The 144179-nt window shown below is 38.6% G+C and overlaps 1 protein-coding gene and 1 long non-coding RNA gene across 2 annotated transcripts; one reads left to right on the forward strand and one right to left on the reverse strand.

Annotated features, from left to right (window-relative positions):
• Positions 1-10073: 10073 nt before the first annotated feature.
• Positions 10074-108791, reverse strand: galnt18b (UDP-N-acetyl-alpha-D-galactosamine:polypeptide N-acetylgalactosaminyltransferase 18b). The gene is made up of 11 exons (XM_085178839.1): positions 107957-108791; positions 72536-72731; positions 68310-68476; positions 60814-60997; positions 59178-59375; positions 58815-58929; positions 40928-41113; positions 38943-39080; positions 25291-25386; positions 22339-22503; positions 10074-16660 (listed from the first exon to the last, which is right to left on the reverse strand). The coding sequence occupies exons 1-11, from the start codon at positions 108192-108194 to the stop codon at positions 16514-16516; spliced, it is 1830 nt and encodes a 609-aa protein (XP_085034965.1). The 5' UTR covers positions 108195-108791; the 3' UTR covers positions 10074-16513.
• Positions 29542-31619, forward strand: LOC146525653 (uncharacterized). The gene is made up of 2 exons (XR_014877075.1): positions 29542-29932; positions 30807-31619. It is a non-coding gene; the product is annotated as an uncharacterized LOC146525653 (long non-coding RNA).
• Positions 108792-144179: the final 35388 nt, after the last annotated feature.

Here is a 144179-nt window from a genome sequence, read left to right on the forward strand (position 1 = left end):
CGAAGCAGACTGGACGTTTTTTGTCTGGCACATCCAAACAGATGACTAATTGGATTGGGTTCTGGGGAATTTGGAGGCCAAGCCAACATCTCGAACTGTTTGTTGTGCTCTTCAAACTATACCTGAACCATTTTCCTCAGATTCATTATCCTGCTGAAAGAGGCCACAGACATCAGGGAATGTTTTTTCGATTACAGAGTGTATACAGTCCATAACAAAGCTTAGATAGGGGGTACATGTCAAGCTAACATTCACATGGAACACACTACTGGCACCATTTTCTTCCTTTTCCCATAGTGCATCCTGGTGCCACGTGTTCCCCAGGTAAGCAGTGTACACACCTGCCATCCATGTGATGGGATTCATCAGAATTGCTAGTGCTTTTTGGACCAGAGTTAGCTTGGACCACCCCACAAGAGCTGCAGTTTTGGAGATTCTCTGACTCAACTGTCTTGCATCACAATTTGGTCTTCTTCAAATTTGTGCAAATCCTTGCTTGCCCATTTTCCTCACTTCTAATGCATATTGCCATGGATGAAACCCATAGCTGTACTGGCCATTGGGCATTTGCCCAGTGGGCCGATGGTGATTTTTTGTTTTGGGCCAATGTTTTTTTGTATGTTTGGTTTTTATTGTAACGGTATAAACAATGAAAGGTGGCGGATTGGCCAGACGCTGGCCGATGTGTAAAAATAACTCAGTTGTTTGGTGGTGGTGGTTATGTCGGAACTTCCACAGAGGCCAGCAAGTGGATGAGGGAAAGGGGAGGCAGGAGGAGAGACCCGAGGTGGCCGCAGGTCCGAGTGTCAGGTGAACTGAACTTCAGGTGAGAAGTTATGACCTGCAGTCTATCTGGGTCAGATATAAACCAAGTTTAGGTGTAGTTTATTTTCGTTGTGCTGACTTTTTACAGTCAGTTACAATAACTCGTACTGCGTACTAGCTAGCATGACGGAGTTTATATACTGCTGGGTGGGTGCCATGATGTTACTGATAGTGAACTTTATTTTATTCATAAGGTTAGTTAGTAGAGTTGCCAACCGTCCCGTAAAAAACGGAATCGTCCCGTATTCAGAGAAAATATTACGCGTTTCGTATTGAGCTGAAAGGGAACACATGAAAAAGACACAAAGCTGGAGTTATTCTGCATCTTTAAGCTGCACATCTGCCTCTTCTTCTCTCATTCTCTCCCCTCCCTCTCCTGTTGCTACTTCAATCATGAAACTGATCAATGATCTGCTTTTCTGACGCAAGTCCCGTCTCTCTTGTTTGTTTATCGCCCACTTTGCACCAGAAAGAGGAAAGCAGCAAATGTCACGCTAAACAACAGCAGCACGTTTAAGTTTGATCAGCTGTTGTTAGAATTAATTTAATATTAATTTCTAGTATCAGCTGATGTTTGTTGGAGTAACAGCTGTAAAAGCTGCTGGTCATGATATCGGTTTGGATATGTGGTGAGAGGGAAACATGAAGATGAAACCAGGAGATGTCCTTACTGAATCATCAGAGCTGAACAGGTGATGGAGAAACAGGTTTACCTTTTAGGTGACATGAATGAGTTGAAGGGAAGTTATGAACTGTTTCTCAGAGACAAATAACACCAGGATCCTTTTCTAAGTAGCTGACAGCTGGTAACTGTGCAGGGGCGGGTCTAGCAAAGTTTTGCCAGGGGGCCAGGTAGAGCATTAACAGGGAAGGGGGGGGGGGCACAAAGAAATACTTTTCTTTCTTATTTAATTTAAAATCTCTAGCTTTTAATAAATAATTATCTAAATCTTACAACCAAAATTTTATCTGATGTAAAATGTATAGAAATCATACATATACCAACAAGACAGTGTACATCACTGTCACAACAGTGTTTGTTTTCATTCAAAGGCTGTATGGCTTTTCCTATAATACCTGGTGGGCCAGTCTCTAGTCAAAATGCCCGGCCGATTTTTTGTCCCAGTCCAGCCCTGATGAAACCGGGATATTCACTTCACCTTTCAGTGGTCACAATCTTATGTATCTTATGCTGATGTATGTTACATTGAAACAAAATAGATTTTTGTTTTTATATGTTGTCAGTTTTTGTTCTTAGAGGGAAAATCAGAAACGGTCAAGAAAATCGATTCACTGCTAATTAGTTTGAACTGTAAGTAAATTTTTTAAACAAAAAATATTGTGATTGTGGATATGTTGGGGACAGATTCACTAAAGTTTCCTCACTCTGCCTCTGTCTACCTTAGATATTTGGTTGATGTGAGTGGTTATATTTGGCTAACAGTGCAACAACTAGTCACATCAGAGTGTCATTCTAGTCAATGCAATTAAGCATCATCTAGGAAGCATCCCAGCTCAGAACCAGCTGTGTATTCTTAAAAATGAGTTATACATGCCTCTGTCTATATCTATCTAAGAGTGAAAATATTTTCTCTTTTTACTCTTAATAAAAACATGCAACATTTGTTTCTCTGTTAGTTTGTGAAAAGAGAGTGGCTTTGACAAGATTGTAACAACTGGTAATGCGGTACTGTTTTATGATTACATGGACTGACCCGAGAAGTGGTTCAAAAAGTAAATACTGCAAAGTTGTCAGATAGAAGCCTATTTCAGAGTTTCAATATGGCAAGCAATCTGTTTTCCCAGACCTCATCTAATTGAGTTCTGTAAGGACATTCAGAAAAAGGCTATTGATGGATTTTCTCCTGCAATATACAGGGGATTATAGCTTGTTGTGTGGTGTGTGTACCCTGGATAAGTTCAGAGTCAGGTGGTCATAGAAATGTGCTTCTCTCTTTTTGCAGCACATACCATTAGATCAGTGCTCTCCATCTGCTTGACAGATGCTGTTTGCTAGAAATGATTAATTTTGCATCTAGGTCAGAACATTTGTTTGGAGCTTTGAACATCAAACAAATGAAAACATGAAAATGAAATCCAAAAAGGAGGCAAATGAAAGATGAGAAGGATGTCTTCTAACTTAATTGAACCACTGTTACAGATCAAATTAGTATTGCTCTTTAGCTTTATCTGTAGCTGTGCTGCTGGATATTCAGACACACATCATACAGATTTTTCCATTTAATTTGCCGCAGTTTTCAGCGTGTTATTAGGAACAACATGGTGCACTGCATTTGAAATGCCAGCTCAGAGTTGTAACCTGTAGTTTAGTATTTATCTATCAGGTCAGTGTATAATATGCATATTTTAATTAGCTATTACTAAAATTGTGGCTTGCAAAATGTATTTTTAAAATATAAAATATCCTGAAAAATAACGAGTAATGAGTGTACTTTTTCCAGCTGAAATGCTCTGAAGAAGATGAATGGCAGTACTCAAGTACCCCAGTTTCTATTGAAGAGCACTATTCGCTTGCTCTGTGTAATTGTTTTCTATCCCTGACAGATAAGACCATGGACAAAGTAACCAGAGATACACTGTGTGAGGCAGCTGCAGAGAAGCTTGTGTCCCCTCTGTGTTGCCAGCTTTCAGCATTCGGTACCATCTCAGAACAGCATAGTGTTTAGGAGTTGCGTGACTCCAAAGATGACACATTAACTCAGCTGTCAATAACATGAAACCACACGGCTTTTTGTGTTCACATAGACAAAGTGAAGTCTTTCAACAAGCTCATCCAGTGGAAGAGCAGAACCTGGATATCCATTGTGATGTGTTTTCCTGTTTGGAGGGACGGGGGATCTGTGCGCTAGGGAACAAGAATAGAAATGGAGTTTTGCTCCAGTACTCACAAGATGTCTTTTTCAACATTGATGTGGGAGTGGAGGGGAGAGTCTAAAACCAGATTGAAGTGATTAGAGCGTCTAGGACGTGACTTCATGAGTATAAGCCTTTTTCCCTTCTTCAGATGAATGCGCTGTCTGAGAATTTTTCAGGTCAGGGGTGTCAAGGGGTATTTTCAGTAATTAGTCTGAAGTCAGATTGTTGTATAAGAAAGATGAACTATAGATATGTGTCTGATCTAACCTAATGCACTCTATGTATGACAGCCTCAGACTGAATCAGCTATTGAGTTGTGATTAAATTTTGATTAACCCAAGCTGTCTCAGATGTTCCTTGTTCCTGTGTGATTTGACAGGCAGGGCTTCACTGAGGCAAAATGCCATAACTTCTGTCTTCAGAAGAGGATTTCCTGCTCTGATTAATATTTGAAGGGCCTTCTTTAAAAAAGTGGTTGCAAAAATCAGATGTGGAAAGGGATAGATGAGAAGATTCTGATTATCTACTATAACCATCATCTAGTTATCTTAGCTTAGCATAAAGACCGGAAACAGCCTGGATTTATTCATAAGTGTCAAAGCACAAACTTACAGTTTAGACAGTATCAAAAACACTTTTTTGGTTTGGTCACTCAACATTTAAGAACTGGTGTGAGTCTTTGCTTTGGACACACTTTGCTCTTTCTATTTTCAGTCTGTAACAAGGTAACTGGAGCAGTTTCTTGCAGCAACTTTACATTTGTTGCCAAATGCGAGGGAGGAAAGTCGTCACGTCTAACTTTCTTGCATTGTAAATAATCCATTTCCCAAAATTTCACACTAGGTCCATAAACACATCTTGAAAACTCTGTTTTACATATATGAACATTTTAACTGAAGTGTGTGTGTGTGTATGTGTGTGTGTATATATATATATATATATATATACATATACATGTGTATATGTATGTAGAGAGAGAGAGAGAGAGAGAGTATAGATTAAAAAAATGTCTTATTGGGATTTTTATCATTTATAGCTCATCTCATCTAACCTGCTACCTGCTACCAATATTTGATTGCTTAACACAGCTGTTATCATTACATATTAATTGATATTTAGTTAAATATTTGTTATTAAATTATTAAAGCAATTACTTAGTAATCAGTTCAATAATCTTTTTTCAACACTCTTGTAGTTTTCGAGGTATTTAATGGGGAACTGCCGTGAATTGGAGGCACAGTCTAACATTTCAGCTACACAGGTGGTATCCGGAGCTGAGGTGGGTTCTTCCAGTTTAGTTTTGTTTAGGACATTTGACTCCTTAAATTCCTTAAACACAGTAACATAAGCTTATGATCAGTAATTTGTTGAGGGGCAGCTGATGGATGTTAAAGAAGACAAAAACGAAAAACGAAAAATGCACACAATCTTTCCATGAAGGCACATTTAGCTCCAGTATGACGTTACTAAAAATGTAACAGCAAACAGAATACAGACATCACAGTCAATACTCATTTTCACAGTTTAATCTGATTCATGGGCTTCTGAATGGAACCTCATCCATCACTGTCAACATCCAGTTAAACTGTAATGAATAAAATGTCACCATATCTACATCCTTTTACTTGTTAACACATACTGAGTGGAACAAGAGCAGTACAATGAGCCGTTTAAACATATGCGTTAATGGCTCAACTGACTGGGAGACATAGTAAGAAATTGTTTAATGTAGAAATTAATGACCCACAGTTCTAAACTGGGGGAAAAGAGCACACAGATTTCAGAACTGCACTAATCAGTGTTTTCACAAGTTTAAATTATGTGGAAGGTGAAAGTTGTTGCTGAGAACTGCAGCTTTATTTCATTTCATAGCAACAAGCAGCATACTGTTGCAGTCCGTTTTTGCTGCCAACATACAGAAAGAAGAAAACTGTAAATGACTGAATAAAGCATTAGCTCCTAAAACCTAAACCGATTCTTCTTGGTGAAGTGTAGCCAATGAGTTCATTAGTCTCAGAGCCTGAGGAAAGAAACTCCTCCGAAGTCTGGTGGTATGGCGGGAGATACTTTGGGTTGAGTAAGTATTGTCTCTTAGTATCCTCTGGGCTGTGCACAGACAGCACACAAATATCAATTATAAGTGCATGGGTGCTAATGATGTTCTGGGCAGTTTTAATCACCTGCTGCAGAGTTCTGGTACTGAGCTGTCCACACTACTATTTGGGGCTCTTTTCAGTTTGGATGCTTTCTGTTGTTTGTCTGTACAAGTTAGCAGTAACTTGGTGATGGAACACAGCTTTCTTTAGTTTTAGTTTTCATAAGCACAGTACTTACTGAGTTTCCTTTACCAGGGTGGATCCTTATAATATCAAGTCCAAGAATCCTAAAGCTGTTCATAGTTTTGAGCCATAGTTTGTTCGCCACTCTACCAGGATTACCTGTTAATTTTTGACTGGTATCATCCTAAAAACATCAAAAAGTAGGCACACATAATAAAGCTGCACAACTCATTTTCATTCAGCACTCATGAGTCAGTTTTTACAATAAGGTTATTAATGTCTACACTTTCTACTGCATCTGAAAAAAGGATTTATAGTACACTAAAGAGTAGTGTGTTCATTATTCACTGATTGTATCTAATGCTATCTAATTTTATGTGATTATACATGGAATTATACAAGTTGTGCCACTTTAAAAATCAAACTCCTACCTGCGCTCTCAGCTTTTTGTTTCAGTTGTCATTAGTTTGATGGCACAAGTTAGGATCAGTTGTTTATTAGATGCAATGGGTGCCTTTTCACCATCCATTAGTGCTCTTTATTTGCTTGCTTTTAAACAGTTATGGTTACAGACTTACTTTTCACCTTTTTATACTCATATTTCAAGTGTTTTTGCCATAAATAGAAAAAATATATATCTGTAAGCACTATTGATATCATTGTTATTTTAATTTTTTACACGCATTGTGAGAATATCATTAATTCTTTTGGCTAGTGTTTTGTATGTGTAGTTATGTGAAAGCCCTGCTGGCATCAGTTAAAAATCTCCTGGCTGGTCAATTATCAGCTGATTCTTCCTCTTGGTTTTATCCAAGCGGGGAACTTCAAGTCTGCTGCGGCAAATCTTTCACCCACCGTTATGCTGTTTTACTTTCCATGCAGCGCACAAAAATATGCACAAAAACAAACAGATTCGTTAATTTGCATAGGTCATTCCAGTGCAGGATTAAAAGGGCAAAGATTAAAGGTGCATCTGTATCTGAATGCAATTACATCCTGTCAGGTCTCTTCAGTTAATACGCTCACCTATGGTCTGGTTCCTGGGGATATCTGAGAATATGCAGCTTAGGAGTTGTAGCCAAGGAAACGCAGTTACAACACGGATTCATTCTCACAGAAAACAATTAACAGTGACATTTATCCACATGTGAAACATTTTGGCTGCTTGGTGAACACAAATTTCATGCCCACGTGCATTGTTCTGGCGAATCTGTTTTTCTGTTTAAACATTCTCCATTACATTTCTGGCTTGCTGTACATTGCAGGGGAAGATTCGTTTCATCTTTGGCAGGGTTTATGTTTATTTTTAACGCAAAAGTGCCTGCTTTAGCTTTTCCCTGTTTCTGCTTCTCTCTCTGTGTGTGATGCCCCACACACCTTGCAGTACTGACAGCTTCCCCTCAGCTACCTGTGGCTCACCTACAGGAGAGACAACAGAGAAAACTTTCTGTCTCAATCCTAGGGGGTGCTCAGATAGTCTCACTTCTGACAAGCTGCTTCCTTTTGCCATATGGTATTCTAAACTCAGTTGAATCCCCTGATCACATCTTGACTTGTGCCAGGAATACATTCCTCAATGTTTCATGCTTCTGTGTCGAGGGCAGAAAATAATGACAAGATGTGATAGGTTGTCTCTCAGAGCGTGCTCCCATAAGAAGCAAAAAGATGAATGTTAGACGTAGAAAGAGACTGAGATATCGAGGGAAAAGAGAAAAGAGGAGGCGCGCTCAGATTTTATTTTAAGAAATGGTTTGGCATTTTGGGAAATGCGCTTATTTGCTTTTTTGTTGAGTTAGAACAAGTTCATACAGTCTGCATATCTCTACAGTTTAGTGCTGTGCATCCTAGAAATCATTGGTTAAAATCACTCACAGTCAGTAAAACACTCATACTGTACCAGTTGTTACTGAATTGGTTGTTTCTACACATTTTTACTTTTTTAAAATCTGTTTCTTACCCCACTTAAAATATGGTGGTTGGGACTGAGGTTAAAGTTCAGATTTGACCTTAAACACACAAATGTAAATATTACCTTAGTTTGTGATGTTTACATTTGTGTCTTTCCTTTTATCTATTGGAAATATGCTGCCATATTGACTAGGTCACTCTGGAAAAGAGGGATTTTAGGCCTTACAGAGACTAAAATCCGGATAAGTAAAGGACATAATAACAAAAAGCAAAACTAGACAGGAGTCATAGTTTATCTGCACTGAGTCATAATTATTGATAGTTTACTTTAAAGAAGCTATGGAAGAGATAATGATTTTTCCGTATTACAATATTTTAGATATGGGTAATAACAAAAGCATAACAATAATAAACACACAAAAAATGAAATAAAATTAACACTGGTGCAAAAATCCTGTGCCTGGCATGGTTTTCTAAGCACTGAACCTTTCTGAGCACTTAACTGCAATAGTGACCCAAATTAATTTTGACACTGTGATTTTCAGTGTTTCGTGTCATTGACCAGTGTCACTCTGACTCAAACTCTCAGCTCAGAAAGCTCAGAAATGATTTGACCCACAAACCCCTGTAAAATGGGATGGATGGATTTTGTTACCTTTGAAATGATCTGGAGTTCTCCGTTCCCCTCTGTGTCCAGTCTTCATGCTACAATAAGTTCTATGACATGAAAGCAGTAACCAACTTCTGACTCTGAGTAACAAGTGTGCAAATAGATATTTTTCTTTTCCTCAAAAGATCAACTGTTGTGTTAAAAAAAAATCATAGACTGAACTAAATTGAGGAAAGACATGCAAGAAATAAGATGACTCAAGAAATAAATTACACTTCAAATACGTGTAAATTAGCAGGAACTTATCACATACTTGCAGAGGATCTGATGCAGCTTATATTCAGCAGCAGTTTTTGCTCATTACATGTCAAAATGAAAAATATAATCAGAGCTTAACTTGTTTGAAGTACACATAATTGTTCTGTTTTACTGAAAGATTGTATATGAAAGATTACTAGCAACTGTTGCATAATCCATAATCCAAAGTCCTGTTTTGTAAAGTGCATTGCATGTTCATATAGTATTGACTTGTCAATGACAAGGTTTGCAAATCCCAAAGCAAGCTTTTGTTTATCTTCATTCTGAACACTAATGGGCTCCATAATTTGCAGAAGAACAATGAACATGAAGTATTAAACAAGTCTCTGCATGACCACTGATCTGCAATTTTGCTGTGAAAACACTAGTTGGTGGTGGTCCATTCACTTACAGTCAATTAATGGCAGCATATAAGGAACTGCCGGAACAGTTGCTGTGAACTTACAGCTTACTACCCATCACTGATTGAAGAAAATAAGAACAACCCCAGGTTTCTCTTCAGCACTGTAGCCAGGCTGACAAAAAGTCAGAGCTCTTTTGAGCCAACCATCCCTTTAACGTTAACTAGTGATGACTTCATGAACTTCTTCACAAATAAAATTTTTATCATTATAGAAAAAATTACCAATAATCATCCCACAGATGTAATATTATCTACAGCTACTCTTAGTACCATTGATGTTAAGTTAGACTCCTTTTCTCCAATCGATCTTTCTGAGTTAACTTCAATAATTACTTCCTCCAAACCATCAACGTGTCTTTTAGACCCCATTCCTACAAAACTGCTCAAAGAAGTCCTGCCATTGATTAATTCTTCGATCTTATATATGATCAACCTATCTCTAATTATCGGCTATGTACCACAGGCCTTCAAGGTGGCTGCAGTTAAACCTTTACTCAAAAAGCCATCTCTAGACCCAGCAGTCTTAGCTAATTATAGGCCAATCTCCAACCTTCCTTTCATATCAAAAATCCTTGAAAGAGTAGTTGTCAAACAGCTAACAGATCATCTGCAGAGGAATGGTTTATTTGAAGAGTTTCAGTCAGGTTTCAGAGTTCATCACAGCACAGAAACAGCTTTAGTGAAGGTTACAAATGATCTTCTTATGGCCTCTGACAGTGGACTCATCTCTGTGCTTGTCCTTCTTGACCTTAGTGCAGCATTCGATACTGTTGACCATAATATCCTATTAGAGCGATTAGAACATGCTGTAGGTATTACAGGTATTGCACTGCAGTGGTTTGTATCATATCTATGTAATAGACTCCAATTTGTGCATGTAAATGGAGAGTCCTCTTCACACACTGAGGTTAATTATGGAGTTCCACAGGGTTCAGTGCTAGGACCAATTCTGTTTACATTATACATGCTTCCCCTAGGCAGCATCATTAGAAGACATAGCATACATTTTCACTGCTATGCAGATGACACCCAGCTCTATCTGTCCATGAAGCCAGATAACACACACCAATTAGTTAAACTGCAGGAATGTCTTAAAGACATAAAGACTTGGATGGCCACTAACTTTCTGCTTCTTAACTCAGATAAAACTGAGGTCATTGTACTCGGCGCTGAAAAGCTTAGAAATATGGTATCTAACCAGATTCTTACTCTGGATGGCATTACCTTGGCCTCCAGTAACACTGTGAGGAACCTTGGAGTCATTTTTGACCAGGATATGTCCTTCAACGCACATATTAAACAAATATGTAAGACTGCGTTCTTCCATTTGCGAAACATCTCTAAAATTAGAAATATCCTGTCTCAGAGTGACGCTGAAAAACTAGTTCATGCATTTATTACTTCCAGGCTGGACTACTGCAATTCATTATTATCAGGATGTCCAAAAAACTCACTGAAAAGCCTTCAGTTAATCCAAAATGCTGCAGCAAGAGTACTGACAGGGACTAGAAAGAGAGAGCATATTTCTCCTGTTTTGGCTTCCCTTCATTGGCTTCCTGTTAAATCCAGAATTGAATTCAAAATCCTGCTCCTCACATACAAGGTCTTAAATAATCAGGCCCCATCTTATCTTAATGACCTTGTAGTACCATATTTCCTATTAGAGCACTTCGCTCTCGCTCTGCAGGCCTACTTGTTGTTCCTAGAGTATTTAAAAGTAGAATGGGAGGGAGAGCCTTCAGTTTTCAGGCCCCTCTTCTGTGGAACCAGCTTCCAGTTTGGATTCGGGAGACAGACACTATCTCTACTTTTAAGATTAGGCTTAAAACTTTCCTTTTTGCTAAAGCATATAGTTAGGGCTGGACCAGGTGACCCTGAATCCTCCCTTAGTTATGCTGCAATAGATGTAGGCTGCCGGGGATTCCCATGATGCATTGAGTTTTTCCTTTCCAGTCACCTTTCTCACTCACTATGTGTTAATAGACCTCTCTGTATTGAATCATATCTGTTATTAATCTCTGTCTCTCTTCCACAGCATGTCTTTTATCCTGTCTTCCTTCTCTCACCCCAACCGGTCGCAGCAGATGGCCGCCCCTCCCTGAGCCTGGTTCTGCCGGAGGTTTCTTCCTGTTAAAAGGGAGTTTTTCCTTCCCACTGTCGCCAAAGTGCTTGCTCATAGGGGGTCATATGATTGTTGGGCTTTTCTCTGTATCTATGAAGCGCCTTGAGGCGACATTTGTTGTGATTTGGCGCTATATAAATAAAATTGAATTGAATTGAATTGAACTGCGTTGATGTGACGTGCAGGTCATTTCCAGTGAGGTAAATGTCAGGTTACAGCGTTAAGTTATAACATAGGGTTTTACCACGGTTTTGTGGTTAACCATTAGCAGCTGTCACCATGCTGAGATTGGGTAAGGTTTACAGGGTTATAGTTACAGCGCTTTTTTCTGCTAATGTGGAAACATTTCTTTCCCTTTCTCTACGGCTTTTTAAATTTTTGTTTGTTTTTAAATTGGTTTCCTTCCCTGAGCTGCCTTTGTGATTGCCTGATCGGTCCCGATTAGTTTCACCTGTTCCTTGTTACCTTGCCCTCCTGCCTTAATTAGCTCATGTGCTTTCTTAGGTCTTTGTCAGCTCGTCTGTAACCATTACCCGTGTTCCACGTCTGTGCTTTTTGCCTTTGTCCCTCATGCTATTTTATGCTACCCCCTTCTTTTGTGCCTCACTTAGTGTTTTTTTCTAGACTTTATTATAACATTTGTTGAATTAGTAAGTTTTGTTAATGATGCTCAGCTTCATATTTGCAGTTATTTTTTCTGTCCTCCCTTTTATAACACATAGAAAATTACTTAAAAATACACAAATTTGTTATTTTCTTCATAAACAAAGAGTGAAATCATTATTCTTTAATCTCTACAAGAAATGTCCCACAACATAAACAAAGTTTTCAGCAGCATTATGTCGGACTTTAAGTTTGAACTGTGTGGGGAAAAAAGAAAGAAAAATCAATTCAATCAGTAAAGCAGGGAGAAAAACGGTGGGGAGTCAGGAACTCAAATGTTTTTGCTGGACACATTTTCACCTAGAGAGCCACTTCATTAACTCAACTGTAAACACATTTCCTTCAGTGCCCTGTGGTTCATGTTAGTTATTAAAAATATCTGATATATACTTGTACAAGATAAAATCAGAGCTGCTAAGTTTAAATTGAAGAAAACTTTTCTCCCTATGAGGAACACCAGAAAAAAAAACATGTTAAAAGTCAATTTTTGCACGTGTTAAAAGTCAGTTTTTAATTCCCATAGCACGAGAACTGTAATTTTGCAAATGCTATATCTCAAAGGGAAGACAGGCATATTATCACTGTGGCTTCATCAAACCAGGCCAGCGCTTTCTGAGAAACTGAATGTGACTCATTGATTCTCAGACAAGACCAGCTCCACAGCTCCATCTCTGTGGGATACATTTAGATGTAGCTACATCTCCACATTTACAGGAATTTAATTCTCTGCTGTGTACTTTGTAAACCCTTTATTGAGTTATTTTGAGGCACATGATTATGTGCTAAATCAACAAGGGTGAAATATGCATTAAATACAATGAACTTTAAGCAAATATCCAAACAAAGAACCCCTATTAACAGACATGCCCAGCTTAAAGGTGAAAGGAAGGTTTACAGAGTGCATCAGCAGGCAATCAAGACAAGAGCTCTGCTAAAAGAAGATAAAAGTAATGTGCATAGGAGCACTGTTTTGGAGTTCTTTCATTCAAAAATTCAAGCGTGCCGAGGCTCTCTTATTGCATATATTAGGACGTGTTAGTGGGGAAGTCCTTTTGATGAAAGTGGGTTTCCATGTATATTTAATGCCATGGTTTGCTGAGCTCTGCTTGAATGTGAATAGTAACGAGGACTGGCATGTTGGAAGCAGTCTGTGCCACTCGCCTTGTCCCCAGGTGCCTACAGTCAGACTAGATAGCTGCCCCATTTCTCCGCTTCTGCCCCAGCATTTATCAGTACAAACTGACAAGATCACTGCCGTAGCTCTGTACCTTTTAACTGCTCTATGTGTGTGTTTTAGTCAGAGTTAAATAAAAGGTCTCTTTGAAGGTCAAATTTCAACATAGAGCAACATTTCAGCCTCAGCATCGTGTTGCTTTTTAATTTTAGTTTTTAACTGGTCCTTCTTTAGAAAGCTCGGACGCTGTTATTTAATTTTTTTCCTTAGCAGTGCAGCTTTCTCTCTTACATTGTCACCATTGTCTCATATTAACCTCCAGGTAAACTTGTCTTCTTATGTAGAGACATTAGAGTGAGGCTATTTGCAAATATGTCATATATACACATAACACACACAGCAAATATTTTATAAGTATAGATTTCGGAAGATTTATGCCAGCATTACCCCAAATTACAAGTAAATCAGTGTGTCATAGCAACTCCAAGTGTTTGGATTGATTGATTGGACCAGTCAGAGGACCACGGTTTTGTGTTTTGGTAGGTTTGCTGTCAGGCAATTGATGATGCTCTAGAGTTCAAAAAGTTTGTGCTACATCTAAGTGGGTCATTTTGCCGAGTGGCTTCTTTAATGTTTAATCTTCCTTGTTGTTGACAGGTAGCAAAAACACATTTTTAAACAACTAAACTGCAATTCTTCCATCCCCAAGTGAAAGCCCCAACATGGTTTCAGCAGGTGTCTGAAACCTAAATAAAACCATTAGCAAACCATTTCCTGAAAGAAAGTGATTTGCAAAAATTTCAGAAAATGGTCTCAGAGTTCAAAGTGACACCATCACAGTGCTTGCTTTTTCCAACCAACAGCCTAAAGCTGGAATTACTGAAATGGAGTGGAGCCCATTCACATGTTTAAAAAAGTGGCAACTGTGAAATTCTGCAGCATTTGTATGTACAATTTAATCTGAAGAAAGATTTTTCGGTTTTTGTGATGCCACTCTGAGGAAATTTATACAAAAACGTCTAGTTAAACATTGTCTGTCTTGCCTTGTCTTCCTCTGTCTGACAGATGGTTTCGAGAGTGTTTGAACTCCTAACAGTTATCTCTGTTATCTGTACTGGTTCTGTGCCACTTCCAGTATTTCTGTATTTGTGATTTCTAAATCCAACAAGGGTCTGCATTATGAAAGAGGATTTGGACTTACCCAGGCAACTTCAGGGTTAACCCTGGGTTTTCCTTATTGTCACCATGGTAACTTATGTTGCAGGCCTAACCTGCTCCAAAGCAGGTCATGTTCCTAGATTAACAGATAGAAAATTACCACTTGCTGAACAATTAGAGCTAAAAAAAATTCCTGTTACCATTCCTGGAAGTCCCTCAGACGTCTGTGCACAGATAAAAGGAAGGTTTAAAGTGTTTTAATATCATCTAAAGTCTTTGTATTTCCCTGATGAGCAGCAGTACGATGTTTAAAGGAGATAAACACAACTCTTCTTTGATTTCGTTTCCTGTTTGCTGAAATTTTTTTTTTTTAAATTTTTTAAACTACAACTGATATTTAGATGGGCATAACGTCTTATGCTCATCAAAATATCAGTTTAATGAATAACTCCATCAGATTCTCTTGTGATTTAATGACAAAGTACTGGTACTCTTAACTTCTACAATTAGCATTTTGGCCAACTTTCCCTCCTGGCTTCAAATAGACAATGTTATTAATTAAGTAGGTCTCTTCCAGTCTTAACATCAAAATTGTTTGGATTGCACACATTCATGCAGCACTTTTAACGGTAAATAACTGTACAGTGCTTTTCCTCATGACACAGTACTAGCAGTGTAACGAAAGTGTCTAACTTCTTGATGTTTTTCTAATATCATAGTTTTGTCTTCCTGTTTAGGATCAATCACACCTCTGCCTGTGGACTTTACCGTTTTTGTAATAAGTCAGATGGTGCAAAAGCTAACCCCTTCCATGTGAGTGCACTTGTAGCTAGATTGAAAAATTCTGGGTTAAATTATCAAGCTGACAACCGCCTTTGTGTAACTGCTTAGCCTGACTGACAAGTTAGAGCAATTGAAGCTAATAATGGAAAGTTATCCTGGGTGTGTTGAGCTTTGTAGCACAGTGTGTAAACAGTCTTTTTTGATTTTTAAAATCCTGTCCTGTCTGCCAGCTTTTGCAATCAGAATTGTGATCTAAATGCACTTTGGTGCCAAACACACTTTGCTTCAGCAAGAACAGCTATATAAAATCTCTCTAGGCTCCTGTTGTTCATGTGAATCTTTTATCTGCTTATTTAATCATTTCTATTTGTGTTATTTCAGTTATTACACTATACATTGTATGTCAATGTCTAAGGCAGGACAGGCAGGAAAAAAAAGAAGCAGAGGGGGGGATAGGGGGAGATATAATAAAATGATAAAGCACAAATAGAAGTGCACAGTGTATCGCCAACTGCTGTTGCTGTAAGAAAAAAAGCCAAACACACAGCTACTGGAACACATAAATCAAAAAATATACAGATACATAAATCAACAGTCTTCTTGTAGTGTGAGCGTGTGTGGGCACGTCCCAGGGCCTCAGGGGGTGGGCACACCCCACCCTCTGGGTCACCCAAGGCCCTGTGAAATGTGTTTGTTGATTTGATTGTAAGCTTGAATCCTCCATCCATTCGCTTCCGCTTATCCTTTTCAGGGTCGCGGGGGGCGCTGGAGCCTATCCCAGCTTGAATCCTTTCAGCTGATAATTACTGCTAGATTGACCTGTTATTTCAAATACTAACCTCGAAAAAAAAGGCACTGCACTCTATAATTATTAGGCGTTATTTCAATGTTATATATTACAAATATTCAAAAATATTTACATTTAGAAAATATCAATTTCAGATTTATTCCAGTATTTTCCACAACTGTACAGCTCAAACGCATAATAAACCTACAAACCCGAGACACTAAAATAAAAAATAATTACAGCAGGGACAGATTCTGAAAGCTTGCTACACAGTAGCAAATATTAACAAGTACCCATTACATATTTGAAGTCAACGAAAATCTGACTGTACTGTATTTACCACAAAATATACTAAATATACTACATTGTCAGATCTGGAAAATATCTGCCAACTATGGCTGTTCCTTTAGGCAAAATAAAATGTTTAACATTTATGATGTGATGTCGACCGGCTCTTTAGAAGACATCGTGGCTCTCAAAATGAGTGCTCCCGCTTCCTAGACTTTCACACACAGAGACTCACACTTGCATACACAAATGCACACAAAAGAGACTACTTCATTCAGTCCAGTTGCTATTGACTCCAGTGTTTCCTTCGGCAGTCAGTCATAGGGAGCTGCTAAACAGCACATTTGTGATGAACCATTTCTGTCCAGTGCATTTCTGCAGAGCCAGTTGGTAGCCAAACTCATTGTCACTGCTTGCTACAAGCTCTAGGCATCTCTTTGATTTCCTGTTTTGAATGGATCCTCCCTGAAAAGATAAAAGCAGGCTGGTTAAAATTGTGCCAGAATCCAGAAGAGACAAAAAAATGTGTGCACAACATAACCTGCCTCTTTTTAAACCCACACTGCTGTGAATGGTTATAGATGTAAGCTACTGAGGAGCCCTAAGCTGTTTTTTTTTCTTTTTTTGGCTGATTCACACCATCCTCACTGGGCCACCAGATAGCATCAACATGGTTAAGGGCAAAAACAGCAACGTGATTACCAGCTTTGTCATTAGCTTTTTTCCTAGCAAGGCTCTGGATAAAAAAGGCTTAACTCAAAAGAGGAATGAGACACAAACACAACAACAGACATCCCAGACAAACAGGAAGAGAAATTGAAACCAGGGCATGAAGGACACAAACGCCTCATATTAGGTTTCAAAGCTATTACAATATTGTTTAAAAAAACCCTTCATTTAATAGACAAGAAGTCTTTGATTTATTGGAGGATGGGACATATGGAGGAAGAGAAAAAACTAAGGTCCAGCAATTTATAAACTTTAATATGACACCTGCTGCCAGAGTCTGAACAGAATGAGACCATCAGCTCAGTAAAAATATTGAAGCATGTCTTCATGAAATGAGGCAGGATTTTCTCATTACAGTGTCAAGGCTGACAAAGGGCAAGTGACTGAAGAGGAGGCCTTCAACAGTCAATACAGTGTGGAGAGGGCTGTGTGGGGAGAGCTCTTTTCAGTGCTATGAGAGGAATGCAAAGGGATGTGGGAGGAAAAAGACCCAAGGATTGGACAGCCTGTACAGACCTGGTGATAAATTATTCTTTCTATGTCTTCACGAGTTTTGGCCCATGTGTGAAGTCCAAGAGACATTTTTACAGATAACAGATTTGCAGTAACTCTGGAAGCGGACATTTAAAGACCATTAAGACATGCACCACCCGATGGGGCACTGTGTGGCACAATAAAGGAAATAACCTAAAGGATTGGAGCTGTATAGGCACAGATCCCCATTCCTGATATAGAAACAGAATATTTTATATGCCAACAGCCTGCTATTCATTTAAGATACTGTTAAGATATGATTTGCAAGGTCAAATCTCAAAATGAAATCTGACTACAGAACCAAAAAATGGAAAATAAGCTCTATTACTTCCAGTTTCAGCCCTGTGCTCTTCATCAGGGTGCTCAAACCCCAGTAAACAGGACCTACACCGAGATATGATTATTGCTATTATTTAATAAGGTGCCTTTGTTTTAGTGTAACCAGCCATTACACTAACTTACCCACAGTACCCTAAATTCTCACTGCTTACATAACAGTTAATGTCTAATAAGCTTAGACTTCAAATATAGAGAACAATGGTTGCTCTATTTAGAGCAGACACCTTCAAACTGTCAGGTTTCCCTAACCAAGAAGAGGAGGATTTTTTCCACAGGAGGGGGGGCGTTAAACATGAGGCACAGCTATTGCATGAGGTGAAGGGTACCAGAGGGGCACACATGTCTTCTCCATAAGCAGATATAGCGACAGCTGTAGCTGTGATACGATGTAGAAGAATATTGCAACAAATAATTTGGTATTTCCCGTGGGCTGACTGCATTGAGGGGGTGTGCAGTAGCAATATAACCCCCCAAAACACTTTTCCCTTTTCATTTATTTTTATTTTTTCAGGTTACGTTTGTGTCATTCTGAACATCAGACTATTTGAGGTTTGTTTATAAATGTTGCACGTTCTCTGATTTTTGAAATGAAAGCTGAGATTAAAGCCCGTCCTCGTGTGTCAGGTTGTACATCTGTAAGGCTGAAGTACAACATGCTTCCAGTCCACAGGCAGTCTGTGGACGGCCCGTCTACCTGCAGAGATGTTGTCAATCATGCACAAAGTATGTGACACAATTGGTCTGTCGCCTATTCTTGCTTTTGCTGTTGCCGGTCCATCAGGCAGCCTTAGAGAAGAGCGAAGTTATAACATATAAGAAGCTGAAGTGAAATAAAATATAAAAAGCACTGAAAGGTTTGCACTGTAGTCACTGTCTGCATTTGTCATGCTGTATTTTTTGATTTTTGACATATTTTTTTTTTTAGTCATGCTTCACTCTCTTTCCTATTCCGACCCACTTGTCAACCAATCAGAATTCAACAATAGACAGCATCATCCACATTCAGGAATGTGCAGGAAAATACCTCTCTCCTAGCTAACTATATGGAAATCCATTTACAAATGGACACCATAAATTATGCAGAAGAGCTGAGGGGTGTATTATGAAGCGAGGTTGCTTAGGAAGCTATGCCACAAAAAATGTCTCTCTTTTTACCTGGCTGAATCACCATGGTAACTAATGCTGAACACGTAACCTGTTTGGGAGCATTCTACTATCCTCCCAACACTACGGCTACTAAAACCACTGAATGAAGCGCAAAATGTGCATAACAATGTTGTGGGAGTGGTGATGCAGATATCATAAATGATGTTATATTTCATTCTAATCTGGTCTTAAGTCTCTTAACAGAGAACACACAACAAAAGATTAGAATGATCTGCCAATATGTCCACAATGTCTTCCTTGTGTCTCTTTCCTCTTCAAATGTGTCCAGCTCTAATGTGCAGTACTGAGAGCACACTCAGCGATAAAATAATAAAACTTGAAATAAAATGCTTATTATACCGCTCTGTGTAATATTAACAAGATCAATGATTTTCTGCAGCATTATCCTATTTGTAAGTGTTGCATTTTACTATTTTTTTAATGACCACTTTATCATCAGCATCTTTTTGATTTTTTTTTTTTTTGCTGATGAAGCATCAAATGACATGTGAAACTCAGAGCTTGAAGCACTAAACTGGGTTTAACAGAGAAAGTTGATAATGACCTTCATAAGCCCATTATCTCCAGCTGGAGTTTTAGTTTTTATTGAACTAGCTAAGGCTAAAAAAAAAGTGGTATGAATAAAAAACAAAAAGATTTTGTTGTAAAACAAAGGGGGCCTAGCAAAAAAAGTTTGGGAACCACTGAATTAACCTAACATGCATGTCTTTGGCCCAAAAAGTACCAGATGAAAACATGCAAACTCCAGATTTACAGTGTGTTAAAAAATAAGATAAAATAATGATAAAACTTAGGGTATGTTCATACCTTTATAAATGTCTTTTTTGGATAATTATATAAATGCATTTGTAACTTAATCCGGGGATGCAGCTATTGTTCTGGCTCTTGCATAGAGGGATGACATGTTTATTCTTATTCATGCCTGCAAAACAATTGTCCCATTGATTTGCAAACTGGGGAAACAGGCGTCAATAAACACAATGCAAGACTTATTGGAATTGCTGAACAAACCGAAGACCTGGGTGATGATTCACAGAGCTGGAACATGGCCATTGTAAAAGCCAGAATCACTGTAAATCTGTAACACTGGGTGATAAAAGCAGAAACTCTGGGTTTTAATCAGCCAACTTGTCTACATGAAATCTTGGTACGCCTTCTTAAAATGTGTGGATACATATCATAGACAGGGCGGCTGTTACTTGAATTGTAACAGTGATTAAAAAAAATGCATCGCCCACAAATTATACAACCAAACCAAACTCTACCATTTAAGTTTTCTTTTTAATCTACCACCATGTGAGTAATCTTTACATGAAAGCAAACAATTCATTTATTTCTCAAACTGAGGACAATGGAAATCACACTGTGGCTAATGAGAGGCTTTAGAGTAAAGGAGGTGAGGCAATTTTCCACATTTCATTAGAAAGAGATTAAAAATATCTTTATCTAACCAGGTTTTGTGCAGAACAGTGCAGCATTTGAATTAAGATAAATCAAAGTTTTTTCCCTCTTATTTGCAGAGCACTCCTTCTTTCAGAGTTGGAGAAGCTGCATCAAGGCAATCTATTTCTGCTGAAGTTTGACTCCTTGTGCAGCTAAAACTGTGTCAATAATTGATGGCACATTTCAGAGACGTATGCTCCAGCCTGGCTGATATGCCCTCATTCCACTTACTAAATTATACAAAGTTAACTAAAACTGCCATGTAAAGATCAACAAGGGAATGTGTGACATATGATCTTGAGCGTGTGTCTGTTATGCCAAACCAAACAGACACAGGTCTAGAGGCACTGGAGTGAAAACTGTGCTGTTCTTGTTACAGCAAGCCTCTTTAAAAGCACTATTTTGGGATTTTATACATAAAAATGGAAAAGAGAACACGAATCTGATTGTACTCTGACAGCAAAGCAGAGGATATGTGGAGCCAAATGAAAGCACAAAGTAAATCAAAATTCCCCCAGTTCTATTGAAATGCCACTGAGCTACTAATGGAGTGAGACAGTCATTAATTTTCAGTGAGTCTTTGTGTCCAAATTAGCTGAAGAGAACTTAAATTGTAACTTAACCACCTACATGATTATAATATTTTCCTGAATGCTTAAACTGATGCTTGAAGTCTAAAACCAAACAGTTGATTGTGTGGACTGTAGATTTTAGGGGATCCAAGATGCATAACGCAGGAGACAGAGAAGCGAGCCTTTTATAGTGAGAACCACATCCAAAAACACAAAGAGAAAAGCAATCCAAGCACAGAAACAAGACAGGAACACACACTGGACTTAGAAAATGACATGACAAAGGACAAGGGGAAGACAGGTCTATGTACTTTAAATGGAATGTCAGATTTTAAGTGCCCTTAATTATTTTTCAATTCAGTTTTATTTATATAGCGCCAAATCACAACGGCAGTCGCCTTAAGGTGATTTATGTTGTAAGGTAAACACCCTACAATAATACAGAGAAAACCCCAACAATCAGATCATACCATGTGAGCCAACTACTTGGTGACAGTAGGAAGAAAAAGTCCTCAATTTTAACACCACAAACTACGAAAACAAAATGGGAAATAACAAAAAGACCCAACTAAATACTTAGACAAGAAAAATAACACTGAACAAAGAAAACGTTGAGGAGGCCAAAGTGATAACCTCAGAGAAAAAAGGTAAAAATATCCCAAAACTGAAAAGCAATACAGCAATAATAAAACCAAGACAGGGATTTCAAAATAAAACCATTACAAGAATCCAAACCCCAAAACAGATGAGTCAAAACTTTAAATACTACAATATAGAAAACCCAAACTTACATATATAGACGAATGACTCAGCAGTCAGAGACAGCGCACGGCCCTGGAACCAGGACACCATTAACACTTTTACCTTAAACTAAACTAAGTGTGTGAATGCCCTTTTTCTGCTATGACACCCTTTTTATAAAGACAACTCTCTTTCACAGGCTCGAGAAAAACATCCCATGGATGTGAATAAAGTCTGATGGCCTGACCAACAAGGAAGGTGAGGTTAAGCTTCATTGATTCTGGGGTTTTTTTTCTGTTTTTTTTTTTTTTTTTTTTAGTACAGTTTCTTTGACTTTCTTCTTTCTATTGTTTGAGGGGATTTACTGAAACCTTTTTTCCTCTTATGTTCATACACATACACATTTTAATATCTGTGTGTATCTGTGTTTACCACAGAACAATTGTCACTGCTATGTGTTGCAAAATGAATGAACAACAGCCACAATTTATACTTTCAGTGAAAATTTGGTGCTAAAATGATGGATGGTAATAATGTGATAATGAGTTTTCCAGGAAGTGTTTGGAAGAGCTATTTAAGGCTTTTTCTGAAGATCTGTGCTGTGTTTTTTTTTTTTACCTGAGTGAAGAGCCAGTGGAGTTTCATGCGCTTTTCTGCAGCATAGCTGCACTCAATGAGGCGGGGTCTGCTATTCACATCCACCAGGCACTTGTTGTCATCGTCATCAATGGTGGGACTGAGGAGCCCGATGTGGAGCCGCTGAGTACTGGTGTAGTAAACATTCTGAAATAAACACAAAACCCAGCTATAAGCAAACTGCATGCTGCTTTACTGTGCATGTTCAGACTGGCGTGGTTGACATTTAGATAATGGCCCTTCTCCAGCTGTATATGCTATACAGGTATTAAACTATGCAGCAAATGAGGCTTGCTCTTGGGGTTTTCTTTCAGTATGAAAGAGAGATCTGTGAGGCTGATTTACATGCATTAAAGATGCATATTTATACTGCTTTCCTGACTGAACACAGGCTAAAAGATAGACCAGGCGAGGCAACAAAAGAAGCTCATTGTTAATTCAGGAATTGGGGGGGAGAGAAATAATTGTGCTTTCTCTGATGGAAACCTTCCCAACAGCTTTTTTCCAAGGGCAAATGTTTGCTCATATTAAGCTGACAAAGCTGTAAATCATTTGCAAGAATGAAGCAAAGGAACGAGTTATGTATTCACTGACACAAAACTTGCTTTGGTTTGGTGAAGAGCACACAGAGTGAAAAACACGACGTCTTGAACAAACATAATGTGCTCTGCTGTGTACCGATGATTTGAATGTGCTCAATCGTGCAGGGGTGGAAGGTAAATAAGTAAACTCGAAACTCTTTGATTAATTAATTACATTTTTAAAAAACTAAAAACATATTATGTTAGCACTCTTTTTTTCTTTTTTTTTACCAGAGATATTTCAAAAAGATAAAACTATATGACCTTTAACAAAAAAGAAAATGCAGCTGGATGCCTAAAGCAATAAAAAATAAATTAATGTCGCTTTGTTTTCTTTTTTCCCCTCTCCCGCTAATCAACTCACCAGATTTATCTAGTGACCCAGTGGAGGGGCACAACGCCCACATTGGCTGCCACAGTATCTAACTGTGTAGTCCAGAAAACAGTTAAAATTAGCTCCACGCCTCCACCTTGACCAGCCATAAAAAAAGAATAAAATGCTACTTACACATCAATGGATCAGTATCAAGTGTCTGACTAGACCCCTTTGTATGCAGAGCGAGTACAGCTTTACACGTTGTGCTGTCAACGCTGTGCTTTTACATGAGCAGAACTGTGACTCTAGTATTTTCACATTGTTTACTAGTAGACTTACAAAAGTAAAGGATCTGGGTATGTATACTGGAAGCTTAAAACAAAGGGATAAAAACAAAGCTCAAAGGTTAATTGTGTAGCAGAATTTAAATGATAAAGAGGTGCAAACATCAACGGAGTAGTGAAATCACCAGAGTTCCAGAGTTAAACTGAGCTTGAAGCAGACAATTACACAGGAACTATGTGGATCTGGGGTACAGATTACCCTCATCATCCCCTCTATTATCAGTCAAAGATACTCAAAATACTTTCTTTTATTAAAGTTTTATTAAAAACACAGAGTTAGATTGTATTACTTTTACTCTAATCATATTTGTCTCTTAATTCCCAAATTACTTCCTGCCTCTTTTGCACCAGGCATTAAACAAATCTGATAAGAGTGATTTAAAAAAAAAAAATCCGTGCTGCTCACGTTTGGAAATGTGCAAGCTGCCAGGCCTTTGTGGCAGTGGCTTCTGTTGTTGCTGTGCTTAAGTCGGTATGTTTTATTACTGCTTGAGCTAGCTGGAGGGCTGTATGTTTGCTGACAACATGTTCTACTGTGGGAGTGCAAGCTTTGTATTACTCTCTTTCATGTGTACCTTGGCAGGTTTCTTTTAGCACATTTATGTACTGCTTTTACCACAGCACTTTGGACACAAAGCCTATTAAAGCAACATCTGCAGAAAGTAGCTGACGCTTAAAATGACTCATTCTGACCGACTAGAGCATGCATTTGCAACAGTCATTGTATCTGTACCAATATAAAAGCAATCCAAGGACTAATTCCTCCCGATGATGTAACACTGAAACATAAAAATAGAGCAGACTAGATTTGTCTTGCAGCAGAGATCCCTAATCTCATTAGAAATGCTGGTGCTACTCCAATCCTTTGTTTGATAAGCCTGGATTTATAGCTCAAAACAGATTTATAATTAACACGTTTTAAGTTATCTAGGCCTGAAAAAAGAGCTGTTTAAGCAGAATATGGAAATAATAATTATTAACATTCCTAAAGCTTACAGATATATCACCGAAGATTTCTCTGGGATGAGTTTTAAATTGTACAGTGGTGTAAACATCAACACAGGCCACACTGAGTGTGAAGCACATCCAGTAGTTTCATTTAAATAGAGAGGGATAATGTCAGATCAAACCACACTCTATGAGACAAGTTTACAACCATCACAGCAAGGTTAAACAGTTTGAAAACAATCTGCTCAGATGTAATGGAATCAATATGCTGGGGGAGACTGGAGAAAGCAAATGATAATCACGCTGTACTAACATTTGAAGACACAAACTCCCTCCTATTTGAGCTGACATATATCCTGAATAAGCAGTTCAGACAAACAGCAAATAAAAACTGATTAAAAACAAAAAGACAGAGTGTAAACAGAAAGCTGGAGAAAAAGATCAAGGTACAAAATATTGTAATCAAAAACATGGTCTTTGCAACTTGTTTTGTTGATGATGTGGAATTTTATTCCGAGCTGGATTCCTTCAGGAAGGTTCACAGCTAAATTGAGGTGTATTGCGAGTAGAGACAAGTTTAACATGTATTTAAAAACACCGGGGACTGTTGCTCAGGTTATTTTGATAAGATAAAACAAGTTTGGGTAAGACAACCTAAGATATATAGGTATTATTATCAGTTTTAGTATTTGCTCCATGCTGAAGTGAAGCGGAGACAGAGAGGATGTTTAAGGAGAGCACTAACCTGTGGTGTCATCCCGTGGCAGAGATACAGGATGGGCATGTTGTCATTGTCAGGCCCCTGGTCCAGACACAGATCAGTCTTCAGAGAATTTTTCAACTGGGGAAATGCACAAAGAAACAATATTTTGGTTTTTAAAGTCAGTACTATGACTGTGTTTACATGTGGCACAAGCAGGTAACACTATAAACTAAATGAAGTTTGTTATGTTACCTTTATATCCTTTAGAAATATGTGCTTCGATCAACAGTAGTATCTAATTTCTACAAGGTTCACGCAGCGAAGTGCCGAGCTTCCATTCAAGCCTGTCATAATTAAAAGACAACTCGATGCGCTCTTTTCTAGTACAGCTTGATTTATTCACCTCCCTTAATTTATTGAAGTAGCTACAAAGAAAACTGAAAAGAAACAAGCGAGAAAAAAAAGATTTTGCTGTCCTGCAGAATTACAATTGTACTCAGAGGGAGAATTCTTGACCAACCTTAAGAGTTTAACTAACTGAGCAAAAAAAGGCAATTATTTAAGGTGGTAAATTACATGTCACTTTATTACTCCGTCGATTGATCCTGGTACCATTTTATAATGTTTGCTGCAGCACAAGTGTCTTTTCTTTGTCTGAGAGAAGTCCTGTTAGTTCTTCAATTTGTACTCCAAATGTGTGAAAAATCGATGGTGTACGGAGGACACTGCTGACAGTGATATTTTCTGTGCTGTTTTGTATGCGTGGTCAGTTTTATTTATTATGCTGGAGCATGTATGGATTATGATGCTTTTGTAATCCAAAGTACTACATGTCAGAGTCTAAGGAGCTTGGAAAGAAAAGCATCTGGACTTCTTTAAGTTGCTTGAAGACGTTTCACCTCTCATCCGAGAAGCTTCTTCGGTTCTAGGGTCAAATGGTGAAGAGTCCCAGATTTAAGCCCTGTGGGAGTGTCCCCCCGAGAGGGACAAAAGGACCCCCTAATGATCCTTTACCTAATCACACGAGCCAAGGTGTGAAAACGGGTGTAGGTCACAATTAGCCAAGGTTTCGGGTGAGCTCACTGTGAAACCTAGCCCCACCCTATCATGTGATTTCCTGAGGTCAAATGGTCCAGGATGTGAGTGATCGTTAAGGTGTCTGGGAAGGGATCTCAAAACTGGATTGTAGATGGCAGACAGTTGGTGTTGCAAGCCACCGCCTCTGTTCAAAGATGGTCGTTCACAGTGGATATAGATGGCTTCTTTCACTCCTCTTTCAAACTATCTGGCTTCTCTTTCCAAAATGTGAACATTGGCATCCTCGAAAGAGTGACCTTTGTCCTTTAGATGCAGATGGACATGTCAGAGTACTACATGTTTGATCAATAAGCCAAAAACAGTCCACGAACAGAGCGAGGAAGCTCTGTTCAACTCTGCACTGCATTATTTCTTCTTCCACAGGGGAGGAAATTATTACCCAGACAGTTAGTACTTCCTGATACGATATGATATGATATGCTTTTGCTTCTAAAATATTTCTACAAAACTGTGTAAGTTTGGAGCTAAAAACCTAGAAAGACAAATAAGAATTACACTCACTTGCCACTTTATTGGGTATACCTGTTAACAGGAAGCTAAAAACATGAAACATGATTGTATAACTTGAATATAACCAAAATTGAACAATTGAAGGTTGGAAAAACATTGCCTGGTCTGATGAATCTCAATTTGTGCTGGATCAGTCAGCATTTGATCAGTCAGAATTTGTTCTGAACAACATGAAAGCATGGATCCAATCTGCCTCGTATCAATGATTCAGGCTGGTTTGATAGTGTGTGGGAAAATTCTTGGCAAAATTTAGGCTTCTTAGTACCAAGTGTACATCTGAGGAATGTTTCCAGCACCTTTTTGAATCTATGCCACATATGATTAATGCAGTTCTGAAGGCAAAAGGTGATCCAACCCAGTACAAGCGAGATGTAACTAATTAAGAGGCCAGAGAGGTTTACATCCCACAGAAACCATCTAATACCAACATCAATCATACATCTTCACTGTAACTCACAGAATATGAGGTTTAAAGCATAATTACAGGAAATACAGAGGAAAATGGACGTGAGTGGGTCGAAAGATCTAAACATGAATCATATTCTGAATCCTCTTAAACTAATTTTTACTCTATAAAAATGTAAATCAGAACTGTTACGCTTCATGAACATGACTCAGATTTTGAGGCCCAGAGGGTTATTCATGTTCGTCATGACAAAGGTCGGCAAGATTGCAAGATACAAAGTGCACCGCAGGGAGCTCAGGGATAGTGGTTTGAGCAAGGAGTGAATTAGGCAAAGATGTGAGATCAGAAGAACACAGTTGCTCCGGGGATGTCTACTCGTATCTGATAATCAGTAGATCCACAGGCAGCACATGGCCACATCAACAGCACAGGTCTAAACTATTCTAAAGCTATAAAAACAATAAATATGTAACAGTAAGCGACACCTATGGGAAAACAGTCACGTTGAACCATCGGGTCCTTTAGCTTTTGAAATATTATGTATGAAACATGTTTCAGAAAATATGTGGGTGGAGTATTGTTACAAGAGAGATTTAAAAATGAAATCCTTCAGATTTGATTGGACTGCTCTAATGTGTGCACAGCAAATACAAAGCTGGATAGGAACAGAAATTAGATAGGGAGAAATAAATAGACCTGAAAAACGTGAATTGAAAATGTGAGGACATTTTTGGCTGTCGAAATAAAAATGATCAGCTTACCACTTTGGTGAAGACTATGAACCCATGCTCAGAGGTTTAAAACACTAGAGATGTGTCTTATGATTGAGCAACATCTTGTTTCTGTTAATTAATGCCGCAACATGACAACAATTAAAAAAATAGCCTACAACCCAACCCGATATCACTGCAAAGCGTGTAACAGAAACACCGGGCCACCGTTTCCATTTTATGCTTTGCTTCTCGAAAGTGTGAAATGGACACGCATGCAGAAGTTGCCATAACAGCAGGCGGAGATAATATATTTAAAGCCAAGAAGTCACTAATGAGCAAGGAAGGTATGAAATACATTCCAGGGTCCTTAATCACTGCAAACAATTAAGATAGGCGGCTAATATGTATTTATAGGGCTGTGCGATATGACAAAAATCTCATATCCCGATATAAGACATTTATCGTCCTGACAACGATATAAATCACAAAAATGTAATATTTTCTGTAAATTCTGTGACTCTCGGGCAACTCGACTTGCGTGAAGTTTTTCCAGCTGGGTGTCCTTTACCTGGATTCGAGTGTTTTAACGGATGCATGAAACTATACATTTTTAGACATAAGTTGTAACGGCCACCATTTTCTTTCAAAGTTTGAGTCTAAAGTTTATTTTTTAGCACCTGACAGGTCTTTTTCTTTCTTTTTTTTCTTCTCATCCGTACACTCTCTGCATACTTTTTTTCAGTTTATTTTGAAAGGTCTCAACAGGATCTTGAGCTTTATTGTGAAAGGTTTAGTAGAAAACAAACAAGTGGACAGCAGAGCCACGCAATGGTTTTACCATCGTTGCTAACGACAACATGTAAAAACAGGCGCTTGTCCGTGTCGTTATATTAAATATAAGAGAAAGAGAGAACTTTAAGAAATTAATATAGCCACTACAGTGACCATCAAAACGATGAAAAAATATTGCTGTAAACAGTTTTGTTTTATGACACCACGAAACAAACGATAGCGTATTAGGAAACGATAGAAGTTTTCATATCCTCATCCGATATATATTGTTATATCGAACAGACCTATGTATTTAGATGCTAATGTGTTAATAATGTCTGTTTCAATTCTTTCCTGTGATTATTTTCATGTTGGCTAAAAATAAAATGTCTCCCTCTGCTGGTACTGCAGCCTACTGCAACTTATTGTGACTTCTGCATGGAAATGGACATGGTGGGCTAGTGTGCCTATTACCCATTTTGGCCTGATACTGGGTTATACAGCCAGAGGTAATTCATCAGATCATCAGTTTATCCAGTCTTTTCTTTTATGACCAAATACCTGTGAACAAACAAATTTTCATTCATTGCACTTTTGACTTTGTGCTAGGGCAGATTAGCGAACATTAGGCTAACATTAGCTAGGCTAACATAGTGAATGTGATAAACATCACACCTAATAAACAGCAGAATTTGCAGTTTTATTTATTGTTAAAAAGTTTGTGATTCCCACAGCTTCATACACCAAATAAAGCAGCGGTCCCCAACCTTTTTTGTGCCACGGACCGGTTTATTACGGTGGCCCCTAGAGACAAAGCACGTACAAACTCCAAAACACTTGCAAACTCCAAAACACATGCAAACTCCAAAACATTTGCAAACTCCAAAACACATGCAAACTCCAAAACACTTGCAAACTCCAAAACACTTGCAAACTCCAAAACACATGCAAATTCCAAAACACAACGGAAGTGCTCCAGGACGCTAGGGGCAGTGTTGAGCTTTTGTTACCTAGTAACTACACAAGCCAGGATGTACCAATGACCGGATTTGGGGTCTGCAGCCTTAAAGGCCGCGTTTTAAGGCCGATTACGTCACAGCGACACGACGAAGCCTGTCCCAATTCAAAGGCTGCTCGAAATGCGGCCCTCAAATGCGTCCTTAATTTCCCTGAATTTTAAGGATGGGTCGTGTCGCTACCCGATCCGTACCGGAAACCCGATCCGTACCCCGCATGCGCGAAAGGTGTCTACTTCCGGTCGTAGCGTTTTACGATAGTGATGGGTCAGAGTATCTGTTAAGATGTTAAGAATAATGAGTAAATCTTAAAATGTTTGCAATAATGAAGCATTTCAGTACAATGTAGACAAAAACGAAAAATAAAAAGATAGTTATGGATCGGGACTCCCCGATCCTTACTGCGCATGTGCAAAGTCGGACCGTACAAATTGGGACTACCCGATCCGTACCGCGCATGTGCAGAAGTTTTCTTCTTCTTCTGTTCGTTTAATGGCAGTTTACTCCCCAGTGTACAAGGATACTGCCACCTGCTGACCGAGCGAATGAACCCTATTATAAACTGAATTGGCGTCATTACAAACGTGTGTTAAATTTGATTTAGTGATAGTCGAGTGTGTTTATGCTTGTCTGTGTGGAGAGGATTGACTGGAATAGTGATGATGATGTCGGCTATCACTGTCAATTGTCAGTAAACACTTAATCTGGCTGCTGAATCTTCACGCGACACATTGCTAAGTCAATATTATTAAGTCTGTAATTAGGCGCTATTCTTCTTATTTTACGGCGCTGTTGTTCAATCGGGGGACGCTCTCTGTTGAGGAGAAAAGCATGAATTTGTTTGTATACGGATTATCCATTGTTTAAATGTCCCGGTAGTCGAAAAGGAGGCAGAGCTGTTGAGAAATGCTAGGAGCTAACTGGGCGCTAACCGTATCATTCAAATATATTGAATGTCGCAATGCTGGCAAAGAGAGGAAGTGACGTAAGATTTGCGCATGCGGGGTACCGATCGGGTTTCCGGTACGGATCGGGTAGCGACAGGTCGCTGTAGCCTTCATGGCCCAACATATCCCAGATTTCATAGCGCGGCTGTGGTGTGGATAATTTTGCCGAAAAAAACGGCGGAAGCGGAGCCGCCGAAGAGTAAATTTTCAGAAGTAAGTACTGAATATTATGTCACTTATTTATGCGCAAATGTTTTTTATAATGAAGAACATTAAAACATTACTGTTGGCCACATGTCGGGAAAGTTATGTGACATTAGCGATGTTTGTACTAACTTGGTTTTAAAGCCTTTACTTCAAAATATACGCCGTTCAATAGTTGACTTTAATACAGAGAATGTGATGATTTTATGGATAATTAAAGTCAGTCATATATCCACAAACACAACAAGCTGAAAGTCAGTGATGCTGCTTGGTTTGCAGTCCTGAATATCACAGCGCAAGCAGGATTCACTGCACTGTTAATGTTAGCTATGTTATATTGCTGCCTCTGTTCGGTGGTGTCGAGCCAAATGGAGTTTAACGTGTGTTTGAACGAGCTGACGGTTCACTCGTTAAGCTGAAAGAAAGATGCTTTAATCACAGGAGTCACACATGTTTCCACTGTACCATCTGGGAACTCTTCTTGTTTCGTAATAACACAGTCCTCCTTCTTTTGTGCTGTTTTGTAGCAGTGTATACACCTGAGACTGTCACCTGTCTGTCTGTCCTGCACTCTCTCTCTTTTTCTTTCTCTCTGATTGTGTAATAAAAGTATGAACATGTATTTATAAGTTACACTTGTGTTTGAATCCTGCAGCTTATCACGCATTTGATTTCCATGTGTGACAACTGCAAGTGTCCAGAGTGAGGACAGACTGAGGGACTCACTGCTGCACATCATCTGTGAGGCTTTGCACCCCTGATGATCCACCAGGACTCAGCAGTGTGTGAGGAAGAGGAGGAGGAAGAGCCAGCAGCAGCTGACAGATGGAGAGAATAGACAGACTGTTCCCTGTTTGTGAAGGACTGCTAGGAAAGTTTAAATAACTAATTGTCTGTCCTGAATCGTTCTTATTAGGTAATGTTCAAATAATTTTATCATTCCAGTGTTTGTACTCAGGGCCTTCAAGTTACACACTATGAAAGGAAGAAACAAGTTTAATATTCAGAAACCTAAAGTATGTATCAGCAGCAGAATGGAGCTAAAAATAAATGTTTGTTTCAGTTCTATGAAGCTTTGAGTATTTTGGATTAGTAGCAGTGCTGTGTTTGTTGCATCATATTGCTGTAATTGTTTATATGCTTTATATATTCTGAGGTAAGTTGATCTATAGTGTTACATCATATTCTATAATGATGCTATGTGTTTGTATACTTTCTGCCCAGTTTGACCCATTTAGCAGAAGTCAGCCTGTTTAAGGCTCTGATATCTATTCTGTATGACTTAAAGCAGTTATGACATGGTCTGATTTTCTCACCCAATAAAGGAATATTCAATATATCAGTCTACTCTTCATTTTATCAGAAACAGTTATCACAGCTCATATAATTTCTTTTTACACACGTATGTAAGCAATGAGCCAAATTTAGTAATGCCAACATACTGAAGGAACAACATTTCTCTCTTATATATGATACACCTATATATGCACTGTCAAAGATACTTGTCTTTGAGTGAAGATTTAAGGTGATAAGACCTATAAATAACTGCAACTTGAATCTGTACTGAGGCTCAGTATTTGACACAGAGTTCATGTTCACTGCTGTAATAGCTAATAATGATTAATATAATAACTATAATATTGGCCATATTATATTTACATTACCAAAGTGATATGACTTTAGTCTCATGAACAACATTAGCTAATTGTTATTTACTAACTAATCTTAAATGACTGTTCAGTACAGAAATGAAGCCCAAAAATCATGTTTTACTGTCCTGTGGTCTCAACCTCAGATACTTATCAAATCACACAAAGCTCTTGTAGAAACAAACAAACAAATGAACAAAATATGTTTTCCTTCATTTCTGTCAAACAAAGTTGTATGACACGTTTCCAGTGGTTAGTATCATGGTTGCTAGGCAACCTAGGAAGCGCGACAGAGACTAGACCGTCCCATACAGGCTGTCTCCCAATTCAGGGTCTGCAGCCTTAAAGTACGCAGCCTCAACGATCCTCAAGGGCCGCGTACTTAAAGACCGCTAAGGCCGGAAGTGCGAGGCTTGTGAAATGGGACGGTCTAGCCTCCGTTGCGCTGCCCAGGTTGCCTAGCAACCATGATACTAACAGCTGGAAACGTTTCATACAGCTTTGTTTGACAGAAATTAAGGATAAAATCTTCTGTTCATTTGTTTGTTTGTTTCTACATGAGCTTTGATCATTCTCTGTAGGATTAAGCTCAGCTATTTAACAGCGTATATTTTAAAGTAAAGGCTGTAAAACCAAGTTAGTACAAACGTCACTAATGTCACATAACTTTGCCGACATGTGGCCAACAGTAATGTTTTAATGATCTTCATTATTAAACATTTGCACATAAATAAGTGACATAATATTCAGTACTTACTTAAGTTTACTCTTCGGGCACCCTCATCCGCCGTTTTTTTCGGCAAAATTATCCACACCCACCGCCGCGCTATGCATTCTGGGATATGTTGGGCCACGAAGTCTACACCGCCACGTCCTTAAAATTCAGGGAAATTAAGGACGCATTTGAGGGCCGCATTTCGGGCAGCCTTCGAATTGGGACAGCCTTCGTCGCGTCGCGGTGACGTAATCGGCCTTAAAATGCGGCCTTTAAGGCTGCAGATCCTGAATTGGGAGACAGCCACAGACAAACTTGCCGTTTATTTTGCAAATCGAGCTCAACACTGCCCCTAGCGTCCTGGAGCACTTCCGTTGTGTTTTGGAATTTGCATGTGCTTTGGGGTTTGCGTGTGTTTTGGAGTTTGCAAGTGTTTTGGAGTTTGCAAGTGTTTTGGAGTTTGCATGTGTTTTGGAGTTTGCATGTGTTTTGGAGTTTGCAAGTGTTTTGGAGTTTGCAAGTGTTTTGGAGTTTGCAAGTGTTTTGGAGTTTGTACGTGCTTTGTCTCTAGGGGCCACCGTAGTTTATGTCCTATTACAGGCATGGCCCTTTAAGGGTGAAGCCTGATGGGAAATGTATTCGGGATGTGTGCAGCGGGACTGCCCTAGTGTGTGTGTGGAGAGAGAGAGGAGAAGGGGAAAAAGTAACGGTTAGCAACAGAAGAGACGGAAAGAAACTTTTTCACTGTTTCAGCCCACTGTACGCGGTGTGTTTGTGCCTTGGAGAAGAAATAAAGTTCGGTGAAGCAGTTTTCCTACGCCTCCTTCGATCTTTTTACTAGCGGAGTTGACCTGTACAGTAAGCTAGTTGCCGGCTACGAGCCAGTCACGGAACCTTCAAGTAACTGCCAGAGGTTTCCTTACTACGGTTCAGGGCCGCGGATCTGGCGCGGTAACAGTCCGACAATATTTTCACAGACCGGGATTTAAGGTGTCGTGGATAAATACAACAAAATAAAATCAGTACCGGTACCAAAAACAAGATGTATTAATAATACATGGGAAAAGACACAGGGAAACTGAGTTAACGATAAAAACTATCAAAAAATAACGATAAAAATTGATAAAAACCCCGAAAACCATAAATTTCACACCTGAGCCTCAACTCTTGCTCTTGAAATAGTATGTAAAATGAACAGATGTAATAAAATTATTAAAAGTAAGCCCCAATGCTCAAGAGGTATGCAACCCACAATGACTTCAAGTTCCCTTTAAGTCAATTCACTCAGTACAACACATAAGTGTGGGATATCATATCCTCGCGTGTCATGGCTGAAGAAACCTTTATTCATGCCTTTAAGGCGGATGACCTGTGATGACATACGCACAGCCCCACCTGCACATATACCCGCTGTTCACCTCACTGAGAATACCTCTGCTGATTTGGGCTAGCTAGCTGCTGCTAGTTAGCTCCGTTGTCTGCCGACTTGACGCAGTTGGAGCGCTAACTTCGACTTTTCTTGTGCAGCGTTTTGCTTTGCGCTTTGGAATGGACTCCAAACCTAAGCGAGCAAAGCAGAAATCTTTTGTCCACCCCTGTCCTCAGTGGTGCGGTTTCTGTTTGCACAACAAAGACCAGCACGATGCCTGCCCTGTCTGCCTGGGGATTGTCCATGCTAGGAGAGCACTGACGGAGCTGGAAGCCTCTGCATTTTGTCACCAGCTCTGGTGCTCAACCCTGGAAAGATGGGTGACGTTTGTGGAGAAAGTGCTGGGATGGACGGCTGTTGCAAGGCATGACACTCTCCTCTCCAACTCTGGGGCCCTGACTTCATCCGAATCCGAAGATGGATTAAATCACCCAAAAGCGATATTACTAAAACGTGGGACCAATACATGAAATAAAATAAATTTCCATCACAATAGGTTAACCCTCTGAGCTGTGGAATTGAGTGGAGAAAGTGGAGACACTGCTTTTCCCCCTCTGTTGCCGCCCAAGAGGCACCACTTAAGTTCTGTTCAGGTTGTCAGCCCCAGGAGGCGCTGCACTTTCCTAATACCGTCTCCCAAGCAAAAACCCCTGGCACACAAAATGTCTCAAGTTGTAACTCCTGGTTTGGGTGTGTTAAATGTTCAGGTGACCACATCAAGTATTCCCGCTGTTTTTCATTGTTGTGCCCCAGGAAAGGTGCCTCCAACAAAATGTGTTAATGTACATGTTACCATGTTACAATCGACAATGCCACACCAGCAGTGCTGCAGGTCATATAGCTGGCTCCCTCAATGGCATGCTTGCGCCACCTCCCCGTGGGTGTTGCGAACCGCAGCTATGGGTTACAGGTTCCAATTCTGTTGATGATTCTCGTTTCCGCAGAATCATCAACACTACTGTTGGCAACGAGGCAGCAGTGATACTGAGAGAAGAAATAAATGCGTTATTGCAGAAAAGAGCAATATGGTCCCTGCTTCGGAGACAGAAAATGTTATTTTGTTGTTCCGAAAAAAGGGGGAGGGCTTTGTCCCATCCTCGACCTCCAAGTCTTGAACAAGTATCTATGAACGTACAAGTTCAAGATGCTAACACTCAGACAGCTTTTGAATTAAGCCGGCCCAGGTGATTGGTTTGCAACAATCGATCTAACGGATGCCTATTTTCATGTGGCTTTACATCTGAACCACAGGCAGTTCCTGAGGTTTGCATTTGAGGGCATAGCCTATGAATACCTGGTTCTGCCGTTCAGGTTGTTGCCTGTTCCTCGCATCTTTGCAAAATGTGCGGAGGCAGCGCCCGCACTCTTCAGAGAGAGAGGAACCTGCATCTTAGCCTATCTAGACAACTGGGCTCGTAGCTTGCTTCTGGCAGCAAGCGGCGACACAGCTGTCACTGGTTCTGTCACACATTCAGACACTGGGTTTCTTTGTGAACTTTCAAAAGAGCTCGCCAATCCCAAGTAAGCAGATTTCGTTCCTGGAAATATGCTTGCTTTCCAGACATACACGTTTGTTGCAGCACAGAGTGGCCTTGTTTCATCGCTCACTGCCCACTGTTCTTCTCCAAAATCGACCACGATGCACCCTTGGGCATGGACGGGCTGGCGCACCAATGGCCAGATGTGCTCCTGTATGCATTTCCCCTCTAGTTCTAGAGAGATTGCGTTGGCAGTCTCTCTGATTCTAGTGGCCCCTTAGTGGCCCACAAGGTTGTGGTATGCAGAGATAATCAGTCTGCTAGCAGCAAGTCCTTGGCAGCTTCCTCTCCGCAGGGACCTCCTCTCCCAGGCAGGAGGAGAAGTGGTTCATCCGAGCTCAGATCTGTGGCACCTATATGCTTACCTGCTGAAAGGTCAAACTTGGTTAATAGGGGCCTGCCACCTAGTGTGGTGGCAACAATTCAGAGCGTTAGGGTCTCATCCAATAGAGGCTTCAAGCAATGGTGCCAAGACTGCCACACTCTCCCATTCTAGTGCTCTATTGTGGATATTTTGACATTCCTGCAGGAGCTGCTGGATAAGGGCCTTTCATTTTCTACAATTAAGGTTTATTTAGCAGCTATCTGCTTGTCATATTGTTTTTTTTACAGGGTGGCACCAGGTGCACATCCCCTTGCCATATGTTTTTTTAAATGGGGTTGTCTTTGGTGCTGGAGCCCCTTTGTGGCTCCCCTTTTGAACCCATTGAGTTTGTGGATATATAATTTCTCTCGTATAAGACTGCATCGTTTCTCGCTTTGGCTTCGGTGAAGCGAATGGGTGACCTTCATGCTCTCTCTGTGCATCCCTTCCACACACAGTTCTCTGCTGTTGGCCGCAAGGTCGTATTGCGTCCGAATGCTGCATATTTTCCCAAGATCATGTCTGCATCTTATAACTCAATGGAGCTTGAGTTGCTCCCCTTCTTTTGCAGCTGAAGAGCAGAGTCGTTGTCCAGTGCACTGGATTATAGAAGCTATCTCACTGGCGTACAGCACCAAGGGTCTCGCTTTGCCCCAAGGAATGAGAGCTCCAGGGGAATGGCAACCTCATGGGCTCTTTTTAAAGGTGTATTAGCTTTATTTTGATACCAAGATTGTTTACAGAGAGTTTGTAATTGCAGAGAAATACTCCATTCATTTTGGCCATGTCATTTTCGAGTAGGAAGCTCAGAAAGACCTTTGGGTAGGAACAGGTTATACAAACTGGATTTTATGATGTGTTCTGTCATCTGACTGAACTGTATACTTTGCCCCCCTCCAATTGCTTGAATAAATAATCAATTTGGTGATGAAGACTAAACTGTGGCCATCATCTTTTAGATTGTTCATATTACAATAAAGGCAATATCTTGTGTACTTACGGGCTATACTAGTGTATAAAAATAACAGATCCATGGGGCCTATTTTTGTGGCCAGTAAAGTAAAAACTTAGAAGTGCACAGATCATTAAGGAGAGAGTTACTTTTAATCGATGTGGCTGGTAATTATGCATGATGAATGGGGCTATTCAGTTAGGTGCATTACTAGAAGTAAAAGTAGAGGCACTGGCAGTTCCTTGGCAACTTTATAGGTAAAGATCCAAATACACACCATTAGCTATAATTCATAAGCTAGCTGTAAAGTGTACTTGCTTATGTTAGTGCATGGCATATGGCATGGCAATGTCACATGAAATATCAGCTTTCTTTATCTCTCAGTAGTGTATTTGTTATGCATGTGGAGGAGTGTATACCTTTGGGGAGACTCAAATCAAATCAAATTAAATCTGTTGGGCTGGGTTAACTAATCAACCTAAATCACATTTGATTGTATACATCCACAAGATCCAAATAAGCAATTTCTCGCATTGTCTTTCTCTTGCGTACACACACACACACACACACACACACACACACACACACACACACACACACACACACACAGATAAACACCTATCTTTAGCATAAATAATACTGAAAAATTAGTTTGACACTGCCGCGTTGCCTTTGTATTTTGTTGTTTTCATTAAACAAGGTTGACAATCTGTTGCATGTAATGAACCCACATGACACCACAACTGAGTAACCCGTGAATGCATGGCACAAATACAGGGTAATTAGGTCAACTAATTCTGGGAAATTAATGTAATGAGACCCATCTATTCCCTTGTCTGTATCCATCCACTATCTACTGTCAGTTAATGGGGGGGGGGGGGGGGGGGGGGGGGGGGGGAGAGATAAAAATGAGTGTGATAATAGTGTGGCCTGTGTGTCACTGTGGATTAGGGTGGATCGTAGTGATGTGGCGTGGGAGGACCGTGGAAATGCAGCTGTTTGAGAACACCTAGGAATGGGCAAATAGAAGCACTGCCAGCATGCCAATTGGGTGTTATGTTTTCTGGCATTTCTGACTGAAAACTGTACCGCAACGCTCTCTAGAAGAATATGCTACAGGTATCTTTTAATTAACCTTACTGCAGTTTATAAGAAAAATGATAAGAATCCAAAAAATAATAAATACTTCAGCTGTGTAGTGTAGGCAAGTGTCAGAGTTGCTGAAGCAACCTGGTCTATGTGAACTGTTTGTGTTCCTGACTGCAGCCATCCATATCCCAGCACAAGGGATTAAAATGATTTGCTCAGGCACGGTTTAGCCCTGCGTTGGCATTTGCAGACACCGAACTGAATTTTGGATGAAGAGAGAGTTGGCAGCTTACTACTCCGTATGCGATGGTGTCACTGTACATCCTCATATCTGGGTAGATGTTGACCAGGTACCAGCGGAAAGTTTTACACTGCAGCCTCTTCCTCAGAGCCTTCCTCTCAGACACATCGCCAATATCAATCCCTGAGTCCTGCATTAAGGAAACAGCAACACACAGGACAACTCAGAGATGCTCACGCAGAGTACAGAATTGATTACCTGTAGTTTGTAAAAAGATGACTCAAATAATGTGTCATTGAGGTGCATTGTGCAGCCGTTTGTTGTGCATTTGAACAGCCCCTATAAAGTTTTAATGTTTTTTCTGTTTTGACTTAAAATCCATCTTTACTAGCCAGCTGCCACTTCAAATTTCAATACCCAGAGCTTGCCTTATATTACTAGTGGTGAAAAATAACATTAGATTAAGTGTATATTTACACTTACAGCTTTCATTTCAGTTGTTTAAGTGAATTTCTTGTTGTTGTTTTTTTTATGTGTCACCTCTAGTTTACTTAAGTCCAGGGCTTGGAAACTTCTTCCACCACTCACAGTTACCATCTGCTGCATGTTGTCCTATGCATCGCCTCTAGCACCACCAACGCCTCTCTCAATTAAGATGAAGAGGATGCAAATGTTGCTGATGTGGCTCTCCGTGGTTCAAAAGCATCCACAAAAGTGAACTCAGATGGATGCAAACTTCGGATGAGCACTATGCTCATTTTGAGGCTCTCAGAGGTAAATTAACACTGATGATTTCACTGTGTAGTTAATTCATGGGGCTAAAGCTGGGGCTAAATTTCATGCTTCTTGAGTACAGGCTCTGTTAAACGCCTCATTATTGACTGAATGAATTGCCTGCAGATGTTCATCTATTCATAACATGGATTTACATATTCAAACAGATTATTCAGGACAAGAAAAAAGAATCAGCGAACAAACATTTGACTTTGCCTTTGAGGGATGCTACATTTAACATAAGATGACACAGCGTGCATATTTATTTTGATTGACCAAATCCAAGATCAAATAAAAATCTTTTTTTATGAAATCCTTGAAATTTGACACTAATACAACTGTGAAAACACGCTGAAAATGTTACGTAAGTATATGTGAGTATAGCCTCAAATGCCCCAAATGAAGAGACTGAAAAGAGTAAATCAGTAACATATTGAATAATGACGTACAGCGCCTGTCTTTGCATTTAATTTTGTTCTTTCTGTATTATTCATTATTTCACTCCCAAGTCACACTATAATCCAGTTACTTTCTTTAATTAATCTTTTAAATTATTATTGTCAGCCTTTACAATGGATTTTCTAAATGCTAATGTCCTCATTTAAACCATTTCTTGAATCATATTAAGCATTTATTTATTCAGTGGCACGTATTTAATTCAGGCCAGTCTGTAAGTCACAAGAAAATCATTTCATTTGAGTCTTCAGGAGGTGTCAGGGGCCTCGTTCAACTAAGCATCTGTGATGGGAGGAGAGCAGCTGATAACAGATGACACTCAACCCTCAACATTTAGATTAGGTAGCTGAAGACTGGACTCAGCCTGATCATCCTGAAATTTATGGTGCTTTTCTCTGATATGATCTGTGGGTTGATTTGTGATGATGATTTGTGGGTTTGCACACCTGACTTTATAAATACTCCCTTTGGATTATGACACAAAAGGAAAACAGTCAATCACGCTGTGAGAAATGATGAACTTCTTGTTTTGATGTTATTTTTAGGGTTTTGGAAAGGAACCATCATTCTTTGAAGACTCTTTCTGAATAGTGAATGAATGCCACTAAAGAAGAGATGTTTATTTTCCTTGTCTGCACACATCTAAAGTATCAGCAGTCCAATCGTGTAAAAAAAAAAATCCCAACAATTTCCAAGGGATTGACTTTTTTCATTGCACATTGCACTACTGACAAGCTGTAAGCTGACATTCCCCAACCTCAAATCCACGTGTGACTTGCGCTTGTTGTCATTAACATGGTCACTGACCTCCAGTGGAATATTCCAGGCCATGTAGACGTGGCTTTTAAACTCATCCATCCAAACTTCTGCAACTCTGAGGGCATTTCGACGTACATGCGATGTCAGGTCCTCGGTGTAGGGTTTATGAGCACGCTCTATGTGGGCGATGTGAGCACAAGGCAGGACTTCGATGCTGCCTCCACACTGCCACACCTGGATTTAAGTATTCCAAATACAAAGAAAAGTTCTGTTAGTTTTTTCACAATAACAACCCGAGCTATTGTTGTGCTGTTTAAAAGTTTATCTTGAAATATTCAATAGTATTCTTCCAGCAATTAAGTCACAAAACAGACAGATTCCCCAGAAGACTTTAAGAAAACACAGCTGCACCACAGGCTGCACAGATGTTGCTGTTACACACTCTAGGGCCTTGTACCTGATGCTCATGCTAGGCCCTCTATGGAGCACTGAAAGTGTCTAAAGGACACTTTAGAAAGGGACGAGTTTCAATAAAGCTGTACTGTGCTGCCAGAACTGACAATATACAGAAACTGTTGATCCATTAAAATTTCTCACACACGACCATCTCTAGGGTTCATAGAGAAAATATACAGAAAGCAGCAGTTCTCTGAGTGCAGATGCCTTGCTGATGCCAGAGATTCGAGGAGAATGGCCACACTGCTTTAAGCTGATAGGAAGCCAACAAAAACTCATTAGGCAGAAAATCATGCAGAAGACCACACCAGTTCACCAGGGGCGATCGTGGCTCAAGAGTTGGCAGTTTGTCTTGTAATCGGAAAGTTGCCGGTTTGCGCCCCGGCTCCGACAGTCTCGGTCGTTGTGTCCTCATATAATGAAGACCTCTGGGAGACTCAATGCCCTAGGGCAAGACACTTCACCCGTTGCCTACTGGTGGTGGTCAGAGGGCCCGGTGGTGCCAGTGTCGGGCAGCCTCGCCTCTGTCAGTGCGCCCCAGGGCAGCTGTGGCTACAATGTAGCTTGCCATCACCAGTGTGTGAATGTGTGTGTGAATGGGTGGATGACTGAATGTTGTGTAAAGCGCTTTGGGGTCCTTAGGAACTAGTAAAGTGCTATACAAAAATACAGGCCATACAGGCCATTTCATAAAGACTAGATAAACGTTGTTTTGGGTGATGAATCTCAATTTCTGCTGCGACATGATGATGGCAGAGTCAGAATTTGTTCTGAACAACAAGAAATTATGGATCCTGGTGGTTTCACGGCGTGGTGGATATTTTCTTGGTACACTTTGGGCCCCTTGGTACCAACTGAGCATTGTTCCACCCATCCAGCAACTGTTTGATGCTATCATGTCAAGAACCTCTGAGGAACATTTTGAGCACATTGCTGACTCTGTTTTACAAAGAAAAGGGAGTTTCCTTCTTAGCTCTCTTCTGATGTTTACATCATACCTGAAAAGTCAGACTGTTACTCAAGTGCGAGAACAGTTTTGGAAACTTCACAGTCAGTGCAGTGGGCCATGATGTCATTGAGACTGCATAAAGCACGTAGTGGCTAACAAGCACAGGGCCTTCATTATTTCTGCTGCCTGCTGTATCCTTGACTGTGAAGAGGGAGTGCCCGTGGTGGAGAATGTGGATAGTCCTAGTGCCCAGGAGGAAAAGCTTGACTCTTTGACTCTAAAAGCTAGTGGCACTAAGTCCTCATATAATGAAGACCTCTGGGAGACTCAATGCCCTGTTGCAGGACTTTCTAAAAACTTTTCCCAACTGTAATAATCCCATCCAAGAAAATGGAGACCGTTAATGAACTCAGAATGCTGACTGAAGGGAAGTTTTGCTAAATACAATACATTTGTATAATGACAAACACTTCTTAATGGATTTCTGTTTTGGGAAAAACTTTTTAATTGACATGAAATAACACGTAAAATGGTTGGTTTGGTGACTGCGGCTATTATAAAACACACTTGATTTATATTAACATTTACAATTTCCCCATATTCTTCAACAACCCAATCAGAAATATGAACAATTTCAATTTTAATTTAATTAGTGCATTAGTACATCAAAAAGATTATGAATTTCAGAGTAAGAAAAAAGAAACTTTGAGTGGAATGAAATGAGACTTCAATCTTGGAGGGATATGAATTAGAAAATAAATTGGGCTGTACAGTTCTGCTGATTGCTATCTGAAGAATGTGAATGGCCTCTCAAATCATCCAAAGACTTCAACAAAGCAATGAAGATGTGTTCTTCTGCGTACATGCTCACATTAGTGTGGGTTTGTCACAGGAGATGTCACTAACAGAGCCTGTGGAGGATGCTAAGAAATCACTTAAATGTGTTGAACTCAGCATTATCTCAGAACACCCAATGCTTCAGTGTGAATAAGCTTTAAATGATCACACTGTGCTCTTATGTGAGGACCAAATAGCACAGCTGACATCCTTCCTGTTATTTTCATCATTTTCATCAACCCGAAGAAAACACAAAAAGCATTTGCTGCAAATAAGCATTATCCAGCACAGAGAACAAACATAAGCTGCGGCATACACTCTGGATACAATTGGGGTAAAATTGACACAATTTCTGCAGATGAGTTAAATCGTCAAGCAAATCTGGTCGTGCATTTACTTGTCAATGTTGTTCTTTATTTTCTCTTAAAAAAGAAATCAAATTCAAAACAAGGAATTCCAATTCATGGTTGGTAATGAGCTGACGATTATGTACATGATAATGCATTTAATGGTTCCTTGGTGAAAGCATCTGGAAAGCAGCTGATCACACAACTATTTAAAAGTTCAGGCCACAAAACCCCCTGAGGATCACCTTAGTTTATTTATTGTGTATTTTAAGGTGCAGATTAGGTTTAGCAGATTTCCACAAGTAATACCAAGTCACTGGTTCATGTGGTTGTTAACGCCTGAAAAGAAACTGCTCAGTTGTAGCAGCTGTTGCTCAATTCTTCTGTGTCCCAGAACAAAACTAAAACACCAGATTAAAGACTAATATTCTTATTCATGCAGTTTCCAAAAGCAGATCAGTGGCATAACTTTTTCTTTCAAAGCTTAAAATCCAGTCAAGTGCACATATGCAAACAGATTAGCACACTAATACAAAAACAAACAAACAAACAAAAAAGAAACTGACCAGAATTTTAAATCCTTTGTATTTTGCTGTTTTCATTTGTGTGTTTATTATGTCTTGAGCTGAGCAAATGAGCAAATAGGTGGATTTTAGGTCCCTGAAAGCTCTTATGTGTCAGATATACTTAATAACAGCTAAAATAACCAAGTTATAGAATTAATAAACTAGCGTTAAATATTATATTGGATAGCAACCACTTACAAAAGTGATATATTTGTAGAGTTTATCTATCTACAACAACAAAAGGCAGTAAATGCACAGTTTGCATCTGTGACCAAGCAAATGCCAACACCGGAATGATAAAATGCTGAAAATCATTAACAATCTTAGCAGGCCAGCATGTTAACATTTCCAAATTAGACTGTAACCCAAAGGTCAGCAGAGTCTGACTATACTGATATTTGTTTTTGGATATATTTGTTTACAAATAAACAACAAACTAAAATGTTTACCATTATTGTTATGAATGTTTGAATGTCATGATGTGGAGCTCAGTGATATCTGTTGAGATATCTTTAATACAATTAATTGAAATTCAACAAACAGTTGTTAGTTACTTTGGTCTGAGCTCAAATTGTGGACTGGTCGGCTGGTAAAAGTTAAGATATCACTGGATAACATATTACTTTGGTGGCAGTTTCAATATTGCACCGATTTTTCAGCTTAAACAACTCTGCTAGGACTTTATATAAAACATAATCAGTTATGGCTTCTATGCAGCAGCTTTCTCCATTGTTTAGTGTCAACTTTCTTTTCTGACAATGAAAAAAAAAATAAATATTTTTTTGCCTTTGTTAAAGCCGTGCAGTTAACCACTAATTTCCAGCAGCCTGTTTCTAAATTCATTTCAAGAAACAGGTCATTACTGTCAGGACAGAAGTCTGAGCCTACCATTATTATGCATGCCTATATTGTTATTCTTTTCAAAATACAAAGCCTTACACGGTTACCCTTCCCCTTGAACGATCAAATCCACCACCTAATTTGCATGTTCATTCATACAATCTGTTTTCCAGTGTGTCGCCAAAGCAAGAAGCACAGCTATGCAGCTACTGCAGCAAACACTTACACCACACTTTACTCCGAGGAGTTGGCACAATGTTGGATGAGAAACTGCTCTCAGTCTCCATGCTGTCAAACAGGAGTTTTATAAACCTAATCGCGACACTTAATTGGGCCTTGTCATTACGGGTGGCAGGACTGTTCACCCACACGGTGATACAAATAAATCACTACTTCACCATTTACAGTCCATGAGCCTACTTTGTGTTATTAAGAGTCAGGTCCTCACTCTTCCAAGTCTCCCTGACTCCTGATGATAGAACAATCTCAGGCAGAGCTGCACAACCTCTGCCTTTTCTTGTAAGCTTAAAACCTCCTCAAGAAATAACTCACGTCACCCGCTCAAACCCCTTCCTTCCAGATCCTCTTGCAAATATACTCATGTTTAAATATCCTCTTCCTCACCATCTAAGTGCTCTTCCTCTTAATTTCTTTTTGTAGAACTTTTCAGCCAGAGAGCCTGTCTCACATTACAGCTGTGTTTGCTTAGATCTATTACCAGGTCACCATCAGTCTGAGCCTAAGCTAATTTTATTGCTGCCCTCATCATAATTTGCTTTGGATAAGAGCAAGAGCTAAATACCTTTAATGTAAATGTAATGTGAGTGGAAGTGCTTCATTCATTTTTCTGTGTAGTGGTGCCACTTACCAAACAGATTGTGCAGTGGTTTAAAGTGGATTTTGATGAGAGTAGCCACAAGGTTACTTTGCAAATATCTTTGAGGATATGAAGCATACTGGCAAAAAGCTTTATGGTGCAACCAAAGTCCTAATCAGATTACATATATGCAGGCTTATCTACTTAATCATTTCATGAACTTTTGTTAACTTCTGGTTTGTACATAGTTTGCAGCTTTAGAGTGTCAAATATTCACTTCCTGCAGGCTTAAAAGGCAGCATGTAAAATGTTTGTGTTTTTCTTCTTCACTGAGAACAGCAGCTACTTGAAGTTGTGTTCGTAACAACTGATTTCAGCATTTTCACAGGCAAAAAGATGAAGATGCACGTGAAACACCTCAAAGCACTTTTTTGGCATGAAGTATTTCTCTGCTTCCAAGTATACTCAGGATATCAGAATAGTTAGTCTTTGTTACTCCATGTTTAACTAAAAGATAAACACATTTTACGTTAATGTTATGCATAATTAAAAAAAAAAATCTGAAATCTGCTCTTAAATCACACACATTATAAATCAATCAATCTATGAATACCTTGTTTCTAGCTGGGAAGACTTGGAGTTCATAAGTTCATGTATCAGTTTTGCTATAGCTGCATCCTGGAGGTGTGCAAATAAAATGGGGTGCGTTTTTGTATTAAATACCATGCCCTTTAATAAAAGCTGCCATGCATTTAAATGCCAATAGATGTAAAACTATGATATATATCTATCTTTGAATAGATTTTCAGCAGGATACCGCAGGGAAAGTTCTAGAGCTAATTTTTGCCATTTGCACTTAAAAGAAAACAGCAACTGAATGGAAAATGGTGTGTACATTGGACTCTTGCTTATGCAAATGTCCTATACAACGACACAGCTGATGTAATTCTGACACGAACACCTTGATGTGACAGCTTGTTTATGACTGAAATGATGCTTCTGAAGCACCATAAAGTCCTGTGATTTTATATATGCTACTTTAGGAATTCTATTTTTTTTCACTTGAGGCTTGTCTGCATATCTGAAGGTATCTGCTTTCATCTCCCTGCACGACCTCTCCTGTCCCTCCAGAAACCTTAACTGGCTTTTAAATAAACTCCCTAATATTTCCCACTGCATTCATTTCACATTTCCTCAGTATTTTGTGATAATAAAACCCTTCACATCAAAGCGCAGACTTACTTTAAAGGTAAAGCTTGACTTCCTCTTTTCCTGCCCAGAGCGCAGAGTTAAAGCAGTGCAGACAATTGGTGTAGAGTTTCCACTGAACGTGTATCAGCTTGCACTCTTTGTTGTTTGAAAAGCAAAACACATTTCCCCGTCCTTACCGCAGAAATGCTGAACTATTTGCAGACAATCCTAAACACACCAGGCAAAGTATTTCTAATTGACCAAATCAGTCTTATTATGTGTTTGTGTATGGCACAATAAAGAAAAGATTATGTAATTTAAGCCAGGTTCAGACACTCACTTCATTATGTTAATGTGTTTCTCATGTTGGTTTTGAATTTGAATAAAAGTCACAGGCATAAAACTCAAACACAGTCATAATAATGGTTTCCTTAAATGATAAATATTATGTAAAACTCATATCTGAAGCAAATTAGACTTTAATTTGGGCTTGACCCAAAATTTCAGTGGAGTTTAACTTGGATCACTCAGAAGAGAAGCATCTCCATCATTTTACCTTAGACCGAAATTTTACTGCTCGTTGAATTAAAAAGTCAAAATCCACGTTCAGATGTAGTGATGCATATAAATGTTTCTCAGGAGTTTTAAACTCTGTACAGTCTAACAGGTGTTTAATTTATGTGAGAAAGGCAGAATTGTAGCCAAAACAAGTACATCTACAGGAAACTTTTTTTTCTGTGAAGACCTGTGACCCATTTTCTGTTGTTTTTTTACACTCACAGGTCACCTTATCTCATTAAAAATGCCAGTATAATCAGCCAATGACAACCCAGCAGCTTAATGTATTTAGGCATGTAGACATGGTCGAGACGATCTGCTGAAGTTCAAAGTGGGCATCAGAATGGGGAAGAAAGTTAATTTGAGGAACTTTGAACATGGCATCGCTGTTGGTACCAGATACGCTGGACTGAGTATTTCAGAAACTGTTGATCCATTAAAATTTCTCACACACGACCATCTCTAGGGTTCATAGAGAAAATATACAGAAAGCAGCAGTTCTCTGAGTGCAGATGCCTTGCTGATGCCAGAGATTCGAGGAGAATGGCCACACTGCTTTAAGCTGATAGGAAGCCAACAAAAACTCATTAGGCAGAAAATCATGTCTGCTGCAGAAGACCACACCAGTTCACCAGGGGCGATCGTGGCTCAAGAGTTGGCAGTTTGTCTTGTAATCGGAAAGTTGCCGGTTTGCGCCCCGGCTCCGACAGTCTCGGTCGTTGTGTCCTCATATAATGAAGACCTCTGGGAGACTCAATGCCCTAGGGCAAGACACTTCACCCGTTGCCTACTGGTGGTGGTCAGAGGGCCCGGTGGTGCCAGTGTCGGGCAGCCTCGCCTCTGTCAGTGCGCCCCAGGGCAGCTGTGGCTACAATGTAGCTTGCCATCACCAGTGTGTGAATGTGTGTGTGAATGGGTGGATGACTGAATGTTGTGTAAAGCGCTTTGGGGTCCTTAGGAACAAGTACATCTTCAACGATTTCGCTGCCTGTTCTCAGTCGTGAGAACTGCAAAACCTCACAAGGTGGTGTCGCATTAAGCTATCCTCTGAATAACTGTAAAATTAATCAGCACCTTTTTCCATTCCCGGAATATCTCCTACAGCAAACTTACTAATGGATGTGGATATGCTAATGCCATCAGAGTGTAGGCGATAAAACGAGCAACTAAATTCTATATTATACCTAATAAATGGTGACACTGAAGAGAAAATTATTAGGGGATCTTCCAGTCTTGATTAGTGTAGTGAGAAGAGGGTGTGAAGGTCCCTCTTGCTCACTGTGGTCATTAATTAAAGCTCAGAGATAAACAGTCAGTCAAATACAACATAAGTTTTAAAACCCACTCATACAGCGTGTGGGGACAACTCAAATGATGTGAAACTTCACTTTCACATCATTTATTCTCAGTGCTATCAGTCCCTGTCGCACACTGCGTGCAAAATATTGTTAAACTATGAGAACTAGTGCATCAGCAAGTGTTCTTTGAGATTTGCATATTTAGTACAGAATAGCTAATATACAAAATACACATGTACTCATGCCTGCATGAATCCCATGCCTGAATATTGTCAGTTAGCTAAAGCTGGAGAAATAGACTTTTATTAAATTTTTAGTGTCTTATAGAGACCTAGAATCCTGCACTTCATATGAGCACTGTTTGATATATTCTAGAAAGCGTAGAACCTAAATATTTTAGTTTTTATTATGCCAAACAAGCAAATCTTACTTTCATTGTTATACTGTAATATTTCTAAAATGTTTTCTGACATTTTTAAGGACATCTGATCGACTTATTAAACATGTTATTGACTTGACAATGGCTAGAAAAATAATAGTATCTACACTGCTCTATAGATGTTTTAAGCACAGTGGGAAATATAAAGAACTGTCCTGCAGCAGATGGTACGGGTCCTTCTGGGATTACACTAAGAGACCGAAGACATGGAGACAGTCTAAATCCACTGGAGAACTGTGGCAAGATCCCCAAGATGCTCAGAACAACTTACTGCCAAGCACATTGAAAAACTTTGCACAAGTCTACCTAAGAGAAATAGTGATATTTTAAAGGTAAACCTACTTTTTCCTTTTTCATTTGCAGACTACAAACATGCCAACTTTAAATGTGCATCCATCATGTTGTCTACTCGGAATTTCTTTTTCTTTTTTTTTAAACCTAACTCAGGTCTGAATGTTGCCCTTGAAAAAAACCCCTCAAAAGCCAATAAGGAATAAATGCATATAAATGCAACTTCTTAGGAGACAGGGATGAAGTAATTCATACAGGCGGCATGTGAAGATTCTGAATTATTAATGAAAACATCCTGTTTTATGTTACAGAAGGGAACGGGAGATTAACAGACGGATTGGTGCAGCGGCCACAGTGATGCGGATGCTGTCTGTTGTGGTGAAGAGATAGCTGAGTGTAAAAGTGAAGCTCTCAATTTGCCGGTTGATCTACGCCCCTACCGTCACCTATGGTCACGAGCTGTAGGTAGTGACCGAAAGAATGGGATCGCTAATACAAGCTGCGGAAATGGGCTTCCTCCGAAGGGTGGCTGGCCTCTCCCTTAGAGATAGGGTGAGAAGTTTGGCCATTCGGGAGGGGCTCAGAGTAGAGCCGCTGCTCCTCCACATCAACAGGAGTCAGTTGAGGTGGTTCAGGCATCTGACAAGAATGCCTCCTGGGCGCCTCCTGGGTGAGGTTTTCCGGGCATGTCCCAGAGGGAAGAGGCCCCGGGCAGACCCAGGACACGCTGAAGAGATTATATCTCTTGGCTGGCCTGGGAACGCCTTAATTTTCCCCCAGACAAGCTGGAGGAGGTGGCTGGGGAGAGGGAGGTCTGGGCTTCTCCGCTTGGGCTGCTGCCCCTGCGACCCGGCCCCGGATAAGCGGAAGAAAATGGATGAATGGATGGATGTTTCCTTTACTTAAGAATGGCTTATTGAGAACCACCACTGTGTTGAGAACATTTCGGATGAGCAGTAGATCAACCAAAGGGTCAGATGTATCAGTCGGGTCTTGTATGTTTTTTGCTGGATTTTTTTCTAGTTCTTAGGGGCAGAACCTTCAGATACTATCCAGGTTTTATTTTTAGGAAACATGTTCTTTGGTCTTTAAGGACATACGCCACACAATTCTGAGATATACCAAGTTTTCAGTTTATAGCTCTTTGGCAGTCATGTTGCTGGTGCAAAAATACTATTTTATTCCTGTCAGACTGCTTTATTTGGCAACCTAAAGAAATGGGAAAATATTAGGAGATTTTGCAACAGGCTGATGGTAACAAGTGCCTAAAGATGCGATTAAAAATTATATAGGTAGACACTACACTGGTTCATCTGTTAAATCAAGTGTCGTCTTTAGTCATTGTTTAGTGGCTTCATGACCAACCAAACAAACCAAAAATACAGAAAGAAACAAACATGAATACAGCATTACTAATGAGGGAAAACCAAGGCCAATGTCTAAAAAGAAAAACCCCTGAAAGACCTTCAGAAAGCTTGACGAACTATTGCTCAAGACCACTCTATAAAAATTACCTTAAAAGGTCCTTGGAAGCAAAACTGAGAGGAATAAGGGATGACTCAAGACTTTTTCACAGTACTTTAAATCTCTTTGTCTGAGTCCTCACAGAAGAAAACAGTGTTTTTCTTTAAAATGTTGCTGTAGACTTATTTTACCTCCAGAAACAACACTAGAAAGAATTTAATTCAGCAGTCTGTATTATGAGTATCTCCTGGTGTGTTTGCACTGGGAAATTCCCACCACTCAGAGGTGCTTTTACAAAATAAAAGCCTGCAGTCTGAACCCTGATGAGCACAGTTCTTCTGTATAGAGTCGATACCGAATCCTTCATTTTTTTCCCCTTTAAATCCAAGTAGTTTTCTTCTCACTCAAAATTTTACACAGACATTTTGGTGCACTGGGTGAAGGTTTTAACATAATAATCAAGCACATTTATCTTCACAGTGATATAGCTGTTGTAATGCCAAAAGCCAAGAATAAAGTGAAGCTCCTAGAGCAAACGTAGCTAAGAGTGCTTATACTTAAATCTAATATTTTTCTTAGGAAAAAGGAAACCAGTAATGTTTTTTGGTAAGTGGAAAGATGGCTTATGAATGATGTGAAACACTAATAACAATTTCAGTATAAAAATTAAAACCCAGTGAGAGTAGTATGGTCTTATAATGTTACTCCTACTGCAATGACTTTAAATGGACAGGCCAAAGTAGAAAAGCCAGTCTGAGTTATGTGAACAGACTGGTATTTGTTGGGAGTCATTGAAGTTAATTCTGTTAATATGGCTCCGATTAAAACAGCGTTTCTGTATTTGTCTCACACTATAAAACTATGTTAATGTTACAAGTGTCCAGCTTACTGCAAACCACTGCCATTTATGGGATTTAACTCTGGCTCATATAGCATTACCGTATAACAAGGATCATTGTATCCATGAAACTGCAACATTTCTCATTTTTATACAAGACGGCTGCGATGCTGTTCCCATTACCCCTGTTAGAGAAAAGACTTGCTCATTGATTGTCCTGTTGGTCTGAGATTACGCAGTGGGGTTCAATAGATTTTCAGCAGAACAGGGGTCATGGAACTCAATCAGCGCTGTCTTACAATTACAGACTCGGTCATTATATTACAATGTTTTGTTATTCGTTCGTGTATGATTACAGAGCTAAATCTTTTTAAAATTTTATATGGTGGAGAACTTCAAAACAGCATTATGCAGTGTGAATACTGAACACAAAATTGAGCTGGTAATTTATTCACAGGTACTGCTAATGTGAATGTGGCTTTTGTTTCAGATTCACTCACCTGCAATTGATACCCAAAATATTGAGATTAAGACTAAAATAATGACATGTGGGAAACATTTTGCGAATGTGAATGCGTTTTACAAGACACAAAGCTTGTATATTCATACACATAATTAGATACACCCTGCTAGTTCTGGGTTAGACCGTCTTTTGCCTCCAGAACTGCCCTAATTCTTATTGCTGGAATCATTCCATATTGACATGATAGCATCACACATTTGCTGCAGATCTAAGTTGCATGTGTTATCTTCTGCAGCTGAAGCCCATGTCCTTCAGCGTTCAACATTTGTTCACTCAGAGATTCTCTTCTGCATACCTTTGTTCTAACAAGTGCTTATTTGAATTACTGTTGCCACTCCCTGGATATTTTCTCTTTCTGACCATTCTCTGCAAACTGTAGCGCTGGGTCAGGATCAGTACTTTGTGAAATAGTCAAACCATCATCTGGCACCCACAACCACAACACATCTTAAATCTTTCTCTCCTATTCAGCAGGTAATCTTGAGCATGTCTACAGGTGTGCCCAGTAGTGACATCGTGGTGGGGGCGGCATCATGGCATGGGCAAAAAAAGTTGCTCGCACCCATGCTGCCCCGACATCATGACAGCGCATTTTGGGGATTGCAGGAGAGTTCGCCCAGGGCACCAAACAGGCCAGGACCACCCCTGGGTGTGCCTAATAATGTGGCTGCCCATATGGAAAAGATATATATAAATCTTATAAAGTTTGTATCTCTCTTGTGTGAAACTTGTATGAAAAGCATACAAGAGTGAAAACAGATATAAGATCCCTTGAAAAATTATATAAATTAAACTTGTATGTTTTGGATAGTTACTAAAACAATATATGAAAGTAATGAGAAAGTGGCCACTTTCATGAGTAAATCATATAAGCCTTATATGATTCACCATATGAAGTAAGCCAAATCTTATGCAAGTCTTTTATTTCTTTTCCATATGGGTGATGAGAATATATTTAAATTTAAATATACATTGCGTGACATTGCTGTTTGATTTTGTATATGCTGAATCTAAGTAACTAATTTGCTGTATTGGAATACTTAAACTTACTATATGTGTTGTAACTCATGTCTATTACATGTGCGGCACATAAAGTATTTCTTCAACAGATACATAACAAAAAATCCTGATGCTTGGTAACTGATCAAACTGCAAGTTTGATTAAATGACAACTATCATTTTAAACATTATCACAGAAAAATAGTTCAGTTTGATAACTGGCCTTAATATTTTGTTTAGATAGAGTTTGATTGATTTGACGTCCTATTTATGTGTTTTACATTGTTTTGTTTTTTTTAAAGCTCAAACAGATTACACTTTTTTTTTATAGCAAATTAAATTGCTTGGTGACTATTTAGCTGAAATCTACTGTGTAAATCATTATGATGACAGTAATGATGCTTTATTGCCACTTCCATAAATACTGTGCACAAAGGCTGCTGCATAATTGTTTTTCATAGCCCTCAATGATTCTCATTTCTCAACACAACCATCCTGGCACTGTTAGAGTGATGATGTCTGCTTTGGTCTTCTTATGATGCATTGTCCTAGGCTGACTTCACTGGCGCGGTACCCAGTATTCACAGGTGTTTGGGGAAATCATTTGTATTATAATTTTGTTTCATGGTCCTGTGGCAATTTGCTGTGCATTCCACTGTACAGTCTGACTTGAAGGATAACCTCAAAAAAATAAATGATATCTTAGGTTCTTTTTTTAACGCATTCACCTTCAGTTTTCAAAAAACAAATCATCCCAGTGTTCCTTGAAGCTCAAACAGAGAACCAGCCCTGTTAGAAACAGGTCAGATTTGTGTTACGGATCTAACGATGCTTTGTGTTTTATTGTGGACATGACTCAGACTCCCTAAGACAATCCTTCAGCATTTTAATGCAATAGACAACATAGATAGATCACATTCAGAAGGACCTTTGATTCTAATTCACTGGATTCATCTCCAACACATACAGATACATTCCCTGAATTTCCAGAGACTGTCATTGGCCTTTCTATCCAGAGATGGGCAGTAACGCGTTACAAGTTACTGCAATCCGATTACTTTTTTCAATAACGAGTAAAGTAAGGGATTACTATTGCAAAAAAGGTAATTAGATTACTGTTAATTTCCCGTAAGCATGCAGCGTTACTGCGTTACTAAAACTGTGATTTTTTTTGCGAGAGTGTCTCATGACAATGATGTAAGCGAGTGCAACGTTCGTGGCAACAGCTGTGTGCAGATCAACAATGGCTAATATAACGAGTGCGGGAGAGAGTATGACTGTGCAGCGTTTAAAGCGTGGAAGTACTGACCTTACTTTGAGTTTGATTCCGTAAAAAGTGACAAAAACATTTTCTTCCCCGCTGTTCACTGGGAAGAAAACTTATTTTTACAGCGAAAAACCCTCTAAACTTCCGAACAAGCACTGACAGTTGCCACGGGAATGTGAAACTCCCAGATCCTTCCACTGACCGCTACGACACACCTGCCCCAGGGCAAACCTCCGCCTGCCCCACTCCTGCTATACAGGTGAAAATAGAGCAACAGGACCGCTGAGTCTTTGATTTTATTTATTTTCTGCTGTGTTTCACTTGCATTTATTTGAAAGAGTGAGTGTGAACACAAAAAAAAATATTTTATTTTATGTGCTGGAATGTGCAGAAAATAGGTTTAAATGTTAAACAAATTTCTTCCAGTCAGAGAATGTTGCATATAATTTAATGTTTGCTTCATGCGTAAAGTTAAAAGATTAAAACTAATAAAACAAGTTTCAAAAGAGACTTTTTCATTTGATTACATCTTATATGATGGATTATGCAGAAAAAATAGAATTGGGCTTAAAGATCTATTGCTTTATTACCTATTCAGGTTGTAAATAATTTTTTAAAAAAGTAACTATGTAACTAAGTAACTAATTACTTTTGAAAATAAGTAATCAGTAAAGTAACAGGATTACTTTTTTGGGGAAGTAATCAGTAACGAGTTACTGAGTAGTAAATAGTCAGTAATTAGTTACTGATTACTTTTTTCAAGTAACTTGACCAACACTGCTTCTGTCACGTGTAACTCAGTAGCTATTTTGCAGTCAATAGTTTTGAAATCTGTAAAGACCGCTTAATAAGAAAGATAAAGCACTAGCATTAGTTTCCTACAGGCAGCAGTAGATGGCAATTAGAAATTGCAATGCATTATGTGATACTAGTTATAAATACATATATAATGTAATGAAAATGTGCATTTGTAAAAGTGGTGTCCGTTCAGTCTTTGGTGGGCACTCAAAATGTAAATTCAAGTTTTTACTGGGGATTTGGTAAAGTCGAAAAGATGTATGAAGATATTTAGTATAAATAAGATTATCTGTTCTCCTGCTCTGTTTGACTTCTGAATCTGGATTACCTTTTTGTTTTGTTGGAGTTTCTGCAAAACATTGACTTTAAACTGCTTTAAATAACTTTGAACTGATTCATAACAGACAATTGTACATTCTACTAAAGATGTGTATATTTTGTTCCTGGCTTACTTTGGTAAATAATTATTTGGGGTAAATCATGAACAGCCAGGAGAGAGGAAAACTAAACTAGAGATTCATCTTGAACCAAAAAGTAATCTGGGTTAATTACGGATTTCCCTGTAAAATGCCTTACTTCTAAACATCCCTGATATTCTATGTTATGAATTTTACATATTCAGAACAAACTGCATTCAATTTACATTTAACAAAATACAGTTACGATGGATTTAGCGCACTGACTGCTCACTGTGTATAATAGTCAAATACTCTTTTATATGGACTATGCATCACGGTTGTAAACTTGTCAGATAAAGAGAAATGTCCTCAGGTGTGTCCCAACATTTGACTGGTACTGGATTTAATCAAACAGTTTTTTTTATTCTAATGTGTACCAGAACAAAAGAATCTAGCTCTCATGTTAAATAGCATAAAATAAAAACCTTATATGAAGCACATGATGCTGGATTTTTTCACATATGGCAGAAATGTATAATCCCCTGTTCATAGGCACGATGACATGCATCCCCCTTCAGTTATACACATAAGATGCCATTTATGAAAACAACACATCCAGATAGTCAAATATTTTGCTTCTGCGTTGTGACCAAATGTGATCATAGAACAGCAGTTCATTCAAACCTCACTCTACAGAGCACAAGCCCTTTAAAACCCCAGCCAAAGCCTGCAGTTTTTGGCCTGGCTTGACTGTGTCTCTGAGGATTCGTCAGCAGCCAGTCTGCATGCTGGCAGGTGGTCTGGAGGCATGACCAATACGCTACAGACAGACAGGCAGACAGACAAACAGACCCTGTTGGGGCTCTATGGGACTGTTAATCTGGGGCCAAGCCAGGGTCCTTCAGACTTGTAGCTCTAAGCTCATTGTCTCACCCTCAAAAATGCTGCAGAACTATAAACTGCATTTAACTCCCAGCAAGGGTAAGTTCCTTCAGTCAATTATAACCATGGAAGTAAACAACATGGTGGACAAAGACTGAACTCAAAGCTAAGATAATAAAGCAAGAAGGCAAAGCGATGGGTTATAATATATGTGATAAAATCATCAATGTGTTCAGCTATGAATCAGGCACTGGGGCTATTATCAGACTTGGGAATTCTAAAAGCATATAATGACTTGCAGGACTAATCTCCCTTCTTTACTGATGATTGCATCTCTGTCATTAGTGGATATTAATGACAGAGATGCAAAAAAATGAATGGATATTTCTACATTCAGCATCCTGTCAAAAACTTGTCTCCATTTCCTGCTCACAAAAAAAAAAAAAAAAAAATCCAGGGAGAGTGCAGTTGAAGAGGAGCTGTCCCTCGTTTCTTGCTTTTAATAAACCGGCTGATAGCTGCATTAATGATCTTGGTATAGTACATGTGTGCTATCGTCAGCTAGAGGGTACTTCTAGCTCTGGCCCATCTGCTTTTGGTTCTGCTGAAGTGAATGCACACAAAAGCGATTTTCAGCTCCCAGACAAAGCTGATGAGGGTGTACAAATTAATTAAAGCACTGTTAGAAGGACGCAACTCAACGGCAGACACGGTGCATCTCTCTGCTCTAAACAATGTCAGCATTCTGTTCACACACGGTTGCTATCACAGTCTCACATGTGCTTCAGAGGGATCGCCGGGGCATGAAGGTGATCATTCAGACTTCAGAATTCATTAGTAGTGATCATTTGTTCTAGCTAAATCTACATGAGGGAATATGTCACAGTGTATTCCAGGTACAGTAGGAAAAAAGGGATAATTCCCTCTGCTCGAGTCACTTGTTCCAGTCAAATCATCTCACCATTTGCAATGCATGGCCTCCCTGTTTTTCTACTATTTTTCTTGTTGTAAATTTATGCAAAAAAAAGGAAGAGAATTTTATTTTGTATTGTTATACATACCAGAAATGATCTCTGTGCCTTGATAAGGTAACAATAAACACAAAGCAGCTAATTCGAGCCAAGCTAGGCTAAGTCTAGGACAGTGTTCGCATTTTTTTATTGTAATGGGAGAAGTAAAATGTTAGTTTTTGCAGTTTAAATTTTCCAAATAAGCAATATGCCAATATAATATTTTTCCCAATTTCCCTGCTCCTTAAAAACAAAACAAAACAAAACATATTCTTCAAAAATATGCTTGGTTTCGCTTTCTATTCTTCTCTTATAAGGATAGTAACACATATAGTCCTGAGACAGTCTGCTTGTGAGATGGGAGAATAGATAGCCTTTACATTTTGTGGGTGAAAAAGACAAGAAGTACATCACAGTAAAATGCAAACTGTGCCTGGCTGATGAAAAATGTTTAAATGTTCATCAGCCGAAGAGCTGTACTTCACGTGTCAAGAGGCACCTGCAAGCAGAGCACAGCAGCTCCAGAACACTTTTAACTCAGATGTCCCGGCGATTGAAATTCATGAGCTTGTTGCTGCTCACGTGTTGGAGAAGATGCCACCAACTCACTATGCCATGAGTTAGAGTCAGTGCATTCAGAGATAGATGTACAGTAGGTTACATGGCCAACTGAACACCTACCAACAGGAGTTGGCAGTGTGATACTACTACTACTACTGCTACTACTACTACTATGTGTGCCATGAAGGGAGATTGTTTTGTGAGTTATATATTTCTAAAACTTTCCAAAGAATGTTTTTATCAGCAGTAATTTGAAGTGGCAGCCTTATTTTACAGTTCTCTAGTTTTGAGATTAAAAACAGTAGCATTCAGCAAAAAGACACAGTGTTGACAGTTTGTATAATGGATATTCTACATAACCCCAAAGGCTGCTTCATATTTCTTTCCCCCACACAATTTTTAAATGCACAGAGACCATTGCTTGAAGCCAAATTACACTTTCCAAGGTAAGGCTTATGAGTTTAGCATTTTACATATGAACCAGTGAGTGAAGACCTCAGCGACCTTGCTCCTAACAACCATTAAGTTTCATTATCATAGTTAATTTTCCACACATTACCTGAATGAACAATGGCCCATAGCTAGAGGAGTGACATCATTACTCACCCTGATGCCCAGCTCCACGTTTTCACCCCCATACACCTCCATCCCTTCATCGAGCAGACCAATCTCCTCAAAGTACAGCCTATCCACCACAAAGCAGCCAATCAGACCTGGGCTCCTGAAGGATTTAAGGGGATGAAGATGAGCTTTTTTTAATTTTATCAGTTGCTATCCTCTGCACATATAATGTTAGCGTGACACAGTTGCTATAGTAACAGAAGGCAGGAAAAGATGCGTGACCCAAGAACGTGTAAAACGTTCAGGGAAGTGCATAAAATCCATTTTTAGCAGGATTTACATGTGTTTTGAATAATTTAATCATTTTATTTTATTTAGGCTAAAAACACAATTATGTTGTTCTCTTACTGAATTGGTGCAGTCTTGTTGCCCTTGTGCCACCAGGACTTGGGTGGGTTGAGGTAGCGACACCACAGCTCCCAATCAAAACCCTGTGCAGACAGCGGATACTCTTCAATCTCAAAAGTGTCATATTTGATGTTATCAAAGGACGGGGAGATTATCCGGGTTCTGTCTTCTTTAATTCTCTGCAGAATAGGTTCAGCCCTGTAAATATGGAGAGAGAAAGATATTTCAGTGTCAGTATGTGTTGTTGCGTGCTTTCTCCATCGACTCTATGACCACACTTGTCAGGTTAGGGTATTTGTTCAGTAAACAATTTTATTCAGTTCATTGCTCATCTCAAAGCTTTATGGAAATTATATTTTTTAATCAAAATAGGAAGAGATAAGATTTGTTTACACACAATTACACATTTTTTCTTTTCCAAACAGTTTTTCAAAAAATACAATTCATGGAAAACTAACACAATACACAAGAACAGGAACACACACACACATAGAAAAATTGAAAATTATATTATGAGCTATAACAGAGGTTAGATCTGCTATAATGAATACATTACAATAAACTCCACTTATACAATCACTATACATCTAAATTCCCATCTATGCATGTGTGTGCCCTTCAAAGACTGTGGAAAATGTGAATATAACTGTTATTATATTTTTATTAAGGCACCTAAAATCCAATTTTTTCCCCTAAAAAATCATATTCTTTAATTTTGATGTGATTTTGACCAAAGGGAGTGAGGTCTTTATGCTTCACATCTACATACACAAGTGGGTCTTACATGCCGGTTTAAAATCTGACAAAGAACCCCTGCACCTTTGAATTCATATTTAATATCGGACTCTGTATTTTTAACTGTTAGTTGATGTGTTTCAGTGATCTTGTCATACAAAGATACAAATTACTGTTGCCGGTAGAACAAAAGTTTATTGTCTTGCTTGCCGTACATGTAAATGTATATATTGTGTGAATCACTAAGGCTCTTCACATTCTCTAGCACAAGTCAGTCGTTTCAAAGTGCAGAACAAAAATCTTTGGGGAGGGATGCAGCTTTTTTATGCTCTGGCCCACTCTTAGTGCGAGTGAGTGAGTCCTGAGAAGAGCCCAAAGTGCTGTTTATTCAGTCGTAAACATAAAACTACTCAGCTTGGCTTTTTGATGTATGAATATCACGTACTGTATTTTTTATTTACTTAGTTCATTATAAAGACATAGCAAATTTCTTTCTTTTAAAGTAATATATACACAATACATTTCTAAAATTAGATTTAAGTGAATGTGCAGTTTTGTTACAATTTTTTGTCTCTCAATTTTATTTACTCTACAGTAGCGTAACTTAATTTGTATCCACTTGCTTGTAATGCACATTGTGTATGTGTACATTATATTTTTATTTTACAGTATGTCTTGTTAATTTATTTTATCTAGCTTTAAATATGATTTAATTTTTTTCAGCTGAATCTGTTCGTACTCTTTTGGAACCTGCGCTAACCTGCTGTTTATATAAAGGAAGTTTGATGGTTCGATTGAAAAAAAGAAACAATCAACCCTCACAGAGCAATATGGCTCAAGAAGCGGCGCTCTTGTGCTGCTAAGCTGAGCTTTTCACATGCTGCACTTGTGAGTTACTCACCATCCAACACTGAACTCAACGTGGGCATCAAAGAGGGCAACGACTGGGGCGGTAGCAACCCTCCACCCACTCACTCGGGACCGGATCAAACCCTCCTGCTTGTCGTGCCGCACCATCTTTATGAATCCTGGACGTTGGCTGTTAGTCTCAGACACAAAATCATGAAGTTTCTCCTTTAGCTCATCTACAAGAAACAAACAAATGCATATCAGTGTCTGAAGATATCATTTGAAAAGGGTAAGAAAAGTGAGAGCTACTTAGAAGTAAACTTCCACCCACAAGAACACATCATGTCCTCCTCCAGTGGGCAGTATTTCACTGGTCGGAGGCCAGCAGCACTTATGCTTCACTGCTTTGATCACTGGACCAAACAGGCAGCAGCTTGAGCCAGCACTGCAGACCTCCATGGGGCTTACCAGTCATAACGGGATATTGCAATATTGAGAACTCAGCCTGCAATGCTTTTCAAAACATGGAAGGAGGAGATGAAATGTCTGTGGTTTGATGTTTGGATTCAAAGTTTACCTCCATTATTACCTGAGCTGTATATTGTGTGATGAATCACACCATGGAGAATATGACTCATTGCTGCTTACATGACAAATAAATATGTATTTTACTTCAAGGTTTTGAGAGAGCCACATTTTTGGTAATTTTCTCAAAAATGCAATAAATTACAACAGCACATTTACAGGTTCACCTTGTGCTTCGACTAGAAAAATGCCAAGGATAGTGAAACAGACTGAGACGGAAACTAATTCTTTCAAAAAGGCCAAGCTTCTGAGTCTGCTGTAAAATATCAGCATAGACCAGTGTGATAAGGCAAAATTACATCATAGCTCTGTACTGTACTATCAACCAGATAAAGCTGGGGAAAAAATAAAAGTTTTATCAGTACTGTGTTTTATCATTCCTTAGATAAATCACCCGAGGCTGTGTTCCCACTGTTTTAACCATCTTTTCAGTTTGAAGAGAGTGAGAAGCAGCTGCGAGAAGACAAAAAGTGGCTACCGTGAAATTATGCTGTGCTGGCTTTATTAGAGGCAGTGTGAGGTGCTTTAGAAATCTGAAAAAATAAGTTTGATTTTCTAAATGAATAATGCTAGCAAAAAGTTCTGTTAAAGAAAGTTTCTGTTATTCAAAAGTTGTACAGTCCAGTCCTCATCAACTCTACAAAGATAATAAAGGCAGCATATTTTCTTGGAATGTAAAGATTCCCCACAGTCCGACAATGCATTCAGTAAACCAATATGTGGTCTTTAAATGAAATATTTTTCAGCCTTATTTTCTGCTGGCTTCTGACTTAATAGTTAATTTTGACAACTGTTAGTAAATAAGTCTCACACCATATGATCCAGTGAATCCACAGCATTGAATAGATATAGAAAGAGCAGAAATGAGTGCTAAGAGCTCATCTTTTCTTTTGGAATCCTTTCAAGGGTTGCAAAAGCAGTCATTATCTTCATCTCCTCCATATGTGGAGTATGAAAATTGTATTATGTCTTTCTTTACATTAATATTCACAGTAAAGCAACATGGTAGCCAAAGCCAAAGAATTGCACAGGTTCTTATACACACACACATGCGGACACACTAGAGTCTGCTGACATCACATAATTCCTAGCATACTACATTGCCACCCAAGGTCAAGTTAATAAGGGGTCTTGCTTTATATATTAAAAAAAATCTCCCTCTTGCTGAACTTGGGGTGGTGATGCATGTGTTCCTCAAGCTCAGGTCCTCTACAAGACACTTGGGAGTTTGACGGTTCGGCGGATTATTTAGCTGTTCCTAGGACTGCACTTTTCTGGACAGAGACCTCTGATGTTGAGCTTTAAAGCTTCTTATGCTCCTATTACCACTGGGAGCACTTTGACCTTTACCTTCCACATCTGCTGCAGCTGTTCCTTCAGCCCCTGGTCCTTTTCTATTTATTAACAATCATTCTTTCTGATGTTGTCTACTGGAATTGCCAGATCCATCACTACATCCACCTTTGTTGGTGTCTCCTATCAGGAGTCGGAGACTTCTAGTCTATAATAAACATAGATGATCCCATACACTATCCCAGCTACTTGGTTCTGCCTCCTCTGCCTCTTTTTTCCTCTTACTTTGTGATGGATAGTCTCTGGGGTAAGTTTGGACATTCTGCAGCTTGGGTCCTTCTGACTGTGGACTCCTCATACACTCTGTGTCTGTGCTGTCCTTTATGCTGGCCTTTCCTAGCCACTGGTAGGATGTCTTGTCAGCCCCGTCCTCTATCTGATGGCACAGTTCCTCCTTCTGTTCCTCATCATTGACTGTCTGAGTGCCTGAGGCACTCATCTCAGGGGACTATCTTCCAGATGTATTCAGATGCTCTGTGTTTTTTCAAGGATTTAGGTTATGATGCTAATAAATCTTCACCCTCTCTCTTTCTGGTGCTCGTAGAGCCTCAGAGTGCTGGACTCTGGGTTAAAACCTCAATGAATTGTGAGGAGTTTTTGCGTCTTGACATCAGTGGCATCTATGTCTCCTGTGGCCAGCTTAGTATTCCAGGTGAGTATCTGATGACTCATAGGGCTTATTTATTGATGGCTCAGATCCTATTCCTACCATTCAGCTGGCTTCTCAACACCTGTCTTACTTTCTGGATGTATTTGGCTACGGTTGACCTTCTTGCATCTTGATCATAGTTCCACTTGGCCTGTGGGATACACAGGTACGTGAAGCTGTTCTATAAAATGTCCGCTATCCTGCCTTCACCCTTGAGTCTGAATTATATAATGTCAACAAACTCTATGAAGAGTGATAATATAGATAAGATATCCCACCTGTAAATGTGAGCGCAATGTGAGCCACTTATTTCAGTTTGTGCACACTCACACTTTCCAGACACAAAATGTCATCGAGCAACAAAAGTAAAAAACAAAAAGATTTACATATTCAATTCTGTAATATATCACTAGTTTGTTGACTTATGCTTTGTAGGCAACGGCCAACTTTTGGATGATGGGTATAGTTGTTTCTCACACTAATCATTGTTTACGAATACAGATACATTTTAAGAAGCTCTTGTAAAGCAATCTGTTGGTTTTGAGATTGCATTTAGGAAATGCCATCTATCTTTTGCTCTCCATTCACACTGTTTATCTGCATGCAACCAAAACTGGACTACAAGCAGACCACATGTGGAAACAGGAGTGCTTCAACAGAAAAGAGTCAGAGTGTGTTTAATTTATTCCAGTGGACGGCTGCCATTTCCCGCCAGGTAATAAATAATTCAAAAGCACATTAATTCTCACATGCACTACACGCCACATGAAACTGGAATTTTACATGTCCTGTATGTTGAGTATTACAGTAGGAAGAGGAGTCAGTAACAGTTGGTTTCTATACCTCCTTATTAACTGCAATCAGCTAACAACTGAGATGTGAATTTGTCCCTAATGAGATTTCTCGAACTCAAAGCAGAGTAATTTTTGTACTAATTCAAGTTTAAAGGCATTTAGTAGAGAGATTAACTATATAATTCCATTTACTTTGGCTAAAGCCAATAAAGCAGCTGCAACAGATCTATAAGTTTTAATCCATCAATAATTAAGACATACTAATGTGTGTGTGCACTGAAAATAAGAATGATGCTCTTATTCCTCATAACAAATCCTAATAAAACACACTTCATTACACCAGGAATAGCTGATAGCCAACGCTCATCAATCTTTCAGGACCAATATCCGGCTGAGGCTCTGCTGGAAAGCAATGGGCTTTGGGATAGAGTTGGACTCGAACAACAAGCAAAACAGGTTATAACATCACTGTGCAGCCGTGCACTAATTCCAGTACATAATTTACAAGTATCAAAGAAAAGTCAAGGTTTTTCTCACTCAGAGGATGAATAGCAAATCTAATGGTGAGTGGCAAAATAGAAGAACCTGCCACTTAGCTCACCTCTAGCCTATTCTCAGTCAGATGTAACACAGTTATAGAAAAGGATTTCCTGAATGAACAATTTTTCCTGAACAAACCTTGAAAGCTTTCCATATGGCTACAGGGCTTAAAATCCTCTTGTTCAGATTTTCTCCTAGCTGCACAGGGAATTAGCTGTGACTGTGTCATATATATCATTGCGTGCACAACCAGGCAAAGGATATTTGATGAATGGGATTTTAGTCATTGTTTCCTTCCTCATCTATCTTTCATCCTAACTAACTTACATAAATGTTTCTATGAACTGAGCCTTTCTGACTATGCCTTGAATATTATATGTTTCTTTCATGCATGTTCAAACTAAACACCATTTATCAGCAAGCAGGAGTTACTGCTTGCACAGCAGATGGCAAATCGTCATGGATACAGGTCTCGCAGTTGATGAGTAGTTTGCACAGCATCACTTGGCAATTTCTCACTGCACAACTCAGTGGTAGTGAAAATCAGTGTTTAAAATACCCAACTGAGAACTGCTCTTCCTCCACAATCAAGCCAAAAAGTCCAAAGGCAGTTTGTTTTAAAAAAAAAAGAAAAGAAAGAAAATAGCTAAAAAAAAAAAAAATATGGTGAACATAGAGTACATTGCTAACAGTTCTATCACAAATTGGCACTGCCTATTTATCATTCTCTAGACGTTGATGAAGACCTTTCTGGTACGGACGTTTCAGTAAGCTTTGAAGAACAGGAAAATATCTGGACATATTCTTGGCAGTACATATTAACAGCAATTTGAACACTAATACAATCTTTTATTTCTGATCATATCATAACTTTTGTGTAGCCTCCAGCTTTCACTGGCTGGACCTGTAGCAACTGCTTGATGGATATCTCAGTGGTTTCCAACAGCTGCTGGAACCTTTTTGCACACATGTGGGGCTGAACCATTCCACACTAAGTCAGTGGTTACTGGTCAGTAACAAATTGCCATAAAACATCCCAGAAAGTTCTTTAGCAAACTGTTTTTCTATTTCTGTTTTTAAAGGAGCTGAGACTATTAGGGTTAGTTCACTAGTTTCTGAGAACTTTACATTTAACTTTTGTGACTAAAGGATTAATTAGCCAACAAACATATTAGACTCTATCATATATCAGAAAACTCAGGCAGTTTTTGACAACTGTTAAAATCCATAGTAATCTCTGCCTATGACTATTTTTACATGAAGGCAAGGGCGGAAATTTCTGAATACTTTTTTAACCCCTTTTGAGAAAGGTTTGCATAAATAGTCTGTGTGGCAGAACATTATATTTGCTAAAATGCAAAGTTAAAACTATCTTCTAATGAAATTTAAGCTTTTTATTAGCTATCTCTATCTCCTTACTTAAATGAGTGAACAGGAAACCTTGGCAAAAGATTGCATGTTGCCTACAGAGGCTAATCAGCAGGCTAGCCTTTGAATTTCTAGATGGATGCTGCAGAGACAGTCTTCTTCAACAGTTTTACATTACTATAAGCATGATTTTTTCTTTCTGCTGTCCGTTTTCTTTCAGGTTAGTGTCTCATCATAGAACTCTACACCCTAACATATTACATTTTAGGGTAAAGAATGGATCATAAGTCCTCTGAGCCTGTCTAATAAGCGATACCCTCTCAAAACCCTACTTTTACACGGACAAGTCTTTCGCGGCCCACAGCTGGGACATTATCCAATTAAGGAGGAATCAGCTAGGTCAATTTGCCCTTCTCTCCCTTGATGGCTACACGTTCTCCTGCATGCTAATGCTTGGAGGTGAGCTGTGACAGCGGCCGATGACTAATGCAAGGCCGTGGGTGCCTCAGAGGTAAGCTTTGGATGATGACCCTTTCAGCACTATCAGCAGCATCACAGGTCAACAGGCTAACGACATTTAGCACAGATAAGATTCACAGTCATGGTGATAATGATAACACCAGGCCTATCATACGCAGTGTGACGGAGTGCTCAAGCAAACAGGGCGAAATGCCATCAGCAAAATGTCAACGCGTGACTTGGGTCTCTGAAGGCACTGAAGGCAACTGCTCTCCAGCTCTCAATTACCTGATGAAATATGAATGAATATTAGTTGTAATTTGAGATGAGACTTCTGGGTTTTACATTTTTTTATATGATACATTTGGATAAATCCAACTTTATGGCCAGTAACAGCCAGAAGGAGAGAGATAATTCTTATTCAGTCGAGTTGAGGTAAGTTATCAAGACATACCACAGTGATCTATGTTTTGCTCCAGCAGGCTACAGGCAATGCTCCATGTTGTGCATTATTGACTCAGGTAAACATATTCCTCCCAGTGCCAGTATTTCCCCTGTTGATTGGCCCGTAATGGTTGTCTCAGTTCCTGTTACAAGGTGCAGAGCCTATTTAAAAGTGAAAAGCCTATAAATGACCTTGGCACAGTATCATTACCTTTTTATAGCCCGCTTTCTGCCTTTGTGATGTAGTTAAAGTTTTCTGCTGTAAATTATCAGGTCCACTTTCACAGGTGACTTCAAGTCTATATCTTGTGCTCTGCAAAGCAGACTAAAGTCACCTGTCAGTGATCTCACACATCAGTCATGTCAGTGATAGCAGCGCAGAAGGAACAGAGCTCAGTAGTTACACGCATATATTAAATGTCTTTTTGACCTGACAGTATTTACTCAACATCCAATGCATGCAGATGTAAGAATTAGGTTTGCAAATGCAGACAAGATATGTACAAACACTTCATCACCTTGCTGGATTGTTATCTGCCTTGGGGCAAATTTCCTGGCTTTGCAGCTAATTAGTGTTATTCATCTATCAGTTAAACCCAGTGTACACAGCTCCTAATTAACATTAAAGGAGTTTGAAGGCCCTCAGAGGAGCAGCAATACAGATACTGACTGCAAGCAAACACTGATATTTAAACTATATTGGCCTTTCCAGCTTTGCATTCTTATGTATCCTCTGTGTTTTTGAGAGCTCATCACTAATTGGCCATTTTATTGAGGATACTTTTGAAACTTTGACAAAAAGCATTATTGTAATTTTATTGAAACTCAGTGTATCTGTGGCAGTTTACGCTGTGCTCTTGCTTATGCACATTAGAAGAGAAGGCCCTTCAGACTGAAAAGTTTTTGTTGAAGGTCATTTTGAACAACTTTGGCTGGAATTGCTCAGCTCTCTCCCCAAACCAACAAAGGCAGAGAAGGAGAGAGAGATGCTGAAAGATTATTCTGATAGCACCCAGGATGGGCTTCCACACGGTTTTTACACAACCTGTAACCCAACAAAACAATATCTTTATCTGATGGTGTTCTCCATTACCTTGGGAGTAATTGCATGTGACAAGACAATTATCAGATGGAAGCTTAGGGAAAGGTAGATCAACACACTGCTTACTCACTTTTGCACTTGTGATCAAACCACATAAAACTCTTAGAAATGCATAGTAGACAAAGTGTCACCCTAATTGCAAATCCATGCCTATTACTTCAATCTAGCTGGAAAGCATCTATTGCCTGTTTGCGGCTTCTGAGCTACAGCTAGACAAACAGTCAATTTCTGTTACATAAAATGTGGGTACTTACTATTATTGCTGTTGTCATCCACCAGGATTATCTCTTTGAGCAGGTGGGAAGGTGTCCTGTTGACGGCAGAGTGAATAGACCGCAGAATGACAGACAAGGCTTCGTTCACAAAAATGAACACAATGCTCACTTGAGGGAGGTTCAAGGGATAAGTAATGTTTCTGCACCTGTGGAGGACAAATAACAAATAAGAGGCAACGTTTAGACCTTCAGCTTGTCTAAATGATTAACAGACACGTTTGACACTATCCCGCTTGAGAGTGAGATATTGTCAGGTTTCTTGCCAAAGTGTCTTCTTGGCAGACTATCAGAACCTTATATCCGATTATCAACGCATAAATGTTGTCACTGGTTTATGGTTAATCTAACAAATACAGGTGCCAGTGCACTGCTGGTGCTCTGCAATGCAAATGGGAAAATAAAAGAAAAGAAAAGTGGTAAGGTCTGTCATCAATCTCCCGCTCCTCTCTTTCTCTTTCAAAACACTGTTTTCTGTCACCACATGTTGACATTTGCATTGTGAATAATGAGTCCAGCTTCTTCTCCTGAAAGGAAACTAAATGTCTGTTTCCAAGATTTGCAGAAAGAGGAAGCTACACAAAATGCCAATAAAAGTCCGGGAAACATAGCTTTCAGTCTGAACAGAGGTATTTTTAAATGACCCAGGTGTTTATCTGTATGGTTCTATGGCTCCTGTGTTCACAAACAACTACTACCTCATTAACAACAGTAGCAAAATTAGTTAAAACCTCCCCATAATATCCTCTAGAAATTAACATTTAATTTAATGAAAAAGAAGAGAATTGGGTTAGGACTGTGCTATTTTATTTGCTTCTACAACCCTCAGAAAAATTCAACAAAACCCCATTGCTGTCCATGCTCATCATGCTCTCCTTTCTTTTTGTATCTGCAGAAAGCCATGGCTCAGGCATAATGTTTGGGAAATGTGAAACAGAGACACAAAACATGCGTGATTAATGTCTTCCCTGGAACTGTCTCAGATGAGTGTGCAGAGCCAGTGTCAGTAAGAATGAATGTTCTGAATTGAGTTTGGAGAAGAAAATGTCCAAAAGTTCTTTAAGCTGTATAAATCTTTGCACTATATCGCCATTTATTCTCCACCATGGAGCCATCTACATATGTCTGGTCCCAAACGTGACGATGTGATTTTTTCCCCCTGATTTTTGTTTGAAATAACTTGTGTGATCACATTTTTTGGACTGTGGAGTGGCCTTCATTGATTTGTCATCGCTAAGAAGGTGCACAATCACGTTTGGTGATGTGAATGATTCTTGTGTTATGTCCATTTAAGTGCTTGCTCACAGGGGAATTTCTTGATTGTTGGGGTTTTCTCCAGAATAGTAGTCTTTACCTTTGACTGTTGGGATAAATATGCATTCCAGCTGCCCCAGCACCTTTAAATGGGCAATTTGTAACCTCAGTTAAAACTGCATTTTTCTTGCATCTATAACATAATTCACTCATTAGCAGGTAGTGAGTGGTGTTGCATGCTTTAGGCAAAAGTAAACTCTTCATTGGGTTTCAATTACTGAGGCAGTGTTTTTCCATGTGACCTTGTAAATTCTTTGTCACTCAAAGTGATTTTTCATTAGAGCTAAAAATCAGAACACAATGCCAGTGTAGATTTCTTTAGCCAGTACATGGATGTTTACAGTGAGATTAGAGACAAAAACCATCAGGGAATTCTTAGGTAATCATCAGTTTATCAGTATTAGATTTTAAAAATGTTTAATGTTTTTTTTTAACACAAATTACAAATATTTGATTCTGTTATAGATTTTTTTTAACATTGCATAGTTTTGTGATGTTTTATAGTTTAGTGGGTGAATTACGAAAATGCAGTTTTCCAAATAGAAAATAAAAAATAAAAAATTGAAGAACAACATTTGCCAGTTTAGGATTTTTATTTGTTTGTTTGGTCAATCGCTGTGGCCCATAAATTTAGAACAGATGTTCATGGTCCCCACAGGATGACTCTATTTACTTTTCACAGCCAAGCTGCAACCTCCAGGGCTTATAAAGGAAGCTAAAGACAAAGTGCTAATTTAAGCTCCTTCAAAGCTTCCAAATATGAATCAATCCCCAAAAACTCCAATATCAAAATCCCCACCTTCAAAGTAAAAATAACTACCTGAAGAAAAGGGGGCTTTAATTTTCCCCTTCGTACTTTCATAACCACTATGAAAGTATGAAAGGGAACATTTTAGTTCACTTAATATTCCAATTTATATTAATATTAAGCGATTAAGTAGTATTAATATTAAGGCTTCAAGATAGGGGTGTAGTTATTCTGACTGCTTTGACTGATGGGTGAATTTGACCTCTGTGTTTGTGGTGTTGTATCTACTCTGTGGTACAACCTGTCCAATACATCTGCGCTCCAGTTTTAATGAGTGAAATTCTAGTATTTTATTAATCTCTTCATTAAGCTGCACTACAATTACCGGATAACCGGTCAATATGCAAGTTGCAAGCACTTTGATTGTGTTTCTTTAATTAGGAAGTATTTTTTGTAGTTTTTAAATAATTTTAAGATGACATTGCCCGTACTTCTTGTTTTCATTCAGTTTTAATAACAAAGCTAAAATAGAATTCCTAAAATTTATCCCACAAAAGGGAATCCTGTATGTGGGAACTGTTTTGAATGTGCCGGAAGTTTTACATATGAGCAGTAATCTCTCACAAATAGCTCTAAGCTATTACATTTCAAGGGCCAATATATTAAAATAAATGCATGTACAAATTTATAGACATAATGCACACATGTAAACATATCTTTTCTTTGGTTAATTAACCAAATCATCAACATCACTGCCAATCAGCCTCTATTCTGCTTTCTTAGTGCTTGTTTGTCATTCTACTGTTCAGACTCCTCCCCCTCTCTGTCTCTTACCCTCACCTTCGATGCCACCAAGTCTAGTCCTGTCCGAATTTCTATCACTGCTAGGATTCTGTTCTGCTATGATGACTCATTGGAGTCTATTTTTTTGCAGATAGCTTAATTAAACCCTGTATCAGTAGCTAAAAAAGAGAACACAACAATAACTCAAAAAAACATTAATTTAAAACCAAGATATGCAGAAGAGCATCTCTGAATGCACATGTCTAACCTTGAAGCAGATGTTCTACAGCAGCAGAGACCAGAAAGAGAGCCACTCTTGTCAGCTAAAAACAGGAAAGTGAGGCTACAATATACCCAAGCTCACTACAACTGGACAACAGAAGATTAACAAAAGGCTGACTGTTATGACATTTGCACAATAGAGTCAGAATTTTGCATAAAAACGGGCATAAATCCATTCTGCCTTCAGGTTGATTTTGGTGGTGTAATAATGTGGAAGATATTTTCTTGGCACACTTAAGGCCCCTTAGCATCAACTGAGAATGATTTAAACTCCACAGCCTGAGTATTGTTGCTGACTACATCTATCTCTTTATGACCACAGTGTGACCACAGTACAGTTTTCTGATGGCTGCTCACAGCAGGAAAGCCAACCGTGTTCAAAGTGAATTCAAATTAGTTTCTTGAACATGAAAGTGAGTTCACTGTAATGTATGGAATGTGGTAGGATGCCATAAAGAATTAAGCCAGTTCTTATGGTAAAAGATGGTCCAACCCAGTATTAGCGAGGTGTACCTACTAAAGTGACCGGTAAATAGAAATCATAACTGTGTATGTATCACATGTATCATAATTTTTACATGTGAAAAGTTGCAAAGAATTAGTGAGAAAAACTCATTGCGTTACATTTTAGGATAAATGTACCTGTCTCAAGAACCTGTCACCTGGGTTTTGTGTTTCCCTTTGTATAAATAAAGAAGCCCCCAGGATCTGCATTGTGTGCCCCATTAGTTTGCACCCATGCTCATTAATGTGATAAGTTGCCTTCATCATTGATACATGTGAAATGTGTATCATACATACATGCATACATATTTTTTAAAATATGTTATTGCATACTACATCTAATTCAATGCATCTCATTGCAGCTGGAGAGACATATATACTCGCATAGAATTAAACGACCAAATTTCAAACATTAAATATGAGCACATGCTCACTCTCCAACTGCAATTCTGGTTGTTTTAAAAAAATGATGGTAGGATAGAATTAAACTAAAAGCAACACTTTACATCTAAAGTCAGCATGTAATCTAGGAATCTAGCACGTAGGCAGTGTTTGAACATTTTTGTACCAGTCTTACCCATCAGGCCTGAGGTCTGCTATTGGCCTGTCTAAAGAGAGACGATCACTGAGGTAGGCATTATATCCATAGTACTGGAACTGCTTCAGAGCCACTCGCCGGTTGTCTGGACTGAGCTCTTGACCCCAGTGAGCAAACAGTGACGAGTCAGAGAATGACGTATCCGGCTGACCATCGTCGTCCTTCCCTGGAGTCTCTATGAAGGATAGAAAGACAAATAACATAAATATTTGTCTACTCCACTCCAACTTGTCAACCTACCTGTGAGGTTTGCATAACTGGATATTTAAGGAATAGTGAAAAACGATAAGCTAATATAATCCCTATGATTAATGTTGTTTTCCTTGTGTTGTAATGTATGTTTGCAGGTGGGGGTGAACTGTTATTTAAAAAGACTGGCTGAGTGTCCTTCAACAGAAATGCTAGAGTTCATGCTGATGATGAGAAGCTCTCTCGTGTCCTTGAACACGAGAAAAAGATTCAGTTTGTCCCAGCAGTTGCTGAGCTGCGCTGTAGCTGACTTTGCTGTTTGACCTACACAGACAGGACAAAGTGAAACCAATTTGCCTACAGCAACAGACACAACCTTTCTTTCATAGTTTTTTTCTCCCTTTCCTTTTAAATCCTGTCCTGTTCGGCAGTTTTATCAATCAGAATTATATGCACTGCTGTGCCAAACACATTTTGCTTTTCCAAGACCAGCTCTATAAATTCTCTATAGGCTCCTCTTGTTCATGGTTTATCTGTTTATTTCTTTATTTCTATTTCTGTTATTTCAGTTATTACATTATATGTGGTATACAGTATGACAATGTTTAAGGCGGGACAGGCAAAAAAAGAGGAGGGGTTGGGGAAGACATAATAAAAGGATGAAGTACAACTAGAAATGGACAGCTGCTGCATCTGTAAAAAAAAAACCAAAAAAACCATACAACACCTGCACAGCAAATCCAGCATGTCCAAATTAACACTGTCAGATTTGATTTCAACACTTTTAAAGTGTCTATATGGGTCCACACCAGAGAGTGTTAATTTAACTCTTTTTGGAGAGTTGGTATGTTAACTCTGATTTAGTGTTAAACACCAAATCTGTCTGGAGTTGATAATTTAACACTTGGTGTTAAGAGTTTATATATTAACTCTCAAAGAGTATTTTAGTTTAACTACGTAAGAGTTATCTTCTAATTAATTCTAAAAAGCGGGAATTTTACTGTTCTGAACTTCTAGAAATTTCTTTTGGAAATAAACATTTACTAAAAAGACGCAATGGTTTTTGAAAAACATTTATTCTGAACTGTGCACCACAATTTCAAAACATTTTCTAAAGATGTAACAGTGTACATGTTCTCACTTTCATTAGAATTTCGTTTATCAAAAGGTCTGACATAGGTGAGCTGGTAAATGCAAATAACAGCATTCTCATCACTTATTTCAATAAATACAAAATACAATATGCATGTCCTTCATTCATCACTTTGTGGAACTTCAACGCACTTCTGCTCTCCCCCATATTCCATCTTCACAAGCACATCCTATGTGGAGATTGAATAAAAATTAGTTGACACTAATTAATGGCACAAATTAATTGAAGCACAGTAAAAAAAAAAAAGGAATCCTTTTTGAGCCATTACTTGTGTAAAGTATTTTCCCAAAAGACAAGGACACAGACAACAGGTAATACTGAACTAAATGTAAAACCTCAACCTTTTTCATTTTTACCTAAACCGTGTGCACAAAACTCTGGAGGAATCTAAGTGCTAACGTAGAACTCAGTCGGGACATCTGCTACTGCTGTTTGCTCGTTTTTTATGGGAGATCGTTTTCAGGCTTCAAGTAGCACCATTATATCAACATTTCACATTCTAGACATTGTTTTAAGTGTATTTGACCAAGAAATTTGACTGAAAATTCACATGCAAGCTTTTTTTCAAGGCTGTGGTATTTCCCCGCAAACAATACCTTTCAGCTAGCTAAAACAGCGAGCGGTGCTATCAGCGAGCAACACGGCTAATGCCTTTCACACAGCTTTGTCTCAACTCCAAAGAGCCACAGAAGTAAAAGCTAATAACAATAATTGAAACAATCTTTGAAAACATGACTTACCAAGCATGGCAAACAACTCAAATATGTAGAGCAAAATGTTCTGAAACGGCTTCACTTCAGCTTCGATTGGAGCCGTGCTGGGGGCGGAGTCTGTGAATTTACTCTATTAGTGTCATAGCCCCTGTAGGAGTTCAGAGTTAAGAGGTCAAGAGTTAATGTTTCCATTGTAACACCTCCAGATTTGAAATAGAAACACTCATTTTTAACACTCGATTTTAACTACTATCATTTTACACCTCAGAGTTACATTAAAAGAATGTGACTCTACTTAGAGTAAAATTAACTCTAAGACTACTAACACCAAAACATTTAACACTTTTGAATTTGCTGTGTGGAACGCAAACATTTGAAAATGCACAGGTACATAAAGCAACAATGTATGTGTAGGCTCTAAGTCATCCAGGTCACAGTAATCTAAGGAGCTTGCAGAGTAAAGTGACTGGACTTCTGTAGGTTTCTTGAAGACGTTTCACCTCTCAGTTCTAAGACCAAATGGTGGTTTCTAGTGTCCCGGATTACTCAAAGCACTTTATATAACATGCCACATTTACACACTTTCTCCAAAGTCAGTGCTTCCTAACTACATTCATACACATTCACACTCTTGACATGCAGACTGGAGGAGCCAGGGATCAAACCACTAACCTTTCGATCAGTAGGTGGTAAACATGAGTAAACCGTCACTAGGTTTTGGATAAAGTGTACACTCACAAACCTGTCGAACCTGCATTTGAAATGTTGGCTACCATAGCAGTATAGTATTGCAACATGGCATTTGGGTCTTCTAACAAAAATAGGAAGATAGGAACATAAATAGTGCCATCATTGCCAGACCTGGCCCACATCTGGTTGACATACACCCTGCCATGACACCGGTCAGTCAGAAGTGCCAGCTTGATGCCAGATCCGGGCCAGACCTGTTTTCTATAGGCCTGGGCCACATAAACCAAACCACAATCGAGCCAGATATGGCATGCCATCACATAGGCAGTACCATCTATGCCAGGCCTGGCCCATATGTGGATAACATACGTCTTATCATGCCAGAAGTCAGCCAGCAGTGCCGGCTTGGTACCAGATCCGGGCCAGACCTGCTTGCTATGTGGGTTATACTGAATCCAGAAGAAACCGTAATGTCCTTTGATGTGGTTTCACTCTTTACTTGCAGATATACAACTGAGGCAGTGGAGACTGTCAGAAAATGACTAAAGCAAGACAGCTCCTTAGAAGACAGAACTAGCTTTGGCCCTGATCAGATTTGCCCACTGTTAGACCTCTGCCTTACCACCACATATTTTAAATACAGTGAGGGTTTCTACAGACAAAAAACAAGGATGTGCCATGGGCTCCACAGTGTCATCCATTGTGTCCACTGTGAACGATCATCCTTGAACAGAGGAGATGGCTTGCAGCACCAACTGTCTGCTACCTACAATCCCAGGGCCCCAGGTCGTGCACCTGGACCCACCCAGAAGAGGCGAGCTTTCCTGCCTCTGCCGGAACCTCTGGACAGGCGTGTAGGACCATATATCATGCATACAGTTCTCAGCAGAGTTCTCTTTGCAGTGGGTGCATATGTTTGAGTGTTTAAGGCCCATAAGATTTCCCATATAACATGTTCTAGATTTTTTATCCCTTTCTCATGCCACGATGCAAACTTTAGTATTTTCTTTTCCTGACAGATATCTGGATTGTTCCAAATGTGTGTTAGTTTACATGGGAAAATGAACATTTAGTTATTTTTAAGATGTCCCACCAGGCTGTCAGAAAGATTTTTATGTTAAGGCTTTTAAAGCAGTTTTGATGCTTAATACTGGAGCTTATGAAAGGCAAATTAGAGATTTTTACTTTTCCACAGAGTCTAGTGATTTAAACCAAGTAAAGGGGATTTATTAGGGATAACTGAGAATTTTTATTTTTTATTTTTGGCAAAATCATAATTTTCATGGTGGCAACTGAGAGGCGCCTGGCAGAAACATATATACCTAGATATCTAATGTTACCTGACTGTAGTGGGGTGGTGGTGGTGTTTTTCAAATTGCAATTCAGAGGCAAAACTGCTGATGGAATAGTATGATATGGATAAGAACTTATCTATAAGTGTGATCGTCTTTCTGAGAGAGGTTTGTGAGTTCGTAAGGAAAAGTAATATATCATCGGCATACAGGCTTATCCTATGGTCTGTATTTTCAATTTGAACTGTTTTGATAGCTATATTTTGTCAGATTGCTACCACTACTGGCTCAATAAAAATAAAAAATATTTATTTATATTTTAAAATATTTATTTATATTTCTAAATATTTATTTTATATTCCGATATAGCAGAAATTCAGAAGGATTAATCTGTGATGAAGTCTTTAAAATATTTATTTATTTGTTGTTGTGAGGTTTATGTTTATGTGGTAAATTCCAGCATTCAGGCAAAGCATACATAACGCTGAGTGCTGAGGGAGAAGAGAAAAGATATGAATGGTGACAAGGGAAATAAGTTAATGCAGCCACCCAAGAACCATTTTGAGTAACCTAAATCAAGTAACCATCCCCATGGAGGGATGGATGGTCTGTCGCAGGGATAACACATAATGACAAAAAAAGAAAAAATGACAAAAAAAGAAGAATTACAGGCTAAGATGATTAAACCAGCAATGTTTGTTCTATGTAGACATGTCTCAAAAGAGACACAATAAAAGTTTTCAAGCTATACTTGCAATACTTACAACACTTACAATTATACTTGCAATACCTAATCCCAAAATATTTTCTGTGATGCTTATTAATACACTTATTAAAACACTTTTTTCATTTCAGTGAATAGTGTGCAACGGGTCTGAAAACTGAGGCTGTTAGTAATATTAAGAAAACGTGATTGCAAACAGAGGGACTCTCGAGGCGGAAAAAAATAGTCAGAAAATAATTAACGTTATAAAAAATTGCCTCTGTGTCATGGTTAATAATAACATATTGTAAATTAAAATGGCCTCATCAGCAGGAAATGAAATCTAATGAAAAGAGGTTCTGGCGTATCATGTGTTAATAATTTCATTAAGAGAAGGCATAAGTGCCCTGCAGCATAGTGAAACTATAGAACAATAAAAAAGAGTCAATTTCCATTATAAACCTTCAGTATTTCAGCTCCCTGCTGAAAGACTGCAGCTATCAGGGATAATTCACATCCTACCATACGTAAACATTCATGTATGGTTATTAAAAAGTAGAAGAGTGACAAAAATAATTTCTTCATTTAATCAAATTTTCAAAGTTCAGATTTATTCATTTTTAAGCTGTTTAAATACAGCTACAGTATTCTATTAACTGAAGACTATTATTATTATTTTTACCAATAAAACGTGAGCAAAATAAACTAAGAACTCTCAAATACCCAAAGAGAAGTGAGGGGTGACTCCTCACTGAGACTGCATACAAAAGACAGGTTACAGACGTGTGTGTGTGTGTGTGTGTGTGTTTTAAGCAGATTGGGAAAGGTTAATATTCATGAGCAGATTAAATACAACAATATGAAGGGGAAGCAGGTGTAACAGGATTACATTATGAACAGAACGAAAAACCTCTTCTGACAAGGCAGGAGGTAATACTACTGTACTTTGAAAGGAAAAAAAAATACAAAGTTTATACTCCGTTAAATTAAAACACAGTTTCTATCCTGTACACATTTGGTTATCATGAGGACATAATCATAGTTTTGTACCTCGACCCTGAGTCTGACCTTAAAATGGTCTCTTAAAAATTTCACTAAATAGCCTCTGGGCATCTTAGAATATTTCTGTTTCAGCTTAATATCTCTTTTTACAAATAAGAAATTTAAAAACTCTACAAACACATGGTGTGTTAGCCCAACAATAAACAGCAGGCAGTACAGACAAAGCTGACAAGCTAGTAAACATTGGAGAATTTAGGATAGAGGCAGAATTAGAGTTGAACAAAGCAAACATTACACTCATATATTCGTCACTGGGCAAGAAATACGATTCCAAATGAATTATCTTGTTTTGTGTGTAAATGTACTGTTTGTTAACAAATACAGCATGTAAATGTGATAATGCAGTCTTGCATTATACAGTCAGTCTTGTTCTGAAAATTACTCTGTGCTGTGCTCAAGAAGGCAAAAATATTGCGGAGAAATATGGAGGAAATTTCACTTTTAGGTTAAAAATCCTAACATGCAAATTATAAATGTAAATGAGGCATTGAGTCCAGATGGAATTACCTGTAACTAATCTAACCTGTAGGTCATTTTAATATTTATTCTATTTTAACCTCGTAAGACCCGAGCTCTTCCACGGCATGCATTTTTAATTTCTCTTTGCTATTTGGGCTGATTGGGACCGGATGAATGTAAAAACAAAGAATTTCCAGATTTTTTTTTTTTTTTACCTGATTTTTGTTCCTGACAAAAATGAGATGCACATATGAGGATATTTGTTTAAAATTTCAATAGAACAGTGGCAGTATAATGTCCCCGTAAGTGGATATCAGGCCCTTGTAAAACAAAATTTAGTATTTCGGTCTAGACAACCCAAAATGTGATGTCCACATGTACCAACTAGACTGTGAGCTTTAAATGCTTTAAATACTGTGCGCAGTAACAAGGAATAGATTGCACTGAAGCACGAGCTGATGATTGAATGTATTTGTCTTGCTGCACAGAAAGCTACCAGCTGACGGCATGTCTCCTGCATTTATCAAATGTGGTGCAGTATTGTACACAAAGTTATTTATCTTTGATACATCACAGTGGCGTAGCTGTATTTTATAAAAATGCTCAGAGAAACATTTACAAATCAAAAAGCCAGCCAACATCCAAGCTGAGAGAAGACAGAAAATGATACAAGCCCGAGGCAGTGAAACTTACATACAACCCACAGTTGTTTCACTGCTATGAAGCACAGAGGAAGTGTCTCAGCTCTCGATAAGAGAACTCTGTGGTTAGGCTAAGGCCTGCGTAAAACTTCTCCAAGTCTTTCAATCTGGGCAAGCATGCCTGAAGGCCCATTCATCTGACTGCTTGTGGTGGTGATTAATTAAGCCTACAGAGATGATTTCCTCTGCGGTGAATCCCAGAAGTAGCTGTTAGGGCAGGTTGGTGTTGTTTAGACAGAGTGAGTTTGGCAACTTGGTGTTTTTTAGTATGTCTACATAATCACATCTGACAAATATGATAGCACAATACAATTACTGCAGTGGTTCGAACGAAGACCAAAGCAATTAAAAGTGTGTCACATGACTCTTCTATTAAGCAGATCACGTGACTCACTTTAACCTTGTGTTTGGAGAGTGGTTTCCTCTTGAGCACAACAAACACTGCTGCTAATTCAAGTAAAGCACAGCCAAACACCTGAGGCAAAGAGTAGGGCACGTGCATAGTGCGTGTAGACTGGGAAAGTATTCCCTAAGCTTCCCAGAAGCACTCCAGCCCTGTGTGGAGTGCAACACTAAGTGTGCTTTCAATGCGTGCACAGCAAGGCAACTGAGTTACGGCCGTCTCCCATAGTCACAGAGGAGAGATGCAGGAAAAAAGATATGCACATACAACCAAAACACACTCATCATTAAACGAAGAAAAAAAGTTGTTAGGGAACAGATAACAGTTAACAAAGACGTCACGGAAAGAGAACAACAAACCTCCAGGTCCTGCATGGTCTAATTTTTGGGAGGAAAAGCAGTACGTGTTAAATTATTCAATTTGATCCCATTAAAGATAGTTCAAAGTGATGAAACCACCCCACAATGCACAAAGATTTTATCAAATTATATTTACTCATGCCCCCATGCTTGTGAAGGGAAAATGTTTTGAATGTCAAACACAAAGCATTATCATTTTATAGAAATCCCTTCTGTGCAATGCTAACTCACAGTGGTACAGATGTAGACCTCTGATAAAGCTCTTGCAGACACTGGGAGCTTTTTACCTGCGCCTTCAAACCCCAAGGTACACAGTACACTTGGTAAGAAAGGTGAGGCTGTTGAAACTATTTAATGCAAATCAATACGATGACAAAATGTCCTTTAAAAAATCCTTAGTATATCTAAGACCTTGCAAACTGTCAAATGGACAAGAGTGGATGGATGGAGAATATTCTCATAACCTTATATAGTCCTAAAATAACTTAACTGATGAAAAGCTTTGTTTTGTGATGAATATATGGTGTATATTTCTCAGGGTTTTAGAGACCTTTTTTGTTCACTTTAAGTAGCAGACTGGCCAACACCAAGCTCATGCTAGGTGTGACACCAGTCAAGACAACTCAAGTCAGAGCAAACTAATTATTTATATTATTTATTATATATATATATAAAAATGATCAAATTAATCTTTTTTTTCAGCTCTTATAGTAATGATAATAATGGTCACTATCTTCAGAGATCACACCACTGGTTATCCTCAATCCTTTCTTTCTTTAATATGTGACAGTAGGCTTAAATTGGGACAGATAATCATCACCATATTCATAAATAGTCGTCAAAGAGCTTCCCCAAAGGATGCTATCCCTGTTTGTATTTATGACAGTAATTATGGTTTAGTGAGGGGGAAGAGCTTCCTTATAGACACTCTATTCCACTTTGTTAAGACAAAAATATCAGACGAGGTCCAACAGATGTGTTATCGATATGAGAGGCAGAGGTCATATATTGCTCCTCAGTCACATAGGCCTAGAGATCCATTGGTGACACCCTGGCAACCTCTGGCTGCTAGGGAAAAATGTGTATTCCCTGCCTCTATGAGTGGTTACTCGAGATTGTTAGTAAAATCTTCTGTCATCTTTATTAGTTTATGGTTTTGATTTTAAAATCTAAATCATTATTAATAATTAATGAGCAGAACAGAAGTTTAAAAAGCCACACCACAATATCCTTATGATTTCATTGAAATGATTTCAGTGAAGCGATTAGAAAATGTTATTGAACCACTTTCCCAACCAGCAAGTGGCTGGTGGAGGTTGCTGCGTAAATGGTTGCTAAGCCTCAGTGTTGGGGGCATTTAAAACAACAACAACAACAACAACAACAACTAAACAGCACCAGTATTTCCCTGAATGGTTGGTGAATTGTTGCCGAAAGTTGCTTGCTTTCATTGCAAGCAGATTACAACAGTCATCATTTGCATGTACGATGACAATAAAAGGCTATTCGATTCCATTCTACTCTTACATACCACTTTTGCCTTGAAGAAAAACAATGGTTTGCACAGCAGTTTTCAGCACAGCAATTTTCACAGTTTCATGACCTCATGGCAAGCAGTTAGAGAGTGACAAATCAGCAACTGCCATACAGTCTGCTAGAAACTAGTTGGACAATACTAATTTTTCCCTAGTGACCAATGGTTGCCACATGCTTGCCAAGCAGTCTCGAGGGATAGTATAGTAGTTTGGTAGCCTTGTAAGATATACTGTTTTACCACATTTATTACCACCTCCACAGGTCCAGTCAGAAAATAGCAAAAACATGGCTGATATTAAGAACCTACTTTATAGTCATCATATTTTTACAGCTTATTACTCAGGATATATTGTTAGTGCTTCAGTTTCAGTCTATTATTTTAATCTAATGGTCTAAGTAGAATTTTTTGGGGAAAACAAAATGAAAATCAGATTTGTGAACTTCTGGGTTTTAGTTCTGTTATTTCAAAACTAATTTATGTAACTCTCACTGAGATCTAAGCTTCAAAACTCTTAATGCAGGTGCTGAGGAACTCAAATGTGTTTTACTACAAACTAAAATTGATGTGCACATTTTGCTTTAATCAGTGATCCCTGTTTGACCGAGACATGAGACAAGCCTTTCAAAAGATCTTGTGTCTATTCTTGTGATTTCACTGTCTAGAAAATATTGTCCAATTAAAACAGACAGTCTGCAATTTATCTTATCCTGTCATTTTAACATCCAACATAATGAGAGTGGAGTATGAAGCCAAGACATCAAACACCGTTACGCGATCAATGTGTTCATTGTATATTCATTCGGACCGTGAGCAGGTCCGAATGAGAGGACCTTCGATTACAACATCGATTACAGTCTTATGAAAAAGGCAGGTCTCGTCACATGAAGATTTCAGGCATAAGGTTTCTATAAAACTAGATAAGCTGCCTGCTAAAAGAGACTGAGTATTGATTTTTAAAAAATTTACTGTTCAAGGCCATTTTGACCATAGTGGGGAAAAAAAGCAATGATGACATAGACATAGACACACACACACACACACACATATATATTTAAGCTATTCTAAATCAAACGAATGATGATTCAATAACATTTGCTAGCTGCTTTCATTAAAATCATAAGTTTATGAGCCTAAATATTGCATTTTGATTTTAAGAATCTTGTTCTGCTTATGTGGAAAATCAAATTCATAAATTGCTAAAGATGAAGAACAGAGGACTTGTTTTATGCATTTAAAAAGCTTTGTGATATATATTACATTGCAGTTGAAGACACACACACACACACACACACACACACACACACACACACACTGATTATAGGTAAAAGTACTCTTTGATATTGTGGTATTGATCTATATTGCCCAACTCTAAACACACATGCTGATAAAAAGTATTTGCCTCCCTCCTGCTTTCCTAGTTTTATATTATATTTGTCACACTTAACTGGTTTGATGATCTGAAATATTTTTCATATTTGGACAAAGACAACCCACTAAATACAAAATGCAGTTTTTCAATTTTGAAATGATTTAATGTATTAATATAAAAACTGATCCAAACCAGCTTGCCCCCATGTGAAAAAGTAACTGCTCCTTTAACATAATAACTGGTTGTGTCACCCTTGGCAGCAATAAGTCCTTCACACCCCTTGTGGTCAACTCTTTGGTCCATTCTCCAAACATTTTCCTTTTTTAGCTATAAAACAAAAAATCTGAGTCTGAGCCAGGATTGTAAAATAAGCTGGAACCATAAACCCAAATGAAAGACAACACATCATCCAATCCAGTAAAAACATGCCAGACAACTAATAGATAAAAAAAAAAGTCAAAACTCATTTCATATGTACTGACAAAAAACCTTTGATGCCTTTGAAGTAGATTCTACTGTATATCCATGTCTCTTCATACACCGAGTCCATCCATCTATTCTTAACCACTTATCCAGTTCACGATTGCAGGTGGCGATGGAGCCTATCCCCGCTGTCATAGGGTGAGAGGAGGGTACACCCAGGCCACATCACCAGTCATGGAGCTAACACGGGCACAACTAATCATGCTCATACTCAGACCAACTATTAACTAATTAACCTAAGATTGAACTATGGGAGGAAGCTGGAGTACATGGAAGAACCATAGCAGGCACAAGGAGAATTTTCAAACTCCACGGAGAAAGGCTCCAGCCGGTCAGCAGCTTCAAACCCATTACTATCTCGCTGTGAGGCAGTGATGCTAACCACCGTGTCACCACCCAGGCATGGTAAGGTTGAATGGATATTTGGAATATAAATAAATAAATCCATTAATGCTGCAGCATTATCCTTCACAAACAGCCACAGACACAATAAAACATAATGCAGGAAGTCCATTTTCAGTAATTGACTTTCCCACACTAAATGGAGGATGAGTTGCATTATAAGAGGTTAGCAGTGGACCAGTCCCTGTACCTATCTTTCCCTCTGACCACTGCAGACTGAACAGTAGAAATACTGCATCCATGTTAGAAATTAAAAGTGTTCTTGCACATGTTCACTTTGCCAATTCAGAACTGTGTGAGGTGACATCAGACTTTGCTGAGTACCTTTTAAATTTTTCACACTGAAACTCTGTTGGCACCTCAGGGTTGCAACTCAGTGGTCACATTCAAGTCAGTGTGAAGGGTGCAAGAGAAAGAGATTCTTTAAATAAATAATTTGCTGGTGACTGTCTTATCTTATCTGCTTTTACTTTGTTTCCAACAGCAAGTCACGGTAACACCGCTCCACTTTAACAAATAAGCACTCACATAAGAGTCGTTCAAAGAAAAACAGTAATTTGCATTTTGTTACTGACTGACACACTGTTCCTTTGCGCCTTTTGTCTTAATGTGTAGCTTCAAAGAATGACTCGTTTTTCATTTTAACTTGATGTGGAAGCGCATGAAGACACAAGTTCAACTGCTTTCAGAAATATGGTTAAAATAAGACTGCTCTTATCTGACAGTGATGTGAAGAAGGTCACCGATGCTTTGATTTCATTATAAATTACCTTTTTTCTCTTCCTTCCCTTGCCATTTTAGCTGCAGGTAGCAGGAAACATTGCTGGTAGACGCTTAACAGAAGCTAAATGACACATTAATCCAGTTTTATCGCCTTTTCTCTGTTTCTCTCTGAGGTTTAGAAGAGGTTCAAAGATTTAATTGATTCTGGCATTGCCTGTTTCAAAACCATTTCACAGCTCTGCCCCTCCTACACAAAGAGCCAGGCCACAAGAGTCTTAGATCTTCTGTAAATTACCTCACGACTCGTCCAGAATCGAGACTAAATGTGGAATTCATGCAACTGCTGTTAATCAATATATGTAGCAATTAATGTCATTGTCACACTATCTTTAATTCGTAACAGGGTGTGAGCAAAAAAATATGAGCAGGAAGACAGAACGAGATTCAATGATCTACCTGAAATCAGCACTGGTGTAGAAGCAGAGGTTTTATTATCCAATCAGTGGGCTGCAGTTTGTGCTTTAAATGTCAAATTATGAATGCAGGATTAGTCGATACAAACAACTAAATTGGTTTTGTCAAAAGGACATGGAGAATGTCTGCATTTAGAAAGAAATGCTAACTAAAACGCTTGTTCTCTTTTGCGGGGTGATCAATGCTAACTTGCCTTAGCGGTATTAATTCAATTTGGAGCCAAGACCTGTGGTCTGTAAAGCATCTGGCAAAATTCTGCTTTACAAAGTAACACCATCTTTGTGACATCATTTGTTTAACTGTAAATTAGGTTACATGAGTTTAAAGCTGTACTAATCAACTTCTGTCTGTTAACACCATCTCTGAAGAATATCGTCACATAAAAGCTGTGACTTATAATCACAAACTTCCGTAGAATAATAACCTGACTCTGCAGTTTGCCTGAATTTAAGAGGAATAAAGTCCTGTGAAAAACTAACTACACCCTGTGATTCAGTGGCTTATAGAACCACCGTTAGCAGAAATGAGAAATTGTTCATCACTGTCTTACATTGTTGGGGATGAATTTTGGCCCACAATGTTGCTTCAGTTCATTGAGGGTCCCCCAACACATCTAACCAATAAGTGGACTGAAAATTCCCCTGTGGTTTGTAATGGCAAATCTTAGTTTCTTTGGAGTCCACTTGGATTCTTCTCTGTGTGAAAAGAACTCAAACCAGGGGAAAGTTTACTTACTTATCAACTGATTCGGACCAGAGGAAACAAACGATAGGTGTGAAAATGTCCTCAGAACTATGTGAATTACTTGTAAAATGAAGTGATACAACCTGCGCAGTTATGTAAGCTCACCCTAAAGAAGATGCACGCTGTGGCAAAACACGTTGAGTGTGATCAGCTTTTCATGTTTATAGACCAGTTACAGCTTTTATTGTCACTCCTTCCTCACACAACTCACCCCTCTTCTGGCAATAAATACAGCTAATAACCAATTAGTCTACTTACTGGCAAAAAGGCTAAGTTGGCCACTGTATAGATGCTGTATAGGCATCTCTGACTTGGGGGGAGGGTGGTAGTGGCGGTGTGAGTCTCTCATTAAGACGCATCAGTAGCTGGCACGTCACACTGACATTTTCCTCTTGAAAGAGGAGAGGGGTGTGCAGCTTTTTCATTATTTACTCCCAAGAGGGGATATGCAGGGACAGAATTTAGGAGGGTCATGTTTACTTGCAGCGGCCTTTGTCATCTCTACTCCTTTTGTTCATTTCTCCTCATTAAAGCCCTGAAATCACCCATGCCCTTCAGAGGGCCACCGATGCTTTGTTTTTGCTTTTTCATCCTTTAGAAGAAGACGTCTTCTCTATAAATTCAATGTCATTAACACCAAAAACATCAGAGCAAAGTAACTCCTAATATTTTCCTTCTTTTGAAGAACAGCAGATATCATGAGACACTGCCGGCGTTATTTGATGTCAAGCTCTGGACATTTTGCTTCTCAGCCACATTTCTCATTCTCACTGCTCAACTTGAAAAGCTGGATTTGCCATTCCATTAAATTCAGTCATCTGAGATGCCTTTTCTATAACCTCATATCAGATTTGACTTCCTCAGCAATGAGCGTGTGGAGAAAAAAAAAGAAAACTTCTTCACAGTATCTTTTCATTTTCTATCTTGCAATTTTTATCTGTGCCCTGCATTTAACACCATTCGTCCTTTATGGGGAGGGGTTGTTTTCCCTGAGTCTCGGCTGTAGACTCTTCTCAGAAAAGCACTCATTGTTGTAGGATATAAATCTGAAAATATTTCAGCGCATTGAGAGCAGAAAAATAAACTGATGTAGCCCAAGGCATGGAAAAATATAGGGTGAAGTATCCCATTTATCTATCAGAAAGCACATCTGTCTTTTTAAGCCAATACCAACTATTCACTGGTAATGAAGTTTTAAAGAATAACAAAACACTTTTTTTTTCTTTAAGACCTAATTTTCTAATAATTTACCATTAACCCAATTTGCTACAACACTATTGCAGAGACAAGTCTGCTCTTAGTGGCAACAGAAAAAACAGCAAATAATTGTTATTGCTACGTTCCTTACTACAAGAAGTGTTTTTCTTTAGCAAGTCATTAAAAGTCCCCCCACTTAGCATATATTATGAGTTCCCTGAGATAAGATATGTATTTACTCTGTATGATGTGTTAGTTGTCTGCACCCCTAATTTGTTTAACCAGTACTGGGGCGATCGTGGCTCAAGAGTTGGGAGTTCCCCTTGTGATTGTAAGGTTGCTGGTTCGAGCCCCGGCTTGGACAGTCGTTGTGTCCTTGGGCAAGACACTTCACCCGTTGCCTACTGGTGGTGGTCAGAGGGCCTGGTGGTGTCTGGCAGCCTTGCCTCTGTCAGTGCGCCCCAGGGTGGCTGTAGCTACAAGGCATGTAGCATGTAGCTTGCCATCACCAGTGTGTGAATAGGTGGATGACTGGTTGTGTAAAGCGCTTTGGGGTCCTTAGGGACTAGAAAAGCACTATTTGCATAGTGCTTTTTTAGTAAAATGGTAAAGGGACTTTACCATTTTAGATCAAGCCAGTAAATCTACAAAGCAATACTGACATCAGAGAATCAAATAATACCCAGAGACTCGCTAGCTCATTTACATAACTAAAGATCTCCCTATGAAGACCAATAATCTTGGAAAATGATTCATAACTCATAAAACAAACAAAAGAAAACATCCCCATGTAAAAAAGAAACCCCCTCTACAAGGTGGGTTTTTTTGTTGTTGTTTTTTTTAAAAACAAAAAAGAAAAATCAGGAAATTTTCCTGTCCCAAACACTAACCCCTGAAAGCATGCTTTGAATAAAGCAACAATATATATGGAAAGTATGAACAAAAGAACACATAAACCTGCAACATATAAAAAGAACTGAGAATGAGCTCAAATGCATGGCGTAAACTGCAGCATCATTCAGACTAGTAACTGAAACACTTTCTCTTGGCTAGTGTCAAGCGGTCTCTTCCCAACTTGAAAATTCATGTAATTTTACCAGATTTAAAAATTGTAATGAAATGTTCTGGTTATTCTGAAATTATATGAATTACTTAATTTAAAATAAGTGTTAAAATAAATGTTAAATAAATGGGGCGATCGTGACTCAAGAGTTGGGAGTTTGCCTTGTAATCGGAAGGTTGCCGGTTCGAGCCCCGGCTTGGACAGTCTCGGTCGTTGTGTCCTTGGGCAAGACACTTCACCCATTGCCTACTGGTGGTGGTCAGAGGGTCCGGTGGCGCCAGTGTCCGGCAGCCTCGCCTCTGTCAGTGCGCCCCAGGGTGGCTGTGGCTACAATGTAGCTTGCCATCACCAGTGTGTGAATGTGTGTGTGGATGACTGGATATGTAAAGCGCTTTGGGGTCCTTAGGGACTAGAAAGGCGCTATATAAATACAGGCCATTTACCATTTACCATTTAAATATGAGGGTTAGTTGGGGAGACCTGTCATTGTTCTTTAATGTTGTGTACTCCTGTCTGATTTTTTTTAAACTTCTGTTTTACTTTTTAATTTTAAAGTTGCTTCATTTACGATATAAATTGATCCTTAACTGGTAATTTGACTCTTTAAAGTAACATGATGCACTGAAATATTCCAACACTGTTTTTTTCCAACACTCTGCTAGAACCACAGAAACTCTCGGGGTATGCTTTCAACCAAACTCAAATTCTACAGGAAAATTGGTCCTTACACTAATACCTCTCACTCAAAAGGCTCAAAAGAGGAAAAGCCAGTTGGCAATCCAACTAAGTACAATTCATCTAGCACGTATTTCAGAGCAATCTATCCAACAGTTGTTTAACTTTTTAAGTGTGCAGACAAAGAAAAAGTCAAATCATTGACTGACATTGGCAGCAGTGCTATAAGTGTGGCTAAAAACCAAAAGGGGTGTATTTTTTATTTGTCAAAAACCAAAAAATCTATCTACCAACCAACCAACAATAATTTTATTACATACCTTTTGTTTTTTCATTATGTTATTTCTCAAAGGACTGACATAGCTGAGCAATAAATCATCATATGTCAGTGTGTCAGTGACTCTCAGAGAATTTCTTCTTTTAGTATTTTACTATTTAATATCTTATAAGCAATAAAACTAATTCCAGCAGAGCTGTACAAAAATGTTCAACTACACCAGCACAAATCAGTGAAAAACTTTCTTTTAATGAATGCAGAAAGATCTTGGGAAATGTGAAGGATTTTGACACACTAGCAACAGAATATTTAAAATACTGTACTGAGAGTACAGACGTAGTCTTTTTCTTAATGACCGCATGTAGAAACAGAAATATCTGCTCTATATTCCGTGAAGTCTACATTTAGACAGCAGATAAGACATCGTTGATTCATGTTTTATTTTTTGATCATGCCCTATGTTGACGACTGGTGAGGGGTATTTATCAATTATTCAGGTAGAGAGCTCCTTGATTTTTCACTTGGGGAATTTTGATGGAAATATGGAACAGGTCACCTAACAGCTGGAGCTATTGAAGCGAGTCACTATTGAAAAAGCTGTTCATCTCCTGAGGTTTGTTTTGAGGTTTTATTTCTGATTATACTTGAATAAAATGATGGCACACAAAAGCATACTATTCACACTCTCCACACCTCCACGATCAGGAACTGAACAAGAAAACATCTGCTCGAGTTTCTATTGTTGCATTTGTTTTTGTACTTTAGTCAGGGAAAAAATACTGAGCTGCTCTAGTGCCAAGTGTTTACATAAAAAAGATTTAAAAGATTATATCCAGCCTTCTATTGTAATCTGATTTTTGAAACCTAGTGTCTGTAAAGATAGCTCTCTGCCAGATACACACTCACTAGAGTCTTTATAAGGTACACCTTTCTGAAATCAGGTTAGACTACTTTAGGCCTTTGGACCCGCCTTAATTCTTTTTGGCATAGATTCAACAAGGTGCTAAAACATTCCTAAGAGATTTTGCTCCATATTGATACGATAACATCAAACAGTTGCTGCAGTTTTATCGGCTGCAAATCCATGATGAGGCTCTCCAATTTCACCACATCCCAAAGGTGCTCTATTGGATTGAGATCTGGTGACTGTGGAGGTCATTTTGAGGACAGTGAACACGTTGTTATATTCAAGAAACCAGTTTGAGATTATTTGAGCATTATAGATACATCACCCTACCAACTGAACATTGCATTAAAAATGTGCACATCAGAGCCTGCACAAGTGATTGGGCTAAGAGTAAAAAATATTCAGAGAAATGTCTTATTTGCCTCCTCACATATTAGGACTTAAAAATTCCAAACTTATTGCAGCCTGCCTGAACTAAAATCAAGGGAAGCCGATTTTAGTTCAGGCAGACAACTGAAGTCACACTGCTTCAACATGCCTCACACTCCTCACCACAGAAACCAAATACACTATTCTAATTTAGTTTTCTATTTAAGTTGCAAATCACCCTTCTCTCCCTCTGATATGTTAGTGCTTCTGCTGCCCGAGTCACTGCTTCAGCTTCCAACACACCAGCAAGGACAATTAACCATTTTCTACGTGTTGATGATATCCCTCATTCCGCATCCTCCTTTGTCACATCAACCCTCTGCATGTCCTTCACTACATCCACGAACCTCCTCTGAGCTCTGCAGCTCCATTGTTAACATTTTTTGTCCAATATATCCACTATCTCTCCTCTGCACGTCCAATACCATCTCAGCCTTGCCTCTCTAACTTTGTTTCAAAACTGCTCAGCCTGAGCCATCCCTCTGACATACTCATTTCCACTCTTGCACATTCTACTCACTCCCAATGAAAATCTTATCATCTTCAGCTCTACCACCTCCAGCTCGTCCTCCTGTCTTTTTGTTAATGCAACTGTCTCTAAATCATACATCATAGCAGGCCTCACTGCCATCTTGTAAATCTTTCCTTGACACTCACCTTCACCCACTCCACCCTGCTTGCCCTCTCTTCTTCACCTCTCTTGTGCACTGTCCGAGGCTTTAGATGGTTGACCCCAGGGATTTAAACTCATCCAGCTTCACTATCTCTGCTCCTTGCATCTTCACTGTTGTGCATCTTTACATACAGAGTGGATAAAGTGCATCTCTGGAAAGTGAAAGCTGGAGAAGGACATTCCTGTATATGAATGTGAAGCAATGTTGTATTGAGACAAATATCAAAAGAAAATGTGCTCCTGGGTTCGACTGGCTAAAGCTCCAAAGCTTTGATAACTAATTATCCATTATCAGCTTCTGCAAGCAAGCTGAAGGATTGGAAAACGATCAGTCAAGGCTTTCTCCATTTCTTTTTGGAAAAGGAAAAAAGACCTGAGGTCAAACTGCAGGAGCTACCTGCAGATGAGGGATAAAAACAGACTGAAATAATGTTATCAAACCCAGGAGCCCCAAAATGTCACCAGAAAGCTACAAAATTAATTTTGTTACTCATTTCTGATTTCCTCATTGAATAATGTGGTTAAATAATTTGCTAATGTCAAACAAGATTGAAAACCAACCTGCTTATGATTAGGAGAAATCAGTTGTTGCATTGAGGTTTTTTGCATTCAGTCACAGATTGCAGGTAGTTGCAGTGCCCAGTTTTGATAATAAGGCGATTGCACAGGTTGCATGGTGAGAGGCAAACTATTGCCAAGCAATCGCTGTCTGATTAGGACTAACTGCACTCTCAGACAGATTATCAGAGGTTTTCAAATAATTCCCCTCAGACACAGATACATTGGCAGTTCTGCTGTATCTGCCGCCTCATGTTGAACAAATGGACTTGCTGGACAAACACCAACAAGCAACCAATTGCTTGTGAAACAAGTGAAACTCACTTGTGACATGTCTCTTTCAAATATGAGACTTGACTCAGCTCGTTGCCAGATAGTTGTATTGTGATTATATTCTTATATAAAGGCAAGGTTACTGCCCGCATGTGGCATGTTGTGGTTCAATTGCTATCCTGCAGCAACAATGTCACTATTTGTAGAGGAATTTCAGTTTCATATCTATGAGGATCTGCTGGACTCTGAATCTAAGAAGTTTATTTGAATTTCTGTTTTAAGTGACCTTGAAACTACATAGACAGCAACAGATTTTTAATTTTGCAATCTATCACAGCTAATCATCAGATTATCACAAACAGATTGCATGCAATTGCCAGCTTGATGCCCAAAAGTGGATTTGTGTCTGCAGCTGGAAACAAAGACCTGACACTCAATGCAAATGTGGAAAAAACTTCACTGACTGCAAGTCGTCCCAGAACTGATCCCTGTCTTTGAAGCAACCACTTCAAAATAAACAAGATTATAAATTCACAAGGTTGCACCATGCTCTCCAACCACTGTTTTCCCTACTGTAACTGTAGTATAAGACTGTCTTTCTAAATTACAGTGTTGATGGATTACTAAAATCTATTCTTTGATGATGGAGAAACTGATCATTAAACTCCCCGCTGGACTGTTTTAACTGTCCAGCGGAACTGTTAACTTAAGCTAAATACAGCCAAGTTTTTATTGCACCACTATTTAGGCTTTTTAAATGAATTTCTTTGCTTTGTGCCTTAGATACTCTGTGATATTTTCACCAGTCAGACACAAACAACATGAAGACCCAGATGTTTATCTTAAAGAACAACTTTCAAATTGTCGCTTATTTCTAACCATTTTTAAGTGAAGTGAAACATAAAAGCACTTCAGCTTTGATATACTTTAATTTTATATTATTTTGCAGTTTTATAGAGACTGAATCAAACATGTTTCTCCTTGTCAACTTCTCCCACCCTTGGTTTTCACTTCACTCTGTGCCCTTATTTGTTGTTTGCCCTTGCCTTTATTGGAGAGAATATTTAAAGATCCCCATGAGGTTTGTTTCTTATCTCATATCTCTGTATATATATATTTCTTAATTTCTCCCCACGCCTCAATTTTAGAGCTACGGTTGTAATAAAAATGAAATCCTTCAACAAAATTCAGGACAAAAACATGGACTGATGGTTCAGAAACACAAAAATCATTGGAAATTAAGAATTTACTGGGTTTTTTTTTTATGACAACAGCATAGTGTGTTTAAATATTTTAATGGTGGCAGGGGCAGAACACAAAGTGTGAAATGAAGTGTTTTTTGTCAAAGCTAAACAATAGACAGTTGCTTGTTATGTTTTGTGACTGAGGTCAATAAATCAGATGGTGCAGTGATTGGCAAAAAAAAACAAAAAAAAAACAACCCATCTCAGCGCTGTCAGGCCTTTATCATACTTGGTTGAGAACAACTTTACAACAATGCTCCCGTATTGATGAATATGACAATGTCTGTACAGCAATCAACTGCTGATTTGTTATTGAAGATAGGTGACACAGAGGCTGGAAAATGAAAAATAGAGAGGACAAAATGATTGCTACAGGGATTCAGCTGTGCTGCATTCATGTTATTGACGTTAAAATACAAATATTACTTTTCCTGAGTTGCTTGCAGTCTATATTCCACCTTTAAAATGCCCAGAAGGAGCAAAACATAGGTCAAAGGGGAAAATGGAGTCAGATTTGGCACCCAGTGTAATGCATGCATAATCATAAGAATCATTAACCTCACACAAAGCGTCACTGTCCAGACGCAAGTATGAACTGGCATGCTTATTATCTGTAAGAAATAGAGAAAAATGGCCTCAGGCTGTCTTTTTGCCGAACCAGCTGACTTTATGAGTTGCACCTTTTATATCTCTCGTTAAGGGTGAAGAAACAAGGTAAAGGCCAGTAATGAGGTTTATCAAACCTTTAGTGGAAAAGGCTGCTAGTGAAAAATGAGTAAAACTGCAACAATATCTCATGGACTATGAATATGTTCGGTGTTATTAGAGGGAAAAATACATCTAATCTAATCTAAGTAATACTATAAATTGAGATACTGTAAGTTAATATAATGCTGAAGCTTTTTTTTTTTGCATGAATTAAAACAGTGAAAGGAAATAAAACAGTTTCAGACATTGAGTGCTGGCATTACTAGTTGCACTGTATGGTGGTAATGCATGTTATATCCCCACACGTCATGTGGAAGTTTTCAGCAAGTATGTAAATGCATAAAAAAAAAACGTGCACACAATGCTTCTCAGATACACCAAAAATACACTATGCTTGGGTTTGGGTTAGCAAAATATTTTGGCTGTTTGCAACTTCAGGCAATGGACAGATGTAGCTGCTTCTGTTAAACCCACCAGCCAACTAACTGTAGTGGCCTAAATGTTCTTCCCAGGAGCCACAAAGCCAGGGTTTCAGCCTGCAAAATGACAGCGATCACTGAGAAGTCCAGCAAGTCCATATGTTCAACCTGAGGCTGCAGATACAGCAGAACTGCCAAAGTCAGCTCTTGGTAAAAAAAAAAGATAAAGAAAAAAAAATATGAACACAGGTGCTTTGTATTTCAATTCTGTAATCACAGGGGAGCAGATGTGCTCCTGCATTTCACACATCACTTTGAATAAAGCCTTACATTCTGCCTCGCACTCACACTATCAAGAGTCATAACTCTTCTGCAGAACATATAGGTTAAACATTAATTCCAGCAAAAATACAATGAGAGATATAATTAGCTCTAAAACTATGTGCTTTGAAGCAAAAAGTGAAACAACTGACTTCAATCCTTATCACCATAGAGCAGATGCCACACAAAAGCACATGACAGTTTTTTTGGGGGGGTTTTTGCAACGTGCTGGTTTGCACCTCAGGCCAGACAGACGGGATGCTGGTTTGTTGTTGATGGCAGCTGCTGGCCTCTGTACCCTGCCTGACAGCTGAATGCCCTGTCATGTTGTGTCAGAAGATCTAAAAGCTTCCCAAGAACGATTGTAAAAGAAGTGGGACAAAAAAGCAGAGTTAGTTTTATCAGCATTTACACCCAGCAAGGCAAGATAGCTTTTTTTTAGTTTTTTTTAACATGGATTTCAGTGCTCTTTCTAGAAAACATGACTAATAAATGGAGACATTTTCTTTTTCTGTGACCATATGTTCTCCATACCTTCCACATTAGATGAGCATACAGAAAGTGATGATGATAACTGATGGCCCATGCACCCATTTTCGGGTGGATGGGCTGTTGTAGGGTGAAAGGTGGATACACCTTGGACAAGGACATCATACAGAGACAACAGGTCTCATATCCACAGTCAATTTAAAATCACAGTTTAGTCTAAAGAGCATGTCTCGTGACTGTGGGACAAACCAGAGCCACCAGAGAAAACCTGTGTGGGCACAGGGAGGGCAAGCAAACTCCACAGAAAGACCGCAGTCATTTGTGAGGTTCAAACCCAGGTCCTTCTTCTTTTAAGGCAACAGTGCTAACCACTGCCACCCATAACTGAAGGTCCTATAGAGAAGTAGTCCCAGATTTGTTATGCAAGTAACTTTAAATCTTCTCAGGTTACAGTGCAGCTTGGACATCCTGTAAAAAAACCAAACAAACAACAATATGTTCCAAAAAGTTGTGTAGTTTCTTAAGACTTTTCTTATTTTTTATCTTCCCCTCATATTTATGTTCTCCTTGTGTATACAGTATATTGCCTTTTTTAAAAAACATTCCTTTTTTTGTATGCAAAAAAAAGAAAAAAAGAAATGCAAAGCGAACCTGATTAGTCAAATTCCTTTTTTGTGTGCACAAACTTGGCCAAATAAAGATGACTCTGATTCTGATTCTAATGACTTCATTTCCATACATATTTAAAGGTGTTAAATAAAAATGATATTTACCACCTTGAAAGGCATCAGTTCTACTTTTATGCAAAGCATTAGCATTCACAAGGCATTTGTGTGCATTTGATAGCTTGCACTTGCACCAGGAAGAGACTCAGACAGGCAAGGGAAGCTGGTGCAGAGCTTCAGGCCTTCAATTGCCTCATAACGTGACCAAATCTGCTTCTGTATTGTTTATTTCAGAGGGGGAATTAGTTAGTGTGTGTGTGTCTTCACTGTTTATCCTGTTTAAAGCTTTATACAGAAGGGGAGTAAACAATCTTTTGTTTACTTTTGGAGTCTTTTGTGTATATGTAGGTAAAGCTGTTCCTATACGTACTGACACACCATGCAGACATATTGAATGTTAGTGAATGCAATTGCTTAAGTAATTTTCTTTTCTTAAGACTAATGGAAAAACTAATTTATTATTCACTTACATTATGCTTAAGATTAAACTATGCACTCAAGTATGTATTTGAATAAATGAATTGAATTTAAATGCAAGAAATAAGAGGCAGAGCTAAGAATGATCCATTTAAAACCCCTTTGGAAAAAACAGCTCAAAATCCAAGGAAATTCATGTAAGTGCCATATGATGTCATCTTATCTCATCTCATCTTTTCCCCTCTCATCCCACAACCTGTTGCACCCCTCTTTACCTTACAGTAGTCTTTACTTTGCGACTCTTGCTGTCATTTAATGCATTATGAATAAAGCTAGATTGATCAAAAATAACCAACATGATTAAGTCATTTTCACAATTTCTGCATTTTGTCTCATTTTCACCAAAAGAGTATCACAACATTAACTAAAGTACTTTAAACAAATTAATACTTTGATTTGATTTATGACCATCAATGAAAATGATACAAATTAAAACTTACATATCCAAAATAATATTGAATTTATTGTTATTATTTTAATTGTCAAAAGATGCTGTACACTCTAGCTGAATAAGAAAACAATTTTTTGGCAATTATTTTAATTTTCTGGGATTTATAGTGTTAAGATATTATAGTTTCAATCTTACATGGGACAATTGTGTTAACATTTTTTGCATTAATTTACACTTAAATAAGAAGAACATGCTGGTCATCTGGGCATTTCTGTGTTTGGATGTTCTCCCTGTGCATGCTTGTGTTTTCTCTGGGTGCTTTGGCTTCCTCTCATAGACTAAAGTAAGAATAGATAACAGAGTGAATAACTATCTGTCTCTATGTTAGCCTTATGATAGACCGATGACCTGGACAGAGTGTAAACTTTCTCTCACCCAGTGTCAGCTGGGATTTTGACTTCAGCAACCCCACAACCCTGAACTGAATAAGAAGTTAAGAAAATGGCTGAACTGATATGTGGAAAAGGTGAGTGGCATGAAAAATGTTGACGTAAAGCACATTTACAACCTCTTCATCTCTGTGGGGCATAATGTGAAGTTTCTGTCAGTGATTTAAGCCTCAACAGAGACATAAAAGCTTCAGAACAGGAGGTGGTTCTCACTTCAGATGTTAACAGTGTAATAACTATGTCAAGACATACTGCAAGACAACAGCAAAAGCACAGGTAGCAGAGATATCACAGCAGAAAAATATTACTTAATATCTTAACAAATGTGATATTTTCTCTCAATTTTCTTATACACAGCTGCACACTAATTTATATCTCTCTGCAATTCATGCCCAGTCTTCAGAGCAACAACTGGAAATATAAAACTACAGCCCTTTCTATTTTTCAAATCAAAACTTTTATTAATGATATTTTGAAATATTGGTATTTCTTTAGTATCGTATGTTAGATCGTATGTTTTAAGTGGAAGTGGGAAAGGCCAGTGTGATGCTACTGGTGTTAGGATCTGTCTAATTAAAACTGATACAATATATCTACCTTAAGGTCAACTCAAACTCCAATCACTAAGGTGGATCTCATGTGATTAATAACTTGATTTTACTAAGTATCTTCTCTGTCTTTTCTGTTATTATTTTATGTGAATTGTGATTTTGTCACAATGTCATTTTTAGAAAGACCGTGAAGATGACAGCCATCACTGCATTTACAAATGCTGTCAATTTAATGAACAAACTCAACATTGCCTCTTGGCAGAGATTGAAAAATAGAATACAATATGATGGAAGTGACTCAGCAGAAATCCCATGCTATAAGCCCACATGAAGCGATGGGACTTCTAAATCTATTGAGGAGATGAAATTTATGATAGAAAGGGAAAAGCCCCCAAAAAACTGACAGCTCAGAGAACAAGGGACTCCAAAGGTTCAGCTGCTTCACCTTTGTGAAAAGTATTGCATGCACAAGCAGGACATGGGGACAAGGGGCAAGGGGCAAAGTCAGCAGTCAGGCTAAAATATCAAGAGACCAAAAGCATTAATGGGCAAAAGGCAGAGTCCAAAAGACTGTCAGGATGCCAAAGACAAAAAAGGCATGAAAGCTACAACTTGAAAAGCATCACAGGCAATTTGGCAGAGGGTAATTGGAAGTGGGCAAAATATATTTACACCAGGGAGTGAATGAAGAGATGGAGAGATGTGATGAGAGTTTATGTGAGGGGAATCAAGTGATCAGGAGAGGTGAGCAGAAGTTAGTGTAGGGTTATAAATGTGTATAACGAATGAACTGAGACAGAAAATATCACATCTGGGTGGAATGATAAGGATGCTCAATGTTCTCCAAATTAATAGTGGAAACAAACACATTTAGATTAAGCTTTCTACATCAATTTCCACATTTTCTGTTTGGACTTTAGAGTGGTGCATGAATTATTAGAGCCATAAAAACTGTAGATGGACTCAAGTGTCATTGGTAATACAGCTGTATGCCATTTTAGAATCATCAAGCCTTGACAGTTTGAGATTACAAATGATTTGCAATGATTATTTTGAATGATTATTAGAAATAGCAGGAAAGAGTCTTTTTTGTTCAGCACTTTGCTGGAGTTTTAAAGGATGTATTTTGGAACAAAAAATGGAACATTTTAAGAAAAAAATTCTCATGTCCATTTGATATTTAGAGAACTGTTTGTTCCATCAATGTGGCACTGTGGAGTGAGCCGATGATGAATCTCTTTCTGAGGCCACAGTAATTCACTTCTATCTTCTCAAGTCTCACCCTATAATCCATCTACACCGTCCCCATCATTGTCTCACATCAGCAACATCAGCTGACCCAATAAAGAGAAATCAAATACTGACAGATACAGTCAACTATCATGTAGGGCAAAGACGTGCTGAGTGGAGAAAAATGCATATTCATAAGACATGAAAAATATTTAACATTATTTAAATTTGGCTAATGGAACTTTAATTGAAGTTTCAGTCGAGGTGTGAGCAGATTGGCTTTGTGTGCTGAGTGCACACATGGCCAGCATATTATAGATTTGCCATGGAGGCCACACACTGCATGCAGGTCCACATGGTTCATAAAAGCAAATCCAGGCAGCTGGCAGATGGGTGTTGGTGGGTGAACACGAGCCAGACGCTGTATGCACCAGCAGCACCAGCAGCTCAGACCAATTTTCCTCACAATCTGCCCTTCTTTTGTACGACTGTGTGCAGAGATAAAATTGTTATTGTAATTATTAACTAATATTTCATATTTTACCACTGTGTTCTTGGTATGACTTTATATGAAATGCTGTGTTAGCTTTATGCCAGATGTAGCGGGACACAAACATAAAGTTCAATTATTTATTTTACAAATCACCCCCCCCCCCCCCCCCTTAATAAATAAAATCATTTAAAAACAGCATTTTGTATTTACTTATGGGTTATGTTTCACTACTATTGAAATTGATTGAATCTTGAACATTTACGTGTAATAAAGATAAATTTTAAAAAAAGATAGGAGGCAAATACTTTTTCACAGAACTTTGTCTGTCAAAAGAAATTTGGTTAAAAGGGACGAGAGCTAAAACAGACAGAGATTTAAGTATTTGATTGTCTGTTTTAGCTCTGATGAAAGCGTTTGTATTTTGACTTTAATATAGACCCAAAAGTATAATCTGAATGTCGGCAGTCTCATACCAAAGCTAGGCAAACATAAAAGCACAGATCTGGATAATTTCAGATATCTTAAGATATATGCTTTCAGATTAAATCTATAAAAAGGAGTCGAAGAGACACTACATGAGAAAATGACAGATCTTGTTTATATAGCAGATGAAAACATTCTGTGCATAATGGCATAGCTGTGTTGGAAACGCATACTTCCTCACTTAGTGCCATTAATTATGAAAAAGTGCAGAGGAGTGAGAAAAAGAAACGACTGCTGACAAATCTTGAATGCATAGTGCAACAAAACACTTCAATTTGTTCTCCGCTGTTGCTGCCTTTGCTGATATACGCTGAATGTGAAGCACAGAGGTCTGAAGCATTTACAGTGGATTAGAAGATACTTTGAGGAGAAACCCAGATGGTGCATTCTTTTGCCATTTTCTTTTCAAACAAATACTGGTTTATGATTATTCTGCAAAATAAAGAGTCTCACCTCAATGAGACTCTGTTGGTATTATAACCCCTTACATTAATTATAATTGATATAAAACACTAAACCAAAATTAGGGCCCAGATTTATATAAGAGGTCTGGGTTGCCTAAACATAACCGTGAAACAGCTGACGCTTTCCAGTCCATGGATTGACTTTGAATGCTTTGCTGATGCACTCCTCGTCTTTTGCGCTGAGCATTCTGCAGATGCTTTAACACAGATACATATCTGTTATGTCCATGCATGTTCTCACAAAACATCCTGTGTTTATTTTTGCTAATTAAATTCTTATAAATGTAGTGTTGACAACTTTGAGGATCACATCTAGTGTGCTAATCTGGGGCTTCATTCTGCTGACAGCAAATAACTACTCCACTGACTGTAGGATGACAACATCTGGTTATCAGAAATGTGTCCCGAAGAAAAGACTTTCATTGCACATCGGTCTAAAAATCACACAATGCATCTTTATGCTTATCCTGTGAGAATATTTATTATGTTTACATAACCAGCTCCAGGGAAGGAGGTTCTTATCAATAAATCATTGTAGATCAATATATAAAGATAAATTGCTTACTGTCAGCTGGGGATGTAACGTAAATCCCATGCAGTCAGAGCTAAATCACATTTCCATCTGACTTACAAGGATTGTTTTCATATTTAGCTGCAACTTCAAATTCAGCAGGGGAAAAAAACAACACTGAGAACATTTGCAAAAGTGAACTGATCAATTCAGGATAAATTGTCAAGGGATGACCTTTTTTGTAAGAGGGCTTTACTTACTTTAACATATTAGCCCTCTGGATTCAAAATAATTAATTGTTTTCATTACCAAAGACTCTCCAGTGGATTAATATCCCTGTGTTTCAATAGCGTCTTGATTTATTGAAATTACCACCCAGAATATTCTCCTGTTTTATATTCCCACTCCTCACACATCTCGCTCTCACACACTGTCTGCAGCCCTGCCTACAGGCTGCGAACAGCAAGTGCTGACAGATGAATCAGACTTGTAATAAATCTACAGCAGAATGTTTAGAGCCACAGTTACATTACAGTACAATATGAAGCACTGTTAAGCTCTGTGCATTAAGATAAAGTCATGCAGTAAAATCCTCCTTGCTATATTTTAACAGATGGTGAAGTCTGAGAAGCACCATCTCTGCTTCATGATCTATTCATAAAAAGAAAAAAAAAACATATTGAAAGGGCTGGAGCTTTTATAAGCACTTGCATTTTCATGTCTCTCTAAATGTGCCGAGTGTCCTACCTGGCTGCTTACTTTAAAAAAACATGAAATGTTGCCAGCCTACCAAGACTGCATTATTCCCTAAACAAATATTCTTTTTAATCACAAAATCTTTACAGCAGCGCCAGACCGATATTAGCTCGTCACAGATCTATTGACTTTGCACAAAAGGTATAACTAACTACAGAAACACCCGAGACACCATCCATCCATTTTCCTAACTGCTTATCCAATTCAGGGTCATGGGTGGGGACTGGAGCCTATCCCATCTGTCATTGGGCAAGAGGAGGGGTGCACCTTAGCAAGGTCTCCGGTCCAACACAAAGAGACAAACAACCATTCGCGCTCACATTCTCACCTACGGCCACCAATTAACCTAACATGCAGTGCAGGGCTGCTGTGGCAGGAAACCGCAGTACCCGGAAGAATGCACACAAGCACAGGGAAAACATGTAAATGCCACACACACACTCCACACCTGAGATACATTTGCAGTAATTTTGAAGAGTATCGAACATACTGCAGATTACTTAACTGAACGCACTGGCATGTTTATTTCCCAGCTGAATTCTATGTATTGGAAATATAGAAATTAAAAGAGTCTGAATCTTAACCAGTTATTGTGGAAGTACAGTCACATTTATTCACTCCCATCCCTTTGAGATAATTTACTGTGGTTCATGATACAAATACCTGAAAAATTAATGACATTCAGCCTTAGCTGCAGGGTACTATAGTACTAATTAGTGATTTTTGGCATGCTAAGGCAGCATGGTGGCTCTGTAGTTTCCACAGTCAGTGCACAGCAAAATGGTCCTGGGTTTGAACCTGATTTTCTATCAGAATACCTACACTGGGCTAAATGCAATAGACCAATTTCCTCAAGGAGACCATTAGAAAATATATTCCTTTGTCTTATATGAAACGAACATGGCAATTACAGTAGGTGCTGCACCTGTTAAACATGAGCCTGCCAGCATTCTTATTGTGTTAGCATTTCACTCAAAGCATTGCTTTGTCTAAGGTGTTTTGCATTGTTTATTTCCAAAATTTCAGTGTCACAAAGAAATTATATGTATCATGGAAATTCCCCAGCAGCCAAATCTTATAGCAGCAATACCAGGGGAGGGTTCAGAATCACCTGATCTATCCCAAATTACAAGCTTGAACAAAAAGTACAATTTTAAGCCCAAGGAGGGCGTTGGTCTCTTGAATTCAATACAAGAGGAAGTTCTTTCTACAAGAGAGAAACCTGAGAGTGAATGCCTCCCATTCTACTTCTGGAAACTAAGAAGCACATAAGCCTGCAGGTTATGAGAAAAGTGCTCTATCAGGATAATAAGGTACTATGAGGTCTTTAAGATAGGTCTGATTATTCAAGACTTTGCATGTAAAGAGAAGGATTTCATATTAAATTCCAGATTTTACAGGGAGCCAATGAAAAGAAGAAAATATTAGAAAGAAAAATATAATCTCTTTAATAGCCTGCTACAGTAATTACAAGCAGTGTTTCTGCAGTATATTGCAAAGACAGCACTTGAGAACAATGGGTAAAACGACACTGACATTTTCTTGCAAAAATATTATAATAAAATCACATTTTTGTTCATCATGGATAGCACATTAGTTTGCAACAGTTCTACTAATTTCAAAAACATCATCTTCATCCTTAATGGTTCTGCATGCTAATGCTCATCATGATTCTCTGCCAGTCTGAACCTGTCCTGCCACTTCAGATGCCGAATAGTCTCTCCACCCAGCAGCAGTCTTCAGCTGTTCCCGCTGTCCTAATCCCCTCAACCTGCCAGCACCTGCCCTCAATTACCTTAATTAGCCACTCAGTTTATGCCCCCTAACTCTAGTTATCTGCCAGATTGCAATATGTCAAGGTACATGAACTACTAATAGTAGTAGTAGTACTAGTGGTGCTTGTACATTAATCTGTCTTCTGGTATATGACATGTTGGGAAAAAAAATCATCACAACCTATAAAAATGTTTCAAATTGTGCTATATCCATAAGGAAAATAAGCTGCTTTGCACTCCAACATAACAGCCGCACCATTTGTGTAGTTTGCCTCACTAGTCTCTGCTGAAGTAACAAGCTCTCAGAGCTGCCAAATGAATGTGAGTCAGATTCAGAAGAAGTTAAATGGTAAAGAGAAACAGACCAATCATCAACAGGTTTCTGCAATGTGAGCCAGAAAGAGAGAGGTTTTCACACACACACACACACACACACACGTGTATTCTTTTAGTAATACAGAAATGTTTGTGTCTTCTTGTTGTTTATGATGCAAACGCAGTCATTATATTTTATCATAACTTCTGTAAGAAACAAGGCTTTCTTTCACTGGCCCTTAAGTCCTGAGAATCCACAAGTATGTGTGAGTGCAGCTTGTTCTTGCCGGGGCTGCATGCCGTAGCCTGCACAAGCAAGCACACAAGCACCTGAACACATGCGGACAAACATGCACCCACCTTCCTCAGTTTTCACCCTCAGTCGTTTATTCCAGCCTGCACCGACTTTCCCCAGAGAAAATCACATCAGATAAACAGCCATAACTATAGCTATAACTGTCCTCTGAGCATCAACTGAAATGCTCTTTTACTGAGCTTCTCTATTGAGTTGATGGGTGTACAGTATTTTCTTGGAGCCATCATGGGAGCTGTCACAATCATTTGCAGCTAAATCACCACTGCATTAATGCCTCGCTCACAGAGGCTGCGTGACTGTTCAATCAGACGAATGTACGTCCTCAGAGGTCAAATGAAGCAATGAAACCGGCTATCTTTTCATAATCACCATCCCAATAAAACAGCAGTTTGTTAAAACAGCACAGCTTTTATGGTATACACTCATGCATTTATGTTTGTTTAGGTGTGATAATTGGCCTCATTGTTTTGTTTATACCAAAAAACGAAACAACAAAATCCAAATTACAGGAAACTGGAAGATGTCACCCATTGATTCTTAGAAATAGTTTTTCTTCTTCTTCTTCTTCTTCTTCTTTTTTTTTTAACAATTCATTAATGGTTTAACAAAGAACCAAAATGATTTCAAGAATATAATTCTTAGCTGCAGTGCTATTCAGTGCTATTTTTTCCTGCTGTGTCAACAATGCAACAGTTTGTAACCCAGATCAACAACAAAAAGCAGCAAAAAATAAGACAAAATTAGTTGATGAGCACTATTTCAAATAAAAATATGTGGAATTCTGATGCCTCCTATTTTAATAAAGAATTACAAATATATGTAAAAGTACACAAAGCAAAAAAAGCTTGACTATTACACCTAGTGGAGTGCTCCATTAACTGTATATTCCAGAGGTTTATCAGACATTTTGTAGCACGACTTGACAATTTGCTCTGTAAACTGTCACACATGTAGCTGCAGCATTTGCCCTTGATATTGGGTTTGGTAGCGTAAGGGAAAGAGTGCACGTTCACACATGGCGGACATGTGGGAACGTGCTCGGTCCAGCCACTCGAAAAAACTCTCCTCGGCTGACTCTACTTAATAAAAAAAAAAGAGTTCAGCCGCTTAACATGCTGTTTCCATGATGCTTTATCTTGGTAACAGGCCACTTAACTTCATCACATGGTGGAATATTTCTGTCTCATCCTTGAGAGCGAAGCTGACACCAGAGACATCTCTCTTGACTGTCAGCTGCAATAAATGTTTCATTCTCAGATGCGGTAATGCTCTCTGGTGTGAGGGCTCATGTTGGCCTCCGCTGCACTGAAACTAAGTGCATATACAGTTGGTGGCTGTGTGACTAGTATACAATGACTCAAGTCACATCACTAAACTGAAGAATGTAAGAGTGAAAATATACCATTTCTGCATTTGTCTCAAATCATCGTACAGAAAGGAAATGTATTTTTAGAGATGTCAAAAGTGCACTAATGACTCTCTGGCTCTTTTTCTGAGGACGCTGTTGGCCACATATGCACTCACATTATGGGTCTACATTTGCTGCAGATCCATTGAAAGCAATTATCAGGGAAATCCAGACAATATGGCTTGCACTTAGAATGATGGGTCATTTTGCTGTTACAGTTTTTACTGTTGCAAATGTGCTCTGACTGAGTCAGCTCCAACAGTCTCCCCCAACATTAGCCCCAACAGATTTTTGCTTCCAACAACAACACTGTGGTCCCGAACTCTTAAAAAATGACAAGCAATGAGACTTACTGTTACTATGAAAGTTATCTCTGTCTTGTCTCTGCAGTTTATGACAAGGGCCTGGAAACAGGTTCAGAAACTTAAAAAAAAAAATCCCAAAGCAGACAACAATAACGCTGGCTGACTGTGCAGGAGCTGGTGAAACAATGGAGAAGTGAAAATGTTTGATATGCATGACGTTTTCTTTAAAACTAATTACAGGATGATTGTCCTAGTTTTAAAAGTAGCACAAAAAGACAGTAAGAAAAACATGAACCACAGCCTGTATTTAAAGAGCGTTTCCATTTAGGGAGCTATACCCCTGTTTCTGTTACAGCCAGAAGCCACGTTGACTTAGAGAAATCCGAACAGCAAGCTTTTGTCCAAATGTTAAAAAAAGAACTGAACAACCAGCACCCCGGAGTACCTCCAAATACCACGATACTTCTTGCCAAAGTGAAGGAAAACAAGCTATGGTTTATGGAGGGTTGTGCATGGGAATTGGTCTGGGTACAGTAGTTTCAGCAATATATAACAAGTTAATCAGTGAGCCTCAGAGGGGCTGCAGGCAGATATATATATATATATTAATCTTTGGACAAAGCAAGGTGAGCTTTTTCCCTGTTGGCACTCTTGCAGCTTAGCTTCATTACCAAACAGAAACGAGATGGGAGGGTTTGCGATCTTTTCATCTGACCGAATGCAATACAGTGAATAAGCACATTTCCCCATATGCCAAACTGTGCGTTAAAGCTGGATAAAAGTCCAAGAACTGAGATGTTGCATGTGCGGTCTGTCAAAAAGCAGCTTAAAATAAAGTACAGGTGATTCTAGAGACCGAGTCTTTTTCCGTGTAAGCAGCATAATTTATATAGGTTGGGTGATAAGGTTAATAAGAAGCAGAATCGCAGCAGCAGTGGCAATGTCACATATTATCTTTTTCAGTCAGAGTAACAGAAATAGCTGAAACGCGTACTTTGGAGGCAAGTCACTGGGGGCAACTCAACAAAGCTCCTGCAGATGCCTATGGGTGCCAAGCTGAAATGGAGACCTGCCTCCAGGAGGAATGTTTACCCAAGCTTAGCACAGAGCCTTATTGCTCAAAGAAGCATGAGTAGATTTCTGCCTGCATTTCAGTTCTGCAGCAGCTCTGTGCCATTTCAAATTGGGACCTGCCCAAAACGAGCCCCCCTTGTGACGACAAGAATAGCTCTTTTAAAGAGAGGGAGAGGACGAAAATTAACCATGTGTGATCAAGGATAAAGAAACTGCATGCCAGCAAGGAATCTGACCAAAAGGATTCCCGGCATTCCTATAAGTGTAGGAACAGGTCAAGTTCAAGTCAAACGTGATTGGGGAGAAAAGACTTACTTTTTGTTTCAGCTGTTTAATGTATAACTCCGTTTCATTCAGACGAGGAATGAAAGAGCAGATCTAGAAATTCTCTTTGCAAGTTTCTTATACACATCATCAGACTTAATGCAGATGTGAAATGTCCTGTCGTACTGTTGTATTTTAACGCTGGAAGCGCTCAACGTTTTATTGTCTCTCTAAGAGGAAACGTTTTATTAACATTCCGAGTTGTACAGCATAAACAACACCTAAATAAATGAAAGAAAGATACAATCCCGTGTTTGACAGTATTAATGAAGATTCACTCTCTGTGCGTAAAAAAGGAGAAAATGCTGTTCAGACTTTATTGTATTCTATCTGTTTATTGCAATGAAATTCATATATGCAGCTTTTTAAATGGTGTTTATGTGTGCTGTGTTACTGTCATATAGGTTAGAGCCTCGCTGCACTCCTTTGCAAACCTGCAGCTTTTCTTTGTCCTTTATTATACCCTCTAAATAACCTGATCGTGAACAGACAAAAGAAGTTCCTGCTCTATCCATTCCCCCAGGCACAACGCACTTTCAAATACCACACACCTTTATGTGACAAAAATGAAACTTTCACATGGTTTAGTGAAAATAGCTCGGACACTATATGTAAAACAGAAGGATTAGTTCATCCAGAACCGTGTTAAAATAACAGGTTTTACCATGAATGTGCTGGTTGACCACATTCTCCAGCCGATCGAGCCTCTCCATGATCCGGAGAGTGTCACCTCGCTTGTCCCCTTCTAACTTTCTCTCCGGTAAAGGCATCGGGACCTTGATGTAAATGTTGGCGATGTAGTTAGTAACCCATCCGACATAGAGCAGGCAAACAATGTTGGTCATGCCGCTCAGTATCACGCATGTGGACACCAAAGTTTTGGTTCTCCTGGTGCAAGCCATGCCGACATCCCTCCATACAGCTTACGGTATCCCGTTAAACCGGAGCAGGAGGCGACAGCCCGCCCGCAAAACTGTGATAGTGAAGTTATTTCCAGCAACTGTTCAGCAACGCAAAATCCAATAGAAAACCATTTACTTCCAAAGAGGTGTTAGTTTTTCTAATCCCCCTCTCTCAATTTTGAATCACAGGTTAATATGAAATATCTACAGGTGAAACTCCCTCTCGCGATCCATCGTAAACCTCCGTCAGCTCCAGTAGCTTTGGAAAATTAAGGAAACTGGAGAGACACTGAGCATCCTGCAGCCAATGGGAGGGTGGAGAGGACTGACAGTCTGCCCGCTGCATGCGTCCTCACACTGCGCACTGATTCACTGTGAAAGTGGATCTGTCAAGACTGTTCGCACATTAAAGGACACAAAGTAGCCAGGCGTTATTTTATTTAGACAGCGAGATTTTTCCAGCATGCGTGTCTGATTTCTCTCCTCGGACACGTTGGTTTCTTTCTTTCTTTTTTTCTTAATTGTCCCGTGCATGTAGAACACACTTTTGATGCAAGAGCTATGAAATCCACAGCCTACCTGCTGCAATACTGGATCAAACCACGAGATAGAGACAACGGGGTTTCACGGTGAAATCGAGGCGCGGGGTCATGTCATAGGTCTGTGAATCGCCTTATCAATGCAGAGAAGAGGGAGCGGGGAGGGGGGAGGGTGGATAATACAGCGAAGATGGAGAATCATTTAAAATGTATTTTCTGGGCTAAATCGTGAACTTCATTTTTTAAAATTATCAACATCTACTTCGAGGCAAGCTGAACTGATGTTGCTTCTTTGAAGACCCCCTCCCCTTTTTGAGTGATTGGGTGATGACTGAATTTTAAATTATGGACATTTGTGTCTGGGCCTAATTGCACCCTCTCTTTATTAACATTTCATTAAAGGGGTCAGTAAATGACATATATAGCGATAACAAACAGCTTTAAATGTTGCCGTTGTGTAGAAGATTTTTCCCAAGTATAGTGCACCAATACTAATGTCTGCAGCAGAGCCTCAGGTTTACGCAGATCTGTCACTTAGTGATTTTCCTTTTCGGTGTATCCAAAGCATATGGCATTTCCTTTTCCCTTTTAAGGAGATCAGAATGTTTTTATTTTATATTAAGAGCACACAGTATTTATCTGCAGTATATTTTTATTGTCTGAATGAATGTCAGACGTCGTTGACTGTATTTTTCTCCCACCACTTCAGTTCTTGATTATGTTTTGACAGCATTTTCCAGTATCATCTCCAACAGATGATTATTTGCTAGTAAAAAGCCTTTGTCATCCAATCATCCAGACAGCAACAGCACAGCAGCTTGTCAGGGTGAAGCTATTATATTCAGTAATGAAAAATAGAAGTTACATCAATATGATATAGGCATATTTTTTCAAATGGAATAAACAGCGTTAAATGTGATACTTCGTTCCTCCACATTTTTTCCTGAGTGACTGAAGCATGTTAGTGAAGTAAGACAGGATAGAAAAGCAGAGCAAATGCTGACAGATTCCTTTGTTTGCAGTTTTATCCCATTCTCTAACTTTACAGAGCAAAACGTGAAATGTCTTCTTTGTGCTTGGCTGCTATGATTACAGAGACTGGGAGGGGGAAACAGGAATTTGGTAAATTAAACTGACAACTGGGAATATGCGGCCATTTCAAAAACAAATCTAAAAGCCTTATTATTCTAAATTCAATCACTTTTAATTTATTTTGACAGTCAAAGATCACCACTGTTACCCGATTTGTGCTTCATCAGTGATGGTCACACTAGCAGCCATTATCACTGACTAATGTCATTCCCACTCGGCTTCACAGTAATTTGACCAACACTTTGGTATAAAATGTTAAAGGACAGCTTTCAAAGAATTAAACACTGCCAGTGCTTCAGTTTGCATTTTCAGTTTATTAGTTTTGAACTTAAATGAGTTATATGTGGTTCTTTATTGGAACTGTAAACACAGAAGTTCTGCTATCTCTAAGATACAGTCAGGTCCATAAGTTTTGGACAGTGACATAGGTTTTGTAATTTTGCCACTGTACACCACCACAGTTGGTTTTAAATTGAACAGTCAAGATGTGATTGAAGCGCAAAATTGAGTGCAGACATTAACTGTTTAGGAATATTGCATTTTCAGAGGCTCAAATGTAACTGGATGAAGTAACACAATTTGAAATATAAGGACTTTATTGGATGAAAATTCTTTGCAGTCAAAGACGGCCTGAATCTAGAACCCAAGGACATTTGGTGATGTCCATGAGTTCTAGAGCTTTTAGATGCTCTGCCGGGTCTTTATTGCTGCCGCCTTCAATTAGTGCTAGTTTGTGGGTCTCTCAGCCTTCCGTTTTCTATTTAATAACTAAAAGGTATTGGGTTGAGATCAGGTGAATGAGTTTACCACTGAAAAATATCAAATTTCTTTCACATGAGAATCTCTTGGGTTGCTTTTGCCATATGCTTTGGGTCACTATCCATTTGAACTGTGAAGAGCAAGTCCATCAGTTTTGCAGCATGTGGTTATTTCTGGGCAGATGGTGTAGCCTGTACACTTCAGAATTAATCATGCTTCTTCTATCAGCAGCCACATCATCAATAAACACTAATGACCCGGTTCCACTGAAATCAGAATCAGTCAAATCGAGATCTTTCATCTGCTCAATTTGTCATGGAATAATGAGGGACCGGGCCTCACCTGGCCATGAAACTATATGACAGGCAGTTGTCCAATTACTTCTGAGTGTCTGAAAATGGGGGACTATGAATAAATATGGCTGTACTTCCTAAACAGTTAATTCAGTGCTTTTGTTAAAACCCTTGAATTAAAGCGGAAAGTCTGCACTTCATTCCCATCTTGATTGTCTGATTTAAAATCGACTGTTTTGTTGGACAGAGGCAAAATGACAAAAATTGTGTAGTTTTTCAAAAAACGTAGAGAACTAACTGTGAATGATGCTTTTCTTTTACTGATTTCCTGTTCGATCGGCAGATTGCCTGCCTTTGGAACAAAAGATTAGACAGCTGAATAGTGTTAATTTTCTACATCTGGGCCCTAGATTGTACCCAGACAGTCTGCTTAAGAAAGAGCTTAGGAGATCATGCACAAATGCTACCTATTTTGTTATTTAAAAAGATAATAGTAATGAACTTTCTGAACAGTGTGTTTTGTAGTTGATTTTCATTATTCTTGTTCTTTCCTATCTTATTGGTTTGGTTAGGCAATATCTATTCCCTGTCAGAGTCACTTAGTGAAGAGTTGTTGCAATTAGATTCAGTTGCTCAGCCGTGCTGCAAATCAGTTGCTCTTTAACTTGTCTTTCAGAACATAGGTTAGCTCATAGTTATCTTTGCTTTGTAAAATTACGTTTATTGTTCTTACTGTTACATATTTAATATCGCTGTCCGTTGTTTCGGAGCTTCTGACACCTCTATAAAAGACCACCACCACCTCTGTCCTGTCTTCTCAGCAGCAGCAGCCATTTATGGCTGTGAGATGATCAATGCAGGAGCATGCTGCCCATTCATCTCAGCTAACAGACCTGCCAGACTGCCAAAAGGTAGATTTGTTTTAGTTTGCAATATGTGAAGGGTGTTCCTATTCTCTAGTTACAAGGATCTGATGAAAAAGATTTTTCTTGCTTTTCCCATTGTTTCTACTTATCCCAAACCATTAGATTCTCCCGAAAGTCAATACACTGTTTGCAGTCTTTGCACCTTTTAAGTTAGACTGTAAATTGAGGTCCATGATAAAAGTTTAAAATGTTGTGTATAAGATGTCATTTACAATTATGACACCGGCTATAAATCTTTATTGCTCAGTTAATGAAAACATTCATTTACGTTTGATAATGACATTCACGTTTTTATCAGTATATTTTTCAGCTGAACATTAAAACTGACAGTTCAATTGTGCATATTGTTTCCTTTAGTTCTCTATCAGCTGAACTCTAGAAAATGATAAATACAGAACATCACCCAGACTTCAAAGTAGGACTCATAAAATCATGCTCTTTACATACAAGGCTTTCAATAATCAGACCTTATCTTATCCTAATGACCTTATAGTACCGTATCACACCATCAGAGCAATTTGCTCTCCCACTGCAGGCTTACATGTTGTTGCTAGAGTTTTTAAAGGCAGAATGGGAGGCAGCGCCTTCAGCTTTCAGGTCCCTCTTCTGTGGAACCAGCATCCGGTTTGGATTTGGAAGACAGACACCGTCTCTACTTTTAAGATTAGGCTTAAAACCCTTTTTTTTGTTAAAGCATATAGGTGAAGCAAATCTAGTGACCCTGAATCCTCTCTTAGTTATGCTGCAACAGGTCTAGCCTGCAGGGGGATTCCCATGATGCACTGAGTGTTTCTCCTTCAGTTATCTTTTTCAGTCACTATGTGTTTATATACCTCTCTGCATTTAATTATTAGTTATTATTAATCTCTGGCTCTCTTCCACAGAGTGTCTTCGTCCTCTCTTCACCCGCTCACCAGATAGTCGCCCCTCCCCGAGCCTGGTTCTGCTGGAGGTTTCTTCCTGTTTAAAGGGAGTATTTCATTCCCAAAGTGCTTGCTCATATGGGGTCCTATGATTGGTGAGGTTTTTCTCTGTTTTCTTTGTATTATTGCAGGGTCTTTACCTTACAATATAAAGCACCTAGAGGCAACTGTTGTTGTGATTTGATGCTATATAAATAAAATTGCATTCACTTGAATTAAACTGAACAGAATTGAATTGAACGGGTCATTCTTAAGAGCTCACTGAATTTAAAAATGGGTGCTGTAAGATCCAAGTCAGAGTCAATTTCTGACATTTTTTTTTACCTCCTAAGTATTCCACAATCAACTGTAAGTGGTGTTTTTGCAAAGTTTGAATGTTGAGGAAACAGCAGCTCAGCCACCTTGTGGCTGACCATTTGAATATGAGTCACACGAGTCACCAAATGCTGAGGTGTATTTTGTTGAACAAAAGTTGACAGAGTGCTGCTGATTCACTAATCACAGGGCTATAAACCTGCTCTGACACTAACATCACCACAACAACTGTACACTGGGAGCTTCATTGCCTTAATTTCCATGACTGAGCAGCTTCTGTAGGTGACATGTGCTGGTGGCCCAACACTAATGTCTGTACCGTGTAATTGCAGCAGCCCTGAAGCAGGCATGGCTTTTTGTTTAACTCATTCAAGATTTGTTAAGGTAGTGTTTGATGTAATGTTTTAGGTTTTTTTCCTCATAGTTTAAACTTGAGGTCACTTAGGAACAGAAATATTCACAGAAGTCGCATTTGAATAAGAATTTGAGACATTACCTTTCACTGAGATTAAACAGCCTGTTAGATGCTTCTCAGAATTAAATGTCTAAACGTCCTATTGAAAAGCTTGTTTTTTATTTACCAAACGGATACACAAATCAAGATTTGTCTGAAGTACAGAATTTCAGGTTTAATCATTTTTTTCTTTTTTTCGTTTAATAAGCAGCTGTAACTGACTGAACTAAACAGAAGTAAATTCAATTTTGTGACATGCAGATTCTGAGAATGACACAAACTTACTTTTAAAAAAATAACGTTAACACAGAAAATAAATAAAATGAGTCAGTACAGTTAGTTGTGAGGAAGGAGCTTTACAACATAGTGGCAGGGTAAGCAAGCAGCAATGCTAGATGATTTAATTTACCGAAATGTTTTATGATACAAGCAGACCTTCAGCATAAAACTAGAAGAGAGATTAGTGTCTTTTCTTTCAGAAATCTCACTGAGTTACTTGTTTTGCAGAGGAGCACAAAGAACAATGTGTCTTTCAGTCAAAACCATTTTTGAAATTTTCCTTAGACAAAAAGATTATTTCCAAAGCAGTATAGCTGCAGCAATTCTGTGTTTCAAGGCTGATCAAAACTACCTGGAAATCATGTCAGTATTTGAATGAGTCCTTTTTTTTTCCCTTTCCCCTTGGTGTGTTTGACCACAATAGAAGATAAGTGCTTGTGAAGAGAAAGTTGTGCTTCTGCTTACTTTTCTTTTTGACTTCTGTAGACTAAAATTGCAATAACCTTACTTGATTCCTTCCTGCCTGCACAGAGAAAGCTCTCTGGCTTCTCTTTCAAGGCACCAAACTGAGCTAGTAAACTCTATTTCCTCTAAAAAGCCCTGGTGAGTTCACCTAGCTTTTCTCTTCAATAGTCTGTCAAACCAAACATCTATTCTCCTCAAGCCCCCTGCCATCACTTTTGGATACATCACTTCATTTTGCTGCATTAAAAAAGAGAGAGAAAGAAACACTCTAAAAACACAGATTTAACCTGAAGAACTGTTTTTGCCTCCTCTGGTAAAGTAAACGCGCATCCTTAAATGGTGACCTTCTGTACTTGTTTTTTCCTTTTCAGCCATTTTCGGAGCCTATTTAATTAGCAAATGCTTGCTAAAATTAAAGACATATATTTTGCTTTTTAGTCCATTAAGGCCATGTACCTCCTCAAGACCTGTGGCTTCTCATTTCGATGGTTTTATTTGAAAAGCAGAGTTTCTGCACAGGCAGCCTGCAGAGCACAGCATGTTAATAACACTCAGAGAGCTGACAGAGAGATGAGACTATTCAAATTATTTGTAGTGAAATGATGCTATACTTCAAATGTGATCCCACTAGATGGATGCAGCTTTGATTGTGCCGAGGGAAGGTTGACGGTGTCAGGTAAACAAGACTAGACTTCAGGACGTACAGGGAATGAACACAATATCTCTGCAACCTCATAAAATCGTGTTCTGGAGCCCCACAGCAATCGCTAACTACAAATATATTAAATTATAAGGTGGACGTTATATTTTGTCCACACCAGCTCCGCTTAACACTGTGTAACATAATAATAGAAACACACAGAATAAAATTTTCCAGAGCCGGCTTCTCTCATCTCGTCTCAACAAAAACAATTTATTACTATAAGCTTGACAAATCTATTATTCAGAGCAGGGCTGTTGAATTAAATTATGTTGCACTTGTGATATTTTGTCCACCTCTTGTAGATTAGATGTATGAGTCTATTCTGAGTTCTGTGCTTTGTTTGTTGCCTTGCATTTCAGTTGTTTCATCATGTATTACAGCACTTCATTTTGTCATGTCATGAGTATGATTAGAGAGATCTGGATAGGTTTGCAGTTTCTCTCTCTGGAGTCCTCTGAGACACACTTGTGATGAACAAATGAGCTTGAACTTAATGTGATTCCCATCTCACAATCCCTGTGTCCACATCAAGAAATATAGCTCCACAACCACTTAAATTAAAATGGGGGCTTGTTTAAAATTACAAATGTTCAGAGCACTTCAGCGCGAATTAAAAAAAGACTTCTTTGCTCTGAATTTGTGCCCTTCAGCTGTTGCCAGCAAAGACTAGTTACACCACTTCAAATAGAGTCTTTTAACAAGGTGGAGGTCAGAAAAAGAGACATGGATAAGTGAAAGCATATTTTGAATTAAAATTAAAAAATACAAATTTTTATCTGATTCTTGGGTAAATGATTTATGTGTAATCATCATTTCAAGAACAGAAGCTAATTTCTGTCCATAAATGCTAAGCATATACGGAAAAAAGTGAAAGAAAGAGACCATGAAAAAATGTTATTAAAATGTTACTACATGCAGATTTAGATTTAGATATTCCACAGCTGTTTGAGCAATTATACAATTTTTGTAGTGTTGCTTCTACACCCAACTCCAGGTATTTATTTTCTTTTGCTGGCCACCACAAACAGACAGCTCATACTTCTGGAGGCAACACAACATAAATGTGCCAACATTTACATTTATTAAACTATGTCCACCTTCACAAGTATGATGGAAACTGGAGCTGTAAGTGATCTATTTGTGTATATGTATATATATATCATGGTATTCAGACTGAGGTGGAGACAAGCCTTTAAACGTGCCAGACATGTGAGGAGTCTTATCCTCACCAGACGCTCTCGAGGGGGTAGGAAAATCACATTTGCTCCATATCTGATCGCTCCTCTTTCTCCTTCTGACAAGCACATGATGGTGTCGGTGAGTGGATGTACAAAAACGTACACTTGAGACTTTGAATAGCACATCAAAATACTATGTAGTAAACAAGTGGACAATTCATAATGAGTTGAAGTGCATAATTTCAAGGGAAGGTTTGAATGTTGGTACAAAATACCACAAATATCAGCTTCATATTTCCACGTTGGCACTGCCTAGTAATTATGTGTTGAATGTGTGCTAATTAATGGCTACCGTGGCCACAGTTAAGGAACTTACAGAGGTAGTGTCTTTGTCTGTATGAACTTGCAGTGATGATTAGAGGATAACCTCTCGCACACAGCAATTAATCAGACATGCAGACAAGCCCATTTGCTGAGACCGAATGTGACAGTTGCTTGGCTCGGTGGCTTATAGAGCCCTAATACCAACCTCAAAGAGTCCCAGAGCTTCACTTCAAAAGAAACTGACAGAAATTGCAGGTGTGTATGGTTTATAAAATTAAAAGAATGCACTATTTTGAAGCTAGTTACCAGGGCACCCAGTGATTGTGCTTTCTTGTCGTAGGTGTTTAAAAAGAGAAAAAGTGCACTGGAGTTGTCAGCTCTCTAACGTGTTAAACATCCAGAGTGGTTTAATTTAACCCAAGTTTAATGGCTGATAGATGGTTATCAGGTTGCTTTGATGTCTTGTTGCATTCCTGTCAGATGCTCTCTTTTTTTAAACCAACAAATACAGATCATATTATTATGCTAAAAAAAATGCAAATGTGCCGTGCATGCTGTTTTGTTCTTCTTTTGTTCGTTTCATTTTTTGTTCTTGTGATCAAGTTACTACTTTGGCTTATAATTATTTGTTACTGCTAAGAATTTTGTACATGTCAGAAAATACATCTAGTGAGAATCTGCTGTATTATCATGTGTATGATAATTTGCAGCTTTATGCATTTGAATATTTCTAACCTTCATTCAGAGAGGCTTTTCAACCTCTGGCCACCTTTTATTCGGCAACTGTAGAGCTGAAATAAACTCATTATCGTTGACCGTTACAATAGGGGAGTCTAATACCCATCATAAAGTCTCCTTTCTTTGCCCTACTTTTTTCCATTTCAGCTTTAGATTCTTTTCTTTTCTCTCATGCAAGAATGAAACGATTTTGGCCAAACTTGCAGTACTTGACATCATGCATATATTTATGCTGCCCAGAATGAGAATCCCAAAGCCTCCGTGGTATGTTTTTCTTTTTCAAGAGTGAAGGTAAGGGAATCTTTTCAGTGTTTTGTAGCAACATTGGAGCTTGAAATATTTTGCAATCAATTAAGATGTTTTCTTAAATCCAATCACCTTGTAATTTTATTACATCTTTGTAGATTTGTTTTTAACAGTGTAATTCACAAAAACATTTTCCATTAGCACGATGAATGAATAAAGCAATACTTCCTGAACATTTTATTCTCTGGAAAAATTGTCTGTGTCCTTTCTATATTGTAATAAACCTTGGGGGTTTATGTGTAATCCTTATTATATGAGCTTTGTAGAAAAAAACTAATCTGTCTTAAATCCTTTTGTTTATAAGCCTTTAAGCCACGAATGATTCACATTTCCTAACAAGCTTTAACATTTAATACCGAACCTGAGTTTGTCTAAAGATACTAAAGTAAAGGTCTAACAAGTAGAAAATCGTGCCGCAAATTCACTTTTCCACAGTTTGACTGATATTAAAGGTGACATCTCTTTGCTGTGGGAGACTGACTTAGGAATGACTTCAACACTTTGAGTCAGAAAAAGGCTTTTAGGCGTTATGACCCAACATGCCCATGCATATGTTATTCCTGGATGAACAAAATAACCTCTGAGGTCACAATTACAATTCGATGCCTGTTTAACCAGAAATGTTAATGAATTTGATGTTGGCCCTGTGGTGTATGTGATGATCTTCAGTTATATTTTTTGGTGATCATGTAGTGTAATGAGCTGAAACCATGACCCATCCATCCATCCATTGCCACTGATCTGCAGGGGCGGCAGTCTAAGCAGAGATGCCAGGGGGACACCAAGGTGTTTCCAAACCAGCCGAGAGACATAATCTTCCCAGCATATCCTGGTCTGCCCCGGGGGATCCTGCCACTGGGACATGCCCAAAACCACTCATCCAGGCAGTGTTATCTAAGGCTGGATACAGGTATGGCTATATATTTCACACAGACCTGTCTGCTTTAAGTTCTTATTTGGGACCAGGAATGCACATGGTATATCACAACACCACAAACTGGCTTCAAATTAAATTTTTGGGTTTTTTTTGTACAATCAATTTGATGTAAAATCAAAGCCCCTAAACCTAATTAAGAAAGTAAATAACCTACAGTAATACTATCATAACTTTGAGTAGCTTAGCAACTAGGGGTAGAAGTACAAGTTATTATTATTAATATTATTATTATAAGTTATTATTAGCTTATTTAAAATCGGCACATACTCAATCCAGGATTGCCAGCACTTTAAAAATCCATCCATCATTTCAATAAAATCCTCTACAAATATTTGTTTTCGAACACATGTGGTGTGTCTGGGCTCAAACCTAAACATATCATCTCAAAAGAAAAATTGATTGTCATGTTGAATATTCTTCCCAAAGCTATCTTTACCTGACCTAAATAAGGAGAGAACATTTGAAGGACCTGAACAGAATTCACTTAAAGTATTTGGCAATGGAAGTCTGATGGCCCATCACTGCAGGACGTAATGCCAGCAGTGATAGGAATTAGGGAAGGACCACACAGGAGTCTAGACGATGGTGGTGGAGATGAAGATGGAGGCTTGGATGGAGCCTGTGTAACAGGGGGAAGGTGCAGATTGGGAGGAGGTGGGTTGCACAAAGACGTCTGCAAGGAAAAATGACAGATGATTGAGCTGAAAGATGAGTGGACTAGACCAGTGACGTCACAATGAGTTTGACAGTGTGGGAAAGTGGAAGTGATGTAAAGTTTAAATTTGCCACCAAACACCTGGGAAGCAGACAGATGTGTGACTGCCCCGGGGCCTGGAGCCTGGGGCTCGCTCGGGCCACTTCGGGGGTGGGGTGCCCTCAGCCTCTCGGCCTGGGGCTCGGTCACTCTGGCACAGCTGGCTGCCGGCGGAGCTCACGGGCACGTCACTGCAAACCCCCCTGGCTTCTGCTCCGCGGCTGCTGAGTGACCCCTCATCTGGGGCTCTCGTCAGCTTTTTCTGGGATAGTGGCACGGCTGCCCCTCTGTTGGTCTTCCTTGGTCTCTTGTGTTCTGGGAGCCTCTGGATGTCTGGAGTTTTGATCTCCTCCATACTCATGCTCACAGGTGTACACACGGGTGCTCACACACACAAACGACACCCTTTCTGGCTCCTACCTCAAAGCACACTGTGCGCTGATCTTACGTGCTGCACAATAATGTTTAATATTTAGTAATTACTATTATATTCCCATAGATTATCGTGATGTTGTTTATTCTATTGCTCTTGTTTTCTTCTGCTTGTTTTCTTTTTTCTTTCTCAACAGGTGAAATTAAAAAAGTATCTACTCTTAGCAAGTTTATTGTGATGGTGTTGTCTTTATTATGTTGCTCTTTGTTGTTTGTTTTCTCTTCTGGTTTTTTATCTCCATACAGGTGATCCAGGTGTTTTGTTTGTTTTTCTTTTTTTTTCTTCCCCCCTTTCTCACCATCTCTTCTCCCCTCTATTTTTCTTTCTCTCCCTGTCTTTCTTTCATTCTTTCTCTTTGTCCTATCTCCCAGTCAAAAAAAAAAAAGACACTGTTGTTAATTTAATTTTTCCCATGTTTGCAATTGTAATGTGATATTCATCTTATTTTTCAGTTTTTCCTTTATGTATTTTGTGTTTCCCCCTTTAATTCTTGTAATTTGTTTATTAATAGTTTATAAATATTTCTCACCTGTGATGTCCCAGATGCTTGTCAGTATGAAGTCTTTCAAACTGTAAAATTATGTGGCTGACTGAATGTGATGCAAGCTAAAGCTAAAGCTGAACAAAAGACAGGCAATAATGACTTAAATTTATTCAGTCACATCATTAAGAGTCTTTATGCCATTCAGGTGAAAATGTGGGTTTTCATTAAACGCAATGAAGCAGCTAGGTCAGTACCACAGGGGCCCAGGAGGTAGGGGGGACCCAGTGAACATGAATATCAAATTGGACCTTTTCTCCACATTAAATTACATGCAGATGATCATTAAGTTCAATTAAAGTTGCACTATATGTCTAAGCCATAGTTCTATCCTGATTTATTTTATTGAATTCATTTTATTGAATTATTTAGTCCACTATTTTAAACTTCTTTAGTTTAAAAGCAAGTGTCTCACCTGAAAGGTTTTGATGAATGGGGGCATCCTGGAATACATATTACTTGTAATTTCTGCCCTGACTCTTTTGTGGGTAATGTGTGCAAACCTGCTGGTGCCAACTGTGCATCAACCTGTTTCTCTGCAAAAATCTCACAGATCAGTTTGTTACCACAGTAGCTTTATAAATTATGTTTTGTGAACCACAGAAGTGTGTGTATGTGTGTGTGTGTATGTGTGTGTTAGGTTTACTAAACTGAATTTGTACAGCAGTAACACAATTTAATGACTACACTTATTAAATAAATAGCATCATAAACAATTAGTTAAAAATTGCATGTCATTGTGTATAATCTCTCTAGTAGTTTGTTTCTTCCCTTGTCTGCTGTTTGTTGCCTCTCTTGCTATCCCCTAACCCCAACCGGTTGTAGCAGATGGCCGCCCTCCCTAAGCCTAGTTCTGCCAAAGGTTTCTTCCTCTTAAAAGAGACTTTGTTTTTCTTCCCACTGTGCTGTGTTCACAGGGTTGTGTTTTTTTATATATAAATAAATATGTAGGTTTTTTGCCTCACTATGTAAAGTGTCTTGAGATGACTTTCATAAGTATTTGATGCTTTATGAATAAAAATGACGTAAAACTGAACTCAATCACAAACACTGATTGACTCATTGTCTGGGTCACTGCTGGTGCCTATAAAGTGGCCAATTTTATTATTATTTACTGTAAAAGTTTTATCTAGGCTAAAATTTTGTTAAGGTTTTTTGGCGGTTTATTTTAAAAGCAGTGTTTTTCTTTTTTAGCTGATTGCTAAAGTCATGTATAATTTCAGAAACTTGGGAGTCTTGTGGCAGGAACATTGCAAAGTTATTATCTGGATACAGAACCAGTGCTGAATCTTATACACACCCCATAATGAAAAATATAGGACATGAACATCAACTACCCAAATGACTGTGAGAATCTATAAAAATGTGCTCTTTTCATAAAGTAGATGGATGAGTTCAAGCCAAGTGAAAGTAATTAGCGTTTTGTCTTTCTTTAATAAATTGCTGAAAATTCAAGGAAAGAATTTTAAATGAAAGGAAGCCAAAGTCACATGGGTGTAAGATAAAAAGAACTGAACCCAACATCAAGCATGCTTTTTTCATTCGTAGATCAGAGCTCTGTTATAATAGAATCTGCTTATTTTCACTCAGCAATAAGATCTATTTATTATAAAATCCCCAAAAAGCTCTGAAAACAAAGATCGGGGTAAAGGATGATGAAGAAAGAGCAGCAGAAGTACTTGAACACCTGGTGGTCACTGCGTTTTTCTCTACAGTTGAAGCTGGATGAAAGGACAAACTGCAGGTATATGAATGACAAACACATCAAACACACACACACACACATGGAGCTGTACAGTATAAAGCATTATTGACCTAAACATGTTGTAAAAAAGACACAGTTACTTCTGGTTACACCCTGCATGCCCTCAGTGCTGCAAAATGGTCCCTAGTGTACAGTCTGCACTTTATTTTCATACATCAGTAGAATCTGATTTACACTTCAAAGCAGCACGGCACAGGATTGGGATGAAGGGTAGGGGTGTATGGGGGGGAGGAAAAGGAAGAGAAAGGCTGAGTGGCCCATGGCTGAGTTTTGATTTGATTTCCATAAAGCAACAGAACTTAAAAGTAAAATCAATTAAAGTGTGACTCTTTGTTCCCTCTGGTCACTGCAGGTTAAAGCGTGTTTGCGAGCAGGAAAGAGCACCCAGCTGCAAAGTTACAGATCCAGGCGTGCTTTTGATTAGTGTCTTGATCTCCGGCTTCTCAATCATGCTGTTCCTTCTGTTTCTTTCCCTTGGTTCCTTTTTTGCAACTAACCTTTGCCTCTGCTAGCTTCCTTTTTTGTTGAAAACAGCTGTGACGATGGTGCACCGCCTGCTTTGTCAGTGTAAAACACGACAGACTAAGCTCAGAGGTGGTACTTGGTACGTTCCAAACATTAGCTCTGGCCTTATTTTAATTGGTTAAAAAATAGCAGGCATCAATTAATTTGTACATAACTACACTACTGTGCAAGTTTTGAGTCACCCATCATTTCTCTATAGTTTGCTTCCAAGCTGCCAGAGTTTCTTCAACAATAGTTCTCCAGGCTTTCTGATTATCTTTATTTTAACTGTTTCCTCATTTCATTGGAAGCGTGGCTGTCAAGGAGCCATGACAATGATCCCAATCAAATTGCCAATGCAGTAAAAGCATACCTGGATAGACAAACACAACAGAATCCTCTCAGTCATGGATTGGCTTTCCTGGAGCCTGAATCTCAACATTATTGAAGCAGTGTGGGATCATCTTGACAGAAAGTGGACCAGAAGGCAGCCAACATCCAGAGAAGTCCTTCAAGAAGTTTGGAGAACTATTCCTGAGTATTACTGACGACTACTACTTGCTTAAGTTGGTTCAAGCTGTGTTGAAGAATAAAGGTGGTCACACCAAATATTGAGTTTCAATCTTGTTAGAATTAGACAAACTATATTTTTTGTCTTACATACTGTATTTCCATGTATGTTTGTACATTTAATAAATTGCTGCACCTAAAAACATACAAATTAATCAGAGGTGGTTCAAGACTTTTGCACAGTACTATGCACAGAGGTGCTGCTTAGTGTACAAAATTGTCTCTAACTTCATCTTAGTTTGCTAAAAGTGGCTGTCATCAATTAATTTGTATATAACTATAAAACAACACACGGTCAGATTTCATAAACACTTGAGCCTGCACAAAATAGCACGTATCCAGATGGACTCTATATTTTATATAGACTTTATAACCTCGGAATAGGCTTTACAGCCAGATGTGGGCTTTTTTCTTTAAACTGCTAACTCAGCATCAGCCATTATTTTACAGTAAACTGTTCCCCCCTGACAAACAATATGGGACCATATGCTGCTTGACTGTTCAACATACAGCCACACACAGATGTTTGTTCTGCAGAAGTTACATTGATAAGATAACTCAAAAGGTAATTGTTCACCAAAACCATCCTTGAGATTGAGTACTTGTAACTATTAATGTAAAACAAATAAGCTATCTTCTATGTTGCAGTACCCCTTTAATTGCAATTATAGTTAAGTTTTGAATATGAGATTGTTACATGACCCAAGAGAAAGATTAAATAGCAAACCTTGCTCCATTTGTCTTAATTATGAGGTGTAATAAGAGAAAAACACAGTCTTCTAGAAAAGGTGTCTGACCTGCTTGAGCATGCATGAGTTTAATTTAATCTGAGCTTTTACACTTGTCACCTAGTTCGTACCCGCTGGTTCTCACTATCATCCCAACTGTTAGTTTTCACACGTTTGCATGGCAGAAGGATCACACTTAAATCAGTGACACATTTATATGGCTGTAGATCTGAACCCACCAAGTAACAGAACCGTAGTCATTACTTAACCAATTTTCCACAGATATCCTTGTTTCATGTAACATTATATCTGGAAAATGAAAAATTCAGTGTTGGAAATGATCCCCGTCTCTAATTAGAATAATCCAGGCACTTGTGTAAAATGTGTCGAGACGAGGAGACTATTAGTGGAAATGCCAGGAGATGCAAATTTCTTGCTTAAAAAAGGTACAGTAATCATCTCTCTGTCCATGTCTTTGCACTACAGCTCCATTTCCAGATGATATAAAATTCTCAAATCAATTTTCAATAGAAAAACCACTCTTGAATGCCAGGTGGCTCTCAAACTGCATGCCATATGGGTTCAACAAGATTAATAATAATAATTTAAAAAAATAAGGGGAAACCATCTTATCAATTCCGCATATTTAATTGAAAGAAATATGATGTTATTGTTATATGATTTACTATTAAACTGAATAGATGGTTTTATTTTTTCCTTTTTTTACAACTGTAAAAGTAATTTTCTTCTATTTCTGGATCCTTACTTACCAAAGAAAATGATGACAAGAGCAAAGAAACTACTCTTTGCTCCTAGATGCTGTTTCAGAATAACATACTCTCCAAAAAAGGACAAAAAGAGCAGACAGAAAAGTGTTTATTATTGTGAAGCATGATTATTATCCACTGACTTTAACCACGTACAGTAGTTATTATTGTAACCTGATTGATGAAAGTTCTCCACAGATGCTGGTTACCTAATTTCTTAAATCTCAGCAAAGCTTTGTTTTCATGTCATTGACATGACATTTGTAATGCTTTTGGAGGGGACACGCAGTGTTGGGAAGGTTACTTTTAAAATGTATTCCATTACAGAATACAGAATACATGCCCCAAAATGTATTCTGTAACGTATTCCGTTACGTTACTCAATGAGAGTAACGTATTCTGAATACTTTGGATTACTTAATATATTATCATGCTGTTTACAACTACGTGAATGTACTATTGCTGTGATTTATTACTGTTACTGAAGGTCTGCGGCTCCGAACCGTAGTAAAGGGACCTCTGGCTAATATGTCGGGTTTGTGTTGGGCTAGTAGCTGAAAACTAGCTTTACTTTGATGTCTGGGTCAACTTTGCTAGCGAGAGACAGAGAGAGGCGTTGAAAGGCTGCTCCAACGGAACTTATTGTTTTAGAGGAAAACATGAACACGTGTACAGTCGATACTTAATAGCTTACTTACAACTGGGCTCCTCAGGCTCTCTTCTTGGCTGCAGTGGTTATTATTATATTTACATGCTTCCAGCTCCCGTTTTGCTCGATGACAGCTCGTACTTTTCCTTCTTCTCCCTCCCTCGCTCACAGACACATAACGTGTATGGCAGTCCATTCTCCCTGCAGCACGGACTACACTGCCTATGATGCTACATTCTTTAGAGCTATACCTGTAGCATTCTGCCTATTAGCTTAGCACAACAACAACAAAAAGGCCTCTCTCACCCAGGAAACACGCAGAGAGAGAGAGCGTCGCCCTGTAACCATGGCAACCGTAACGCTGCTGCCTGGAACAACAGAACGTAGCTGTCAAACAAAACCCAAACAGGCCTGACCCGCCACAATATGAAACAGGGAAGTACCGCCGTGTAATCCATTTATTTCAACAAAGTAACTGTATTCTAAATACCACCTTTTTAAACGGTAACTGTAACGGAATACAGTTACTCATATTTTGTATTTTAAATACGTAACGGCGGTATATGTATTCCGTTACTCCCCAACACTGGGGACACGTAACATTTCTATATTCGTGAGTGAACTGTACTCAGTTTGGATGTAATATGTCCTTATCTATTCATTCCATTTCAATAAAATGTATTTTTTTCACAGTAGTCATTGTCAAAAGTCACAGCAGGACAGACACAGGAGTACCTGAAACGGCCGCAGCTGAACTTGTCCTGGTCCTGTAATGAAACTAAACGATTAACTGAACAATAATGAAGCCAGTGTGTAAAGCTGTGCTCTGTCATACAAATCAACACAAATGACCAGAAAGGTGCTTGTGTAATTCACTGTGCTAGCACTGCAATTAAAATAAAATAAAAAAAATAGACAAAAACACATGCAAACTACTTTTCAGTTGCTTCACAACACAAAGTTTTGCACGCAGCATATCGCCTCTGTGACACAGATATGCCCATGCACATAAATCTTTAATGTGAATCCCTTTTAATGAGGTCAGATGCATTTTTTTGAGAGGCAGCATTCAAAGTCAACTTTTCCTTTTTACAGATGAATGGGAATTTGCATTACTTCACCTGCTGCTGGAAATTAAAGTAACCAGCCTGTGTTTAAGACAACACGGAAGAAAAGAAACACCTTTTTAGGTCTTTAGTTTTTCCCTCAAACTGTGTAAGACCCTTGTGTTATGTTTCTATAGTGTGAAACCAGGCAAACAAAGCTGCTGCAAACTTCAAAATCTTGTTTCCAAGGACATCTAAAGCTGCTGCCTGAACCTGTGAGGTCCCATGAGTCACAGCTTTATGTTGTGCAGGAGCAACATCAGCGGTGTCAAAACAGCCTCCTTTCTTTATCAGTCACAAAGAGGAAAAACAGGCTTCTGCTCTATTACCAGAGTGTTAGCTCTCGCTAATATATGCATAGAACGGTAAATTTAAACATTATATTTGCATATTGACCTGCAAATCTGTTGCTGATCTCATACCTCCATACCAGCCAAGTTAAATACTCCACCAGGATGATGCACGACTTTGTCTATAATAATTTAATAAATATACAAATAATTTCCTTACATGCATATTTTTTGTGGTGAAATCATCTTTAGTGTTACTACGGTGAGCTTGCAAATCACAGGACATTTACACTCAAAGCCACAGTTCAAGTAGCTGATTCCTGCCTCTGGTTAAGGATTATATTAAGGTTTCTTTTAGTCTAATGCTAACATTTTTTTGTAGTGCACAAAAGATAGAAGTAGTCAAGGTGAAAGCTGAACAAAGTGCAGAGCTTGACAAATGAGACCAAGGTTTATGCAACAAAAGCATAAAGTGTGTAGTTTTCAGTAGGGTGACAGTGGCTATATGCTTGATAAATAAATTAAACAACAATCAGACAACATCATGCTCATCTCAGAACATCTTTGCAGTGTTGGGACACAAGGTGTAACAAATATATTTTTGGAACTATTTACCAAAAACTGATCAGATCATACTCCAACCGCCCTTTGTAGCCAGATTCCACCGATTGCTTATTTGGGTGTAGTTTTCTATAGCTAAGGCATTTTTGTGTAGTTATTGTTAGGGTACATGCACAGACTGCACCACAAATTGCCTCAGATATAACACTAGCAGGTGTCATGTTTATGTATTATAGCCACCAAATTAATTTCATCATGGAGATTATGAACATTTAATTTAATGCTAACAAACCTTTTTTGTGTAGACAAATGTAAGACAAGAAACAAGCGCTGAAATTGCACACACGCATTAGTAAAATGCTGCCATTTCTCAGCGACATTAGAAGAGCAATTGCTGGAAATACCACTGGCTCTTTATGGTGGGATAAAACAGATAAAGCGATGAAACAGAAAATCAGAGATGCCACAAAGCATTCATGTATAGGCAAACTAACTGATTTCATCCCACAGACATACTGTGTAGTGAAATTCAATTGTCTCCCCCCCCAAAATGGCTTCCAATCCCACTACCTATGTTGCAGTGGGATGTAATGGTGCCTGCTCAATATACATGCTGAGCTGGCTAAATAGTTTCTCCCCCTGAGCTCCCCGCTGGGTCACGACGGGTGTCTCACACAGCTTGAATGTGTTCAGTAGCATCATGAATGGAATCTGCAACCTGCAGGCCAGATCTATTTAACAGCTTCAGCCTTGGTATAGTCTGCCCAACTTAACTCCCTCTGATCAGAGAGCTAATGGGCTCCACAGGAAAGAGGCTGAGGTGTTTTGCTGAGCAAAGTGGAAGTTCTTAGTTTCCTGTGACCAATAAATGGGAGCTGCACCGTCGCTTGTGCCTCTGTTAACCTGAAGAAATTGCCAGCGACTACAAGTGACAGATTCATTTTGAGACTAAATTAAATCTGGTTTCCAGGTGCACGAGGTAGAAGAAGTATGGGAGGGGAGGACAGCCTGAAATGGGATTCACCATTTGAAGGTCAGCCTCTGGGAATACAGGGTAAGGAGGATGATTTTTATATCAAAGAAACATCTCCTGTTCTCCAAGTTTGGGAGTCTTAACTCTGCCAGGCAGAATTTATATGTAAAGGGTTTTTTTCTTAAAGAATTTTTGTAAAAACAAAAAAAAAACCCTATTATGGAGCAAGTGAGCAGAAGGAAGCATCTTTAAGATTTTTGGTTTTCCAGCAACTTCCAGCTCAGGTGGCGGGCGGGTGTTTGGAGAAAAAAGGTCACTGCAGTCTACCTGCTGAGCGCTAAACAGCAAACAGTCACAGTTAACAAATAGATGATGAGCACAGAGGAACATGTAGCAGCTGAAGAGCCAGATATTTCCCCCGGGGGTTGGACCAAAAACAGGAGAGTTGCCAGGTGGCCGATGACATGACTCCTAATGAATGCTAATGCTGCTCTGTACCTTTTACATGTGTCACAAAGAACTGTTTTCCAAAGAGCTTTTCAGTTAACGCCACTTTCTACTGCTTCCAGTGTCACCAAAACATTTTGGGCAGGTTTAAATATTTTAACACAACTTTATATTAATATTTGAATTCTTCTTTTTATGCAGCCAAGTGCAATGACCTTGCCATTTGTTGCCTTTGAAATCGGCGCATCAAGGACAGAAACCAGGTCTGTGACTCCTTGACTCAAGATGGTTTTAAGATGGTGATAAAAAGGCACTAAGATAGAGGCTCTCCCCTGTCAGTTTGCAATCATGATCGGGTTGGCAATTATCAGCAAACTAGTTGTAATAATATGATGATTAACTGACATTAGTCGGCAATAAATGTGCTTATCTGTTGCAGAAATTACAGAAATTAATTTAAAGTTCAGCCAGAGAGTTGTAGATCTGAAACAAAACTGAAATTCCTCTGCACAAGAGTGAGGTAGTTGCTGCAGGATCGCTTAAACCTTTAAGGTTGGTTTATTTATAAACCATTTTATAAATATGGTTTATTTATTTAGTGGTTACTGAAACTTCTGACAATTTTTTAAAATTAATAAAATATTAATACAATCCCCCAAGTTTTAATTTGTATCAAATTTGGTACATCTGGCTTTTCTCTTTTTCTTTTTTTTTGCTGTGTTTTTCCTTTGAATCAATTGTGCAATTTATTTTTCACAGCGGAAAAAAATCACACTGATGATGAAGAAGTCTCAAAAACTCACATAAACTGCTTGAACAGGTGCTCAACAACTTTCCTTTTTCATAGAAACATAGAAACAAACCAGAATACAACCAGTTAGCATCCAGTTGAGCTGAGTCCCCTGCTACAAATCACATGTTGCAGATGAGTTGTGCTTGTCAGAGCAGACTGACTCAGACTTATGTAAATATGTTGACAATCTGCCCTGACAGTGATTAAAGTTTATCTGTCTGTCGTTTGGCGACAGATTGCCTCCTACTAGTAAGACCTGTGCAGTTGACCTGTGATTGAAACTGATTGCTCAAAGGTTGTTGGTGTTGCTGTTGTTTTTGAGGATATTCAACCTTGCCAACAGCAAAAAGAATAAATAAATAAAATAGAACAAATACTAACTAACTAACGAGTCACAAGGAGGTTTCCTGTTTTTTAATCTAGCATTGACTGAGGCATAAGCCCACCCTCTGAGGCCTCGGTTAGACGACATGCAATTTTAAATGCTGTAAATAAAACTAAAACAGCAGGATAACACATAATGATGTTGGCAGTTGTCAGGTCTTTATATGGTCACTTGCTGATCTCATTCAGTATTAATTAACCAGGTTTACAAGTCAGCAAGGATATGCATGGGAATCACTGGACAGTGACCTTGATGGGCGCATCTCATCAAACTAATTAATTCATTACTGTTTCCTCCAAGTCCCATAAATCAACTTGTCACTCTCCACATGGCAACAGATGTAGAGGGCAGCAGACAATCTATTACGTTCATGTATAACTGCTGATACAAAACACCATTACGCTGTCTAGGATGAGAGGACACAGGAGCCCGTTATGCAGAAGGATTTTCAGCTACTTTCAGCAACCTAATTTGCTGAGAGGTGATTGCACAGAGATTTACAGTATTACTTAAATTCAAATATAAAAAAAGATCTGAGTGATAAAGACTAAGCCCTACAAGTTTCTCAAAAGCAATTATAAAACAGATCCTCCACCCACGAAGATGTACATCAGTCGGATTTTGTTATAATGTAGAGGCAGCTAAGAAGGTACGCAGAGGATATTTCTGTTTCATTTAAATGGCTATTGCAGGCACAGCATGCATTCATACAGCATATAGGATAAATTACTTAGTGAAAGCCATTCATTTCTCTAAGGCCTAAATTGATTAATTGCCATATTGGCATTTAAATGACAAATGCCAATCATTGCAGTTAACAAAAATAATTACCTGCAATTTTGAACTGGGTTGCCAACATGCTAACAATGTATCTGGAAAAAACTAGGATACAGTTTTGTAAATGTTTAACCTGCAATATTATTTAGGCATTTGTTATATTATCACTTTATTCACATTTTCAAACCCATGTATCCTTAAAAGTACTCCATAAAACAACATTATACAGCTAAACTTGTCAGAAATTTCAAGAGAAAAATTGTGGAGTGACAGGACAATTAAAAAAATCTGGCTAATGCAGGGCTTACGTTTTTGTAGTAGCAAAATTAGCCAGAGTATGTGAGAAGTCAGCACATCATTGCTAGTTGAAGGTTTCTTTAAGTGTCTGACTCATTTTTCTGAATTGGTTTCATCTTCTTTGTTATTAAAGCGCACTCTGCAGTTAACACAACTGCAAAGTAAAAAACTGAGTCCTTGAATTGGGCTGACTTTACTATCAAACCAGATCTTTCAGGGTCTTACGTTGCAGCGAGCACTGATACTCCTCCAGGGCTATGCATGCAGTATCTTACCTCTCAGTACCCTTTGGCTGACTGGCAGGGTTTTGTTCAGGTGTGGGCCTCTATGAACCCCACAGGTCTCACTTACCTGAGTGCACCTCCGCCCACAGACACCCTTTAATCCTCTAAGTGTAGGGTTTTAAAGCTCAACAAAGGATGTCCTTTAAGCTTTGTGCTGAATGGATGTGCTCACGATGTGATTTTTAAAAATGTAAAGGTTAATGGAAGTCGTGCACAGTTATCGGCGCTCACACTACTACACAAACAAATAAACCAACACATGTATGCATAGATGAGAGAGGTGGAAACATGGGAGATCCATGCATATACACCTCACATTATTGAAACTGCTCGTGCATGGCTCTTACAGCTAGACATATTAGACAGTGGCTTTTTGAGCCATCTATCTATTTATTTATTGGAAATTTCTTTGATTTTTAAGTGTTTTCTAAACCAGTTCTTTAATGAAAACAGTTTTTTTTTTTTAGCTAGATCAGGGCCAGTGCTGTGCTGTATCTCTGCTTGATAATGCCTGCAGTGCTGAGTGGCTACCCTGCATATAATGAGCTATGTCAATAATGAGAGAGAAGAGTTTTAATACTTCATTAGATAAGTGCAGTGCCTTAAAATGTTTTCAGTCTGCTTGGACTTGCAGAATTAATGATAAAAAAAAAAACTATTTATGATAAATATAGCATACTCTTAATTAAAGCATCTGATGAGTTGAGCAAACATTTCATCAAATCAGTGTGTAGTAATAACTTAGCTGCTCAAGATCAGACTCACCCACTCCTCTTACAACGACGTACTTCCTGGCGTTCCTTGCCGTTTGTTCTTGTTCTCTGTGGTCCACCCCCTCATCCCCTTTTCGCTCTCCTTTCTCCTCAGGTCCCCTGGGGGTCTGATGTTCCTAAGAACCATGGCAGATCCTTCTTGAAGCCCTCCCCACTACACAACCATCATCGTGAGTGTCTTAATTTTGTTGCCTCTCATAGCATTTTGTATGCTCTATTTGCAAACATATTATACATCAGTACATTTATCGTTAATAACATCCCGCTCTGCCATCTTCTGTCATATTCAATAGATTTTCATCTGAGTTGAGATATTTCAAGGTCTTTTCACCTTGAAGCATCAACAAATCATACTGCTCACAGCATGTGAAGAGGATTTACAAAACAAGTCTGTGTATGTAGTTTATGTGCCTCCTTGTTCCAATAAAGGTCACTGAGCATCTCACACATCAGCTTTAAAGGTAAGCACTTTGTCATCGCATTAAATGACAACAAAAATATTCTGTGCTGAACACTGTCCATGCCTCAGAAAATAATGAATACTTTAGCTTCATTATATGCAACTCCATAAAATAAACAGTGAATAATACAGTCAGTATAATGTATTTTTTCTTATTCACAGCCACAAACTGTCACATTTTTTCTGTGTTAGTGAGTGGGAAGTAATACATTAAAATACTGAACATATTTTATTTCAGAAGCATGTATAGTTATTTAAATAAAATAAACACTCCATGATTCAATGGCTTTAGCAGCAATAACTTGAAGTAATAATTTTCTGTGTGACTTTATCAGTCTCGCACATCATTGTGGAGGAATGTTGGCCCACTCTTCTTTGCAACCTTGCTTCAAGTTTGCAGTGCTTTCTTGAGGTCCCACTAGAGCATTTAAATCAGGTTGAGGTCTGGACTTTGACCTCGATTCTTCTCTTTTTAAGCCATTCCATTGCAGATTTGCTGCAGTGCTTGGGATTATTGTCCTGTCATATGACCCAGTTTCAGCCAAGCTTTAACAATCATGCAGATGGTACACAGAGGAGTTCATGGCTGACTCAGTGATTGCAAGGTGCCCAGGTTCTGTAGATGTCAAACAAGCCCAGACAACAGCAATCAGAGAGCGTTGTGAAGTTTGAAGACGATCTATGAAAGTTGTGTGTTTCACATTTGGTGTGACTTTGACCTGATTTTCACCAAATTTAAGTCAGGTCTAGCTGTTATTGGTATCTACACAAAATGTGAAAATAATATATATTAAAAACTGTGGACAGCCAACAAACAGACAAACAGATGTCAGGGTGATCAGAAGTTGTCAGTCAGTCGCAAACTGGTCTCTAGACCTCTGCGATTGTGGAATTAAAGACTTTACATTTATTTAACTTTTATTTGAGGTTGGCCCAAAGCTGAGTGAGTAAACTTAGCATGTCACTGCTGACCCACCACCAATGCATATAATCTAAAACGGCTAACTTGTCTGTGTTTAGGATGTACAATTTTTGCATTTAACATTTTTGCCTTAAAGTGTGAACATTATCAGAATTGGCATACTTCAATATGTCAATATGATCATTTTATTATTATTAATCTAGCCACAGCTTTACAGGCTTTATCATGCCAGCAGCAGCAGCTACAGGCAAACCACTGAAGAGTCTGTTGTTAAGATTTCAATAACAAAGCTGAAAGATTTACATCTTTACGGATTTACATTTATATCTACAAACATATATTTTTTTATTTTGGTTCTTAAAGAATTTAGGCTAAAAAGCTGAGCAAGTAGTGTGCACTCGACAGACTTAATTACTCTTCCTCCTGAGACAACCAGCTGATTTGTTGGAGAGTAAGAGTCTATACTTCCATACACAGATACAGAATATCGTGTTTAACAAAAGCATATCAATCAGTTTCTGTTTGTTTATTGAGTTTGTACAGGGTATTAAAGAAGGTGGTGTTTTGTTTACACACATTCTGTATGCAATCCAGCAGTCCAGCAGTGTGAGATTAATTGAAAGGTGCTTTCATGCTCAGTAGTTTCACACTTTCAAATTACACTTGCGTTATTTCTAAATTACCAAGAAAGTGAGGCAAGAGGAGATCATTTACAAGCCAAGTCATCCTCTGTTTCCTGACAACATCTGTCCTACACCAACTGAGTAACTATGCAAAAGTGCAGGCTATAATGTTCCACGCATGGCATGCTTCTGTTCTACAAATCACATCAATCAGCTTGTACATCTGCTTCTCTGCTTGAAATGTGTCATCTGCTAAGTGAGAGAGAAAGTAAGATGAATTAATGATGGTGCGCAACTGTGTAAACCAAAGATGTAAATTTGACACGATGGGTTTCGCCTCAAAACTTTGTAAAGCTTGCTTTAGAAGTTGTGCTTCAACTTTCTCTTGATTTCGTTTAATGAATAAGATAGACTATTTCTCCGCCGCCTTCAGCGCTCAACATTTGTCTCAAGTTTATGATTAGTGGGGGGAAAAAGCATATTGTTTTGTAAAGGATACCTTGAGATTAAATTTAATTTATACATTTTCTAATTAATCAGCAGACATACAACATCCTCTGCAGCAGCGGTTGATTGCTGTGAATCCTCTTCCTATTTACAGTACTATCATTCCCCAGGCCCCGTCTTTTTTTTATGCTGTTGTTGTTGTTTGCTCTGTATTTAGAAACTAAATTATTTCAAGCTGTTTCTCCCCAAACACCTCATTTTTACTCTGCAGACCTGAAATGTTATTTTGCATTTTTTATTACACAGTAGGTTCCTTTGTTTTCTGTGTTCATGGTTACATCAGCTACAATAAATACTCATGTGAAAAAATCAGTTTTCACAGGGCCCCATGCAATGCTGTGAAAAACCAAGTGTATGAGTCAATAACTCAAGCAGCAATAGTTTACAGCATTGCTTCAGTTTATTGAGGTCTGCAGGCATTCCGTAAGTATGCTTGACTCACTTAAGGTCCTGCCATAGCATAGCTTTTGACTAGGCCAACTCAAAACCTGTGACTGCAAAGCAAGCCTAAATCATCACTCCTCCACCACTGCGGAGGTATGAAGTGTTTGGTTTTCTCATGGTGCTGTGTTTTACAGTCAAACATCTCCACTTTAGTCTCATCTATCCAATTGTTCCAGAAATCTTCTGGTTAGCGCTGGTGCAATTTTTTGTTACTGTTTTAGAGAAAAGAGACTTTAACTGGCAACCCTTCCAAAAAAAAGCTTTGATCAGTCTTTTCCTAATTTTACTGCCATGACCTTTAGCACTTAACATACTAACTGAAGCTTGTAGAGTCTGAGATGTAGTTTTTGGCTATTATGATGTGGTCTGAAGATTTCAAAGTCTGACTTTTGATACATTTCCTGGTATGTCCACCCCTGGGAACATGCACCTGAATGCTCTAGAGCAGCACACTGTCAAAACTTCATGATGATCAGTTGATCAACTGCATTTGATTAGCAGCGCATGGCTGCTACCTACCCACTTGGCTTTTGACAGGATTGCACAGTCTTGTGAAAACTTTTTTTTTCATGTGATTATTCTCAGGAAACTGTTATCCTTTCTATACAGTATCCAAAACAAATAACAGAAAAAAAACACACAGAATTAAAAATATTTCCTTGGCACAGACCTAGAAAAGCTGAAGCCTCCAGATACAGAGCACATACAGCAAACAGTGCACAGCAATGCTGTACAAACACACTGCAGGCAAGCCACCAGAAGTCTGTTTTTATTCTTATTTGTGTAGTTCCCCTGGGACTTTTTTAGTCCTTTATCTGTGTATTGACTGTGTCTGAGAACAAAAGGAGCTAAAACATGACGGGATCAAAAAGAAAAAGTCTGGAGAGCTATTGTTTTCTTATATGCTTCTGTTCTGTGCTGGTAGAAACATTTTATCTTAAATCAATCCGTCACACCAATGTGACAGGTTTTTTCTGTCTGAAAACACATCCAAGTGTGATCAGTTCCATTTTCTAGAGGCAATTTGTGGGGCAATCAAGATAAATACAATACATAAAATTGTCCTGCTCTGACAGTTCGCTGACAGGTTTTGTGTCTTTCTGTGCTGTGCATGCCTTACTATAATAACATCCTCACTCATTTCAGTATTAGAGCTGATTCATGTGCATATTTGACAATTGCTCATTCCTCAAAGATTACATTTTCCAGGAATAGTTCAAAAGACATTCATGTGATGTCTATAGATGGAAACCCAGCATGAGCAAATTTAGCAAAAAAAAAAAAACATGAAAGACACAGGGGTCAGTATTCAGTAGCATTCATGTGGAACATCTTGTGAAATCCATCTTTTCAAACATCACCTACTGTTTTGAGAGGAAAATATAGCACCACTGAGCGAAGAAGGTGTTCTTAATATCATGCACACTGAGCTCACAGCATGAAAATGAAGTTAGAAATTTTCCTCACTTCTTGGACACCAGGAGCTCCGAGCACCTCTGAGGAATGAAAGGCTTTCCTTTATCTCTACACCAAAGTTCTTTTTCCCTGCATGAACGAGAGGATCTACTGAGGCAGGACATTTCTTCCTCGCTGCAGAGACTTCTAATTCTTTTGCTTAATTGCATTCAGGGATTCTATTGTTCATTTTTTATCTGCCTGCTTTTACTTCCAATTTCCTTCCTGTTTCCCATTCGCCCGTGGCTCCTTAAAAGACACCACACAGTGACTAAGGCTGGGCAATTTACCTCAATAAAGCTAATTAATTTAGGCAAACAAATGGCTGGAAAAGAAATAATGGGAAAATTAGCAGGATTTGCAGTCATCTAGAAAAAAATCTATTTTCCTTTAAAATAAGATTATAGAAAACTTTAAATCATGTGCAATAATAATAATAATAATAATAATAATTGGAAAAAAAAATCAATGCTTTACTGCCAGTTTCAATTTAAAGCTGCTGTACTTTTACTGACCATACCATAAAACACTGGTTGGATTACAATGTTGAGGAACCCCCGAAATCTAATGGTGTACAATTTATTTCTGGATTACTATTACCACATAACACTGCATTACCATGCAATAGGTTTTCCAGTCTATTTGCTGCTATCATAATGATCAATAATAACCAATTACCTGAAGTAATAGCTTTGGAATGTGGAGGACATCGAAAGAAAAAAACTCTTCTGGAACAAATGTACCCATTCCAGATGTTATCTTTGGTAATTTATACAAAATAATAAACATATTTCCAAGTTACGGTTTCAAAACCTGTTAGCAAAATTTGGGTTATTTATGTTGGTTTGCTGGTGATCTTTTTTAATTGCATTAGCTAATTGGCTAATGCTAACAGACTGCTCAGACAACATGATTTGTCAGTTGCAGTGCTGATCCTGGACCGACATTGTTATGATGATGATGCAGAAACAACACCGAAACAGGGATATCAGGGATATATTTATTTTAACACACTGCCAGGAAAGTCAGATCTTGCATTTATTGTCATTACTTGTTTTAAAAGGCCAGTGGATAAAGTTATTATTTGCCTTCTGCACTCTGTGCTGCTATGGATAGGTCCTCCTTTTAAAGCTGCAGTGCTTCTATGACAGATGAGTTACCAACCCAACAAATAACAGGAGTAATACTGTAGCTTCACAGCACTCCTGACAGTACAGCCATCACTGTGCAAGTACATTGATGCATGTAGTCATTAATGCATGCATTTAGAACAAATGTAGCTGTAAAGCGCAGCTATCACAGTGAGAGTTATATGATCCCAAAGCTGCAGAGCTCCGGTCTGTCCAGAATCATTTAGAGGAAGAGAGCTGCAGAACAGGCTTCATTAGTTCTCTTTCTAAATGCCATTGCACAAACTTGTGCATGAGCAGACACAGAGCAGGATGCATTCACTCTCAATGGAGTCATAACCAGCAGCAGAATTACATAATACAGTATTATAATCAAGCCAAAGCCTTTTTCCTGGGGATCTGTGAATGGCTCTCCTGGGCTCCCTGCAATACTTTGTGAAAACTGTCAGTCTGCTTAACAATATCCATATAATGGCCAATATTCAATGCTCCCTCACTTAAAGCGATTCAGTATATTTCAGCACCCTAAAATTAGGAGTTCCAAGTTCTGCAAGAGCAGATGTAACTCAAGGACACACAAGCCCTCACAACAGTTAATTTGTTATTTCAGTTAGTAATCGTGATGATCTGCACATTACCAATGTCATCTTTAAAGCTTCACTTCTTCAGATTGTAATCGTAATAGCTGGCTGAGTGCAGCAAAAAGAGCTTGCATGCTGGTCCACAAATTTGGTTCACAGTTAAATATCTCATTAACTAATGGATGATTCGTATCAACATTTTGTTCCAGCATTTGTGGTCATCACTAATTACAAATTTATTACATGCATGAGTGCAGTGATGTAGTAATTTGTGTGTGTGTGTGTGTGTGTGTGTGGTAGAAGTAAGTAATTACAAAATTATTAATTTAGGTCACTGTGTAGGTAGACGGTTACAATCTCATGGAATGCTAATAAAAGGAAAAACACCTACATTTCAACACAATAATGAAAAGTTTATTACAAACACTGACTTTAACTGCAATGTTTGTGACTGTATGCAGTCCTGTGAAAAACTTAGTATGCCTTTACTACTACAGGAGTGTAAGTATCAGCCACTTATACTCCTCAAAGCATTAAATTAACTGATCACCAGCAAATGTGCACTTCTCTCTAAATGCAGTTTTGGCACTCTGGACTGGAGCATTCAGGTGTGTGTTAACAATGCCACAATCATCCCAGGAGTGGCCATTTCCTACCAAACAGCTAACACCTCACTGTCAAGCATGGTGGTGGAAGAGTGATGATTTGGGTTTGATTTGAGCACCTTGCCACCTTTCCATGAACTCCTCTTTTTATCTATATATTCTATAGTCAGATGTGAGAACATCTGTACAACAGGAAAAGTGCTGCTAATATTGGGTCATGTACCAGGACAATGATGCCAGCAGCAAATTCACAACAGAATGGACCTCAATGTATTGCAATGATTAAGTTGACGTCCAGACCTAAACCAGTTCTGGTTTGATAAACAGTTATGATCGTAACTGTTTATCAAACCAATGCCGTGTCTTCAAACCTAACCAAACTCAAGCAACGTTGTACAGAACAGCCACAATTCCTCTCCAGTTATATGAGAGACTAAGCTACTGCTGCTGTGTTTCTACAAGACACCAAATTATGATGTGTACTTAGATTTTTACATGGTGTACTTAGATATCACTGAGTCTTGTGAACATTTACTTTAACTCATACTTTTTCTAAACATTTAAATGATGCAAGAGTGCAAACAGTCAAATGAAGGGGTCAAAAAGGAGACCCAAAGCACCAAATTGAATTTAATAGATAACCACTATTCCTTTAGAGAGTAGTACATTAAATTTCAGCTAGTATAGCTATTATTTTACAAACCTGAAATGTATTATTTAAGCTGCTCTCATGGGGATGTTTTAAGCAACTGAAAGCAGATGATTTAAGGTAAAAAACTAAACTAACCCACCCATGTTGTACTTTTAGACACAAAGATCCTTCCAGGTGTGCATAGGTTGAGAAAACCTTGGAAATACAGAAACACAAGCAGATCAGTACGAACTGGCTAAACTCTTCAAGGTCTCTTTGCACTAAAGAACACGCATGCCTGCATCCTACTCAAAGGATGTCTAAGCTGCCCAAAGAGCGGGGTTCAATCATAGAACAATCATAGAATCATAGAACTAACTAAGTTACAGTTGTTATTGCAAATAAGCACACAAGGGTGCAGGTGAATAAATCACTAATTTTAAAAAACTTAAGCAATAAAATATTAAAAATTAATGTGCATTAATTTGTCAAACAATACTGTGGGTCCTACATGTACATTACCTGTTCAGCAACTAAGAGCACGCAGACACATCTAGCAAAAAGCTAAACACACTGGATCATTTAGCATCTAAAGTACCAGACATTTTTCTCTGAGAGAAGCAAATGGTGACTGAAAAAGAGCTAAATGGAGAGCGAATAGATGGCCAGAATCACAACTGCAAATTAACTAATGTTGCGTGAGAAAAGGTAACTTTGTCATTTTTAAAATGGCAAAGATGATAACGAGTCAATATTGTGTTTATAACTTTTTGAGCTGCACCCAAGTGGTAAAAGAATAAAGAAAAGTTCACATTGCCTTGTTTATAATAAGCACATGCATAGATAACTCCATGTCTCCAGACCTGGCAAAATATTTTAATGCTTTATAAATATTCATAGCATATGCACAACTAGATTTGGGCAGGAACTCACAAAAATATGTTTATCAAATCCTGATTCATGACTTACTTATGATAAGAGAAGTACAGAAAAGGTTTTGTGTGAAGGTTCTTAAAATTTTAAACCTGCAGTGCTGGCAAAACAATTTAAACTTTTATGACCTGGGTTCATCATTCAAGAAGAGAAGCTGGTTTTACTACTTCTACTGAGCTGAGCTGCTTGTTGCAGAGGAAGATTCAAATGTAAGACACTTGTAAGAATCCTTTCTCTTAATGCCAAGATGTTTAAAATTGACTCTCGCTGATTTCAGTCTTGTTCAAGCAGATGTCATGGACACCTGCTCTGAACTTAGTCAAATTTCCTTATATTTGGACAGTTATTGCAGGAATTCACTAAAAACCTGAGAGTTAAATTAATATTTGAATCCTTTAAAACAGAATTTATCTCAATGCTGACATCTGGTCTGTGGACCTTTACTCATGGTAATAAAATGTTCTGTTGCCCATTTGTGGCTTCATTTTCATCCAATATTAATATGGAAATTAGTCAGAAGGGGCTGGTTGGCTTGTCATCCAGCACAGCACATCCTAGGTCAAAGGTTATTTGGGATATTCTTTCTTCTGCTGCCAAGCTTATGTTACAGCTATTATCTGTAGGTTTTGCATTGGTTTGTTTCATATAGAAGGAGATAGTTGCCCACTTCCACATGTTGTCTTGCTGATCAGTAAGATACAGAGTACAATTAAGTCTGGCCCACAGTGGACTGGAGGGGAAAACAATTCATTGCTGTTTATTGATTCTGTATTGACAAACGTTTGTTGTGAGTGTGAACTGTGAACTTGTGAAGCTTGAAGCACAAAGAAAAGAAACTCAGTGAAAGTCTGAGACAGTTCAATTCCCTCCCTTCATGTTTTAAAATGTTTCTAAAGAATGTAAAAAGGACTATAAAAAGTCTCAAAGCGGCCATGTAGTAGACTGGACTTTGAACAAAAAAACCTAGAAATAATTACTTTTTTGAACTGCAAATTAAATCTCAGAAGACAAAAGTGCCAACTGGAAATAAGATGCGGGGGAATGGGAACACTGTTGTCTCCTGACATGTTATATCTTTACAGTCCAAACATGTAAAATGTATGTCAATGTTTCATATGTTAAAAATAGTTTTCAGATTCAGTTTTTCTTAATGCAGTTGTTCCCACCAACAGTATAATTTCACTGGATGCATTTGCAGCATTTATATGGATCCAGAGGAACAGATCTGACCAATTAGACCACTACATTTGGCAAGAAGGGTGCTATAGCACACCGGTTATGAATTTGCAATGATATGGAAAGAGTATATACCTTAGGCACACAGGTAGATGCTGCTCTGGGTCAACGGGCTCTCTGAAATTATTTCTCAGCCTCCTCAGATGTGGTCCCAGCTCAGCCAGCAAGAGCTCAAACTGCCCCACTGACATCCTGAAATATGTACGAAAGCATTCGTACAGCCTCAATGCCTGGATCAGGCAATGAAATTCTGCCTGCTGCTGTCTTCTGTGAGAAATAGATGAACCCAGAATCTCAGTTTCTTCCTCTTCTTGTTTAGAAAAATCAGGACCATCTTATCACTTGATGTTACCTTCATCTTTTTTAGTGAGTTTTTTGAGGACAAATTTTCTGCAAAAACGAAACCCTTTGGTAAGTTTATACATAACACAATATTTCTATTTCTATTTCTATTTCTAGTTTCTATTAGAAAAAATGTGAAATTTTGTGTCACTCTTTTGCAACCAGTTCTGTGTGTGATGGCCTTTACTATGGCTGCATATGCAGTATAGTTAAGTAAAATATTCAAGTGCCATTGTAGACTAATGTATTTCTGCAGTTTTAAGCATTTTGCCTTTTTCAACATATATGTGAAATATGGCTAATTATGAAATGCTGTTATGTTTGCAAATACTTAAAGTGCTAACCTATGCTAACCTATGGTAGCTACTGGATAGCTTCTGGGTCTAAAAAATTAAGCCAAGGCAGAAAATGCTATTTGATGCTCTTTTACAGAGAAAACAGTTTTCTGCCTTGACCCTTGTAACCCTGTCCTGCTGTATTTATGGCCTTAATTACTCATTTTTTGGTCACAGCCAGATCGCAGATCTCTTCCCAGATGCCTTAACGCCCACTCACACCCTGGGCCATCCAACCTCAGGAAATCACATGATAGGGTGGGGCTAGGTTTCACAGTGAGCTCACCCGAAACCCTGGCTGATTGTGACCCACACCCGTTTTCACGCCTTGGCTCATGTGATTAGGTAGAGAATCATCAGGGGTCCTTTTGTCCCTCTTTAGGGGGAAACTCCACTGGGTTTAAATCTGGGACTCTCCACCACTGGACCCTTTAATACTTTAATCTTTTTTTTTATTTTAACATGGATTTCAATGTTTTTAATATTTCGACATATTTTAATAAGTGACCTTTTTAACCTGGTTTCAAGAAATAAGATGATTAATTGAAATAAATAAACCAGTTAAAGAAAAGCAGGAAATTGTAAAATAATAACAACAAAAAAATATACACATGTACTGAATAATAACCAGTAGGCTAACACATAATAAATTGTGTTTGTTTATAAATAATCTGTATTCATAAGTATCATGTTGGTAACAACAGTGTTGATATTTGTAAATAAAAAATATTACATTTATTATATTAATGTACATTTCCTGCACCTGTCGTCAACATCCACATGATGTCCAGAAAACTTACCCAGTCCAAAGTTCAACTGTTGAACATCATATTGACGTCCAAGTTGGGTCATGGTTGGACGTCCAAATTGTGGACTTAGTTTGAACATCGTATAGATGTCCAGAACTGGTCATGGACCAACGGACCCAATATAGACATGATCTACACATTTATCTGACGTCCAATGTTTAGTGGGAAGACACTCCTAAACCTTGTGAGAAACCTTCCCAGAAGACCTGAAGCTGTTATTGCTGCAAAGGGGGGACCAAGATCATACTAAACGCTGTAGGTTAAGAATGGGATGTCACTCAAGTTCATATGCGTGTGAAGGCAGACAAACTAATACCTTTGGCAATATAGTGTACATAGCTAGACAGACAGATAAAGACTTTTAATCCTGCACAGGGGAAATTCATTTGCTATACCACAAGAGAATAAAAAATGAATTAGAGATGCATTAAAAAGAAATAAAAATAAATGAGAAAAATAGTTTTCATAAAGCCAACATTTGTAAAAATGCACAAACAAAACAATACAATTGATTTGTATTGTGTACAATATACAATAAAATACACTCGAATATACAGAGAAGACATGTCACAAAGACTGTTTTTATTTGTACCTAAAGTGTAGTGAGTTTGATAATATATGCACTTGTATTCTTTAGCAATTATTTATAATTTACATATTTATTAGTGTACAGTTTGATTGCTATGGGAATGAAGGACCTGCAATAACGCTCCATTGTACCCACTGCCTGTAACAGCCTACTACTGAAGGAGCTACTCAGGGCCTCCACGGTCTTATCCAGGGGCCTCATCTCATCCAGCTTCTATATGCAGTCTAAGGGTCTGGCCAGGGCAAAGTTAGCTCTCTTCACCAGTCTATTAAGCTGTTTCCTGTCCCTTTATGTACTGCTACCCCCCCCCCCCCCCCCCCCCCCCAGCAGACAACCACAAAAAGGATTGCAGAGGCTATCACTGTATCATAAAAGCTCCTCAGTTATGTCCTGCACACCCAAGAAGACCTCAGCCTGCACAGCAGATGGAGCTGACTTTGGCCCTTTTTTTCAGAGGTTGAGTGTTAAAGTGATCACCCAGAAATTTGTACATATTCACCATCGACATCCAAACCTCGCTGCAATGGGCAGTGATTTTCTCTTAAAATTAACCACCATCTCCTTCATCTCACTGAGAGTGATGTACAGGTGGCTGTGTATCTGATGAGATATCAGTAACACACGCACCATCTCATGGATTACTGACTACCTGACAGTTCGCTGTCTGATTTGGTGATGTGGGCCACAGGAGCTCCACAGGGGATGGGGCTGTTCCCATCCCTGGTCACCTTGGTCACCTCAGACTTTCAGTACAG

The sequence above is a fragment of the Neolamprologus multifasciatus genome, chromosome 1 (assembly GCF_963576455.1).
Source record: "Neolamprologus multifasciatus chromosome 1, fNeoMul1.2, whole genome shotgun sequence".
NCBI classification, from domain to species: domain Eukaryota; kingdom Metazoa; phylum Chordata; class Actinopteri; order Cichliformes; family Cichlidae; genus Neolamprologus; species Neolamprologus multifasciatus.

Coding starts and splice junctions, on each gene's coding strand:
- galnt18b (XM_085178839.1), bottom strand. CDS start 108,194: ATGGCTTGCACCAGGAGAACCAAAACTTTGGTGTCCACATGCGTGATA. Junction 68,477..72,535: donor GCAGACCTCAGGCCTGATGG/GTAAGACTGGTA, acceptor TGTCCTCCACAG/GTGCAGAAACATTACTTATC. Junction 58,930..59,177: donor AACAAGACTGCACCAATTCA/GTAAGAGAACAA, acceptor TAAATCCTTCAG/GAGCCCAGGTCTGATTGGCT.